Source organism: Salvelinus sp. IW2-2015, linkage group LG11, assembly GCF_002910315.2.
Source record: "Salvelinus sp. IW2-2015 linkage group LG11, ASM291031v2, whole genome shotgun sequence".
NCBI lineage: Eukaryota > Metazoa > Chordata > Actinopteri > Salmoniformes > Salmonidae > Salvelinus > Salvelinus sp. IW2-2015.
The window spans coordinates 447,582-591,760 of record NC_036851.1 but is presented as its reverse complement, the minus strand read 5'-3'; the positions used below and the strand labels follow the sequence as shown (position 1 = coordinate 591,760).

The 144,179-nt window shown below is 43.3% G+C and overlaps 2 protein-coding genes across 7 annotated transcripts in view; one reads left to right on the top strand and one right to left on the bottom strand.

Moving 5' to 3' along the window:
• The window catches only part of LOC111969612 (uncharacterized), a 24,598-nt gene extending 12,670 nt beyond the window's left edge, over positions 1-11,928 (bottom strand). The window contains exons 1-2 of the mRNA XM_070445812.1: positions 11,897-11,928; positions 6,411-6,493 (exon numbers count right to left, since the gene is read on the bottom strand). Coding sequence (XP_070301913.1) covers positions 6,411-6,493; positions 11,897-11,928 — 115 coding nt within the window. The remainder of the gene's footprint in view (positions 1-6,410; positions 6,494-11,896) is intronic.
• Positions 11,929-36,213: 24,285 nt separating this feature from the next.
• On the top strand, positions 36,214-120,084 carry LOC111969627 (chromodomain-helicase-DNA-binding protein 6-like). 6 transcript variants are annotated; one of them, XM_023995767.1, is made up of 39 exons: positions 36,214-36,302; positions 36,544-36,596; positions 37,690-37,739; positions 50,533-51,071; positions 56,873-57,032; positions 58,215-58,364; positions 66,407-66,472; positions 66,571-66,629; positions 67,757-67,874; positions 68,188-68,274; positions 68,436-68,570; positions 68,854-68,975; positions 73,255-73,498; positions 83,978-84,154; positions 84,379-84,522; positions 85,271-85,526; positions 85,748-85,958; positions 86,574-86,769; positions 87,222-87,386; positions 93,875-94,054; positions 94,743-94,853; positions 96,463-96,665; positions 99,672-99,871; positions 100,313-100,472; positions 100,811-100,900; positions 101,143-101,246; positions 101,596-101,725; positions 101,987-102,065; positions 102,164-102,218; positions 102,473-102,782; positions 103,240-103,448; positions 104,787-106,781; positions 110,026-110,177; positions 111,678-111,896; positions 112,039-112,578; positions 113,651-113,827; positions 114,097-114,240; positions 115,070-115,174; positions 115,373-120,084. In XM_023995767.1, exons 3-39 carry the CDS (start codon positions 37,713-37,715, stop codon positions 116,432-116,434), a joined length of 9,081 nt encoding a protein of 3,026 aa, XP_023851535.1. In that variant the 5' UTR covers positions 36,214-36,302; positions 36,544-36,596; positions 37,690-37,712; the 3' UTR covers positions 116,435-120,084. The 6 variants fall into 6 exon arrangements, 5 of the variants coding, with proteins under 5 accessions (XP_023851535.1, XP_023851536.1, XP_023851533.1 ...); XM_023995768.1 differs by lacking the exon at positions 36,544-36,596 and having other exon boundaries at positions 36,216-36,302; XM_023995765.2 differs by lacking the exon at positions 36,214-36,302 and having other exon boundaries at positions 36,321-36,596; positions 93,881-94,054.
• The last annotated feature ends 24,095 nt before the right edge of the window (positions 120,085-144,179 follow it).

The window sequence follows — 144,179 nt, the reverse complement described above, 5'->3', positions numbered from 1 at the left end:
GTCTCCAGAGCCCTGTACACACTGTTCTCTTCTCCCCATACTCGTCCTGATGTGCGTTGCCTCAGCCCGGTGCCACCAGTGCGGTACCACGCATCCAGGCAAATAGTACACTTGAGAGTCCAGTGTGCCCTGTCCCTGCCTCCCCGCACTCTAGCATTGAAGGGCGTTGTCCTTAGCCCGGTGCCTCCAGTTCCGGCACCACGCACCGGTCTACAGTGCGCCTTATCCGGCCAGAACCATCCGGTCGCCTCTGCCATCGCGCGCCATCTGAAGCCATCCGTCTCCCCAGCGCCATCTGAGCCATCCGTCTCTCCCCAGCGCATCTGAGCCATCGTCTCCCCAGCGTCCATCTCTCGCTTAGCCATCCGTCTCCCCAGCGCCATCTGAGCCATCCGTCTCCCAGCGCCATCTGAAGCCATCCGTCTGTCCCGAGCCATTAGAGCCGCCCGTCTGTTCCCGAGCCGTCAGAGCCGATAGTCAGTCAGGAGCCGCTAGAGCCATTCGTCAGACAGGATCTGCCAGAAGCCGCCAACCAGACAGGATCTGCCAGAGCCGCCAACCAGACGAGATCTGCCCAGAGCCGCCAACCAGACAGGATCTGCCAGAGCGCCAACCAGACTGGAATCTGCCAGAGCCGCCAGTGATCCATGAGCGTCCAGAGCCGTCAGCCAGCCATGAGCGTCTAGAGCCGAGCTACGTCGAGCCGAGCCCAGCCCATGAGCGTCCAGAGCCGTCAGCCAGCCGATGAGCGTCCAGAGCCGTCAGCGAGCCATGAGCGTCCAGAGCCGTCAGCGAGCCATGAGGCGTCCAGAGCCGTCAGCCAGCCATGAGCGTCCAGAGCCGTCAGCCAGCCATGAGCGTCCAGAGCCGTACAGCCAGCCATGAGCGTCCAGAGCCGTCAGCCAAGCCATGAGCGTCCAGAGCCGTCAGCCAACCATGAGCTGTCCCTCAGCCCAGAGCTGCCATGTATCCAGACTGCCCCTCAGTCCAGAGCTGTCTCTCTGTCCGGAGCTGCCCTTCAGTCCGGGGTTGCCTCTCTATCCTGATGTAACGGTTCTCCTCTTCCTCTTCATCCGAAGAGGAGGAGCATGGATTGAACCAAGACGCAGCGTGATACTTAGACATTATATTTATTTAGACACGACAAAACAACGAAGACAAAAAACGAACTATACTTGAATTAACTAACAAAATAACAAAACSAATGTAGACAGACCTGGACGTAAGAACTTACATGTAACACGAAGAACRCACGAACARGGAAATGACTACATAAAAACCGAACGAACAAAATGAACAAACAAACCGAAACAGTCCCGTATGGTGCAACATAGACAGACACTAACACAGGAGACAACCACCCACGACAAACAATGTGACAACACCTACCTTAATATGATTCTCAACCAGAGGAGATGAAAACCACCTGCCTCTAATTGAGAAGCATATTAGGTACCCAAACCAACATAGAAACAGAAAACATAGACTGCCCACCCAAACTCACGTCCTGACCAGCTAACACATACAAAAACTAACAGAAAACAGGTCAGGAACGTGACATACAGACATTGTTAATATTGTAAATGACTAATGCAGCTGGAAACGGCTGATTTTTAATGGAATATCTACATAGGCATACAGAGGCCCGTTATCAGCAAGTTTATTGATCATTAGAAAACCCTTTTGCAATTATGTTAGCAAAGCTGAAAACTGTTGTTTTAATTAAAGAAGCAATAAAACGGGCCTTCTTTAGACTAGTTGAGTATCTGAAGCATCAGCATTTGTGGGTTCGACTACAGGCTCAAAATAGCCAGAAACAAAAAATGTTCTTCTGAAACTCGTCAGTCTACTCTTGTTCTGAAAAATTAAACCTATTCCATGCGAGAAATTGCCAAGAAACTTAAGATCTCGTACAACGCTGTGTACTACGCCCTTCACAGAACAGCGCAAACTGGCTCTAACCAGAATAGAAAGAGGATTGGGAGGCCATGGTGCACAACTGAGCAAGAGCACAAGTACATTAGAGTGTCTAGTTTGAGAAACAGACGCCTCACATGTCCTCAACTGGAAGCTTCATTAAATAGTACCCGCAAAACACCAGTCTCGACGTCAACAGTGAAGAGGCTACTCTGGGATGCTGGCCTTCTAGGCAGAGTTCCTCTGTCCAGTGTCTGTGTTCTTTTGTCCATCTTAATCTTTTATTTTTATTGACCAGTCTGAGATATGGCTTTTTCTTTGCAACACATTATGCATTTGATATGCAGTTCATTACACGTCACCCACTCTACTAGAAGACACTACTGCAGTTCATCACATATCACTGGGTCTACTAGAAGACACTACTGTTCATTACATGTCACCACTCTACTAGAAGACACTACTGCAGTTCATCACATATCACTGTCTACTAAGAAAGACACTACTAGCAGTTCATCACATTCACTGGATCTCTACTAGAAGAGACACTACTGCAGTTCATCACATATCACTGGTCTACTAGAAGACACTACTGCAGTTCATCACATATCACTGGGTCTACTAGAAGACACTACTGCAGTTCATACATGTCACTGGGTCTACTAGAAGACACTACTGCAGTTCCTTACATATTACTGGGTCTACTAGAAGACACTACTGCAGTTCATAACATGTCACTGGGTCTACTAAAGACACTACTGCAGTTCATCACATATCACATTAGTCTAACAGAGGAAGACACTACTGCAGTTCCTTACATATCACTCAGTCTACTAGAAGACACTACTGCAGTTCATGACATATCACTGGGTCTACTAGAAGACACTACTGCAGTTCATGACATATCACTCAGTCTACTATAAGACACTACTGCAGTTCATTACATATCACTTAGTCTACTAGAAGACACTACTGCAGTTCATTACATTATGCATTTGGGTCCCAAGGTTTTTTATGGCCTATCATATCGAGTGGTTCCAATGACGAATTTGGCGCGAGCCACCTGTCCCTGGTGACTTTCTACAGCAAAGATGGCTGACAAAAGCAAATATAAGTAATTATAATGTCATAACGAGTCAAGCAAAAATGTACAATTGAGAGGAATATGTTAGTTAAACGATTGTGCATATTTTTTTGTCATAAAGTTCATTTACGAAAATTGCTATTTAGCAAGTTAGCTGACTAGCTAGGATGCAAGTCCTATATACATGTACTGTAACTATTACCACGCATTATTACCCCACATTGTAGCCTGTACATTGAATATATTCACTGATCATGTACTCTTCCTTGGCAAATAAAGGTGCGGTTCAGGTATGGATCTCCGTGAGACATTCTTTTTCAGTCATATCCAAAACCAGGTGTATCAAACTCCATTCCTTGAATGAGGCTGTGTCTGCATGTATGTATTACAATAATACACTTCAACAGTGTTTACCACTCCTGTTCCTGGGACATCAATGATCACACATTGTAACTATGCAATAGACTAGAAAAATAATTGAAGTACACGCTGATTTGTAATTCATATATACAGAAATACACCTATGCATATCTAAATCCCTTAATTTGCATTAATCTGAGGACACAGGATAGGTGTAATATTTCAATGAGGTATTCATTTCAACCAGTGGAGAATGTGATATAGGCATTCTATAGGCATTCAATTGAAAAGTACCCACATCAAAAGAATCCCACTTCCTGGATGGAGTTTCCTCAGGTTTTTGCCTGGCATGTCAGTTCTGTTATACTCACAGACGTTATTTTAACAGTTTTGGAAACTTTCGAGTGTTGTCTATCCAAATCCACCAATTATATGCATATCCTAGCTTCTGGGCCTGAGTAACAGGCAGTTTACTTTGGGCATGCTTCTCATCCAGATGTCAAAATACTGCCCCCAAGCCATAAGAAGTTTTAAGTACTGCAGTGCATCTCCTCCTCATGGGCTGCACTAGATTTGCCCATTCTTGCTGTGAGATGTTACCCCATTCTTCCACCAGGCACCTGCAAGTTCCCGGACATTTCTGGGGGGAATTGCCCTAGCCCTCACCGTCCAATCCAACAGGTCGCAGACGTGCTCAATGGGATTGAGATCTGGGCTTTTCACTGGCCATGGCAGAACACTGACATTCCTGTCTTGCAGGAAATCACCCACAGAACAAGCAGTATGGCTTGTGGCATTGTCATGCTGGAGGGTCATGTCAAAATGAGTCTGCAGGAAGGGTACCACATGAGGGAGGAAGATGTCTTCCCTGTAACGCACAAAGTTGAGATTGCCTGCAATGACAACAAGCTCAGTCCGATGAGGTTGTGACACACCGCCCCAGACCATGACGGACCCTCCCCCTCCAAATCGATCCCGCTCCAGAGTACAGGCCTCGGTGTAATGCTCATTCCTCCGACGATAAACGCGGATCCGACCATCAACCCCAGTGAGACAAAACTGTGACTCGTCAGTGAAGAGCACTGTTTGCCAGTCCTGTCTGGTCCAGCAACGATTGGTTTGTGCCCATAGGCGACGTTGCCGGTGATGTCTGGTGAGGACCTGTCTTACAAAACACGCCAACAAGCCATCAGTCCAGCCTCTCTCAGCCTATTGCGGACAGTCTGAGCACTGATGGAGGGATTTTGCATTTCTGCTGTAACTCGGGCAGTTGTTGTTGCCATCCTGCACCTGTCCAGCAGGTGTGATGTTCAGATGTACCAATCCTATGCAGGTGTTGGTACCCGTGGTCTGCCACTGCGAGCACGATCAACTGTCCGTCCTGTCTCCCTGTAGTGCTGTCTTAGGCGTCTCACAGTGCGGACGTTGCAATTTATTGCCCTGGCCACATCTGCAGTCCTCATGCCTCCTTGCAGCATGCCTAAGGTACGTTCACGCAGATGAGCAGGGACCCTGGGCATCTTTCTTTTGGTGTTTTTTAGAGTCAGTAGAAAGGCCTCTTTAGTGTCCTAAGTTTTCATAACTGTGACCTTAATTGCCTACCGTCTGTAGGCTTGCATGGGAAACAGTGTATAAACCTTTACAATGAAGATTTGTGAAGTTTTTTGGATTTTTTGAATTATCTTTGAAAGACAGGGTCTTGAAAAAGGGACGTTTCTTTTTTTGCTGAATTTATATGTGGGTATATGTATGTACATATGTATAATATATATATTTCCCATAAAAAGATATGGGGGATTGGAAATGATTCCATATGTGTTATTTCATAGTTTTGATGTCTTCACTATTATTCTACAATGTAGAAAATAGTAAAAATAAAGATAAACTCTTGAATAAGTAGGTGTTCTAAAACTTTTGACCGGTAGTGTATATATTTCAAATGCTGTTAATATTAAGAAAAACATTTGTCCCAACTTTCAGGAATCCCTGAGTATCATCACAGAGATAGGCTTACACTATGAGAGAACATTTTTGGCACTGTAAGTACTGTACACAAAAGGAAAATTCACAACAATCTCAAGTTAATAGCTTTTCTGTGTAACGTAATAGATCCTGACAGGGGTATGATGGAGTGGACGAGGGGGGAGGGGACGGGGATGGGGAGTTATGATGACAGTACACTACTAAGTGGGATTGTACCAATGGAAACATGTCCCGGGTCTGAGGCATTGTTGAGCCATTCTTCAAAGGCATAGTTCAGCCATTTTTTGTAATTTAGTCATATTTTAGTCCCTGTCACCCTACGCTTTAAGCCTGCATGGGATCTGTCCGACTCTTCCATGGACGCTGCTTTCGAATTAGCGCATGTCAAAGCTCTTCATTAGGTATCCAAAAGCGTGTTTTACTTAAAAAAATACGTAATCTGCTTTTCAATCTCTGGGAGAAACCCCAAGCTAAGAGCACCCTCGTGTACAATAAACACAGCCACAACTTCTATACAACCTCCCTGCAATGTCACTGCAACAGTATACAGCATTTAACTCTAAGCTAGAGGTTCCACCATCTGTGGGAAGCACAGCTTGAAAGACCTCTGTCGCCTCCCGTTTCCCAATCAGATAGATTTTCCGTAAGCATGAGCAAGAGTTTAAAAAATAAACACGGAGGCTGCAGACTTGTGAGAAGGCCCGAGGCTTACCTGTTTTAAAATATGTCAAATCCTGCTCCAGACCCACTGACTCACTGAGTAGGAGTGAGGACAAGCCTCATTGTTTATGTTTGATCTGGCAAGCAACAGCATAAGGGGTTCATGAGAAACTATGGCCGAGTAGACACTGTAAACAACTTTATCAACTGTATAGGCACTCAGCAAATGCATATATGCATTTGTGCTAAAAGTATCCTTTTCATCCCCTGAAAACACAATTGCATGTATGTCATCTTGATGAGCAATTGCCTTGGAATGTAAACGCGGACACTGAATGAACACAGCCCAAGCAAAGAGGCAGGAAGTACAGTAGTAGTAGTACTGACAGCAAATGTTTGACCTTACCTGATAGAAAACACACTCCTATCCCAGGGTGACTGTGTATCCGACTGCCTCTTGAAGTGCCTTTGTGCTGCTCCTCTCCAGTGCTGTTGGTGTGTGTGTGTGTGTGTGTGTGTGTGTGTGTGTGTGTGTGTGTGTGTGTGGTGTGTGTGTGTGTGTGTGTGTGTGTGTGTGGACAGTAGGCTGGGCAGCTGCCTGCTAACTCCTGAGAGCGGAGAGATGGCTCAACTGAGAGGCGCCAGGAGGTAGAAGTGACACTTAATTCCAGAAAGTTGCTTAGAAGAGAGGCTAGACACATCAAATACTACTCACACTCAGCAAACTCTCTCTCCCTCTCTCTGCTCCCACTCTCTCCTCTGTAACCTCTCTCTCTCCTGCTCCGTTTCATTCCCCCTCGTACTCCATCTCACATCCAAGTTATTGGTCTCCCCTGCACTCTCTCTTTTCCAAACCCATATGCTTTATTTCTCTATCTCTCTTCCCCTCTCCCACTGTGTTTCAGTGTCACTTCTCTTCTTTGTCTTGCTGGCCCAGAGTTAACACAAATACTGCCCCCATCAAAGCAAGCGATCATACATTCAGCTGTACTGATATCTTGTTCTGTATGTAGCCAGTGATCTGGATATGACCTGTCTGTGCATTTGGCTATTGTGACATAATAGCGCCCTCTGTTGTTAATGTGTTAAATGTGTAACTTAATATATTAGACATCTCTCCATTGCAGTACCCCAGAGATCCCGCCAAACCTTACGTTGACTGATAGTATATCAGCTTGGATCTTTCAGAGGGATCTGATTGTGTTATCATTTAATTCCTACTGTGACATGCACGTTAAACTTTCTCATCTGCAGGGTTTGGTAATCTTCAAATGTATTTATAACATTGTCTTTTGTGTGTATGTGTATTTCTGTAACATTTTATGTACACGCTGCTATTTCCTGTGTTACGAATCCCGCCGAAGATGGTGCCTCTTCCCGTTCGGGCGGCGCTCGGCGGTCGTCGTCTCCGGCCTACTAGCTGCCACCGATCCCCTTTTCTGTTTCACTTAGTTTTGTCTGATTTGTTGCACCTGTTTTGTGTTTAGGTTCATTGTGGGCTATTTAAACCCAGTTGGCCCGCCGACTTTTGTGTGGGCTTGTTTTTCTGTTTGTGGTGTCGTATTTTCTTGTGGTGTCTGTTCCATGTGGATTTTGTCCTGTTTGTTTTGGACTGTTACTTGACGCGCCCTTGTATGTGTGGCGTAGCCGTCTCGTTATATTCTTTTGGAATATTAAATCCACTTGCTTCTCACTACCCTGCTCTCTGCGCCTGACTCCTTCATCACCACTTTTGGAATTGTGACACCCTGTTTTGCCTTCTTGCCAGGTCACCCTTGCAAAAGAGGTTTCAAACAATGGGTCTTACCTGGTTAAATAATGGTTAAATGAATAAAAATATATACGTATGTTCCATGGATGAGGCAAGATAGTATGATTGACATGCAACAGCACGTTGGGGTAAAGATGCATGACATTCACACAGGGATGTACTGGGACCAGAAATCGGCACAGCATTTCTAACAGACTGGCCCATTTTCTTCCCTTTAAAAAAGTTTAAGGTCTAAATCTTAGGGGGAAAATTTTGGGACTTTCCAGCGCTCTCTGGGCTGAGGGCCAAGCGAATGAGGGGAGGAGTGAGGAGGGGCAGCACAGGGAAACCAGACGAGTGCCAGGGATTGCAGGGGTGCACGGAACATATGGCTAACTCCTTTAACCCTTAAGGAACCAAATATATTTCTCATCAAATGCCCAAGTCGCATTTTCTACCTGAAACATTGTAGCAACTTGCATTAAAGCTTTCAGTCCCAATTTGAACAAACTATACACTTAAAGAAGCTTTTTCAAAACTAAGGCTTCACTAAATGCAAAAGAAACCATTCAATAACTAGTCATGCTATTTAAATGGTGGCAAAATGATTTGTGAGGTATTGATACGAGTGCTTTTGAGGACTTTATGATTGCCCTATCGAACTATAGTCATTGAGAACACATTATATTTTACAATAACGTCCTGACCAAGAAGAAGCACTGGCTAAGATTGTCCAAAGTTTTGAATGCAACATTTTTTCAACATGAAAAAACATGAAATGTTTTTGTAACATTGTTACCAGTTGTTTAACAAAGCTTATTGTGACATGATGAAAAGTGAAAACAACGTGACAATAACAATGCATCGAACTTGGCCTTCCTTAACCAATACAAAGTGTCGTGATACGCATTACTCATTGGCTTAATCTATCAACCAATGACTTCCTATAACACCTTCCCCACGTGTCGTGTGCATCTCTGTCGTATCGGTCCTAAGTCTTGATAATAAAGGGTTTGTGTTTGTAACTTTCGTTGGCGTTGTTTTCCCCACAAGCATTTTACACGTTGACCACAGATTTTAAGGGTGTAGTCTTTCTTCTTCTCGGTGAATCCATTAGCTAGCTAGCGATGTTCTTTGCTAATTAGCTAGCTGGAAGGTGGGGCGTGTTGTTTCTCCTTTGAGGCCAGAGGGAATTGCTTCCACTAACTAGATAGCACAGCCACAAAGTCAAATTTGGCTATATCATAAAAATGGATGAAAACAGAAATGTGCTATTTGGTCTTAATTTAAGATTTAGACATAAGGATATCAGTGTGGTTAGGGTTAGGTTTAGATTTGCTGTGTGCGCAATACACCAAGAAACATTTATCCTTGATCAATGCAAATTGTATTTGTCACATGCGCCGACTAGACCTTACAGTGAAATGCTTACTTACAAGCCTTTAACCAAACCAGTTTTAAGAAAAATAAGTGTTAAGGAAAAAATTGAGTAAAACATTAAAATAAAAAATAATTTAAGAGCAGCAGTAAAATAACAGTAGCGAGGCTTTATACAGGGGGTACCGGTACAGAGTCAATGTGCGGGGGCACCGGTTAGTCGAGGTAATTGAGGTAATATGTACACTACCATTCGAAAGTTTGGGTTCACTTAGAAATGTCCTTGAAGAAAATCACAATTTTTGTCCATTAAAATAAAAAAAATTGACCAGAAATACAGTGTAGACATTGTTAATGTTGTAAATGACTATTGTAGCTGGAAATGGCTAGAAAGAGAAGTGGGAGGCCCCGGTGCACAACTGAGCAAGAGGACAAGTATATTAGAGTGTCTAGTTTGAGAAACGCCTCACAAGTCCTCAACTGGCAGCTTCATGAAATAGTACCCGCAAAACACCATTCTCAATGTCAATAGTGAAGAGGCTAATCCAGGCGACTCCATCTAGGCCAGCATCACCCTGACCAAGGCCCTTCTCCCCCAATTTCTCAGTTTGATCGGCCGGCCAGCTCGGCAGAGTCTTGGTGTATCCAAAGTTCTTCCATTTAAGAATGATGGAGGTCATTGTGTTCTTGGGGACCTTCAATGCTGCAGACATTTTTTGGTACCCTCCGAGGTAGGAGCTCTACGTACAATTTGTTCGACCTCATGGCTTGGTTTTTAATCTGACATGGACAGTCAACTGTGGGACCTTATATAGATAGGTGTGTGCCTTTCCAAATCATGTCCAATTGAATTTACCACAGGTGGACCAATCAAGTTGGAGAACCTCAAGGACGATCAATCTCAAGGGTGATCAATGGAAACAGGATGCACCTGAGCCCAATTTCAAGTCTCATAGCAAAGGGTCTGAATACTTATGTAAATAAGGGATTTTATTTTTTATTTTTTATACATTTGCAAAAATTTCTAAAAGCCTGTTTTCGCTTTGTCATTATGGGCATTGTGTGTAGATTGATGTGGAAAAAAGTATTGAACCCATTTTAGAATAAGGCTGTAACGTAAGAAAGTGTGGGAAAAGGGAAGCGGTCTGAATACTTTCCGAATGCACTGTATGCTGCAGCTACTCATATTACTTCAATTAACTCAACTATCTCGTACCCCTGCACATTGACTTGGTACTCATACTCCTTGTATATAGCCTCCTTATTGTTATTTTATTGTGTTACTATTGCCCTTTTTTTATTTAGCAAATGTTTTCTTTATATTTCTTTCTTACTTTTTAATTCTATATTGTTGGAAAAGGGCTCGTAAGTAAGCATTTCACGGTAAAGTCTGCACCTGTTGTATTCAGCACATTCATAACACATCCATAAAGACTCTATATCGCATGACGCTGTACTTACTTAAAAGTAAGAGCCCTTTGGTAATTTATAACACATACAAAAATACCTTGCATCTTATGATGCTGTACTTACTGTAAAGTCAGACACCTTTGGCTATTCAAAAGCTTAGACACATCAACTCATTCCTGGGTTTTTCTTTATTTTTACTATATTATACATTGTAGAATAATAGTGAAGACATCAAAACTATGAAATAACACATATGGAATCATGTAGAAACCAAAACAGTCTTAAACAAATCAAAATATATTTTAGATTTGAGATTCTTTAAAATAGCAGCCCTTTGCCTTGATGACAGCTTTGCACACTCTTGGAATTCTTTCAACCAGCTTCAATTAACAGGTATGCTTTGTTAAAAGTTAATTTGTGGAAGTTCTTTCCTTCTTAATGTGTTTGATCCAATCAGTTGTGTTGTGACAAGGTAGGGGTGGTATACAGAAGATAGCCGGATTCTGGAAAATTAAACTGGTTCTCATGAGGACCGCCACAGGAATGGAAGACCCAGAGTTACCTTGGCTGCAGAGGATAAGTTCAATAGAGTTCCCAGCCTCAGAAATTGCTGCCCAAATAAATGCTTCACAGAGTTCAAGTAACAGACACATATCAACATCAACTGTTCAGAGGAAACTGTGTGAATCAGGCCTTCATGGTCGAATTGCAGCAAAGGAACCACTACTAAATGACACCAATAAGAAGAGACTTGCTTGGGCCAAGAAACACAAGCAATGGACATTAGACCGGTGGAAATCTGTCCTTTGGTCTGATGAGTCCAAATGAGAGATTTTTAGTTCCAACCGCCGTGTCTTTGTGAGATGCAGAGTAGGTGAATGGATGATCTCCTTATGTGTGGTTCCCACCGTGAAGCATGGAGGAGGACGTGTGATGGTGTGGGGACGCTTTACTGGTGACACGGTCAGTGATTTATTTAGAATTCAAGGCACACTTAACCAGCATGGCTACTGTAACAGTTTAGCTTCCGTTCCTCTCTTCGCCCCGACCTGGGCTCGAACCAGGGACCCTCTGCACACATCGACAACAGCCACCCTCGAAGCATCGCTACCCATCGCTCCACAAAAGCCACGGCCCATGCAGAGCAAGGGGAACAACTACTTCAAGGTCTCAGAGCGAGTGACGTCACCGATTGAAACGCTACTAGCGCGCACCCTGCTTAGTAGCTAGCCATTACACATCGGTTACACTCACCCCCCCCCCCTTTTGACCTCCTCCTTTTCCGCAGCAACCAGTCATCTGGGTCAACAGCATCAATGTAACAGTTTAGCTTCCGTCCCTCTCCTCGCCCCTACCTGGGCTCGAACCAGAGACCCTCTGCACACATCGACGACAGCCTACCCTCGAAACATCGTTACCCATCGCTCCACAAAAGCCGCAGCGCTTGCAGAGCAAGGGGAACAACTACTTCAAAGTCTCAGAGCGAGTGACGTCACCGATTGAAACGCTACTAGCGCGCACCCCGCTAACTAGCTAGCCATTCTACATCGGTTACACTACTGCAGCATTCTGCAGCACTACAACGTCCCATCTGGTTTGCGCTTAGTGGGACATTTGTTTTTCAACAGGACAGTGACCCAACACACCTCCAGGCTGTGTAAGAGCTATTTGACCAAGAAGGAGAGTGATGTAGTGCTGCATCAGATGACCTGGCCTCCACAATCACCCGACCTCAACCCAATTGAGATGTTTGGGATGAGTTGGACCGCAGAGTGAAGGAAAAGCAGGTGCTCAGCATATGTAGGAACTCCTTCAAGACTGTTGAGTGAAGTGAAGCTGGTTGAAGCTGGTTGAGAGATTGCAAAGAGTGTGCAAAGCTGTCATCAAGGCAAAGGTTGGCTACTTTGAAGAATCTTTTGTATTTTGATTAAGTTAAGACTGTTTTTGTTACTACATGATTCCATAATTATTATTTCATAGTTTAATTGTCTTCACTATTACTCTACATTGGAGAATATAGAAAAAATATTGAAAAACCCTTGAATGAGTAGGTGTGTCCAAACGTTTGACTGGTACTGTATATAAAGGCTTAAATGTAAAAACAAATGTGTTAACACCTAGGAAGTTATCCCTAACAGCTACCGTTAGCAGGCTAGCATTTGCTGTGAAGTAACCCAAATTATTAGAAATTTTAGTTGAGGTAGCTAGCTATGTAATCTAACTCAACATTTAATTACTAAAAACGAATTTAAATAAATACAAATCTCTGTCTGATTTGCGAACACCATCACATGTGCGCTTACTGTGTTACAGGAACACTGCTAACCAAACAACAGTTCCTTTGCACTGACTTAAAGGGTAACTACACAAAAATTTCTTTGATTTTTCACAGACCATAAAAGTGGTCCACGGATGCGGTTTAATCATTGTTGTGAACACAGAAAATCAAATGTCGTAGTATTTTTAAATGAAAAAAGTTTGAAAACTGGGGGAAAACCAGAAAAAACAGGGGAAATCCAAATCCTGAAAAAACAAAACTGAGAAAACAGAATTTAAAAAAATGAATACAGAATTAGGCAAAAATATTTAAAATGATTTTAAAAGGCCCTACTAATGTGTTTTGCTCTGCATGACTGCATTTTCGAGTGCGTGTCATCCTGCAGCACAGAATTTTTGGGAAAGTTGAGGTCAGATCCAATGTTGGCTTTGCACCCAAGAGGATTAGCCATCCTATAAATATTTTTTATTGCTTGGAGATAGAAGCTGTTCAAGAGCCCGTTGGTGTCAGACTTGATGCACTGGTACCTCTTGTCGTGCTGCAGCAGAGAAAATAGTCTATGGCTTTGGTGGTTGGAGTCTTTGACGATTTCCCGGGGCTTCTTTTCACACAGCCTGATATAGATATCCTGGATGGCAGGGAGCTCGGCAGCCGGTGAGGTACTGGGCTGTCCGCACAACCCTCTGTAGCGCTATGCAATCAAGGGCGGTGCTATTGCCATACCAAGCAGTGATGCAGCCAGTCAATATACTCTCACTGGTACAGTTGTAGAACTTTTTGAGGATTTGAGGGCCCATGCCAAACTTTTTCAACCTCCTGAGGGGGAAGAAGTAATGTCACGTCTTCTTCATGACTTCGTGTGTGTGTTTGGACAATTTTAAGTCTTTAGTGAGTTGAACACAGAGGAACTTGAAGCTGTCTATCTGCTCCACTGCCGCCCCGTCGATGTGGATGGGGGCATGCTCGCCCCCGTTTCCTGTAGTCCACCATCAGCTCCTTGGTCCTCTCTGTAGGCTGTCTCATCGTTGTCGGTGATCAGGTGTTGGAGTCGTGCGTGGCCACACAGTTGTGGGTGAACAGGGAGTACAGGAAGTGACTAAGCACACACCCGTGTGGAGTCCCTGTGTTAAGGGTCAGCGTCGCGGAGGTGATATGTCCTACCCTCACCACCTGGGGTCGGCCCGTCAGGAAGTCCAGGATCCAGTTGCAGAGGGAGATGTTCAGACCTAGAGTCCTAAGCTTGGTGACGAGCTTGGAGGGAACAATGGTGTTGAACGCTGAGCTGTAGTCAATGAACAGTATTCTCACATTTCTCTTATCTGGGTGGGTGAGGGCAGTGTGGAGAGCAATTGAGATTGTTGTCTATGGATCTGTTGGGGTCGGTATGCAAATTGGAGTGGATCTAGGGTGGCTGGGGTGGTGGACTTGATTTGTGCCATAACCAGCCTCTCAAAGCACTTCATGATTACAGAATTGCTACAGGGTGGTAGTCATTGTGGCATGAAGCTTTAGAGTGTTTAGTAACAGGAATTATTGTGGTCATCTTAAAACATGTGGGGATTACAGACTGGGACAAGGAGAGGTTGGTGAGGGTAGGAAACAACATCTGACCCCACTAATCCTCAACACTGGGGCCCCACAAGGGTGCATTCTCAGCCCTCTCCTGTACTCCCTGTTCACCCATGACTGCGTGACCATGCACTTCTCCAACTCAATCATCAAGTTTGCAGACGACACTACAGTGGTAGGCTTGATTACCAACAACGACGAGACAGCCTACAGGGAGGAGGTGAGGGCCCTCGGAGTGTGGTGTCAGGAAAATAACCTCACACTCAACGTCAACCAAACAAAGGAGATGATCGTGGACTTCAGGAAACAGGAAACACCCCCCTATCCACATCGACGGGACAGTAGTGGAGAGGGTAGTTTGTTTTAAGTTCCTTGGCGTACACATCATGGACAAACTGAATTGGTCCACCCACACAGACAGTGTGGTGAAGAAGGCGCAGCAGCTCCTCTTCAACCTCAGGAGGCTGAAGAAATTTGGCTTGTCACCGAAAACCCTCACAAACTTTTACAGATGCACAATCAAGAGCATCCTGTCATGCTGTATCACCGCCTGGTATGGCAACTGCTCCGCCCACAACCGTAAGGCTCTCCAGAGGGTAGTGAGGTCTGCACCGGGGGCAAACTTCCTGCCCTTCAGGACACCTACACCACCCAATGACACAGGAAGGCCAAAAAGATCATCAAGGACAAGAACCACCCGAGCCACTGCCTGTTCACCCCGCTATCATCCAGAAGGAGAGGTCAGTACAGGTGCATCAAAGCTGGGACCGAGAGACTGAAAAACAGCTTCTATGTCAAGGCCATCAGGCTGTTAAACAGTCATCACTAACATTGAGTGGCTGCTGCCAACATACTGACTCAAATCTCTAGACACTTTAATAATTAAAAATTGGATGTAATAAATGTATCAGTAGTCACTTTAAACAATGCCACTTTATATAATGTTTACATACCCTACATTACTCATCTAATATGTATATATTGTACTCTATACCATCTACTGCATCTTGCCTATGCCGCACGGCCATCGCTCATCCATATATTTATGTCTACATATTCTTATTAATTCCTTTACACTTGTGTGTATAAGGTATGTGTTGTGAAATTGTTGATTACTTGTTAGATATTACTGCACGGTCGGAACTAGAAGCACAAGCATTTCACTACACTCGCATTAACATCTGCTAACCACGTGTATGTGACCAATAAAATTTGATTTGAGCTCTGTGTGCAGTAGCCTTGTTCTTTAGTTTCGTGCCAATCTCAGGGTTAATCAAATCAAATTGATTTATATAGCCCTTCTTAGATCAGATGACATTTCAAAGTGCTGTACAGAAACCCAGCCTAAAACCCCAAACAGCAAGCAATGCAGATGTAGAAGCACGGTGGCTAGGAAAAACTCCCTAGAAAGGCCCAAACCTAGGAAGAAACCTAGAGAGGAACCAGGCTATGAGGGGAGGCCAGTCCTCTTCTGGCTGTGCCAGGTGGAGATTATAACAGAACATTGCCAAGATGTTCAAATGTTCATAAATGACCAGCATGGTCAAATAATAATAATCACAGTAGTTGTTGAGGGTGCAACAGGTCAGCACCTCAGGAGTAAATGTCAGTTGGCTTTTCATAGCCGATCATTGAGAGTATCTCTACCGCTCCTGCTGTCTCTAGAGAGTTGAAAACAGCAGGTCTGGGACAGGTAGCACGTCCGGTGAACAGGGCTTTTGATTGGAGAAGCAGCAAACCCTCACCATGGATACAACGTTGCCGATGCATTTTCTAATGAAGCCGGTGACAGAGGTGGTTAGCTCGTTAATGTTATCGCCAGAGACTCTAAACATATTCAAATCAGCACTAGCAAAGCAGTCCTGTAGCATAACCTCTGGTTCTGGAGACCATTTCTCAACGGAGTGAATCGTTTCTACTTCCTGTTTCAGCTTCTGCTTGTAAACAGGAAGCAAGACTATAGAGTCATAATCAGATTTGCCGAATGGCAGACAAGGGAGGGCCCTGTACATTTGTTTGTGGGTAGAATAGCAATGGTCTAAAACTTCGTCGCCGCTAATGGCGTTGAAGACGTGTTGATGGAAGTTGGGCATCACGTGTCTTAGTGACGCCGAATTAAAATCACTGGCAACCAGAAAGTGGGTTACGTCACACATAGTGGGTCATGTCACATTTGATATTGGTGGTTATGTCACACAGTTATGCCACATTTATGAACCCTTTATAGAGCATGACATAGAGTTATAAATGATTTGTGACACATTTACTGTAGGTACTGTTTATGAAGGCTTTAGGAAACCTTTATAAGCTGCAAGTAACTTAAAGCGGGACCCAATGGGTCAATAACAACACTTACAGTGACATGATAGAAGCGGTAACAATGTCACAATAACAACGCTTATTGTGATTTTTTGGGACAAGTGGTAACAATGTTACCAAGTAAGATTGCTGTGGAGTTGCACTTGTATTTATGCAATTATCTTTTCTATAACTCCATCCTTTGATGAACATGAAAAAATGACTTATTAAAAGAGAGATCTCATTGGGAAAAGGGCCTGTTGTGTGGGGATGTTGGTAGCACTTTATTTTATAGGAGGCCTACTGTTTCCACTTGTACTTATCTAGTTAGTAGGTGCTTATGTGTTAAAAATTGATAGTTTTTGATAGGCTATTTCCTTCAAAGAATTCAGCCCAATCAACATGGGACCAAATGGTGCATGTGGTGATGCTTGTGTAACAGAGTTAACTTTTTAGGGATGGGGGCAGTATTCGGAAATTCGGATGAATGACGTGCCCAAAGTAAACTGCCTGTCACCCAGGGCCAGAAGCTAGGATATGCATATAATTGGTAGTATTGGACAGAACACACTCAGAAGTTTCTAAAACTGTTCAAATAATGTATGTGAGTATAACAGAACTGATATGGCAGACGGAAACCTGAGGATACATTTTTTTTGAGGTCACCACCCATTGAATTGGCTGTCTAATGGAAAATCAAAGGAATGCCTCCCAGATTGCAGTTCCTAGGGCTTCCACTCGATGTCAACAGTCTTTAGAAAGAGTTTCAGGCTTGTTTTTTGAAGAATGAGCTAGAATTTGTATTTTTTCTGAGTGGCTCTCATTTCGACTGTAGGATTGTGGCGCGCGTGGATGAGGGCGCGCACTTCGTTATTTATCTCCGGTAATGCACATACTATTCTCCGTCTTAAATTTGATCGTTTATCTACATATTAGGGTACCTGAGGATTGATTCGAAATATTGTTTGACTTGTTTGGACAAAGTTTATTGGTCACTTTTGGGATTCCTTTGCATGCATTTTGAATGAGGGAAACAGGTGGATTACTGAATCAAGAGCGCCAACTAAACTGACCTTTTTTGGATATGAAGAAGGACTTTATCGAACAAAACGATCATTTGTTATGTAGCTGGGACCCTTGGGATTGCAAACAGAGGAAGACCTTCAAAGGTAAGTGATTTATTTTATCGCTATTTCTGACTTTCGTGACGCCTCTGCTTATTTGGAAAATGTTTTTAATGCTTTTGTACGCGGGGCGCTGTCCTCAGATAATTGCATGGTATGCTTTCGCCGTAAAGCGTTTTTGAAATCTGACAAAGTGGCTGAAGAAGTTACGCTTTTAAACGATGTAAGACACTTGTATTTTCATGCATGTTTAATATTACAAATTTAGTATTTTGAATTTCGCTCTCTGCAATTTCACCGGATGCTAGCGCCCCACCTATCCCAAATAGGTTTTAAGCTCACTCCACAGCTAGCTTGAAATATTGCCAATCCTATCAAACAGGATCCTTTTCGTATAGCTCAATCAGTTCATACGTTGTCAAGCGGGTGGCCACCTGTGTTGGCAAGGTAGAGGACCCTGGTTAAAGCCAAGTCAGAGGCAATTTAAGAGAGGCAGCGCTATATACTAAGCTAGCACAGTGATGCCGGTAATGCTTGTTTGATTGACACTCAGAGGATAAGTCATGCACTATTAAGTCCTGTAATTGGTTCCACCAGGATTTGTAATAACAGTGGTATGAAGGATGAAAGCTGGAATAGGACTACAGACTTCAATTTACCTGATGTCAAGATGGGCATGGGCTATATTTGTATTCACCTGATTCACCTAGCTTATTCAACTGGCTGATTTATCTTATTCACCTGGTTTATTCACCTGACCTCTATAGCCTAAAAGGCCAAAAGAAAGTAACAGAAAATAATCGAAGTGAACTGTGCAAGCCATTGAATATCTTCCCACCTTAGCATTCAAGCCAGGTAATCAGGACACCTCACCATACAGATGGTCCTACACAAGTGTAATGACTGAAGGATACATGTAGGCAGTGATGGAAAAAGTATCCAATTGTCAATACTTGAGTAAAAGGAAAGATACCTTAATAGAAAATGACTCACGTGAAAGTGAAAGTAAAACTATTTGGTTTTAAATATACTTAAGTATCAAAAGTAAAAGTATAAATCATTTCAAATTCCTTATATTAGGCAAACCAAATGGCATAATTTTCTTGTTTTTTTAAATGAATAGATAGTCAGGGGCATACTTCAACACATAATTTACAAATGAAGCATGTGTGCTTAGTGAGTCTGCCAGATCAGAGACAGTAAGGATGACCAGGGATTTTCTCTTGAATTGGTGAATTGGACCATTTTCCTGTCCTGCTAAGCATTGAAGATGTAACGAGTACTTTTGGGTCTCATGGAAAATGTATGGAGTAAAAAGTACATTATTTTCCTTATGAATGTAGTGAAGTAAAAGTTGTCAAAAATATTAATAGTAAAGTAAAGTACAGATACCCAAAAACACGACTTAAGTACACACACACCTACTGCTTGTAGGTTCAACAACAGCTTACAACAGCAGACAAATTCTGTCACCAACAATCTGAAGACTTCACAGAAGTTGCCTGAGAAGAGACAATTTGCTGACTAACTGCAGCTAATTGTATTGCTTTTTTTCTATTAATAATGTGAAATTAACAGCCATACAGAAAGAATCAGGGGAAGGTGAAATTACAGAAGAGGAACTTCTTGATGCAATTAAAGCCTTTAAGTCCATGAAAACTCCAGGGCCGGATGGCATAGAGTGGTTGCTCAACTAAAAGTTTTTTGTGATTATGCTGCGGGACCTAGAAGTAATTTGTGGTTTAGTATGGTACCCTGCGTCACTACTTCATTGCTCCAGACCAGTCTCATGACGTTGGCCTGGGGGTAGGTTTATGACAGTCATAAATACCTCTTCCCCCCTTTTTCCTCTCTCTACCCTACTGATGTAACATTAGAAAACCCCTCGGTTAACATAGAGATTCTGGGAACATCAGAAGGTGGGGGGAAATTAACTATATTCTGGTAATCCGACCAATTGAACATATGCGGTGGTACTTAATGAATATGATGTCAGTTCGGTTGTCATCTGAGACATTCTGTCACGCCCTGGCCTTAATATTCTTTGTTTTCTTAAGTATTTTGGTTAGGTCAGGGTGTGACATGGGGAATGTATGTGGTTTTTGTAGTGTCTAGGGTGGTTTAAGGTTAGGGGGTTTATTAGAGTAGTTGGGTTATGTTTAGTATAGTAGTCTAGCTGTGTCTATGGTTGAGTGTAGGTATCTAGGAAAGTCTATGGTTGCCTGAATTGGGTCTCAATTAGAGACAGCTGGTTATTGTTGTCTCTGATGGGAGCCATATTTTAGGCAACAATAGCCTTTAGCTGTTTGTGGGAATTGTCTATGTTGAACGTTTGTAGCCTGTGTGTGTGCACTACGTTTATAGCTTCACGGTCGTTTGTTGTTTTTGTATAGTTTGTAATAGTGTTTCGCTTCATGTTCATCTTCGTAGTAAATAAAAGAAGATGGCTATTTTCCACATGCTGCGTTTTGGTCCGTCTCTCCCACACGATCGTGACAGAATTCCCCCCATCATCGGATCAAGCAGCGTGTGCAACAACAACAGGACCCACCTACACAGGACTATTGGAATTGGGAGGAAATTCTGGACCGCGAAGTACCAGGAGAATATAACCGCCCCAAACTGAGCTGGAGGCAGAGAGGCGAGATATGAGGAGGCAGCAAGGAAACAAGGCTGGAAGCCCGTAAGTCAAACCCAAAAATTTCTTGGGGGGGGGCTCTCGGGTAGTTTTAGTTGGGTCAGTCGGGAGACGTGAGCAACTCCTCTGCTTACCTAAGGAGCCGGTGAGGGCGGATTTGAGGAGAGTGATGCAGAGACAGTAAAGGAGTTAATGGAGAAATTGGAGGAGAGAGTTATGAGGGATGTACTGGTTTGTGCATGAGGCACGGCATTCGTCCGAATGAACGTGTTGGTGAGTTAATGTCACCGGAACAGCTCTCCATACTCGTCCTGAGGAGCGTGCTAGCCGTCTGTTAAGACAGTGCCTACAGCACCGCACAAAGCCTCCTGGTGTCTCCAGATCCTGTGCGTCCTGTTACTGCTCCTCGCACTAGCCCTGTGGTGTGTGTTCCCAGCCCAGTACCACCAGTTCCGGTACCACGCACCAGTCCTACAGTGCGCTTTGAGAACCAGTTGTCCTGTTCCCGCTCCCCGCACTAGCCTTGAGGGTGCGTGTCTCCAGTCCGGTACCACCAGTTCGGGTACCACGCACCAAGCCTCATGTGCGTCTCCAGAGCCTGTCCGCACTGTTCCTTCTCCCCGTACTCGCCCTGTTGGCGTGTCCTCAGCCCGGTACCACCAGTGCCGGTACCACACATCAGGCCTATAGTACGCCTTGAGAGTCCAGTGTGCCCTGTTGTTGTTCCCCGCACTACCGAGAGTGCGTGTCCTTAGCCCGGTACCCTCAGTTCCGGCACCACGCACCAGGCCTACAGTGCGTCTCCAGCGTCGAGAGTCTGCCGTCTGCCAAGCGGCGCCCTGAACTGCCCGTCTGCCAAGCGGCGCCTGAACTGCCCGTCTGCCAAGCGGCCGCCTGAACTGCCCGTCTGCCAAGCGGGCGCCTGAACGTGCCCGTCTGCCAACGGCGTCTGAACTGTCCGTCTGCCAAGCGCCGCATAAACTGCCCGTCTGTATTGGCCTTCAAAGCCGCCCGTCTGCCATGAGCCTGCAAAGCCGCCCGTCTGCCATGAGCCTAAGAGCCGTCGCGCAGCCGCTAGACCTTCGCCAGACAGGCACCGCTAGAGCCTTCCGCCAGACAGGAGCCGCTAGAGCCTTCCGCCAGACCAGGGAGCCGCTAGAGCCTTCCGCCAGACAGGACCGCTAGAGGCTCGCAGACGATCAGCCAGACGTTCCGCCGACGACACGGCCTTCCGCAGACCGGATCAGCCAGACCTCCGCCAGACCGGATCAGCCCAGAGCCTTCCGCCAGACCGATCAGCCAGAGCTTCCGCAGAGCCGGATCGCCAGAGCCTTCCGCCAGACCGGATCAGCCAGAGCCTTCCGCCAGACCGACAGCAAGCCTCCAGACCGGTCAGCCAGAGCCTTCCCCAGACGGGACCGCGCCACCGAGCCATCCGTCTCCCAGCGCCATCTGAGCATCCGTCCTCCATCGCATCGAGCCATCCGTCTCTCCAGCGCCATCTGAGCCATCCGTCTCCCCAGCGCCATCTGAGCCATCCGTCTCCCCAGCGCCATCTGAGCCATCCGTCTCCCAGCGCCATCTGAGCCATCCGCTCCCCAGCGCCATCTGAGCCATCCGTCTGCCCAGCGCCGTCTGAGCTCGTCTGTCAGAGCCATTAGAGCCGCCCGTCTGTCCCGAGCCGTCAGAGCCATTCGTCAGACAGGATCTGCCAGAGCCGCCAACCAGACAGGATCTGCCAGAGCCGCCAACCAGACAGGATCTGCCAGAGCCGCAGCCAGCCATGAGCGTCCAGAGCCGCCAGCCAGCCATGAGCGTCCAGAGCCGCCAGCCAGCCATGAGCGTCCAGAGCCGTCAGCCAGCCATGAGCGTCCAGAGCCGTCAGCCAGCCATGAGCGTCCAGATCCGTCAGCCAGCCATGAGCGTCCAGAGCCGTCAGCCAGCCATGAGCGTCCAGAGCCGTCAGCCAGCCATGAGCGTCCAGAGCCGTCAGCCAGCGCATGAGCGTCTCAGAGCCGTCAGCCAGCCATGAGCGTCCAGAGCCGTCAGCCAGCCATGAGCGTCCAGAGCCGTCAGCCACCATGAGCGTCAGAGCCGTCAGCCAGCCATGAGCGTCCAGAGCCGTCAGCCAGCCATGAGCAGCCATATCCGTCAGACAGCCATGAGCAGCCAGATCCGTCAGCCAGCCATGAGCAGCCAGATCCGTCAGCAGCCATGAGCCGTCCAGCCAGGATCCGCCAGAGCCGGCCAGCCAGGATCCGCAGCCAGCCAGGATCCGCCAGAGCCAGCCAGCCAGGATCCGCCATTCAGTCCGGTGCGCCTTCAGTCCGGAGCTGCCGTCCCTCAGTCCGGAGCTGCCCCTATCCTGGTGCTGCCCCTTATCCTGGGTGCTGCCCCTTAGTCCGGTGCTGCCCCTTAGTCCGGTGCTGCCCCTTAGTCCGGTGGGGTTAATTTGGAGGGTGGCCATTTGGAGGAGGCTACGAAAGCGGGTAGTGACTATGGTGGGGTGGGGACCACGACCAGCGCCGGAGCTGCCGCCGTGGACGGAAGCCCACCCAGACCCTCCCCTAGACTTTGTGCTGGTGCGCCCGGAGTTCGCACCTTAAGGGGGGGGTTATGTCACGCCCTGGCCTTAATATTCTTTGTTTTCTTAAGTATTTTGGTTAGGTCAGGGTGTGACATGGGGAATGTATGTGGTTTTTGTAGTGTCTAGGGTGGTTGTAAGGTTTAGGGGGTTTATTAGAGTAGTTGGGTTTATGTTTAGTATAGTAGTCTAGCTGTGTCTATGGTTGAGTGTAGGTATCTAGGAAAGTCTATGGTTGCCTGAATTGGGTCTCAATTAGAGACAGCTGGTTATTGTTGTCTCTGATTGGGAGCCATATTTAAGGCAACCATAGGCTTTAGCTGTTTGTGGGGAATTGTCTATGTTGAACRTTTGTAGCCTGTGTGTGTGCACTACGTTTATAGCTTCACGGTCGTTTGTTGTTTTTGTATAGTTTGTAATAGTGTTTCGCTTCATGTTCATCTTCGTAGTAAATAAAAGAAGATGGCTTATTTTCCACATGCTGCGTTTTGGTCCGTCTCTCCTCCACACAATCGTGACACATTCTCATCAATGATAGAATGACAAACTCTACAGTGGAAAGTCTACACATCAGAGTTATCGGATTCACATGGAATTGTTGTTCAATTTAAATGTTTGAATATGAAATTATTTGTGATGGGATGAAATGTGATTCTCCCTCCACTATATAAGCCCTTGACGAAAATGTAACCTCCTGTTCCGAGGATGTGAGGATGGCGGTCCATACGTTAAAAGGACTAACCTGTCAACTACAGAACTAAGCCAACCTCAGCATGAGCTTTGGTTGCGAATGGTAGGAACTTTGAACTCTTATTCACTACAGAAGTGATACGTCCTAGCCGTTGAGTTAGCAACAGCAGCTGCAAACGTAAATTAGGATAGGACAGACAGAGTATCTCGTCTACCAAACAACGACGTTACTACAACGTATCCAATTACCAGCAGAGACATTCTTCAAAGGACAAAGGACTCGGTTGGGCAACACGGCCTTCCATCTACCACCAACCTACCGAAGCGCAGCTCAGAGTAAATATTTATTGCATTTTCCTTTTCCAAATGGGCGGTAATTTAGAATGCATAAGATACTGTATTTATGAAAGCACAGCTTCGCCCTTTGTTCCTCAGTCTTCCCGCTCTTTCACTCAAACCCAGCCCCCTTTTCTTTTGTGTAACCAGCTGTCATATCTGTTCCGCCCGCTAGGGACGTTTTCCTTTATGACATAATTTCTAATCAAGGTATGATTAATTCTGTGTATATGTAATTCTGTGTGATTAGTTAGGTATTTAGTAAATAAATAATTAGACCCAATTTTGTATTGCTGATTCAACTTGTTAGCCAGGGTTCGTGAAGATAACCAAGAATTTACAACTTTCAGATGAGACTGAATTAAGGTGACGATTAATATTGACTGCTATTGATGTAAAATATTACTAGGTCTTTAAGAGTTTATTCGGAAGATAACAGCTCTATAAATATTATTTTGTGGTGCCCCGCCTCTCTAGTTAATTACATTTACATGATTAGCTCAATCAGGTAATATTAATTACGGAGAAAGGATTTTATAGAATAGCATGTCATATCACTTAATCCGGCATAGCCAAAGACACGACACCAGCGCAAGGGGGAGTTAGAGCACTGATTATGCTTTTGGGTCCCAGGGTGCTACTGTGTCTCTAATTGACAATGAATGGGCAACATAAACCAAATATAAACTGATAATTGTGCACGACAAAATTGAATTTAAACTAACTGAATCATGAGGATGAAGGTGATTGAATTTAGAGCAATAGTGTAAGAATTGCTATTCCTCTGTCCTGCACACCCAGGAAAGAGAGATATATGACAGCGAGATATAGATGAGATATAGATGAGTTTTCACTTCCTACGGCTTCCACTAGATGTCAAGTCAACAGAACTTTGTCTGATGACTCTAATGTGAAGGGGGGCCGAAGGAGACAGGAATGAGTAATCACTTCCACGGGCTGATCACGCATTCACCATGCGCCTTCATATGAGTAGGACGTCCGTTCCATCGCTCTTCTGAAGTCAATTTAATTTTCCGGTTGGAACGTTATTCAAGATGTATGTTAACAACATTCTCAAGATTGATTCAGTACATCGTTTGACATGTTTCTACTGACTGTTACGTAACTTTTGGACATTTCGTCACATTATAGTGGAGGCGCTTTCTGACTTTGGAATTGTTTACCGAAGGCGCGAACCAAAGTAGCTAATTGGACATAAATAACGGACATTATCGAACAAATCAAGCATTTATTGTGGACCTGGGATTCCTAGGACTGCATTCTGATGAAGTTCATCAAAGGTAAGGAAACATTTATCATGTATTTTCTGGTTTCTGTTGAGTCCAACATGGCGGCTAATTTGGCTATTATTCTGAGCTCTGTCTCAGATTATTGCATGATTTGCTTTTTCCGTAAAGTACTTTTGAAATCTGACACAGCGGTTGCATTAAGGAGAGGTATATCTATAATTCCATGTGTATAACTTGTATTATCATCTACATTTATGATGAGTATTTCTGTTGAAACGATGTGGCTATGCACTATCACTGGATGTTTTTGGAACTAGTGAATCTAACGCGCCAATGTAAACTCAGATTTTTTTATATAAATATGAACTTTATCAAACAAAACATGCATGTATTGTGTAACATGAAGTCCTATGAGTGTCATCTGATGAAGATAATCAAAGGTTAGTGATTAATTTTATCTCTATTTCTGCTTTTTCTGACTGCTATCTTTCGCTGGAAAAATGGCTGTGCTTATTGTGGTTTGATGGTGACCTAACATAATCGTTGCTGAAAAGCATATTTGAAATCGGACACTTTGGTGGGATTAACAACAAGAATACCTTTAAAATGATATAAGACACATGTATGTTTGAGGAATTTTAATTATGAGATTTCTGTTCTTTGAATTTGGTGCCCTGCACTTTATCTGGCTGCTGTCATATCGATCCCGGTAGCGGGATGCAGCCATAAGAAGTTATTAATAGGAACCGTATTGTGGGTGACTCTGCCAATAGAGCACCCACCCAGCGCTCTGACGTCCATAGGAAGGAGGAGGGGTTGTGTGGCGATTCCCAGCTCTGACACCAGGGTAGCGTCCATAAAGCTCTTGTTGGTCCCAGAGTAAATGAGCACCCAGAGAAATTTGGACTGGTCACCCCACAACAGGATGGCATGGAGAGGGGTACGAGTAATGGAGGATTGGAAACTCCTCGTAAGGCTACTGATGAGCCTGTTCTTTTAACTTCTCTAGGATAGGGGGCAGCATTTTCGTTTGGATGAAAAGCATATCCAAATTCAACTGCCAGCTACTCATCCCCAGAAGATAAGATATGCATATTGTTAGTAGATTTGGATAGAAAACACTCTGAAGTTTCTAAAACTGTTTGAATCATGTCTGTGAGTATAACATAACTTATTTAGCAGGCGAAACCCCGAGGACAAACCATTCAGATTTTTCTTTTGGAGGTCACTCTCTTTTCAATGGATTTTCATTGGGAATACAGATTTCTAATTGACCTTCTTGTAGTTCCTACCGCTTCCACTGGATGTCAACAGTCTTTAGAAATTAGTTGAGGGTTTTTCCTTTGTGTAATGAAGAAGTACAGCCATTTTGAATCAGGGTCACTTGAAGTGTCCTGTTACATAGAGGCGCGTGACCAGAAAGCATGCTACAGATTGTTTTAATCCTGTATTGAACACAGATCATCCCGTCTTCAATTTGATCGATTATTTACGTTAAAAAATACCTAAAGTTATACCTAAACCCCAGCGCCTGCAGGGTTGAAATATGCTTATCACTCTTTGTTTACAATGGTGCTAACTCAGATAATAGCATAGTTTGCTTTCGCCGAAAAGCCTATTTGAATTCTGACATGTTGGCTGGATTCACAACCAGTGTAGCTTTAATTTGGTATCTTTCATGTGTGATTTAATAAATAAAACATACATTCTTTCTGTTTTTCGAGGGAGAGAAACCAAAAGCATAATCAGCACTCTAACTCACCCTTGTGATAGTCTGGCACAATGATATGATGCAATGTACTGCAATCTGCCACCATCTACCCAGTGGCGACCCGTCATTTTTGTTGTTGTTGCCTGCTTTGCATAATATTTAGGCATTAATACGTTTCACATATCAGTTAATAAAGCCGCATACAAACATGGTCTTTTTTTTGCTTTCTTGAGTAAGGCAGCTCCAAAATGCAGGTGCTTCAGCCTAGCTCAGTGCTTTCTGTGGTGGTGGTGCAGCCAGCGGAAAATACGGAGCGTAGGGGTTGGTAATGTTCTCTAGTTGCACTGTGATTGGCTCAGTGTTCTGTCACGCATGGGTACACCACGTCACCGCAAAATTCAAAATTGGAGTTACATTAGAAGTGTCCATCCAAGAAGGTTCAATGTCATTAGCCACTGATAAAATGACATCAAATCATGTTATATAAACCGTAGCTTTGATTGGACTGATCATGTCAACATCATACTTTCAAAATCTTAGCTAGCAAGCTAGCATTCATCATCATGAATCAAGTCGACAAACTACTTGCAAATCTTTGTCAATCCTTGTCATAAGAGAAATTATGAAAATAAATGATAGATAAAAACGTATCGGTGCTTATCAGCCATAAACATTACACAACATGTTAAACATCGCAAATTCAGCAATGAATGGTTTGGAAGGTATCAGTGGCTAACTGCAAGCACTGCAAAGCAATCACTAGCCTGCTATTCTGTGGAGTGGGGGTGTGGTCCAAGTCTGGGTTTAAGGGTCTCTTTTCTAAGCTTAAAAGGAAAAACATTCAACACCATGTGCCAGAAAAGTTTGAATGCATTGGCCATGCTGTCAATCCGGCATGACTTCTTCCGAGTTCAAAAAAACTGGAAACCTCAGACTTCAGTGAGTTCAAGACAACTGGGAACTCTGGAAAAAAAGGGGGCCGAATGGGAAAATACGTTTTGAACGCTCATCCAATGTAATGGAGACACAGGGGAGTCAGGAAGCAGGTGCAGTTGTTGAGTTAAATAATAACGAACATGGCGCAATACAAAACAAGAGAAGTGTCTGGACATGAAAACAGAACCAATGCTGCCTAATGAGTGAGGCTACAGAGTGCTAGATAAAGGAGAAGTAATCAAGGTAGTGATGAAGTCCATGTGTGCATGATGATGGGTCGCAAGTGTGTGTAATGATGGGTTGCCAGGACCGGTGTTTAGTAAACCGGCAATGCAGAGCGCCGGTAGGCGTGACGTGACCCCCAGCTTCTCAATGAAGGCTTTCCATACCTGTGACGTGAATTGGGGGCCATAGTGCCGGAAGAACTGTTGGAACAGTGCCTCAGCGACCTGGAGTGCGGTAAGGAGACCAGGCAGAGGGATAAAACGGGAGGATTTAGAGAATCTGTCACGATTGTTGAAATGAGTGGACCAAGGCGCAGCGTGATTGGAGTTCCACATCTTTATTTTAGTGAAACTTAAACAAAACAAGAAACAAACAACGACTGTGAAGTACCGTAGTGCTACATGCACTCACTCAAAACAATATCCCACAAAGCTGGTGGGAGAAAGGGCTTCCTAAATATGATCCCCAATTAGAGGTAACGATTACCAGCTGCCTCTAATTGGGAACCATACAACCCAGCCACATAACAAATCATGACTAGAACACCACCCTAGTCACGCTCTGACCTAAACACCATAGAGAACCGAGGCCTCTCTATGGTCAGGGTGTGACAGAATCTGTCCACAACAACTATAATAGTGGTGAAACCACCAGACGGAGGGAGATCAGTAACGAAATCAAATCTATGGACAGATAGGACCAAGGCCGCTGAGGCACGGGAAGGAGCTTCCCAGCTGGAGCGTGTCTGGGAGATTTAGTTTGGGCTCATACGAAGCATGAATTGACATAGCGGGCGATGTCCTGTGCCAAGGTGGACCATCAGTACTTCACAGAGATGGATTGAATAGTGTAGGTAATACCTGGGTGTCCAGCGGCGAGGGATGTATTCGCCCAGGTCAACAGCTGATCCCTCACCTCCGTGGGGACGTAAATGCACTCAGGAGGGCAGGTAGCAGGCACGCGTTCCCTCTCCAGAGCCTGACGGATGTCCACATCTACATCCCAAAACACGGGGCCAATGATATGATGACCTAGTGCCGTAGTGATGAGGAAGGGAAGGCTTTCATGTTTTGAGGCAGTATTCTGTAACGGAGACGCAGGGAGTAAGGGAGCAGGTGCGGTTGTTGCATTTAATAATAACGAACATGGAGCGCTACAAAACAAGAGAAGCGTCTGGACATGAAAACAGAACCAATACTGCCTAATGATTGAGGCTACCAGAGTGCAAGAAAAAGGGGAAGTAATCAAGGTAGTGATGAAGATTACTAACGTCATGATTTGACCTCGTTTTTTCCCGAGTTCCCAGTTGTGTTGAAAGCAGCATAAATCCAGAGAATGCCAGACTTTGATGACAAAATTTGTTCTTGAAGGGCCGGTGCTCCACCTTCCTGTTCAAGTGAGCACCACGCAACAAGGTGAGTTCAACAATGACTTGTATTCTCCTACATAAATGATTTACTATGCCAGGGAGATATATACAGTGCATTCGAAAAGTATTCAGACCCCTTGACCTTTTACAGAATTTTTACGTGACAGCCTTATTTTAAAATGGATTAGATTGTTTTTTCCCCTCATCAATCTACACACAATAACCCATAATGACATAGCAAAACCAGGTTTTTAGAAATATCACATTTACCTAAGTATTCAGACCCTTTACTCAGTAAAAGCACCTTTGGCAGCGATTACAGCCTTGTTTTCTTGGGTATTACACTACAAGCTTGGAACAGCTGTATTTGGGGAGATTCTCCCATTTTTCTTCGCAGATCCTCTAAAGCTCTGTCAGGTTGGATGGGGAGCGTCACTGCACAGATATTTTCTCACCAGAGATGTTCAATCGGGTTCAAGTCCGGGTTCTGGCTAGGCCACGCAAGGACATTCAGAGACTTGTCCCGAAGCCACTCCTGCGTTGTCTTGGCTGTGTGCTTAGGGTCGTTGTCCTGTTGGAAGGAGGACCTTTGACCTGTCTGAGGTCCTTAGCACTCTGGAGCAGATTTTTACCAATGGTCTCTCTATACTTCTGGACATCAGAACTGCGATTACTCACCTCAGATTAGGCAAAGAGTTTTTCTTCAATGAGTCGGACGGGAGGGATATACTACTACAGACACCCGACCAGGCCAAGATCCCCATCATTCGCTAGAGAAGGAAATTGAGATTTTGCGGAAAAAGATCAGGGTGCCTTATGAGGATCAGGCTAATCTGCCTTTGCTTTCCGTCCTGCTAGCTAACGTTCAATCGCTAGAAAATAAATGGGCAGAACTGAAAGCACGTATATCCTACCAACGGGACTTTAAAAACTGTAATATCTTATGTTTCACCGAGTTGTGGCTGAACGACGACATTAAGAACATACAGCTGGCCGGTTATACACTCTATCTTCAGGATAAAACTGCAGCCTCTGGTAAGACACAGGGCGGGGGCCTATGCATATATGTAAACAACAGCTGCTGAATGATATCTAAGGAAGTCTCAAGGTTTTGCTTGCCTGAGGTAGAGTATCTCATGATAAGCTGTAGACCACACTATCTACCAAGAGAGTTTTCATCTGTATTTTTCGTTGCTATCTACAAACCACCACAGACCGATGCTGGCACTAAAACCGCACTCAATGAGCTGTATACTGCCATAAGCAAACAGGAAAACGCTCATCCAGAGGCGGCACTCCTAGTGGTCAGGGAACTTAATGCAGAGGAACAAATCAGTTTTACCTCATTTCGATCAGCATGTTAAATGTGCAAAAATTCTAGACCACCTATACTCCACAAACAGAGACGAGTACAAAGCTTTCCCTCGCCCTCCATTTGGCAAATCTGACCATAATTCTATCCTCCTGATTCCTGCTTACAAGCAAAATTTAAAGCAGGAAGCACCAGTGACTCTGTCTTTAAAAAAGTGGTTAGATGAAGCCGATGCTAAGCTACAGGACTGTTTTGCTAGCAGAGACTGGAATATGTTCTGGGATTTTTCCGATGGCATTGAGGACTACACCACCTCAGTCACTGGCTTTAAAAAGTGCATCGAGGACGTCGTCCCCACAGTGATCGTACGTACATACTCCAACCAGAAGCAATGGATTACAGGGAACATACGCACTGAGCTAAAGGGTAGAGCTGCCGCTTTCAAGGAGCGGGACTCTAACCCGGAAGCTAATAAGAAATCCTGCTATGCCCTCCGACGAACCATCAAACAGACAAAGTGTCAATACAAGACTAAGATCGAATCGTACTACACCATCTCCAACGCTCGTCAGACGTGGCAGGGCTTGAAAACTATTACAGACTACAAAGGGAAGCACAGCCGAGAGCTGACCAGTGACACAAGCCTACCAGACGAGCTAAATTACTTCTATGCTCGCTTCGAGGCAAATAACACTGAAACATGCATGAGAGCATCAGCTGTTCCGGATGACTATGTGATCACGCTCTTCGCAGCCTGATGTGAGTAAGACCTTTAAACAGGTCAACATTCACAAGGCCGCAGGGCCAAATGGATTACCAGGACGTGTACTCCGAGCATGCGCTGACCAACTGGCAAGTGTCTTCACTGACATTTTCAACCTTTCCCTGTCTGAGTCTGTAAAACCAACATGTTTCAAGCAGACCACCATAGTCCCTGTGCCCAAGAATACTAAGGTAACCTGCCTAAATGGCTACCGACTCGTAGCCCTCACGTCCGTAGCCATGAAACGCTTTGAAAGGCTGGTCATGGCTCACATCAACACCATTATCCCAGAAACCCTAGACCCACTCCAATTTGCATACCGCACCAACAGATCCACAGATGATGCAATCTCTATTGCACTCCACACAGCCCTTTCACACCTGGAAAGAAGAAACATCTATGTGAGAATGGTATTCATTGACTACAGCTCAGCGTTCAACACCATAGTGCCCTCAAAGCTCATCATTAAGTTTTGGGAAAGGCGTGCCGCTAGCGGGACACCTCGACAACATCCAATGAAATTGCAGAGCGCGAAATTCAAATTACAGTACTATAAATATTACATTTCATAAAATCACAAGAGCAATACATCAAAATAAAGCTTAACTTCTTGTTAATCCAGCTGCTGTGTCAGATTTCAAAAAGGCTTTACGGCGAAAGCAAACCATGGCTCATTTTTCCAAAAACCAGCCTGAAACTCTTTCTAAAGACTGTTGACATCTAGTGGAAGCCCTAGGAATTGCAATCTGGGAGGACTTCGCCTTATAATAAAAGTGATATCCATTGAAAATAGTGGTAAGCTGAATGGTTTTTCCTTGGGGCTTCGGCCCGTTTCGCCCCTCTGTTATACTCACAGACAGTTTTAGAAACGTTAGAGTGTTTTCTATCCAAATCTACCAATTATATGCATATCCTAGCTTCTGGGCCTGAGTAACAGGCCATTTACTTTGGGCACGCTTTTCATCCGGACGTGAAAATACTGCCCCCTATCCCAAACAAGTTAAGGACCCTGGGACTAAACACCTCCCTCTGCAACTGGATACTGGACTTCCTGACGGACCTCCCCCAGGTGGTAAGGGTAGGGTAACGACACATCTGCCACGCTGATCCTCAACACGGGGGACCCTCAGGGGTGCGTGCTCAGTACCCTCCTGTACTCCCTGTTCACTCATGACTGCACAGCCAGACACGACTCCAACACCATCATTAGGCCTGATCACAGAAAACGACGAGAACGCCTATAGGGAGGAGGTCAGAGACCTGACCATGTGGTGCAAGGACAAGAACCTTTCCCTCAATGTGATCAAGACAACAGAGATGATCGGGGACCACAGGAAATAGAGGAACGAGCACGTTTCTCATCAACAGGGCTGTAGTGGAGCAGGCTGAGAGCTTAAAGTTCCTTCACGTCCACCTCACAGACAAACTAACATAGTCCAAGCACACCAAGACAGTCGTGAAGAGGGCACGACAAACCTTTTCCCCCTCAGGAGACTGGAAAGATTTTGCATGGGTCCTCAGATCCTCAAAAGGTTTTACAGCTGCACCATCGAGAGCATCTTGACAGGTTGCATCACTGCCTGGTATGGCAACTGCTCAGCCTCCGACCGCAAGGCACTACAGAGGGTAGTACGCACAGCTCAGTACATCCCTGGGGTCAAGCTTCCTGCCATCCAGGACCTCTATACCAGGCAGTGTCAGAGGAAGGCCCTAAAAATTGTCAGACTCCAGTCGCATCTGTCATAGACAGTTCTCTCTGCTACCGCATGGCAAGCGGTACCAGAGTGCCAAGTCTAGGTCCTAGAGGCTTCTAAACAGCTTCTACCCCCAAGCCATAAGACTCCTGAACATCTAATAAAATGGCAACCCGGACTACTTGCATCCCCCCCACCCTCTTCTACGCTGCTGCTACACTCTGTTATTATCTATGCATAGTCACTTTAATAACTCTACCTACATGTACATTTTACCTCAATTACCTCGACACCAGTGACCCCGCACATTGACTCTGTACTGGTACCCCCTGTATATAGCCCCGCTATTGTTATTTACTGCTGCTCTTTATTTATTTGTCATTCTTTTCTCTTAGTTTTTAAAATTTTATTTAGGTATTTTCTTAAAACTGCATTGTTAAGGGCTTGTACGTAAGCATTTCACTGTAAGGTCTACACCTGTTGTATTCAGCGCATGTGACAAATCAAAATTTGATTTGGTTTCATCAGACCAGAGAATCTTGTTTCTCATGGTCTGAGAGTCTTTTGGCAAACTCCAAACGGGCTGTCATGTGCCTTTAACTGAGGAGTGGCTTCTGTCTGGTCACTCCACCATAAAGGCCTGATTGGTGGTGTGCTGCAGAGATGGTTCCCATCTCAACAGAGGAACTGGAGCTCTGTCAGAGTGACCATTGGGATATTGGTAACCTCCCTGAACAAGGCCCTTTCCCCCGAATACTAAGTTTGGCCTGGTGGCCAGCTCTAGGAAGAGTCTTGGTGGTTCCAAACTTCTTCCTTTAAAAATGATGGAGGCTACTGTGTTCTTGGTTAATGCTGCAGAAATGTTTTGGTACCCTTCCCCAGATCTGTGCCTCGACACAATCCTGTCTCGGAACTGTATGGACAATTCCTTCAACCTCATGGCTTGGTTTTTGCTCTGACATGCACTGCCAACTGTGGGACCTTATATAGACAGGTGTGTGCATTTCCGAAATATGTCCAATCAATTGAATTTACCACAGGTGGACTCCAATCAAGTTGTAGAAACATCTCAAGGATGATCAATGGAAACAGGATACACCTGATCTCAATTTCGAGTATCATAGCAAAGGGTTTGAATACTTATTTAATAAGGTATTTCTGTTTAATACATTTGCAGAAATGTCTAAAACCTGTTTTCACTTTGTCATTATGGGATATTGTGTGTAGATTGATGAGGGAAAAAATTAATTCATTCCATTGTAGAATAAGGCTGTAACGTAACAAAATGTGGGAAAAGTCAAGGGGTCTGACTACTTTCAAATGCACTGTATACTGTACCTAAGAAAGTAATACTAAGTGTACATTGTGTAGTAAGCTATTAGAAGTTGGTGGTGCACATGTAGCCTATAGCCTGTTTTAGATAAATGTAATCATTGAATATTGTAAGAGCTTTCATTGTCTGCTTATATGCCCCCTTTATTTATCCTACAGTTATGACTTGGTGTACAGGGAGAATACTGTAAGAATAGCCCATGGTCTGAATTCTGTTGCTGTCCATTTCAAAGGTGCTGAACAAATAGTTATATTGACTACTTCCGTCCTAGTTCCCTCATTAATGTTTCAATCGAAATTTTGGATGGCCTCTTATCCGCTCATCGTCCAATTATGCCATAGTTTGTATATCTCAATTGTCAGTAGAAACTACATTTGTTTAAGCAAGTCAGCCGTATCTGCTATGTTTTTTTTTAAAGGCAGAAATTGAGGCTGAATGAACTGTTTTGCTGCAAGACAAGGCTCCGCTGATAGAAGACAAGGCTCTGATGTTGGAACAGCTTTATGTCAGCCCTAACAGTTTGTGGGCACCGTTATAGTGCAATTAATGTATTGTTGAGTGTTGTTTTGTGTTGGAGTTTTACATTTTAAAATCGCCACTGCTCTACCAGTGCCTTGGCATAACCTTAACATTTTGAATTGAGGAACCACTGTATCTCTAAATGTAGTAATAGTATGTAAATAATTTGATATACTATCTAAACATTTCGAAATACTTTAGTCAAAATGTCAAGATATGTTGAAATTCTGACTAATGTATCACACAATTTTTTTTAGATAGTATGTCAAAAATGTGAGATACTATCTAAATAATGTTGAGATATGTTAGTCAGAATTTCAAGATAGTGTCTCAAATTGTATACATACTATCTAAAAAATGTCAAGATACTATCTTGAAATATCTCAACATTTTTAGATAGTACTGTTTTTATTTATTTATTGTGTGGCAGGAATGGGCTTCCATATAAAAGCCATCATGATTGGAAGATGCAAGTGTAACCAGTGTGAAATGGCTAGCTAGTTAGCAGGGTGCGAGGTAATCGTGTTTCAATCGGTGACGTCACTCGCGCTGAGACCTTGAAATAGTTGATCCCCTTGCTCTGCAAGAGCCGCGGCTTTTGTGGAGCGATGTGTAACGGTGTCCATGTGTGCAGAGGGTCCCTGGTTCGAGCCCAGGTAGGGGAAAAGAGGAGAGAGATGGAAGCTATACTGTTACACAAGGAAGAAGAAATATATAACCGTTAGATCTGTACAGAATTGACACCAAGAATAAAACAAATGCGTGTTAAATTACACGGCCAAAGAGCAAAACCGAGGGACTCTCATGACCGGAAAATTAGATTTTCGTGCGGTTTTATGGTAAGCAAAGTAGTAGAATACAACCAATCACAATAAGGTTCACATCAACGATAACTAAATGTGCCCAATGGTGTTTGCAATATGTAGCTCTCAGACAAACTTAGATGGGCACTCCTTGTTTGACAGCTGGAGGACCAATGGAAATATCCATCGACCCAGCTGCACTATGGTGCAGCCAATGAAAAATAGAATGTTACGGGTCCAATTTTTTGGGATGTTGTAGCAGGAGACCAGCGCTAAACTTCACCAAATAATAGCTGTTTGTATTTTGTCTGCTGCAGTAGCCATTTTAGGTAAGTAGGTATTTTAACTGTTTTTATTCTGTGTTGAATTGCAGGGTCCTGTGTTGTGGTGCGGTGGTTGGTGAGTCTCAAACTTGTGCATCCCTCATGAATGAACTCATCTGCTCTTGTGCTTTATGAGGATTAAGAAATTGCACGGAGGCCCCCTCCCCATCTCACACCCCGTTTAATTTTTTTTAATGCATTTTTCTAAACTGTCATGGCGTTTTTGTGTCCTTGGAAATAAATGCAGGGAGAAAGCGCAGTGTTCGGCAACTGATGCTCTGACCGGCGAGTGTTGCCCAGGTAGGTGAAGTCATATTGAGGGGTAGCGGCGATGTCTCTGCGAGGATTTTAAGGGGGTGTTCACACGTGTAAGGACTGGAATATATAACATCATTGCAGTGACATTAGTTAGCAGGCTGGCTAGCTCGATACCTTGCTAATATAAATAGGACACGGTGCCGCCGACGTAACGATTAGTGTTGTTTTTGGTAGCTGAATTGATAACGCGTTCTTAATCATATAAGTTAGCTAAGAACTTCAATTTGCCAGGCAACTTGTAGCAGTTAAGTTCTACAGTCTACTAGCTACTTCATGATAGCCAGCTCAAGTCTTTGCCATGAAACTAAGACACGTTTCCGCAGGTAGGTCGATTATTCCTATGGAATTTTGGTGGAGCCAATATGCCGCACAACTACACCAGGTCTAACAGTAAACAAAGACCCTGGTCGCACAGGTAAAATAGGCAGCTCCCCTAGCCACCTGCAGTTTATTTGGATCCACATTAGCTGTTGCATAAGTCACAGCTATTCTTCCTGGGGTCTGCAAAAATAAAAGCATATAAACATAATAATAAAAGTGAATAGAGCCTAAACAATTACATGTCACACATTATACAAATCCAAAACCACTTGAGGTTCGTTTGTAAACAAACAATGTGTCCCAAATTAAGTTTGCTATGAAAGAACACCTTCGTGTCTGATTTTGTTGGCTAAAAAATTGTGCATTTGAGGCTGAGTTTAGTCTGTATACAGTAGACACAGGAAGGAGTAGGCTAGTTTGGCTCATCACTTTCAAGGTAACTTGCAAATGTCTAACTTTTTAAGTTGCACATGATGTTTTATTTCACATATAGCTGAGACTAGTTGTCACCTGACAATCATAAGTGCCATAGCTAATCATGTAGGCCTAGATGGAATGTGTCATAAAAGAGCCTTGGTTTATTGTACCAATTCTATCAATGGAGAAAGGTGACTAACAAATTATCTCCTGTTTTTTATTTATTTTTTAACTAGTAACTCTTTTCCCCCTGCAAATAATTTGACCAGGTCCTACTGAGGTTAGTGTATTAAAATCAATTTTCTTACTTCAATAAAGATATATATTTTTTTTATAGATGCAGTGAAGGTGAAGAGAAATATGAAAATACAAAAGAAGGACAAACAGGTTTGTATCTTTTTGACTTGCATGCTTGTTTACGTACATGCACTACCGCTCAAAAGTTTGGGGCCACTTAGAAATGTCCTTGTTTTTGAAAGAAAGCACTTTTTTTTGTTCATTTAAAATTGCATCAAATTGATCAGAAATACAGTGTAGACATTGTTAATGTTGTAAATGACTTGTAGCTGGAAACAGCTTTTTTTTTAACGGAATATCTACATAGGCATACAGAGGCCCATTTATCAGCAACACAAGCAAATTATCACTTGTGTTCCAATGGCACGTTGTGTTAGCTAATCAAAGTTGATCATTTTAAAAGGCTAATTGATCATTAGAAAACCCGTTTGCAATTATGTTAGCACAGCTGAAAACTGTCGATTAATGCTGATTAAAGAAGCAATAAAACTGGCCTTCTTTAGACTAGTATCTGGAGCATCAGCATTTGTGGGTTCGATTACAGTTCTCGTACAACGCTGTGTACTACTCCCTTCACAGAACAGCGCAAACTGGCTCTAACCAGAATAGAAAGAGGAGTGGGAGGCCCCGGTGCGCAAGAGAACGAGTACATTAGTGTTTAGTTTGAGAAACAAGACGCCTCACAAGTCATCAACTGGCAGTTTCATTAAATAGTACCTGCAAAACACCAGTCTCAATGTGAAAAGTGCTTCTTCAAACAGTTTCCAGCTGTGCTAACCTAATTGCAAAAGGGTTTTCTAATGATCAATTAGCCTTTTAAAATGATCAACTTGGATTAGCTAACACAGGCGTGATGTTTGCTGATAGTGGGCCTCTGTACGCCTATGTAGATATTCCATAAATCAGCCGTTTCCAGCTACAATAGTCATTTACAACATTAACAATGTCTACACTATATTTCTGACCAATTTGTTATTTTAATGGACAAAAAACAAGGGAATTTCTAAGTGACCCCAAACTTGCATACATACATGCATATTAGAACAGAATACATTGTTAACAAATGTCTTCAGCAACCTTGAAATGTAAAAGTAGATAAGTAAAGCAAGAGTAACACTGTCACTCAGCCTTGAGTTGCCTAAGTGTGTGGCTTGATATTTATGATCCTAAGTTCCATCGCAAATGGAATTGAATGATGAGTCAGACCTACGATTCTGACTCATCACACATTACCCATACAATAAGAGCACAGTCTCTCTGCTCATCTTTTGTTGAGTGGATGTTGAACGCAGGCATTCACATGACTCTGTTCGTTAGTCTTGGAGTCCTCTTGGAGTGCTGGTTCGTGAGATTCTTGTTAATGGCAGTATTTCATTCGAAACCACCGATAGGCTTAATTTTGAAGGCTCATTCTGTCATGACTAAAGTCATTTGTTTAAAAGCCACTGTTTGCAGGATTTCCTGTTCAATGGTCATTATAATTAATGATATACACAGTTTCTTGAATGATAACTCAAAACTCTTACTCCTACCCGAAAATGTTGCATTCTGTTACAAACCTGATTGCACTCCATTTTTTGTTGTTGTCATTTGAGTCTTTCTAAACCAACTTTGAATAGCTTTAGTTTATGCTTAAATTAAAGTTATTCAATGTTTGTTTAGACTGAAATGACAAAAAAACAAACAAGCATTTTTCCTTTGCCAAAATATGGCTGGATTATCAAGAAGCTGATTTAAACTGGATGATCATTACATGGGTGGACCTTGTGTTGGGGACAATAAAGGCCTCTCTAAAATGTGCAGTTTTGTCACAAATGTCAAGTTTTGAAGAAGTGTGCAATTGGCGTGCCGACATCAGGAATGTCCACCAGAGCTGTTGGTAGAGAAATTGCCTGAAAATTGAACGTTAATGTCATTTTACGTCAACTGGCCTCGCAACCACAGACCACGTGTAACCACGCCAGCCCAGGACCTCCATATCTGGCTTCTTCCCCTGCGGGATCATCTGATACCAGCTACCCGGACAGCTGAAACTGTGTTTGCACAACCGAAGAACTTCTGCACAAACTGTCAGAAACCATCTCAGGGAAGCTCATCTGCGTGCTCGTCGTCATAACCTACTTCAATGGGCAAATGCTCACCTTCGATGGCCACCGGGCACACTGGAGAAGTGTGCTCTTCATGGATGAATCCCGGTTTCAACTGTACTGGGAAGATTGCAGACAGTGTGTGTGGGCGAGTGGTTTGCAGCTGTTAACGTTGTGAAGACTGAACTGTGGGGTTATGGTATGGGCAAGCATAAGCTATGGACAACTAACATAAATGCATTTAATCAATGGCAATTTGAATGCACAGATATACCGTGATGAGATCCTGAGGCCCATTGTCGAGGCATTCATCCACCGCCATCACTTCATGTTTCAGCATGATAATGCACGGCACAAGGATCTGTACTCAATTCCACGGCCTGCATACTCACCAGACGTGTCACCCATTGAGCATGTTTGGGATGATCTAGATCGACGTGCACGACAGCGTGTTCCAGTTCCCGCCAATATCCAGCAACTTCGCACAGCCATTGAAGAGTGGGACAACATTCCACAGGCCCCAATCAACAGCCTGATCAAGGAAATATTGAAGGCGATGTCACACTGTATGAGGCAGATGGTGGTTTCCAGATACTGACTGGTTTTCTGAATGTAATTTTAATTTATTTTAAGGTATCTGACTGTGTGTGTAAAGTCTTTGAATTTGTTGCATGTTTCCTTTTTTAAATATTTTTGTTCAGTGTAGCATAAAATATAATTTCCCAAAATTTCAACATGCAGTATAGCTCAGTATTTTACTTATACATTTTTGTTCATATTTTTCAAGGGTGTCAATTTTAGTACCCACTGTATGTGTAGTATACTTTGTGTAATATTAGGCTACATCCCGATTTCCCCACCCTTTTCCAAAAGTGTGCACTTGCACGTTCCCTGTTATGGGTTAGGGTTCTTTTTAATCATGGCTGGAGTGTATTTCCACTATTGTAAAATCCTTGCAAGAAAGACCCAATCCCAAATGGACTTGTAAACCATACGCCATATGCGCTTGTGGAGATCTGAGAGGATTTGACAGGTGTAAGCAATAGTGGTAATGGTAATAGTGCCACGCTGCCCACTGAGGCTAGGTGGAAGTTTCTCCATATTGCTTATACCTGTCAAATCCTCTCAGATCTCCACAAGTGCATAGGGCAGGGTTTCCCAAACTCTGTCCTCGGGACCGAAAGGGGTGCATGTTTTGGTTTTTGCCCTAGCACTGCACAGCTGATTCAAATAATCAACTAATTGTCTAGCTTTGAAAACTTGAATCAGCCGTGTAGTGTTAGGGCAAAAACAAAAATGTGCACCCCTTGTGGTCCCGAGGATCAGTATGGGTAACCCTTGCGTAGGGCTTAGTGCTCAATTTGGGATTGGGCAGAAGTCTGCAAGTACACACTTCTAGTGAAGTGTGGAGAATTGGGACTCATCCTTAGAGATACCCCAAACCCTCCAAGGTGTGTTTTAGGGCATCATTCATACTGAAAATATGTCTATGACAACATTATAAATACCAAAAAGCTAGGGATGCACGATATATCGGAATCAGCCGATATTAGCTAAAAATGCCAACATCGGTATCTAGTTTAACACAGATGTGAAAAACCGATGTCATAGCTGAAGTGCATACCTAATATAACGTAATGACACCACGTAATTCCACGTAATCCACACAGCATTCCTAACCTAGCCCACAATGTCTGCTGTGTGGATTGAGCAGTCATTTGAAAGCGTAAGAACATTTCAGCGAGACAACTCAAAGGCAAAATCCATTAACGCCAAGATAATGGAATTCATTGCCCTTGACAATCAACCGTTCTCTGTCGTGGGTGATGTTGGCTTTTGCGACTGGTCCAGCACCGGTACACACTAACGTAACCAAGTGCGCCATTCAGATGTTGCACAGTAATAGCTTCACGACATACTATGGAATGCCGTTTGGGTCTTTGCGTGTCAAAGATACATGTCAAATAACACTATTTGACACATTAAATAAGCTATTAATTTGAAACTGCAAATAACACAGTTCTATTATATAATGTTGTGTGTTCTGAATTTGCATGTGCAAGCCAAGCGCCACCTACTATCAGTAACACTGTCAAAGCTGTACAAAAAAATCAGCAAACACCAGTCACAAACGATGCTTTTACAATTCCGCGTTGGTAATAAAGCATTTTGTTCAACCGCATCTTCTGGGGGTAGCTAGCTAGCTTTAGCTTGGTACCAAGATGGCACCAATACAACCAGCCTGAAAACAATGACCAGTAGAAACTGCAGTCATTTTCACTATTAGTAATGATTTAGGAATCCTTGTGAGTAAGTATTAGTTAGGTAGCCACTTGTTGTTCGCCTATTGAAATTGAACTTCAGTTCATGAAAATAAATAGCTAGCCAGCTACTTAATCCTGTTGCCCAAAGCTAACGTTATAAGCAGCCAGCTAGCTTCATCTGGCTAGTGAGGCTCGACCTGACCGGGTTATGTGTTGTGTAGCTAGCCACAATAAGTATTAGGCACAATAGTGGAATTTGCGGTTTTCCTTCAAAATAAAAGTACCACTTTGAAAGTGATGTAGAAGGTTACAATTGGTGGAATCATGCCATATTTAGACTAGATAATGTTAAACAAGGTTGGAATGTGAAGCAATGAAATGGGGTATCAGTCTACTCGGTGACACCCACAGAACACAACTGTGAAGAGTTTACGCTAATATTAGCGTTGTAGCTCTTATCGCGGGACTGTGACTGTGAAATCATCTCCCCAGTCAGTGTATTGACATTCATATTGCACTGCACAGCTTTACCTAAGGATTGGGGATCAATGAAATGGGTTGACAGTCTACTCAATACCAATATTTTTTTCCCCCAACGTCCTCCTCAGAGTTATCAGACTCCAAAACATCCACAGAGTTTTGTTTTTCCTATGGAATAGTGTTCAAAACACAGGTTGACAATAAAAGTGGCTCCGTTGTTTGAGTCCTCCAATAAGAGCTACGATGCTAATGTTCTCTGGGTGTCACTGAGTAGACTGATGCCCCACTTCATTGATCCACAAGCCATAGGTAAGGCTGTACATGTGAAATAATTATGCCTTCAATTCTAAAGTATAATACATCCAGTGTGATTTCAACAGATTTTTGTGGAATTAACTATTTGTCTTTTGTTGATTTTAAAAAAATAAAAAAATAAATCAAATTGTATTTGTCACATACACATGATTAGCAGTTGTTAATGCGAGTGTAGCGAAATGCTTGTGCTTCTAGTTCCGACCATGCAGTAATATCTAACAAGTTATCTAACTTAACAATTTCACAACAACTACCTTATACACACAAGTGTAAAGGAATGAATAAGAATATGTACATAAAAATATATGAATGAGTGATGGCCGAACGGCATAGGCAAGATGCAGTAGATGGTATAGAGTACACTATATACATATGAGATGAGTAATGTAGGGTATGTAAACATTATATGAAGTGGCATTGTTTAAAGTGGCTAGTGATACATTTATTTCATCAATTCTTCCATTATTAAAGTGGCTAGAGTTGAGTCAGTATGTTGGCAGCAGCCACTCAATGTTAGTGGTGGCTGTTTAACAGTCTGATGGCCTTGAGATAGAAGCTGTTTTTCAGTCTCTCGGTCCCCGCTTTGATGCACCTGTACTGACCTCGCCTTCTGGATGATAGCGGGGTGAACAGGCAGTGGCTCGGGTGGTTGTTGTCCTTGATGATCTTTTTGGCSTTCCTGTGAAATCTGGTGGTGTAGGTGTCCTGGAGGGCAGGTAGTTTGCCCCCGGTGATGCGTTGTGCAGACCTCACTACCCTCTGGAGAGCCTTACGGTTGTGTGCGGAGTAGTTGCCGTACCAGGTGGTGATACAGCTCGACAGGATGCTCTCGATTGTGCATCTGTAAAAAGTTTGAGTGTTTTTGGTGACAAGCCGAATTTCTTCAGCCTCCTGAGGTTGAAGAGGCGCTGCTGCGCCTTCTTCACCACGCTGTCTGTGTGGGTGTACCATTTCAGTTTGTCCATGATGTGTACGCCGAGGAACTTAAAACTTTCCACCCTCTCCACTACTGTCCCGTTGATGTGGATAGGGGGCTGCTCCCTCTGCTGTTTCCTGAAGTCCACGATCATCTCATTTGTTTTGTTGACGTTGAGTGTGAGGTTATTTTCCTGACACCACACTCCGAGGGCCCTCACCTCCTCCCTGTAAGCCGTCTCGTCGTTGTTGGTAATCAAGCCTACCACTGTAGTGTCGTCTGCAAACTTGATGATTGAGTTGGAGGCGTCCATGGCCACGCAGTCATGGGTGAACAGGGAGTACAGGAGAGGGCTGAGAACGCACCCTTGTGGGGCCCCAGTGTCACCACCTGGGGGCATCAGGAAGTCCAGGATCCAGTTGCACAGGGCGGGGTCGAGACCCAGGGTCTCGAGCTTAATGACGAGTTTGGAGGGTACTATGGTGTTAAATGCTGAGGTGTAGTCGATGAACAGCATTCTTACATAGCTATTCCTCTTGTCCAGATGGGTTAGGGGAGTGTTATTGCGATTGCGTCGTCTGTGGACCTATTGGAGTGGGTCTAGGGTGTCAGGTAGGGTGGAGGTGATATGGTCTTTGACTAGTCTCTCAAACCTCATGATGACAGAAGTGAGTGCTACGGGGCGGTAGTCATTTAGCTCAGTTACCTTAGCTTTCTTGGGAACAGGAACAATGGTGGACCTCTTGAAGCATGTGGGAACAGCAGACTGGGATAGGGATTGATTGAATATGTCCGTAAACATATATATATATATATATATATATATATATATAACGTTCCAACCTCGTTTAGCATGATCTATTAGATTATGGCATAATTCTAGTATTTGTATTCATTTGCGTCACTGTCAATGACATACTTTTTATTTTGAAGGGTAACTGCAAAGTCTACTATTTTTGCTAATCCTTGTGGCTAGCTTCACATAGATGGGTCCTACCACCATTAATCAAATAAGAACGGTCTTATAATTTAGGGTTATTTTAGATGACACCTAGCTGTATATTTAGTTAGCTAATGGTTGTTTTGCTATGTTTTTGAGGAAGAACATTGTTTGCACCTATGAGTTAGCTAGCTTTTAATTTTTTTTTACCAGCACTGTAGGTGCACGAGACAACTTTACCAGCATCATAGCATATGTATTGATGAATCATTGTGACATATGAAATACGAGTGACAGTCTAATCAATGTGTAATAACTACGTAAATTAATGAACGTGTAAAATTGTGACCTGCGTTCATATTCAGGTCCTGATTGGTCAACAGGCTTATTTGACACGTCAAATAGTGTTATTTGACGTTTATCTCTTTTGACATGCAAAGACCCAAATGGCGTTCCATAGAAATCCTAGTTGAGAATGACACGACTGAACAAATGAACAACGAAACATTACAGTAAGTAAGTGAAAGAAATAGGTTTTGACTGTTAATGGGGACATGCGTAGATACACACCAAAACGTTATTTTGTTGGTGTGTGTGTAACCTTTATTTAGCAAGTTAGTTAAGAACAAATTCTTATTCACATTAACCGCCTATCCGCATGACGCTGGGCCAATTGTGGGCCGCCCTATGGGACTGACGTGATACAGCCTGGATTTGAACCATGGGCTGTAGTTACGCCTCTTGCACTGAGATGCAGTTCCTTAGACCCCTGTGTAACTATTTAACTGTACTAAAATGCTTAAAAGGCAGCTAAAATTTTAAATATCGGTATCGTTTTTATTTTTTGCAAGGAAAATATTATCGGCCAAAAATGTAATTGGTGCATCACTACCTGAAGCGAAACATATCCAAAAACTGTCGGTAAGGGACTACAGCCAAGTTTAAGTTCAGAAATCATGTCAAGTTGTATCCCTTTTTAAAGATACGTAACCTTTGCCGCAGTGGGCCAAATGCGATCCCCTAAATGGACAAATATTGCCCAGAAATTACCTCCCTCTGAAATGTATCAGATACATTGGTATTGTTAGCCTGTGTATGAACCATACAGGCAACACTCAAGCTTTGTGTACATGGAACAACTGCAGTTTCAACTGTGTTTCACTTGTCCATCTCACTTAGTCTCTTTTGTTTCTCATTTATTTCTTGCTCAAACGGCCTCAACCCATGACCACCACTTTATGCCATCCCTTTTCACATGGGAAAAAAAATGTTACTCTCCCATGAGCTTGCATTCCTTCTGGCACTCCTCTCTGGATTTCCCTACCCAAACCACCCTGCAGCCCCGTGCTTCTCCTGAGAGGTTACATTTGAATGATGCCCAGTCCTGAAGCGTCCTGTGGCAGCAGCCTTACCATTTCTGCTGGATAGGTGTCAGTGTTTTTAGGGAGAAGGCACAGGGAAGCATTGACTTGACTGCATCTGTGGTGTTCAGCAGCTCGGAAGGCTGTATTGATTCATAGGGAATTTGATTGCAGGCAGCTTGTTTGTGGTTGACCGAGTTGGCTGGCAAGCGTGTACATTGCAGCACGTCACTGGGCGCTGTGCGTGCAGTCGCAAATGAAGGTGCATGGGAAATGTAGAGCCATGGAGCCTCAGGACAATGTGCCAGCAGCTCTGCGGTTCTGGAGATGGGAACCTGGATGAGGGTTACACTGTGGACTACTACACTAGGATTTGACAGGGATCGTGAGGTGAGAAGGAATGTTCCTGTGATTTTGGAGTAAGACATGTCCGTGGCTTTTCTGTCTTATTCAATCTTTGCGCTACCAGTTTGTCTGTTTGCAGCCTTGTCCTTGCAAACAGTCAGATCCTGTTTGCAAGCTGGTGAACGTTGTATGAGTGTTAGGTCGGTTCATTTGGAGAGGTGTCGTTTACATCATACATACCATGGTCTGTTTTTATGTTCTATTCATGTAAAAAAAAGAAGCATTCTTTCTATAGGCAAGATGAATGCTGAACTTGTTTTCAATGTCACAAACCTCATTATGAGCTCTATTTGTGAGAGACTGACTGTCATATTTTGTGGTTGACCTTCTCCCTTTTGATTGTTCATCCCAGCCTGAAGACTAGGGAAAGCAGCTGTTGACCAAAGCAGGGGGGCAGGCTATAGGTAGCATCTGTCTGATCAAGTGCAAAATGGATGAAATGTCAAATAGTCCCGTCAGCTGGCAACGAAAGGGTTACCATAGAGACGGCGTGTTTACGTTGCTGCTTGATACAGAGCCTGTTTCCATGGCGACGGCCCTGATTCCCGGAGCTGGGAGTCTGATTCATTGACATTATTATCTTCCTGTGCATGAGTTGTCCCATATACCCCTCCACATGTCCTCAGCCTTGGTTTATAAATAACATGTTGCTCAAAATGGGACTGCACCAATATAGCCCTTATCACATGAAGTGTGCCATATCTACTTTTACACAAATTTCTCTACTGGGATGTGATACGCTGCTAATTCTCGTGGATACAATTACTGTTGCTATATTAAATCAAGGACTTTTCTCGAACAGTAGGTGTTTTTTTTGTTATTTTTTTAATGCTTTCTGGGACTACTTTTGTCTTTGTTACTATGTAGCTGTAAGTGTACATCTTAGCATGAGTCTTGATTATGGTTACATGATGTGCTTATCATTTTGTAGCACAATATGAACACAAAAGCATAGAGGAACAGATTGGGTCAGACTCAGACATCCTGGTGATGGATGCTGAGCTTTTCTGTGTATGACCTTCACTAATGGCTTGATTTAGCTGTTGTTTATACTTGTGTAAAAATGTCATGGCTCAAATAATGGCCCACCCATCAGAATTAAAATATAAATCTGGGCCCCTCTCAAAAACTGGGGACATCGGGTACCCCAAACCTTTACCACAATACATACCTTGACAGTTTTCAACAAACCTGGTCCTTGTCACGCACTATAAGTATCTACGAGCACAAGTCCTACTACTACACATTAATTCATGCCGGTCAATTTGATAATCCAGACAACCGAATGATTAGCCTACACAACTCATTACAGTATAGTTGCCAATTGAGTTTAGCCAGCATTCCCTCAATATCAAGCCTATAGTACAGTGGTTCCCAAACCTTTTTAAGTCCCATACCCCTTTAAACATTTAACCTCCAGCTGCATACCACCTCTAGCACCAGGGTCAGCGCACTCTCAAATGTTTTTTTTTTGTGCCATTGTAAGCCTGCCACACACACTATATGATACATTTCTTAAACATAAGAATTGAGTGTGAGTTTGTCACAACAGGGCACAAATAGGACCAGGGCGCAAATAATAATAATAATCACAAATGTTACTCTATATTTAGCCATCTTACATATAGAACTTTATTTGTTCATTGAAAATTGTGAATAACTCACCACAGAGAAGGGTGTACTTGAAAGGATGCACATAACTCTGCAATGTTGTATTGGAGAGAGTCTCGGACTTAAATAATTTCCCACACACAGTCTGTGCCTGTATTGAGTTTTCATGCTAGTGAGGGCCGAGAATCCACTCTCACATAGGTACGTGGTTGCAAAGGGCATCCGTGTCTTAACAGCGCGATTTGCCAAGGCAAGAAACTCTGAGCGCAGCCCAATCTAGAAATCATGCAGTGGCTTCTGATTTAAATACAATTTTCACAGAACCGCTTGTTGCAATTTCGATGAGGCTCTCTTGTTCAGATATCGGTAAGTGGATTGGAGGCAGGGCATGAAAGGGATAACGAATCCAGTTGTTTGTGTCATCCGTTTTGGAATGTAACTGCGTATTTCACCACCCAACTCACTCAGGTGCTTCGCTATATCACATTTGACATTGTCCGTAAGCTTGAGTTCATTTGCAAACAAAAAAATCATACAATTATGGAAAGACCTGTCTTTTGTCCTTGTTAATGCAGACAGAGAAGAGCTCCAACTTCTTAATGAATTATGTCCCGCACGTTGAATATAGTTGCGTAGAGTCCCTGTAATTATAGATTCAGATCATTCAGGCGATTTAAAAAAAAACAAAAAACATCACCCACACAGGCCAGTTGTGTGAGAAACTCGTCATTATGCATGCGGTCAGACAAGTGATAATTATGGTGAGTAAAGAACTTTAATAACCCCTTAGAGTCGGCGTCTTCTGACGCCTCTAGGATGCCCACAAGACTGGTCTGAAGGTAGCCCAGGACAAGTTAAAAAAAAATAAAAAAAAAATGAATGGATGGAGGTGTATATATGGAGTTACAAAAAAATATATTTAATATGGGTAAAAAAGATGAGTGTCCTGAACTTTCATATTGCTCAGATATAGGACTGAGATTTCCTTATGGTACATCATTTTTTAAAACTCTTTCCATGTATGAATCAGTTTATTCAATGCATTTCTATGGGCTAATAGCAGTAAGGACAAATTCAATGTTTCATCAAATATATATATTTTTTTTACCTAAAAGGGGTCCTAAAATTCTAAATGAAAAATCTAAATGATCCTTGGTGTGACTCCGTATGTTAGCTTAGTAGAACCCCCAGCCCTTTTTCTACTTAACTCATGGATACCATTTTTATGTCTGCATGCGGTTTGAAGTGCAATTGCTTACTGCCGTTAGCGCAATGACTGGAAGTCTATGGGAACAGCTAGCAAGTCTATTGGAACAGCTACATTACCTTTTTTCAGCAGGTTTTGCATTGTTGGAGTCTTGTTCCTCAAGTGATCACATGAAAGAATAATGTAATAGACCAATAAGACACTTTCAAATGTCTCTGCCAACTTGTTTTCAGCTTAAGAGATCTCTTATTTTGCACTGATTTGATGCAACATGCTCCACAGTGTGGATTGGGTATTATTATTCCATTGTAACTATTTGGCTGGTCCCCACCCCCGCTCTGCGTCTTAGGCCACTCCCAGACAGTCCTGGCAAAATGCTTGCTTCAGAAATTGGGGGGGCGGGCGATTTTTATTTTTTACTATTTGGATCTTTTTTTAAATTATCGTTACCCAGAAATTATTTATGGATTTCAAAACAGCTGTACGGGGCCTTTTCATTCATATTTCTTCATTCATGCCCAGTTTGCAATGCCATGCTAATAAAATTGGTTTCATACAGACTTTCATCCTCCATCTAACTGGGTCTTTTTTTTTACCAAACTGCACTCACTTGATTACAAAATATGTCAGATGAAAACTTTCTGTTCAAATGATGCATCCTCACCTAAATCTATAATTTTGTGGTCACTGTTGGGAGAGGTTTAGACGTATTGCACTGCTCTCGTCAGGTGTAGAGAGGGTACAATTGTCCAAAGGTTCTGGGGTCCTATGAATCTGTGTTGGCTTATTAGTGTTGTGCACAACTTTGCTGTATCGGTAAACCAGCACATGCCCTCTTTGACTGACTGCTTGCATTTCTAAGAGTAGTCATAATGCGTCATGGGGGATGTTTTATTGTGGCGTTTGTTTCTCCATAGAATTAGCTGCATTATGACAGCCCAGATGTGCGTTTTGAGGAAGAGATCGAGGAACATGGAGACCCTTAATGGAATTCTGAGCATGCCGTTAAATATCGGAGGATTTGCAGGCTTTGGGTTTACCCTCTGATTTGACACAGAAAGATTTGTCACTATATCTCTGACTAGGTCTCTGAATATGTGGAGAATTTTACTGAGACTTCACTGTTGTGTAATGTGATTCTGAACACTGGCAAACATTGTTCACATTTGCAGAAGTACGCCCTGTGACGACCATTCACTCTCATTATGACTGCAAGATGGAGGCATGACCTGCATTTTTTTTCTCCTATCCCTTTATCTTTCTGTATCTTCATTGCACCATTCTTGTTCTTTTCCAGATGTCCACCACCCACTCACAAAAGTACACTCCAGCTACAGCAGCCTCTAACGCAACTGCCCAAAATGCACAAACTCCATTTCCCAGGGGAACCCTGGGCTCTAAGGACCAGATCAGGGACCTTGGTGGTGGTCAGACCAATCACTGCATGGCCAACTCCAAGCACCCCAGGATGGGCGAGGCGGGCACCAGCTCGGCCAGCCTCAGCCCCTGCGCCCCCTCGTCACCCCTCAACAGCGAGGAGGATGATGGAGGGGGCGGGCGGTGGGCGAAGAAGAAACGAAAGAAAAAAGACAAGCGGGGCGAGCCTGGCAGTGCCTTGCAGCACAAGGGCTTGGAGAGAGACATGAAACCAAATAAAAAGAAGGAGCAGAAAGAAGGGAAGGAGCTGCTGCTGCGCAATTTCAAGGAGCCCAGGAAGGTGAAGGCACCAAAAGAGGTGAAGAGAGGGAGAAAACCCAAGGTGCAGGCCCTGCCCCATCCTCCTTCAGAATGCAAGAGCGCCCCCTCTCCTTCCAGACAGAGGGGCCGCAAACCCAGGTGAGGGGCTTTTGATCACTAGTGCATTCACTGTGTTTTTCCAATGGTGTGTCGCAACCAGGTTCTCTTGGGTGGTTAGCGGGTAAAATCTTGGTTGTATTTAGAGACATGGTTGTGTTTGTCTAGTGCGGAATAATACCATTCAATTAATTTAGGTGGGTTACAAGAAGTCAGAACCCCTACTGTTATTCTGCTTTAACTCTTCTCCTTATGCCTAACAAAGTTGATTTGACTGTTTAATGGATCCCCGCTTCACATTTCTCCACAACATTTCGAATAAAAAATACATAATCGATGATTCATATGAAACTATTTTTGACAAAATTGACGATCCATTCTAGCAGTTGGAATTTGGTTCAATCATGATGAATAGAATCATGTGACTCAAAAAAAATCATTTGTAAATCTCAAATTTTAAGTTTTATTTTTTTTCTGTACCTTTTTGGATTATGAAGCTGCAAAACTTGTTTTGTAGATATTTCAAGTCGATTTGGGTATTGAATTTGTGGGACATTGCAACTCCATATGACTAAACTAGGAAAAGTACATTTCCTGAAGAAAATGTGTGTGCTTGCTGAATCTGTCTAAAAATATTTTTATTTAACTAGGCAAGTCAGTTAAGAACAAATTCTTATTTACAATGGCGGCCTACCCCGGCCAAACCCGGACGACGCTGGGCCAATTGTGCGCCGCCCTATGGGACTCCCAATCACGGCCGGATGTGATGCAGCCTGGATTCGAACCAGGTACTGCAGTGACGCCTCTTGCACTGAGATGCAGTGTCTTAGACCACTGTGCCACTTTACCAACAAAAGACGCGTGCGCATTTATGGGGCAAAACAGACTATTTATAGTTTACATGTCAACAATGTTAATTAAAAACATATACATTTTATGCAATGAGCACTTGTCTCACAAATACATTAGTTGTTGGTTAACTAGCTAGCGAATTTTTGCCATATTAGCATTGACATGAAATCTGCCAAAACACAAAACAAGACATGGTATCAAGAACAAGATGAAACTAGCTGAAACGAGTCATTTACGATTCCTCACATAGCAGTTTCTTGTCATTGTTGGTAACTATCGGGCTATCCAGAATCACAACTCATGTACTTCTGCCCCAGTGACAAGTGCACATCGTTTCCGTGACGTTGTCAGCTAACCCATCTATTGTAGTGGGAGATGTTAACCCTTTGACATGTACGAGTACACAGGTGTGATGATTTTACAGTGGTCCCTACAGCGTATGCTCAAACCGGTCTGATTAGAATGTTTAGTTATGATCGACGCAACAGTCAGTTGTATGCAGTTTATTTTTGGATGCAGATGTTAAGACTTTCAACGAAGTAGCAGCAGTATAATGCCATTCTCATCCAAATCGGAAACTGTAGGCTACGTTAGTCCTAGTGCTAACTGTCGGCTGACAGAAACCATAATATGAATTGGATAATAGCAATTACTATATGAAGCAAAAATATGAACGCAACATGCAACTATTTCAACAATTTTCATAGAAGGAAATCAGTCAATTAAAATTCATTAGGCCCTAATCCATGGATTTCACATGACTGGGCAGGGGAGCAGCCATGGGGAGCCAGGCCCAGCCAGTCAGAATTATTTTCTTTCCCCACAGAAGGGCTTTATTACAGACAAATACTCCTCCGTTTCATCAGCTGCAGCGGTGGCTGGTCTCAGATGATCCCGCAGGTGAAGAAGCCAGGTGTGGAGGTCCTGGGCTGGCGTGGTTACACGGGGTCTCCGGTTCTGAGGCCGGTTGGACATACTGCCAAATTCTCTAAAATGACTGGTGGCTGCTTATGAACATACAATCTTCTGGCAACAGCTCTGGTGGACATTCATACAGTCAGCATGCTAATTGCACGCTCCTTCAACTTGAGACATCTGTGTCATTGCGTTGTGACAACTGCACATTTAAGAGTGGCCTTTTTAGGGCCCCCAGCACAAGGTGCACCTCTGTAATGATCATGTTGTTTAATCAGCTTCTTGATATGCCGCACCTGTCAGGTGATTGGATTATCTTGGCAAAGGAGAAATGTTCACTAACCGGGATGTGAAGAATGTGTAGATGGCGCCGACACAGGGCTGCCTCGCTTCTAGTTCTTAGGAAACTTTGCAGTATTTCGTTTTTTATGTATGTCTTACAATGTTAGCCCAGAAAAATTTACAGTGGTTCCTCCTTTAAAAGTTGCAAGCTTACACAGCGGGACTTAGAGGTGGGGCGGCAGGTAGCCAAGTGGTTAGAGCGTTGGGCATGTAACCGAAAGGTTGCAAGATCGAATCCCTGAGCTGACGGGGAGCAGGTACAGAGTATTTTTGCCGAGCAATGCAACGAAGCTGGATCATTCTGACAATGATACCTGCACCATCTACACGCTGCGAAGACTCCCTAACTCTTCGCCATTGTACACGATGGCCCATTGTTTGGAGACTTCCTTTGACCATTCTAAAGCCCGCATGGGGCTTCCTTAATGGCACTGACTTTCTGGTCTAACTCTTCATCTGACACATCAGAATAGCATTCCCTGACAGACATATTGTATTCTTTCATCCTTCTGTAAGAAAAGCTAACCGTTACACTGTCATGGAAGGTGATTTATGAAAAGCTAACCGTTACACTGTCATGGAAGGTGATTTATATATCGACTATGAAACAAATGGGACAGAAGGTTAGATGAATTCAACTGAAAATGGCGAGCACAGGCGTTCGTAGCTAAATTATTTTGGTTTACTTGAATAATAATTGCATTATTTATCATTCTACGGTATATATGTGTAATATAGTAGAATGTTATGAACCGACACTGAATCGTAGGAGCTAACTACTAGCTCCTAAAGCGCCTTACGGCCAGATGAGGAGCAGTTGCCATACCAGGCGGTGATGCTACCAGTCAGGATGCTCTCGATGGTGCAGCTGTAGAACTTTTTGATCTGGGGACCCATGCCAAATCTAGGAGCTAACTACTAGCTATGTAGAAGTTGGATGGAAGAACGCCCAGTGCTGCTTACCTGAGATGCTATCATCACGCAGTCCTTCGTAGGTGTCTGCTATGACTTCCTTTTTGTCGGAAAGAAAGGCTGAACAGTATTGTTTGTAGCCAAACTGACACTCAAAAAATTGCCAAAATGGAGGGTGGTTGATAGCGAAATTTATTTTTTTCAAATGCATTTTTTTCTCAATATTTTTGAGGAATAAAATGCATAAAGTTTTGAGCTCTATTACAAAATATTCGATTGCAATTTTTTAAATTTACTTTTGAAGCCTCGTTTTTGCTTTCAGAACAATTATATTTGTTTGAAAATAAAGTTCTAGTCTACAAAAATACATCAATTTGTTGCAAGTTGGGGAGGGAGGCTAATAGCTGAACAATAGATTATTCAACCTTTACTACCAGGTGGTGATATAGCCCGACACTTTCGGAACTAGAAGCACAAGCATTTTGTTACACCCGCAATAACATCTGCTAAACACGTACGTGTATGTGACTAAAATTTGATTTGTGCACAACATTTGAGAACCTTTTTGTGCCGATGGAACATTTTTTGGGTCTTTTATTTAAACTCATGAAACATGGGATCAACATTTTACATGTTGCGTTTTTGTTCAGTGTAGATAATTAGCAAGTAGCGTTCCTGGTTAACTGTCCTATTGTGTAATGATACAGTTTTGGAACAGTGAGCATATTGCACACATTAAAAAATAACTCTTGCTGGGTGCACTGTTACATATTTGAAACTCACACGTGAGAAGGTTAAACGTAGAATTCAAGCTAAATAGAATATATGTAGACTACAATCAATTATATAAAATGGCAGATCTATGCCTCTGATTTAATGAACTGTGCCTAAAAGTCAGCTGGGACAGGCTTTCAAAGGTGCCATCCAACTCCTGACACTAATGACCCTGACCAGGACTCAAACTGTGGTCCCTGTGACTGTCATTCTAAAATGTCTTGGTAAAGTCAGTACAAAACCTTGTAAGGTTGGGGTTCAAAAAATAAATGAATAAATAAATTGCTCACTCGCCTCACTTTTCAAAAAATGAAATCTGTTAAACAAGTAAATCAACTTTGTATGGCTTTAGTTAGAGATGTTTAGATTTTTTCCCCCAAAGGTGAGATTTCCCAAGTTGCACCATGTCATTGAGCCTTTGTTATGGGATCTAGGGAGATATTCGTTCGGTGCTAATATCTAGACCACAGAATTTTGCTATTTGGCATGTCCGTAGCGGAGTGGGAGGCATTTTTCTAATCGCAGAATGGGTGGATTTGAGATGGAAACTGTGGGGAACCTTTTTAAACCTCTTTTTTAAACCCCTGCATTCCCCAAAAAAGGACGTTAGGAAAAAAAACATTGCCCACTTACAGTGCATTCGGAAAGTATTCAGACCTCGACTTTATCCACATTTTGTTACAGCCTTATTCTAAAATGGGTTAAATACATTTTTCCCTCAATCTACACAAAACACCCAATTTTTGCAAATGTATTAAATAAACCTTATTTACACAAGTATTCAGACCCTTTGCTATGAGACTCAAAATTGTGCTCAGGTGCATCCTGTTTCCATTGGTCATCCTTGGTTTCTACAACTTGATTGGAGTTCACCTCTGGTAAATTCAATTGATTGGACATGATTTAGAAAGGCACACACCTGTCTATATAAGGTCCCACAGTTGACCGTGCATGTCAGAGCAAAAACCAAAACCAAGCCAATTCCGTAGTCTTGGAGGACTACGGAATTGTCCGTAGTCCTCCAAGACCGGAATGTGTTGCGGCACAGATCTGGGGTATTTTACAAAAACATTTCTGTAGTATTGACGGTCCCCAAAATCAGTGGCCTCCATCATTCTTAAGTGGAAGTTTGGAACCACCAAGACTCTTCCTAGAGCTGACTGCCCAATCATCACTCTGACAGAGCTCCAGAGTTCCTCTGTGGGAGCTCCATCTCTGCGGCACTCCACCAAGCAGGCCTTTTATGGTAGTGGCCAGAAGGAAGCCACTCTTCAGTAAAAGGCACATGACCGCCCATTTGGAGTTTTCCAAAAGGCACCTAAAGGACTCCCAGACCATGAGAAATAAGATTCTCTGGTCTGATGAAACCAAGCTTGAACGCTTTGGCCTGAATGTCAAGTGTCACGTCTGGAGGAAACCTGGCACCATCCCTATGGTGAAGCATGATGGTGGCAGGATCATGCTGTGGGGATGTTCTTCAGGGACTGGGAGACCAGTCAGGATCGGGGGAAAGATGAACAAAGCAAAGTACAGAGAGATCATTGATAACCTGCCCCAGAGCGCTCCGAACCTTAGACGAAGGTTCACCTTCCAACAGGGCAACCCTAAGCACACAGCAAAGACCACGCAGGAGTGGCTTCGGGTCAAGTCTCTGAATGTCCTTGAGTGGCCCAGCCCGGATACTTAGAGTAAGAATACTTATGTAAATGTGCTTAGTTTATTTTTAATACATTTGCAAAAATGTCAACCAGTTTTTGCTTTGTCATTATAGGGTATTGTGTGTGGGTGGGGGGGGGGGGGGACAAACCAATAATACATTATATATATATGCTGTAACGTAACAATGTGGAAAAAGTCAGGGGTTCTGAATACTTTCCAAATGCACTGTATCTAGCTTTTGTATTCTCTGCTAGTATACCTGCCGAGATGTGAGGTGGCAAGGCGATAAACTCATAATGCCGCCATGTGACCCCTCTGGTCAGTTGAGTGCAGATTACGAACACTCCCTGGTGGGTTTCTGTGGTGCCAACCCTGCTGTGTCTCTACAGAGCGCAAGTCTTCCAAGGGCCGGTCCCAGCGGAGAAGAAGAAAAAGGGCAAGCGGAAAAGCGAGGCAGTTCTCCAGGAGCCTGGGGAGAGAGATAATGTGACCTTCCTGTCCGCGCTGGCCATCGGGGGAGAGGAGAGCATCGATCCCCTCGACAACACGGTGAGGAACTGACTGACAGGGCAAGAGCAGACTGAGTGACACTTGCTTCTCTAAAGCCTCCTTGCAGTCTTGATTACATTTTTTATCACTGTGTCTAATAAATCACTGTTTATTTCATGAAACGAACTCAGTATTTTTTGCACTTATTTCCCCGAGCATCTTTTTGTCATTGAAACGCTCAGTCTGATCTTACATTTACATTTACATTTAAGTCATTTAGCAGACGCTCTTATCCAGAGCGACTTACAAATTGGTGCATTCACCTTATGATATCCAGTGGAACAACCACTTTACAATAGTGCATCTAACTCTTTTAAGGGGGGGGGGGGGGTTAGAAGGATTACTTTATCCTATCCTAGGTATTCCTTAAAGAGGTGGGGTTTCAGGTGTCTCCGGGCGTATCTTGTGGGCGTGTTGATACAAATTTGAAATTTATTTCCATACACAGCCCTGATTGGCAGATAGGATTGTCTAGACTCTAGCATATCAAAGTATTAGCCGTCACAGCCCATGGTTTGTTGACAAATACATATTTTTTTGCCTATTTTTGTTTATTGTATTTTAGTTAGTATTGCCATTTTCTGTATTTATATGTAAATTGTACTCACAATTCCGCATGTTGCTTCCATTTGTACAATGTTCTGTAAAAAAAAACATTCTCTCAAAGTGGGGGCGACAGGTAGTCTAGTGGTTAGAGCGTTGGACTAGTAACCGAAAGGTTGCAAGATCGAATCCACGAGCTGACAAGGTAAAAATCTGTTGTTCTGCCCCTGAACAAGGCAGTTAACCCACTGTTGTCTGTCATTGAAAATAAGAATTTGTTCTTAACTGACTTGCCTAGTAAAAGGTAAAAAAAAAAAGAGAATACATATGCAAGTAAAATGACTGGTTAATAATCAGATTATTGTGAAAATTATAAACATTGCATAAACGTCGCAAAAACCATTGAGCGCTATGATGAAACTGGCTCTCATGAGGACCACCACAGGAAAGGGAAAACTACGTTTCTTTTGGTTACTACATGGTTCCATATGTGTTATTTCATAGTTTTTATTTCTTCACTGTTATTCTACAATGTAGAAAATAAAGAAAAACCCTTGAATGAGTAGGTGTTGACTGGTACTCTATGTGCAGTAGCTAATGCTTGACATGAAGGCACTTAGTGTAAACTCTCTCTCGTAGAAGCGTCGCTCGGGGCGACAGGTGAAGCGCAGGAAGTACAATGAGGACCTGGACTTCAAGGTGGTGGATGACGACGGGGAGACTATTGCCGTGCTGGGGACGGGCCGTATCCCTGCCCTCAACGCTGCCACTATCACCTGGCAGGCTGAGGTAAGCATCTCGTTCTTTATCTTTGGCCATGTCCGAATATTCATACTAATAGCTATGCGATAGTAGAATGTTTTATGTGGAGGCTTTCGGGTTAACACGTGGGAGTAACGTGAGGTAGCTCTTCTACTTTTCACTACTAGTAGGATTTACTTTTTCTAACGTCGAACGCAACTTCTTACTCAAATGGCTCACAAACTGCATCCCAAAGAGAGTCTGAACGAAAACTCTTTGCTGGAGATGACTAAGATGGCGCCACCTATGGCGGAGATGACTAAGATGGCTGACAGCCCCGCACCAGGCCTACCTGCCGACTTGGACAAACTACACATCATGAAGGTCTCAGAACTCAAAGGGACAATAGACACTGCTTTGATCCTGATATCAGCTACTCTAGATGGCGTTCGCAAGACTATCGACGGCCATGGCCAACGGATCATGAATGGTTAACAACATCGGTCGGGCTACAATGACAGAATTGTTGCCCTGGAGGAAAGGTACACGTTGCTGGACACCATAGACACGTCCTCACCGACACCATAGACAAGTCTCCAAATTTCTCGCTGTTCAAATATTTACAGTTCATAAATATTGAAGACAGATCGAATGTCGTTAAATTCATGTCTGAAATATTCAGAGGTCCTGGGGCAAGAAGTTGTCCTCTCACAAGTTTTGGACCGGGTACGTTGAATTGGCAAAGTATGTAATAGTCTGACGGCTAAGCCAAGGTCGACGATTGTTAATTTCCACTACTATCAAGAATGTTTATGACTACTGACTAAATCAGTCAGCTGTTATTATTTTTTAAACATTTTTACCCCCATGTCCTCCAAACCGTGCTTCTTAACACCTGCTCGCTTAACCCGGAAGCCAGCTGCACTGTGTCAGAGGCACTTGTACAAAGAGCTCCGAGACGACAAGATTGTCGAGGCACAGATCTGGGGAAAGGTACCAAAACATTTCTGCAGCGTTGACTGTCCCCAAAAACACATTGACCTCCATCATTCTTAAATGGAAGAAGCGTGGAACCACTAATACTCTTCCTAGAGCTGGCCACCTGGCCAAACAGAGCAATCGGGGGAGAAGGGCCTTGATCAGGGAGGAGACCAAGACCCCGATGGTCACTCTGCGCTCCAGAGTTCCTCTGTGGAGATGGGAGAACCTTGCACATTTGCACATTTGAGGCCTGCTGGAGGTAATTTTGCAGGCCTCTGGCAGTGCTCCTCCTTGCACAAAGGCGGAGGTAGCGGTCCTGCTGCTGGGTTGTTGCCCTCCTACGGCCTCCTCCACGTCTCCTGATGTACTGGCCTGTCTCCTGGTAGCGCCTCCATGCTCTGGACACTACGCTGACAGACACAGCAAACCTTCTTGCCACAGCTCGCATTGATGTGCCATCCTGGATGAGCTGCACTACCTGAGCCACTTGTGTGGGTTGTAGACTCCCCGTCTCATGCTACCACTAGAGTGAAAGCACCGCCAGCATTCAAAAGTGACAAAACATCAGCCAGGAAGCATAGGAACTGAGAAGTGGTCTGTGTCACCACCTGCAGAACCATCCTTTAGGGGTGTCTTGCTAATTGCCTATAATTTCCACCTTTTGTCTATTCCATTTGCACAACAGCATGTGAAATGTATTGTCAATCAGTATTGCTTCCTAAGTGGACAGTTTGATTTCACAGAAGTGTGATTGACTTGGAGTTACATTGTGTTGTTTAAGTGTTCCCTTCATTTTTTTGAGCAGTGTAGATACTTTTGTACCTGTTTCCTCCAGCATCTTCACAAGGTCCTTTGCTGCTATTCTGGGATTGATTTGTACTTTTTGCACCAAAGTATGTTCATCTCTAGAAGACAACGCGTCCCCTTCCTGAGCAGTATGATGACTGCTTGGTCCCATAATGTTTGTACTTGCGTACTATTCTTTGTACAGATGAATGTGGTACCTTCAGTTGTTTGGAAATTGCTCCCAAGGATGAACCAGTCTACAATTTATTTTTTCTGAGGTCTTGGCTGATTTCTTTTGATTTCCCATGATGTCAAGCAAAGAGGCACTGGGTTTGAAGGTAGGCCTTGAAATACATCCACATGTACACCTCCAATTGACTCAAATGATGTCAATTAGCCTGTCAGAAGCTTCTAAAGCCATGACATCATGTTCTGGAATTTTCCAAGCTGTTTAAAGGCACAGTCAACTTAGTGTATGTAAACCTCTGGCCCACTGGAATTGTGATACAGTGAATTTTAAGTGAAACAATTGTTGGAAAAATTACATGTGTCATGCACAAAGTAGATATCCTAACCGACTTGCCAAAACCTATAGTTTGTTAACAAGAAATGCGTGGAGTGGTTGAAAAACGAGTTTTAATGACTCCAACCTAAGTGTATGTAAACTTCCCGACTTCAACTGTATCAATATTTTGTTAAGTCTTGCTAAGTGATTGGGTCTCTACAGAAGGTGTAAACAGTACAGCCAAATGGTTACTTGCATAGTAGCAATATCAGATGTGGTGTCAATATAAATAAAATATACAGTATGTACACTATCAATAACGATAGTGAAAGACGTCGTAGTTGTATACATACAGACAATAATACAGTATATATTGTATGTTTGTTTATTCCATGTGTAACTCTGTTGTATGTGTCGAACTGCTTTGCTTTCTTGGCCAGGTCGCAGTTGTAAATGAGAACTTGTTCTCAACTAGCCTACCTGGTTAACCTCTCTTGGGTAGGGGGCAGTATTTTGACGTCCGAAAAGCGTGCCCAAAGGAAACTGCCTGTTACTCAGGCCCAGAAGCTAGGATATGCATATAATTGGTAGATTTGGATAGAAAAGCTGTTCTAAAACTGTTAAAATTGTCTGTGAGTATAACAGAACTGATATGGCAGGTGAAACCCCGAGGACAAACCATCCCCCCAAAAAATATTTCAGCCTTCCACTATTTTCAATGGCTATCACTTTTATCATAAGGCCAAGTCCTCCCGGATTGCAGTTCCTAGGGCTTCCACTCGATGTCAACAGTCTTTAGAAAGAGTTTCAGGCTGGTTTTTGGAAAAATGAGCCAGAAATTGTAGTTTTTCTAGGTGGCTCCCATTTTGGCTGTAGTGTTTCCAAGCGCGTGAATTCTTTGGTATTTTTCTCCGGTAAAGACAATAACGATTCTCCGTCTTAAATTGTATCGTTTATTTACGTATTAGGGTACCTAAGGTTTGATTATAAACGTTGTTTGACTTGTTTGGATTTCATTTTGTATGCATTTTGATGGAGGGAAACTGGGTGGATTATTGACTGAAGCGCGCCAGCTAAACTGAGTTTTTATGGATATAAAGGACATGATGAAACAAAAGGACTATTTGTGATGTAATTGGAACCTTTTGGAGTGCCAACAGAAGAAGATCATCAAAGGTAAGGCATTTTTTATATTGCTATTTCTGACTTTCGTGTCGCACCTGCCTGGTTGAAATATGTTTTTTCATGTGTTTGTATGCGGGGCGCTGTCCCACCTGCCCATAAGAAGTTAAATAAAGGTAGAATAAATAAAAAACAATCAGGGGTGAAGTGGCTGAGCAGCAGGATAAAAAAATACTAGCAGCAACATATGGTGTGTGTGTTTGTTAAGAGAGAGTCATTTGAATAGAGGCAGTGCATGTAGTGCTGATGACTGGTCAGTCCGAACCACGTATGAACAAGGGAATCTGTGTTCGGAGAGCCTGTTTCTGTCCTGCCCTTGATTTTGATGCAGGGCATGTGAAGTCCATAGCCTCTTTGGCGTGAAACTCTCTGATCTTCTCAAAAATATGAGTTTGTCTAGCTGTGTCCAGTCCAGGTGATGCTTGTACAGGCAGACCATCTATGGGAGGAAGGATGTCATCGCTGCGCAGCAGCTGAAACCTGGTCCCGACTGAGTCTGAACGCTCCTTGGCGACAACACCAGGCTCCAGAGCATTGAAGCTGTAAAACAGGAAATAACAAAAAAAAATTGAAGACATTACGACCTTGCACAACATCAATTCACCTCCCAGGTTTAGATAAGAAAAATAACCTCATACAATGCAATGAAAAATGATATTCACCTGAAGTGCTGGTACTGCTTGATGAGGCCGACGCACCAGTGGCCACTGCCGTTATCACAATTCAGGTCCACACGTGTTTCCCCAACTCCCTAGTTGCTTAAGAAATGGCGCATGTAGTTGATGACTGCGCTGCTGCCTTTGCTGGATGACAGACCTTCATCAATCAAGTAGTTGACTTGTTGTATTCCTTCACAGCAGACACCAAATAAGCCAAACTTGCGAGAAGTTAAAAAGTAGATGGGACCTGGCTGCATAGGGTCAGATGGATAGTGCACCTGCAAACAACAAGATAAATTACAATTCAATGTCTCACTCTTGTCAATCAAGTATTTGCCTGCCTCCCGTATATTTATTTTTATATATATATATAAAAACACACACACAGTGGGCAAAAAAGTATTTAGTCAGCCACCAATTGTGCAAGTTCTCCCACTTAAAAAGATGAGAGAGGCCTGTAATTTTCATCATAGGTACACTTCAACTTTCTCCAGAAAATCACATTGTAGGATTTTTAATGAATTTATTTGCAAATTATGGTGGAAAATAAGTATTTGGTCAATAACAAAAGTTTCTCAATACTTTGTTATATACCCTTTGTTGGCAATGACAGAGGTCAAACGTTTTCTGTAAGTCATCACAAGGTTTTCACACACTGTTGCTGGTATTTTGGCCCATTCCTCCATGCAGATCTCCTCTAGAGCAGTGATGTTTGACCTCTGTCATTGCCAACAAAGGGTATATAACAAAGTATTGAGAAACTTTTGTTATTGACCAAATACTTATTTTCCACCATAATTTGCAAATAAATTCATTAAAATTCCTACAATGTAATTTCTGGATTTTTTTTCCTTCTCATTTTGTCTGTCATAGTTGAAGTGTACCTATGATGAAAATTACAGGCCTCATCTTTTTAAGTGGGAGAACTTGCACAATTGGTGGCTGACTAAATACTCTTTTTGGAAAAAAAACTAAAACAAAAAAAATATATATATGTTTTTTTTGTGTGTGTGTGTATATCAACTTTTTTCAGGACCCTGTCTTTCAAAGATCATTCGTAAAGATCCAATTAACTTCACAGATCTTCGTTGTGAAGGGTTTAAACACTGTTACCCATGCTTGTTCAATTAACCATAAACAGTTTATGAACATGCACCTGTGGAACGGTCATTAAGACACTAACAGTTTACAGACGGTAGGCAATTAAGGTCACAGTTATGAACACTTAGGACACTAAAGAGGCCTTTCTACTGACTCTGAAAAACACCAAAAGAAGATGCCCAGATCCCTGCTCATCTGCGTGAATGTGCCTTAGGCATGCTGCAAGGAGACATGAGGACTGCAGATGTGGCCAGGGCAATAAATTGCAATGTCCGTACTGTGAGACGCCTAAGACCGCTACAGGGAGACAGGACGGACAGTTGTGGTCTGCCACTGCGAGGACGATCGTGTAACACCTGCACAGGATCGGTACATCCGAACATCACACCTGCGGGACATGTACAGGATGGCAACAACAACTGCCTGAGTTACACCAGGAACGCACAATCCCTCCATCAGTGCAGGTCCACACCAGACATCACCGGCAACAACGTCACCTGTGGACACAAACCCACAATCGCTGGACCAGACAGGACTGGCAAAAAGTGCTCTTCACTGACGTGTCGTGGTTTTGTCTCACCAGAGGTGATGGTCGGATTCACGTTTATCGTTTAACCTCTCTAGGGTACGTGGGACGGTAGCGTCCCACCTCTTCAACAGCCAGTGAAAGTGCAGGGCGCCAAATTCAAAACAACAGAAATCCCATAATTAGAATTCCTCAAACATACATGTATTTTACACCATTTTAAAGATACACTTGTTGTAAATCCAGCCACAGTGTCCGATTTCAAAAAGGCTTTACGACGAAAGCAAACCAAACGATTATGTTAGGTGAGTGCCTATTCACAGAATAACACAGCCATTTTTCCAGCCAAAGAGAGGATTCACAAAAAGAAGAAATATAGATAAAATGAATCACTAACCTTTGATCTTCATCAGACGACACTCATAGGACTTCATGTTACACAATACGTGTATGTTTTGTTCGGTAAAGTTCATATTTATATCCAAAAATCTGAGTTTACATTGGCGCATTACGTTCAGAAGTTCCAAAACATCTGGTGATTTTGCATAGAGCCACATCAATTTACAGGAATACTCATAATAAACATTGCTAAAAGATACAACTGTTATGCATGGAATTTTAGATGCACTTCTCCTTAATGCAACCGCTGTGTCAGATTTCAAAAAAGCTTTACGGAAAAAGCAAACCATGCAATAATCTGAGGTCGGCGCTCAGAGCCCAATCAAGACACAAATATAGCTGCCATATTGTGCAGTCAACAGAAGTCAGAAATAACATTATAAACATTCACTTACCTTTACTGATCTTCATCAGAATGCACTCCAAGGAATTCCAGTTCCACAATAAATGTTTGTTTTGTTCGATAATGTCCATAATTTATGTCCAAATTCTTCCTTGTTGTTCTAGCGTTCAGTACACTTTCCAAACTCACGACGCGCGTTCAAGTCCAGCGGAAAGTACGGGCAAAAAGTTAAAAAACTTATATTACAGTCCGTAAAAACATGACAAACGAAGTATTGAATCAATCTTTAGGATGTTTTTAACATAATTCTTCAATAATGGTCCAACCGAAGAATTCTTTTGTCTTCAGAAGTGCGATGGAATAGAGCTCGCTCTCACATGAATACGCATGGTCAGCGCATGTTCAGGTCATGGTAGACCTTACTCAATCCCCTTTCATTTGGCCCCTCTTCACAGTAGAAGCATCGGACAAGGTTCTAAAGACTGTTGACATCTAGTGGAAGCCTTAGGAAGTGCAACATTACCAATATCCCACTATCTTCAATAGGAGCTGAGTTGAAAATCGACAAACCTCAGATTTCCCACTTCCTGGTTGGATTTTATTTCAGGTTTTTGCCTGCCATATGAGTTCTGTTATACTCAGACACCATTCAAACAGTTTTAGAAACGTCAGTGTTTTCTATCCAAATCTACTAATAATATGCATATTCTAGCTTTTATGGCTTTGTAGCAGGCCGTTTACTCTGGGCATGCTTTTCATCCGGATGTGAAAATACTGCCCCCTACCCCAAAGAAGTTACGGAATGAGCGTTACACCGAGGCCTGTACTCTGGATCAATTTGGAGGTGGAGGGTCCGTATTGGTCTGGGGCGGTTTGTCATAGCATCATCAGACTCAGCTTGTTGTCATTGCAGGCAATCTCAATGCTGTGCGTTACAGGGAAGACAGCCTCCTCCCTCATGTGGTATCTTTCCTGCAGGCTCATCCTGACATGACCCTCCATCATGACAATGCCACCAGCCATACCGCTCGTTCTGTGTTATTTCCTGCAAGACAGGAATGTCAGTGTTCTGCCATGGCCAGCGAAGAGCCCAGATCTCAATCACATTGAGCACATCTGGGACCTGTTGGATCGGAGGGTGAGGGCTAGCCCCCCCCCCCCCCCCAGAAATGTCTGGGAATTTGCAGGTGCCTTGGTGGAAGAGTGGAGTAACATCTCACAGCAAGAACTGGCAAAGGAGGAGATGCACTGCAGTACTTGTTCAAGGACACATTTTTCCGTTGGTCACATGTCTGTGGAACTTGTTCAGTTTGTCTCAGTTGTTGAATCTTCTTATGTTCATACAAATATTTACACATGTGAAGTTTGCTGAAAATCAACCCAGGTGAGAGGACTTTTCTTTTTTTTGCAGAGTTTATATCTGTCCATCTTTCTATGTCTGTCATCAGTATAAAGGAGGAGATGTTGCTGACTTGTTGAGCAAAATCAAAGCTGTAATGCATCCTGATGTCTTTGCTTGCTGGTTCAGTGTCCCCCTCAGTAAGCCTAAGCACACTATTTTTCTTTTTAACCTTGTGTGAGTAATGCCCCCTCTCCCCCCTGTTGCAGGAGCCCCCTGAAGATGAGGCAAACGTTATTGAGAAGATCCTGTCGGTTCGAACTGTGAAGAAAGAGGTATGCCGCCTGACATAAACAACCACACACACACTAGCAACAAGGTGTGTGTGGATTTCGATTATTTGATGTGTTGTTTTTTTTTCTCTTCTTTTGAGGCGTCCCCTGAGGATGCAACTGAGGAGTCCGAGGAGTTCTATGTCAAGTACAGAAATTTGTAAGTGTGCTTACAGTAGCTAGGCGGAAGACCCCAATAACATTGGTCTCTTTGATAACAGATGGTCTGTCGACAGACGGTCTGTTTTTTTGGTGTATGACACATGTTAGAGCGCTCAAGGTTTTCCTAGCTGCACCTTTCAAAATGAGCATTTTCTCATGTTTAGCTGTATTCAATGTATTTCTATGTTCTTAAATCCGCCACTTGATGTTTTTATACTGTGGGATTGCTTTTTAACCCCTAAGAGTCTACACTGTGGACAGGGGGGTCTACTAAGCTAACATATGGATTGTTTTAAGATAGTCATTCCGTGGATCATTTTTCTATTTGATTTTGAAATGTAGGACCCATGTAGGTATAAAAAAAAAAGACCTACAAATTATTTGATGAAACGTTGAATTTGGCCTTACTGAAATTAGCGTATATAAACGCATTGAAGATTACATTCATACATGGGAAAACGGATAGTAAAAAAAATCTAAAGGAAGTATGTTTTGAAGTGTCTGTCATACGGTGTATATATGAGAGATATAAGAAAGTTCAGGAAATGTATACAGTACAGTCAAAAGTTTGGACACCTACTCATTCCAGGTTTTTTCTTGATTTGTACTATTTTCTACATTGTAGAATAATAGTGAAGATATGGACTTGGTATTTTACCAAATAGGGCTATCTTATGTATACCATCCCTACCTTGTCACAACACAAATGACGCTCAAACGCATTAATAAGGAAAGAAATTCCACAAATTAACTTTTAACAAGGCACACCTGTTAATTGAAATGCACTCCAGGTGACTACCTCGTGAAGCTGGTTGAGAGAATGCCAAGAGTGTGCAAAGCTGTCATCAAGGCAAAGTGTGGCTACTTTTGAAAAATCTTGTTTAACACTTTTTTTGGGTTACTACATGATTCCATGTGTATTATTTCATAGTTGTGATGTCTTCACTATTAATCTACAATGTAGAAAATATAAAAAATAAAGAAAAACCCTCGAATGAGTAGGTGTCCAAAACTGCTTTTGCACCCTTTTGCCTAATTACTCTCATTTCAACATAGTCGAAGGACAATGTACCCCTTTTCCCCTTGAATATTTTAATTGAACCATCCTACCACTTTTGCTCATAGCTCCTACCTGCATTGTAAATGGGCGACATTGGAGGAGTTGGAGAAGGACCCTCGCATCCAGCAAAAAATCAAGCGCTTCAGGACTAAGCATGCCCAAATGAAGCACATATTCGTTGAGGTGAGGCTACTCTTATGTTCTTCTGACATAATTTCCTGATTTTATGTATATACAAATTATTTGTTTTTATGTCATATGAAAATGTACTGTATGGCTAAGCTGCAACAGTGGATTTTATTTGTAGTAGTATCTGTATTTATCAGCAAACATGTATTTCGTTTTCTGCGAAGTACAAATGTACACCAATACAAATTAAAAAAACTGTCCCAGCGTAGCCATTCAATACAGTTTCATATGACATAAAAAATGACATGCATAGCTGCGTAGGTATCACATGAAAAGGATGATATTGATTGTCTACTCCTCCATGTAGCCGAATGAAGACCTCTTTAACCCTGACTACATAGAAGTGGATAGAGTTCTGGAGGTGGCCATCACGACAGACACAGAGACAGGAGAGGTGAGCCGGGGAAAGCCAGTTGCTCACCACCAGTGAGGGGTGTTTGTGTGTTCGGACACACGTGCTTCAGTCAGTGTATCTGACTGACTCACTGGCTAATTCTGTGTCTGACTCATTGACTGTCACTATGTCTCGCTGTGCGTGCATGTGTGTGTTTACAGGAGGTGACACACTACCTGGTGAAGTGGTGCTCCCTGTCCTATGAGGAGGCTACATGGGAGCTTCAGGAAGATGTGGACCCGGTGAAGATTCGGGAGTTTGAGGAGATCAAGAGAATCCCTGAATTGAAATTTGTGGTGAGTGGGAAAGAGTAACTCCTTCCCCTGTAATTTACAACATTTGTTCCTTTGTTTAAAAATGAAATGAACAATCGGCAATGTGTCTGAATTGGGTGTTCTGTTTTTGAAGAATAGCTTTTGATGTGTCTGTGTGATTATGAGAGTTGGTCAGGTATTCTGTGCATTTGTGGGCGTGGGCAGTACGTTTACCCGTCCAGTCGACCTCAATGTGTGTGTGATGCTGTTATTTGACATTGCCAATCCGTGTGTGTGTGTGTGTGTGTGTGCGCACTCTGAGTAGGAAAGACCTCAGCCAGACAAGTGGGGGAAGCTGGACAAATCCAAAGACTATCGAAACGGGAACCAGCTGAGAGAGTACCAGCTGGAGGGCATGAACTGGCTGCTCTTCAACTGGTACAACAGGTAGGAAACCTGCCACTCCTCCTCCCCCAAATCTATACATAGTTCCCCCCATGAATAGTAGACTTACTGCTCAGGTAGTAATCCACCACTAAACACTTCTCGTAGATAAACAATCTGAAACATGCATGAGCACACCAGCTGTTCTGGAAGACTGTGATCACACTCTCCGCAGCCGATGTGATTAAGACCTTTAAACAGGTCAACATTCACAAGGCCGCAGGGCCAGATGGATTCCCAGGACGTGTACTGCGAGCATGCGCTGACCAACTGGCAAGTGTCTTCACTGACATTTTCAACCTCTCCCTGTCCGAGTCTGTAATACCAACATGTTTTAGCCAAGAACACTAAGGTAACCTGCTTCATGACTACCGACCCGTAGCACTCACATCTAGCCATGAAGTGCTTTGAAAGGTTGCTCATGGCTCACAACACCATCATCCCAGAAACCCTAGACCCACTCCAATTTGCATACCGTCCCCAACAGATCCACAGATGCAATCTATAAGGACCCTGGGACTAAACACCTCCCTCTGCAACTGACTGACTTCCTGATGGGCCTCCCCCAGGTGGTAAGAGTAGGTAACAACACATCCGCCACGCTGATCCTCAACACAGGGGCCCCTCAGGGATGTGTGCTCAGTCCCCTCCTGTACTCCCTGTTCATTCATGACTGCACGGCCAGGCACGACTCCAACACCATCGTTACGTTTGCAGATGACACAACAGTGGTAGGCCTGATCAACGACGAGACCGCCTATAGGGAGGTCAGAGACCTGGCCGTGTGGTGCCAAGACAACAACCTCTCGCTCAACGTGATCAAGACAAAGGAGATTGTGGACTACCGGAAAAAGAGGACCGAGCCCGCCCCCATTGTCATCGACGGGGCTCCAGTGGAGCAGGTTGAGAGCTTCAAGTTCATTGGTGTCTACATCAACCAACAAACTAACATGGTCCAAGCACACCAAGACAGTTGTGAATAGGGCACAACCAAACCTATTCCCCCTCAGGATTTGGCATGGGTCCTCAGATCCTCAAAAGGTTCTACAGCTGTACCTTCGAGAGCTTCCTGTCTGGTTGCATCACTTTCTGGTATGGCAACTGCTCGGCCTCCGACCGCAAGGCACTACAGAGGGTAGTGCGAACGGCCCTGTACATCACTGGGGCCAAGCTTCCTGCCATCCAGGACCTCTATACCAGGCGGGGTCAGAGGAAGGCCCTAAAAATTGTCAGACTCCAGCCACCCTAGTCACAGACTGTTCTCTCTACTACCGCACGGCAAGCTGTACCGGTGCGCCAAGTCTAGGTCCAAGAGGCTTCTAAACAGCTTCTAGCCAAAAGACGCCTGAACATCTAGTCAAATGGCTGCCCAGACTATTTGCATTGGCCCCTCCCCCTCTTTACACCACTGCTACTCTCTGTTGCAATCTATGCATAGTCACTTTAATAATTCTTCCTACATATACATACTACCTCAACTAACCGGTGCCGTCGCACATTGACTTTGTATCAGTACCCCCCAGTATATAGTCTCGCTATTGTTATTTTACTGCTGCTCTTTAATTACATGTTACTTTTATCTCTTATTCTTATCCATATATATTTTTTAACTGCATCGTTGGTTAGGGGCTCGTAAGTAAGCTGTAAGGTCTACTACACCTGTTGTATTCATCGCGTGTGACTAATAAAATTTGTTTTGATGTGTCACCAAAATTGTGAGGTTTTGATCAGTCGCCATGGTCAAATAGTTTGCCATGGTGTACTGTCAAATTGGGGCCAGATAGCACTGCAATTTGCTTTGTGCTTTTGTTTCCCAATAGGTAATGTAATGTAGTTTTGTTTTGACTTTGTTGTAATTTGGTTTATTCTGATTGATTGGCTGTCCTGGTCCTGAGGCTTCAGTGTGTTCGTTGAACAGGTTTGTGAACTCCAGGACCAGCTGGATGAGTGGACTCTTGTCTTTGCTCAGATCTTGCATTGCAGGGCTTGGTAATGATATGAGTGGATCACTGTATTTTTTTTTATTACTAGTGGATATTGGCCTAAATTTCCTCTGGACATGTAGGAGAATCTTATAGAACTCTGCATGCAGGGTTAAAATGGGGTGTTTGTCCCATTGTGTGAAATCTTGTTTTGCAAGTGTACCCCACAACTCGCTGCCATAACGTGCAATTGGTTTATTGACGCATTCAATTTGTTTTAGCCAAATTTTAATAGGTATTTCAATTTTAATTCATTTTTAAAGGTGTATAATACCCTGCGTTCTGAGTCCAGTTGAGTTTATTTTTATACCAAAGTAATTGTAGTGTGTGCAATACTTTATATATTTGTACCAAATGAGATCTTTGGTCTAATTCCCTGAGATCTGGATCTTCTCTGGAAAATCTATATTTTACTGCCAAGGCCCAGGTCTGGCAGTACTGCTCTAGCAGGTCCAGGCTCTGCTATAGGCCATGTGCTGTGGCTGAAAGCAGGCACAGGTTATCTGCAAAGAGTAGGCATTTATCCTCTGAATTGTGGAGACAAACACAGGGGCTGAGGATTTTTCTAGAATAGTGGCCAATTCTTTGATGTAAATATCGAAGAGCGTGGTGCTCAACCCTGTCGAAGGCCCCGCCCCTGGTTAAAGAATTCTTTAGTTTTCTTGCCAATTTTGATGCTGCACGTATTGCCAGTATACTTTGATTTAATTATGTCATATGTTTTACCCCCTAAACCACTTTCAATAAATTTGTAGAACAGTCCTCTATGCCAAATAGAATCAAATGCTTTTTGGAAGTCGATAAATAAAGCGTATATTTTTGTGGACTTGTTTATCTATCAGGGTATGTAGGGTGTAAATATGATCGATCGTGCAATGTTTTTGGTACAAATCCAATTTGGCCTTTACTCACTACATTGTGCTTATTAACCTTTTCACGTGTGAGTTCCAAATAGCTCTAACAGTTGCCCCAGTCTGAGTTATTGTTTTATGCGCGTGATATCAGAATGCACTCACTGTTCCAAAATGTGATTGTTACGCAACAGGACAGTTAACACGCGCTGTCCTCAAATCAAGACACACGCTACCTGCTAATTATCTCTAGACTATATTTCAACGTGTGTGTTCCGCCTCATTAATTCACATAGAATGTAGCCCATTTCACTGTTTGCGGACAATTTGTTTGAGGCTTTACTGAACCAGACAAACATCCCTCTTCAATGAGAGCCCAAGCACCTCCCTATTGTTTCCCCAGATGAAGTATGCAGATATTTGCACAGTCTAGCACAAACTTTCCCCCCCCCCTTTTTCTGGTTGGTGCTCACATTGCCTTGATTGCTGTTTTCCCTACAAATAATAACATTGGACATGTGAGTTCCAATCAAAGTAAGTGCCATATTTTCTGTATATCGTGTTGTCGTTTCTGTTGTAGCATACCGTATGTATGGAGCATAATGTATTTACTGTTTTTTTTACACATTTTCAAGTACCGGCGACAAATTACGCATTCCGATTCTTGCGTAGTTTGTAATGGACACGTGTGTAAAATACTTTTTTGAATGTTGAAGTTTAGAACTCTTATAATACTACCAAACTCTTACATTATAATACTACTGAACAGGTTACTGTTCACACAAATGCTTCTGTAATTGTTACACACTCACTCACTCAAATCAAAGACCCAAAACATATGTTAACACATGGTGAATAGCACATGCTGCAAAAGCACATGGTGAAATTCCTCTGTCATAAAACGCCATGCCCCCTTCATACATTTTTGGACAGTTAGCATCCTCGATAGACTACTATCACATTGAAACCAGGCATGATCAAAAGGGGGAGATCAGGTGTTCAAATGAACTTTTGTGACAGACTATTAACATTTAATCTGTCACGTTTGAGATGGGGGGGATGATATCTTCTGGTGCGGTGGTGGATTAACTTTGCACTGCTAACCTGTGAAATAGTTGCATCCAAAACATCGGATACCTCCATGACATGTTGTCATTCTGTGCAGCCTGGATTGTAAACAGGTGGGCTTCTTGAGAAGGTGCTTGGGACTGGCTTTGGCAGAGGCTTCATGACTGTTACTTCCGTTCAGTACAGATTTGAAAACCTCAGCCCCCCAAAATCAAACCGAGTTGGCTGGCATGCACACATGAGATTTGGTTCTAGGTTCGGAGATTAGCTCTACTCTCCCTCAGCAGGCCACTGATTGTCACCCCTCACCCCTTTTTGTATTCTTTGAAAATATTTTTGTGTGTTTGACATCACCATGTTTTCCCGACTCTTCCTATATAGGAAGAACTGCATCCTGGCTGACGAGATGGGCCTGGGGAAGACCATCCAGTCCATCACGTTCCTCTTTGAGATGTTCTCCATGGGCCTGCGGGGACCCTTCCTCATCATCGCCCCCCTTTCCACCATCACCAACTGGGAGAGGGAGTTCCGCACCTGGACTGAGATCAACGTCATTGTCTACCACGGCAGCCAGATCAGTCGCCAGATGATCCACCAGTATGAGATGTACCACAAGGACCAGCAGGTGAGCCAACATGGTCTGTGTGTGTGAGACAGTAGGCAGCTGCGAGATGTATCACAAGGCCCAGCAGGTGAGACAATGGTGCGTGCATGGGTGAGGGTATGTGTGGATGTGAGACTATGCTGGGCAGATGCAGTGTGCATGCATACTAAAATGCAAAGGTTCCTGAGGTGAGCCATTGAATGTGTATGTATGAAATTGCACCACTGTGTACGTGTGTTTGAATCTACACAAGATATGCAGATGTAATGTGTTTTTTTCCCTATGGGTCAAACAAAAGCTGTGTGTGTGTATGAATTTTCAGAAGACTAAAGGGTGAGCCATTGCTTGTCTGCTGGATGTACAGTGCCTTTGGAAAGTATTCATACCCCTTGACTTTTTGTACATTTTGTTACGTTACAGCCTTATTCTAGAATGGACCATTTTTTAAATATTTTTTCCCCCCTCTCATCAGTTCTACCCACAATTACCCCACAATGACAAAGCAAAAACATTTAATAAAAATAAAACATGCAAATGTATTAGAAATAAACATAAATTTCACATTTACATAAGTACTCAGACCCTTTACTCTGTACTTTGTTGAAGCACCTTTGGCTGCAATTACTGCCTCGAGTCTTGGGTATGACGCTACAAGCTTGGCACACCAGTTGTAGAAACATCTCAAGGATGATCAATGGAAACAGGAGGCACCTGAGCTCAGTTTTGAGTCTCATAGCAAAGGGTCTGAATCGTCATTAAGGGGTATTTTGTGTAGATTGAGGGGGGAAAAATGTATTTAATCCATTTTAGAATGTAATTTTTATTTTTCCTTTATTTAACTAGGCAAGTCAGTTAAGAACAAATTCTTATTTTCAATGACAGCCTAGGAACAGTGGGTTGACTTCCTTGTTCAGGGGCAGAATGACAGATTTTTACTTTGTCAGCTCCGGGATTCGATCTGGCAACCTTTCGGTTACTAGTCCACCGCTCTAACGCTCTAAACAAAATGTGGGAAAAGTCGAGGGGTCTGAATACTTTCCGAATGGGCTGTACTTCCGTTCATTTTTTAAACTGATACGGGGACCTTCGGGCTTGTGGGCGTCCTAGAGCAAAACAACCAACTTGTTCGTGCAAGACTTACCTTTCCGCAGAGGTGTCATATTACTGTATAGCCCAAACTGTTCTGACGCTACAGATTGGCTGTACTGACTTCAGACGAGTCCCAAGACGCTTGTGGGGGTCGTAGCACAAAACGGAGAACACCATCTTGTTTATGAGAGTCTCATCTTTGGTTTGTGGGCCAATGTTCAGACACTAAAGAAGTTTGTGAGAAGACCGGATTTCGGGATGTCTCATGGTCTGACAAACACCGCTCCTAGCTCTGCCACCTTTCACCGCAGATGCGCAAGTGCGGCATTGGCTGATGCGGTAGATTGAGAAGCATCCAATGCAAGAAAAAATACATATCTCTAGCTTAAACTGACTGATTTTTATGTGGATTTTTTTATTATGCTAAGTAGATTCCCGTGGGGCTGCGGAAATCGACTAGGGGTTGAAACCCAGACTTGGGCCACACACCCTCTACCGAATAGCAGTCAGGGGAAGTCAAATATTGATTGCTTTGTAACTCTCGCAGTTAGTAACTGATTCCTTCCATACCACTCATTCGTCTTGTTGTGTAATGTTCATTTCCAATGGCCGACGAACACGTTTGATCTATAATTTCTCTTCATATGACAAGGATTGAAAAGAATTTTCTAGTAGATTGTCGACATGAATTGTAGGGTTGCACATTTTGGGGATTATTCAGAAGTGGAAACTTTCCGTGGGAATATATGGGAATTAACGGGAATATATGCAATTAATATTAATACCTTTTAAATGTAGATTTTTGTTGCATTGGATATGTTTACCATATCATATGGAGACATAAACGTTTTACCTTATCATAAGTAGACATAATTGCAAATTATAAATCCTTCCAATAGAAATAAAATCAACTATTTAGTTACGAATTGAACTTTAAATGAGTTGACTCTTCACATGGGATGATTTCACTGAACAACAAAAGGGTATATTGAATGATCCCCAATGATCCATCACATCTCCCAAAAACATTTTCAACATACATCTATCTATCTGTAAAATGATAGTCTAGAAACTAAGGTTTAGGTTGTCTTTCTCTCAGGCTTCCATGTCTTCTCCCTGGACCACCTCAATGTCCACCTCTTGAACATCAGCCTTTGAGGCCTCATCTTCACTGTCACTTTCCGACCTCGTTGAGGATTGTCAGGCTCAAATGTGCCCGGATGGCCACCAATTTTTCAACCCTTGTATTGGTCAGCCTGTTGCATGCTTTGGTGTGTGTGTGTTCCCAAACAAGGACCAGTTGAGCTCTGAGGCGGGTGATGTTGGTGGGATTTGGTGGATGATGGAGGCAACCGGGGAAAGAGCCTCAGATCCACAAAGTCCCTTCCACCAGGTGGCTGATGAGATATGTTGGCACGACTGCCATATTGCATCTCCATCCCAAAGCCCTTGCTTGGAAGTGTACTTCGCCAGACTGCCGAGAACCTTGCCCTCATCCAGGCAAAGGTGGCGAGACACGGTATTGATGACACCATAGGCCTTGTTGATCTCTGAACCAGACGGGTTGCTCTTGCCAGTATGGGCTTCACGCAGAAGTCTTCACACTTTTTGATGTATTTCAGAACTGCTGTTTCCCCTGCTTGGAGCAACAGTGAAGGAGGCAGGGCAGTACAGATTTCAAATCTAATTTTATTGGTCACATACACATGGTTAGCAGATGTTGATGCGAGTGTAGCGAAATGCTTGTATTTTTAGTTCCGACTGCAATAATATCTAACAAGTAATCTAACAATTTCTTCTCTTACATCTGCAAGCAGAGTCTGAAAATCAGACAGGATGGTATTGTCTCCCTCAATCTGTGCAATGGCTACTGCTATAGGTTTCAGGCTGCTTACCACTCACCCAAAATACATCATCCAGGAGGATCCTCTTGATGGGGCTGTCCATATCGGCAGACACTGATATGGCCGTTTCTTGGAGAGACTCCTTTCCCTCCAGGAGACTGTCAAACATGATGACAACACCACCCCAATGGGTGTTGCTGGGCAGATTCAATGTGATGCTCTTATTCTTCTCACTTTGCTGCTATACCTTCATGACCTTTCACATACCTAACCATTTCCTTGGCTCTCTTGTAGATTGTATCCATTGTTTTCAGTGCCATGATGTCCTTGAGGAGCAGATTCAATGCATGAGCAGCACAGCCAATGAGTGTGATGTGAGGGTAGGGCTCCTCCACTTTTAGACCAAGCAGTCGTCATGTTCGCAGCATTGTCTGTCAGCAGTGCAAATACCTTCTGTGGTCCAAGGTCATTGCAGATGAGCTGAAGGCAGTCATCAATGTAGAGACTGGTGTGTCTGTCCCGTGTCTGTGCTCTTGTAGAATACTGGTTGAGGGTTGGAGATGATGTAGTTAATTTTTCCTTGCCCATGAACATTCGACCACCCATCAGAGATGATTGCAATAGTCTGCTTTCTCTATGATTTACTTGACCTTCACTTGAACTTTGTTGAACTCTGCATCCAGCAAATTAGTAGATAAAGCATGTCTAGTTGGAGGGGTGTATGCCTGGTGAAGAACATTCAGAAATCTCTTCCAATACACATTGCCTGTGAGCATCAGAGGTGAACCAGTTGCATACACAGCTCGAGCAAGACATTCATCAGCATTTCTCTGACTACGTTCCTCCATTGAGTCAAAATACCTTCTGATTCCAGGAGGACCATGAGCTGTTGCTATCGATAAGGTGTCTGATTCATAATTTTCACCTCAGATAGAAGTAGAGGAACTTTTGTCAGGTTGCTCGTTGTGAGCGCTGAGGGAACTTTATGCACTTGGCCAGATTCAGCATCTTTGTTGTATTCTTCACATATGATTTCGCACAGTATTTGCAAATGTACACAGCTTTTCCTTCTACATTAGCTGGAGTGAAATGTCTCCACACATCAGATGGCATTTTCCTATAAAGATTAGAATACATCTTTTTTTTTTACCCAAATACAGTTCCATGTACAGATAAATAGTTAAGCAGTTAGATTAAGCAACTCCTTTGTAATATAAATGTTTTAAAATGAAACATGTATGGAAACAGGTGAATTACCACTCCTCAGTTAGCAGGCTCAATCAAGCTAAAACCCACATGGTAGCAAAAACGAACTAGCAGAAATTAACAAATTAGAATGATTTTAAACACACTTTGCTGTAGGCTACTATTTACTAGTTAACAAAAATCATGCATGTCATATAAAATATATTCACCCCACCCAGTATTATAATCAAAACTTACCAGAAAGCATGTAGTCCTTGGCTCGGACCGTGTAGTAGTGTAGGCTCAATAGCATCTCATTAGTGTGCAATATCTTGAGAATCAGCTGTACATGTGATGGAAGAGTGCACTGCACATGTGATGGAAGAATGCACTGTGCATGCAGAGGGTTGCAATTCCACTGAATTAGGGATAGTTTAACCAAAATATACCACAAGACCTATAATTGCCTTATGTGTATCCCACAAAAAGGTTCAAATCAAGTTTTATTTGTCACATACACATGGTTAGCAGATGTTAATGCGAGTGTAGCAAAATGCTTGTGCTTCTAGTTCCAACAGTGCAGTAATATCTAACAAGTAATCTAACAATTCCCAACAACGACATAATACACATAAATCTAAAGGGGTGAATGAGAATATGTACATATAAGTATATGGATGAGCGATGGCTGAGCGGCATAAGCAAGGTGCAGTAGATGGTATAAAATACAGGATATACATGTGATTGATATGAGTAATGTAAGATATGTAAACATTATTAAAGTGGCATTGTTTAAAGTCACTAGTGATCCATTTATTAAAGTGTCCAGTGATTGGGTCTCATATGTGATATGAGTAATGTAAGATATGTAGACCTTTATTTAGAGTGGCATTGTTTAAAGTGACTAGTGATCCATGTATTAGTGTCCAGTGATTTCGGTCTCAATGTAGGCCGCAGCCTCTGAGTTAGTGATTGCTGTTTAGCAGTCTGATGGCCTTGAGATAGAAGCTGTTTCTCAATCTCTAGGTGTAATGGAGGGCAGGTAGTTTGCCCCCGGTGATGCGTTGTGCAGACCGCACCACCCTCTAGAGAGCCTTGCGTTGCAGTTGCCGTATCAGGCTGTGATACAGCCTGACAGGATTCTCTTGATTGTGCATCTGTAAAGGTTTGTCAGTGTTTTGGGTGACAAGCCAAATTTCTTCAGCCTCCTGTTGCGCCTTCTTCACCACACTGTCTGTGTGGGTGGACGATTTCAACTTGTCTGTGATGTGTACGCCCAGGAACTTAAAACATTCCACCTTCTCCACTACTGTCCCTTCGGTGTGGATAAGGGGGTGCTCCACTGTTATTTGCTAACTTTTTTGGATGAATTTAAGCAAAATTCCCGGGCTTAACTTTCCATGGAAAATTTCCAACCCTTTCCAACCCTAATGATTTGTGATGATGGCTGCTTGTCTAGCTAGCTAAGATTTTGAAAGTATGATGTTGACATGCTCAGTACAATCAAAGCTACGGTAGATATAACATGATTTGACGTCATTTTATCTGTGGCCAATGACCTTGAGCCTTCTTGGACGGGCATTTCTACTGTAAATCTATGGCAGCACCCAAAGGGCCTTGAACTGCTTAGCTCTCCCTATAGATTCTACAGTGATGTAGTGTCCCAATGAGTGACAGAAGCACTGAGCTCGGCTGAAACACCTGCTTTTTGGAGCTGCCTTACTCAAAGAGACGATGTTTGTATGTGGCTTCATTATTACTTCCGGCGCCGACCGAGATGGCCGCCTCGCTTCGCGTTCCTAGGGAACTATGCAGTATTTAGTTTTTTTATGTGTTATTCCTTACATTGGTACCCCAGGTAATCTTAGGTTTCATTACATACAGTCGGGAGGAACTACTGAATATAAGACACGCAAACTTCACCATCGTTACAACCAGGAATATGACTCTCCCGAAGAGGATCCTGTGTTTTGCTTCCACCCAATACAATGGATCTGATCCCAGCCGGTGACCCTAAACAACGACGCCGAAAAAGGGGCAAACGAACGGTCTCCTGGTCAGGCTTCGGAGACGGGCACATCGCGCTCCACTCCTAGCATACTACTCGCCAATGTCCAGTCTCTTGACATAAAGGTTGATGAAATCCGAGCAAGGGTAACATTCCAGAGAGACATCAGGGATTGTAACGTTCTTTGCTTCACGGAAACATGGCTCACTCAAGAGACGCTAACGGAGTCGGTGCAGCCAGCTGTTTCTTCACGCAGCGCGCCGACAGAAACAAACATCTTTCTGGTAAGAAGAGGGGCGGGTGTATGCCTTATGATCAACAAGACGTGTGTGATCATAACAACATACAGGAACTCAAGTCATTCTGTTCACCAGATTTAGAATTCCTCACAATCAAATGCCGACCGCATTATCTACCAAGGGAATTCTCTTCGATTATAATCACAGCCGTATATATCCCCCCCAAGCAGACACATCGATGGCCCTGAACGAACTTTATCTGACTCTTTGTAAACTGGAAACCACACACCCTGAGGCTGCATTCATCGTAGCTGGGGATTTCAACAGGCTAATCTGAAAACAAAACTCCCTAAATTCTATCAGCATATCGATTGTGCTACCAGGGCTGGTGGTAAAACCTTGGATCATTGTTATACTAACTTCCGCGACGCATATTAAGGCCTCCCCCGCCCTCCTTTCGGAAAAGCTGGCCACGACTCCATTTTGTTGCTTCCAGCCTACAAACAGAAACTAAAACAGCAAGCTCCCGCGCTCAGATCTGTTCAACGCTGGTCCGACCAATCTGATTCCACGCTCAAGACTGCTTCGATCACGTGGATTGGGATATGTTCCGCATTGCGTCCAACAACAACATTGACGAATACGCTGATTCGGTGAGCGAGTTCATTAGAAAGTGCATTGACGATGTCGTACCCACAGCAACGATTAAAACATTCCCAAACCAGAAACCGTGGATTGATGGCAGCGTTCGCGTGAAACTGAAAGCGCGATCCACTGCTTTTAACCAGGGCAAGGTGACCGGAAACATGACCGAATACAAACAGTGTAGCTATTCCCTCCGCAAGGCAATCAAACAAGCTAAGTCCCAGTATAGAGACAAAGTAGAGTCGCAATTCAACCGCTCAGACACAAGAGGTATGTGGCAGGGTCTACAGTCAATCACGGATTACAAAAAGAAAACCAGCCCCGTCGCGGGACCAGTATGTCTTGCTCCCAGACAGACTAAATAACTTTTTTGCTCGCTTTGAGGACAATACAGCGCCACTGACACGGCCCGCTACCAAAACCTGCGGGCTCTCCTTCACGTCAGCCGAGGTGAGTAAAACATTTAAACGTGTTAACCCTCGCAAGGCTGCAGGCCCAGACGGCATTCCCAGCCGCGTCCTCAAGCATGCGCAGACCAGCTGGCTGGTGTGTTTAAGGACATATTCAATCAATCCTTATCCCAGTCTGCTGTTCCCACATGCTTCAAGAGGGCCACCATTGTTCCTGTTCCCAAGAAAGCTAAGGTAAAATGAGCTAAACGACTACCGCCCCGTAGCACTCACTTCCGTCATCATGAAGTGCTTTGAGACCCAATAGGTCCACAGACGACGCAATCGCAACCACACTGCACACTGCCCTAACCCATCTGGACAAAGAGGAATACCTATGTGAGAATGCTGTTCATCGACTACAGCTCAGCATTTAACACCATAGTACCCTCCAAACTCGTCATCAAGCTCGAGACCCTGGGTCTCGACCCCGCCCTGTGCAACTGGGTCCTGGACTTCCTGACGGGCCGCCCCCAGGTGGTGAGGGTAGGTAACAACATCTCCCCCGCTGATCCTCAACACTGGGCCCCACAAGTGTGCGTTCTGAGCCCCCCCCTGTTCACCCACGACTGCGTGGCCATGCACGCCTCCAACTCAATCATTAAGTTTGCGGACGACACTACAGTGGTAGGCTTGATTACCAACAACGACGAGACGGCCTACAGGGAGGAGGTGAGGGCCCTCGGAGTGTGGTGTCAGGAAAATAATCTCACACTCAACGTCAACAAAACAAGGGATGATTGTGGACTTCAGGAAACAGTAGAGGGAGCACCCCCCTATCCACATCGACGGGACAGTAGTGGAGAAGGTGGAAAGTTTTAAGTTCCTCGGTGTACACATCACGGACAAACTGAATTGGTCCACCCACACAGACAGCGTTGTGAAGGAGGCGCAGCAGAGCTCTTCAAGCTCAGGAGCTGAAGAAATTCGGCTTGTCACCAAAAGCACTCACAAACTTCTACAGATGCACAATCGAGAGCATCCTGTCGGGCTGTATCACCGCCTGGTACGGCAACTGCTCCGCCCACAACCGTAAGGCTCTCCAGAGGGTAGTGAGGTCTGCACAACGCATCACCGGGGGCAAACTACCTGCCCTCCAGGACACCTACACCATCCGATGTCACAGGAAGGCCATAAAGATCATCAAGGACAACAACCACCCGAGCCACTGCCTGTTCACCCCGCTATCATCCAGAAGGCAAGGTCAGTACAGGGGCATCAAAGCAGGGACCGAGAGACTGAAAAACAGCTTCTATCTCAAGGGCATCAGACTGTTAAACAGCCACCACTAACATTTAGTGGCCGCTGCCAACATACTGACTCAACTCCAGCCACTTTAAAAATGGGAATTGATGGAAATTATGTAAAAATGTATCACTAGCACTTTAAACAATGCCACTTAATATAATGTTTACATACCCTACATTACTCATCTCATATGTATATGTATATACTGTACTGTATATCATCCACTGCATCTTGCCACTTATGTAACACGTATCACTAGTCACTTTAACTATGCCACTTTATGTTTACATACCCTACATTACTCATCTCATATGTATAGACTGTACACTATACCATCTACTGCATCTTGCCTATGCCGTTCCGTACCATCACTCATTCATATATCTTTATGTACATATTCTTTATCCCTTTACACTTGTGTGTATAAGGTAGTAGTTGTGGAATTGTTAGGTTAGATTACTTGTTGGTTATTACTGCATGGTCCGAGAACTAGAAGCACAAGCATTTCGCTACACTCGCATTAACATCTGCTAACCATGTGTATGTGACAAATAAAATTTTATTTGATTATTAAGGATTATATTTTTCCTACATTATTTGCAAACATATGTGACACGAATTAATGCCAGAATAACATGGAAAACAAGCTATTTGTATATTTAAAAAAAAAAATCTATATATTTTTTTACATGTTTTAGCTAAACAGGTGTGCCCTGAATGATGGGTCGCCGCTGGTCAAATAATAAAAGCAATTATAGTGGGACTTTGTCCTTGTGTTTCTTAGCCAGTTATATAATTTTATTCACATGCTAGGTTGTTTTTCAATGTTCGTTTGAGTTTGCTGCAACTGTCTGCTGCTAGGAAGACATCACAGTTGGAGATTTTCTTCATCATAGACCAGCGAGTGCCCAAGTTACCACGGTAATGGCCCGTCCCTTAAAGGGGCAACCGCAAAATTCTCACCTAATGATTGTGCTTGATTTGAGCATTGATCACTCCTAAAAACATATATTCATTAACTTCGAGTCATTTATTATCATTTAAACACTCATACTTCAATTCTTCTCCTTATTTGTGTGCTTCATTTCTACTTGTAATCCTTGTAAAAACAATTTTTTTGTTGATTCTTTTGTTGCATTTAGTTGATTCTTGATGTTCAGTTGTAGAACTATTTCTGTTTTTCTGTTTTTACTACTGTATCTAAATTATTTATTTTAACATACATTGGTTAAAAGACGCAGGTCACAAAAATGAAATGAAGCAATGACTTCTTGTTTTAGAAAAACAAAGCATGTTCATCGTTATTTGTTTTTTGGTAGGTGTTTAGTTCCGACCGTTCCGACTTTAATAGATGAGCAATGAACCGTGACCCACTTCCAGCTCAGGCCCGAAGAAATCTTACCTGAATGTTTTGCTGTGGTGAAGGGGACACAGAGTGTCGTGTGGCAGCAAACACAATTGCAGGTTTGATTTATTGTCTTCTAGCGTTACAAGATGGAACAACTTCACAGAAGAACGCCTGGCATTATGGAATGCACATCGGAATGACGAATATTATGCATTTGATCAGGGAGGACCGCAATGTGTTGCCACTGCAATTGTCTTGATTTTACCATGGTACGATTTCACTTATTTAGGGCCAGAACTGTTCTTGCGTCTGCCTTCCTGGAGGGCAAATTCATGGCATTCATCGGTTTTAAAGCAGTGTTTTAAATAATTGCTCTGAAAAAAAAAAAAAAATCCCCCCCTCAATCTTTCCTTTTCTTCCTCCTTTTGTCTTTCTCTGTGTATAGGGAAATGTAGTGTTGGGCGGGTACAAGTTCCACGGAGTGATCACCACCTTTGAGATGATTATGGCCGACTGCCCGGAGCTGAAGAAGATCCACTGGCGCTGCGTGGTCATCGATGAGGCCCACCGCCTCAAGAACCGCAACTGTAAACTTCTGGAGGGCCTCAAGCTCATGAACCTGGTGAGGGGGTAGCTAGCTAACTCTCTTGACCATCTGCATTGTTCTTTGTAGTCAATTCAGTTCAGCACCAGCCAAGGCTGATAGTAGCATGGATGCTCCCCCTTGGTCAAGAGGGAAGTACAGCAGAAAAATAAAAATTGTAATCAGCCAGAGTAGGATCTCTGAGTTGGATGATGTTGTCTTTGAGTATCATGAAAAAAAACTATAAACCCTAACTCCTGTAGGAACACAAGGTCCTCCTGACAGGCACCCCCCTGCAGAACTCAGTGGAGGAGCTCTTTAGTCTGCTCAACTTCCTGGAGCCCCTACAGTTCCCCTCAGAGAGCCTCTTCTTGGAGGAGTTTGGAGATCTGAAGACTGAGGAACAGGTKATTTTCTCAGGGGTACTCTTTTAGGGTGGGAAAACTGTGGGGGAAAGTTGGTAACTTTCCTTGGGAATTTACAGGAATGTATAGGAAACTTGCCATGGGAATATACAGGAATCTATGGGAATGTTGATTCTTTCTCGTAGATACCCCTCAGCAATTTCCTTTTAAGCGTTGTATCATACACTTAATGACAGCTAAAATGCTACTGAACAAAACAAAGTCTGCACTTTACATCATCAAGCAGTTTTTGAATCCGTGTTATCAAATTGTTGCTTCTGCAGATAATTTAAACATATTGTTATGAGTAGCGCCACTGTAAGTTATTGTTGTGTCTACGGCAATTTTATACATTCATTCTAATAATTTAGCAGACTGCCTTAACCTTAATTGCTCCTGTAAGTCCTTTTGGATAAGTGCCTTGCTCAAGGGCATATCGACAGATTTTTCACCTAGTTGGCTCTGGAATTTGAACCGACAACCTTTCGGTTACTGGCCCAACGCTCTTAACTGCTAGGCTACTTGCCGCTTGGTTGTCCAGCCCAGACTAAACAAACAATTGTTTTGTCTGAGTCTAAACTTAACATATTGCTAAGTCTCATTACTGCAGACCATCAGATCCTGACCACCTCTGTCCTCTTCCCCCAGGGTCGGGGTCAATTTTAATTTAATTCAGTCAATTTTATGTACATCCAGAATTGACTGAATTGGAAATGGAATTCACACCAACCCTGCTCTCCTCTTCCTCCAGGTGAAGAAGCTTCAGGCCATCCTGAAGCCCATGATGCTGCGGCGGCTGAAGGACGACGTGGAGAAGAACCTGGCGCCCAAGGAGGAGACCATCATCGAGGTGGAGCTCACCAACATGCAGAAGAAGTACTACCGGGCCATCCTGGAGAAGAACTTCACCTTCCTGGCCAAGGGGGCCAACCAGCACAACATGCCCAACCTCATCAACACCATGATGGAGCTGCGCAAGTGTTGCAACCACCCGTACCTGATCAAAGGTATAAAATGAGTCGACGGCTGAACGAATCTGTTAACACCTGACCTGTATTCCTTCTAGCATCCATAGCCCTGTAGAGTCCTTTATATATGGACTATATTTAATTCCATCCTGACTTTATGGAAATGGCTTCATACCGATTTTCTCTGACCTTCACAAGGCTCTCTACAATGCATTTTAAGTAGACCTTTTTTCTCCCTTATCTTCTCTGGACATGTCCAGGTGCGGAGGAGAAGATCCTGGATAGCTTCAGGAAAACGCACAGCCCTGATGCTTGGGATTTCCAGCTCCAGGCCATGATTCAGGCAGCGGGGAAGCTGGTGCTTATTGACAAGCTGCTGCCGAAGCTGATTGCTGGCGGCCACAAGGTGCTGGTCTTCTCCCAGATGGTGCGCTGCCTGGACATCCTGGAGGACTACCTCATCCAGAGGAGGTTAGGTTGGGGCTGAGGATAGAGTTGAGAGCGTGGCTGGGGCTGGGGCTGCTGGACTGGGCTCAAGCTCTGCTCTGTGTGCGCACATCACAATCCCCTTCACCCTCTGCTCTAGTCTAAAAAGAGTCGGACCAAGACTGCAATTGTGTTGAGTTTATCAAGTAGGGAAAAATATATGATTTTGCTGGATAGTTCCAAGAACAACAGGAAAGGCGCATGTGTATAACAATATTAATGGCTGTCACTCTATGACATAATGATACATCTGTGTTAGACACACATTTTTACAGGATATCTGTGATCCATAGGGGATTTTATATTTATTAAGTGGAATATACAGTGTAAGAGGTGACCAAGCATTTTAATTGGAGATACAATATGAATATCGCATCAACAACAAAAATCTAAATGAAAACACAGTATGAATGAATATGTTTGAATACATAATATGTACTGTATGTATTGTAGCGAATTCGGGGGTAGCCCGACCAGTACTCAAACCTGCGACTGTCAGCCCAACACCTTCACTGTTACGCCAAGAGATCCGAACCTCTTGACGAGGTCGTTCGGTTGAGGTTGCTACAGTATGTTCATAAGTTATATGTGTGGTTCTAGGTACACCTATGAGCGCATCGACGGCAGAGTGCGGGGTAACCTGCGCCAGGCAGCGATCGACAGGTTCTGTAAGGTGGACTCGGACCGCTTTGTGTTCCTGCTGTGTACCCGTGCTGGGGGCCTGGGCATCAACCTGACCGCTGCAGACACCTGCATCATCTTCGACTCGGACTGGAACCCCCAGAACGACCTACAGGTTAGTCAACACAAAGTTCAGCACCACTTTCCGGACCTTGACTTAAACCTAGTCCTGGACTAAGAAGTGTTATACTCATTTTCTGATTTCATGCTTTCATGTTGTCCTGTGTGGCTCAGTTGATAGTGCATGGCGCTTGCAATGTCAGGATTGTTGGTTTGATTCCCTCTGGGGACACCACTGTATGTGTATGCACATACGTAAGTCGCTTTGGATACAATTTCATACTGTATGAAATGGTATAATAGCTATTTCATGTGGGCATGCAGTATGACATTGTTTTTTTGTACTACATTGATATTGATTACTGCGTTGTTGGATTTAGTGCTTGCAAGAAAGGCATTTCACTGTACTTGTGCACGTGACATTAAAACCTGAAACTTTGAATGCCCGTGTGAAATAACTGTTTCAAGCCGTGTGTGTGAAACTGCCACCGTTTGTGTCCCTGCCAGGCCCAAGCTCGCTGCCACCGCATCGGCCAGAGTAAAGCGGTGAAAGTGTACAGGCTGATCACCAGGAACTCCTATGAGAGGGAGATGTTTGATAAAGCCAGTCTGAAGCTGGGTCTAGACAAGGCTGTGCTGCAGGACATTAATCGAAAGGGCAGCCTCAATGGGGTGAGTGACTGCTATGATCGCCTGGTCCCATATCTGTTTGTGCTGTTTTGCCAACTCCTGTCATCGTCCCATCGTCATGCCAGCACAAACAGATCTAGGACTAGGTTATACTATGAAGGATGATTTCTGGATTTTCTTTGCATACAGTGAGCTCCAAAAGTATTGGGACAGCGAGACATTTTTTGTTGTTGCTTTGGCTCTGTACTCCAGCACGTCGGATTTAAAATGATACATTTTTTAATTTGAGGGTGAACCGTTGAGAAATTACAGAACTTTTTGTACATAGTCCCCCCAAATTAGGGGACCAAAAGTATTGCGACAAATTCACGTACATTGCATTTACTTTTTCCACATTTTGTTACGTTACAGCCTTATTCTAAAATTGATACATTTTTTCCCCCTCATCAATCTACATGACAAAGCAAAAACAGGTTTTTAGAAATTCCTGCAAATGTATAAAAAATGTCACCGAAATATCACATTTAAATAAGTACTCGGTACTTTGTTAAACTACCTTTGACAGTGATTACAGCCTTGAGTCTTCTTGGGTATGACGCTACAAGTTTGGCACACCTGTATTTGGGGAGTTTCTCCCATTCTTCACTACAGATCCTCCCAAGCTCTGTAAATTTGGATGGGGGCGTCGCTGCACAGCTATTTTCAAGTCTCTCCAGAGATGTTCGATCTGGTTCAAGTCCGGGCTCTGGCTGGGCCACTCAAGACCATTCCGAGACTTGTCCCGAAGCCACTCCTGCGTTGTCTTGGCTGTGTGCTTAGGGTCGTTGTCCTGTTGGAAGATGACCCTTCGCCCCAGTCTGAGGTCCCGAGTTGGTTTTCATCAATGATCTCTCTGTACTTTGCTCCGTTCATCTTTCCTTGATCCTGACTGGTTTCCCAGTCCCTGACACTGACAAACATCCTCAAAGCATGATGTTGCAATCACCATCCTGGCACCTGAGATGGTGCCAGGTTTCCTCCAGATGTGACGCTTGGCATTCAGGCCAAAGAGTTGAAGCTTGGTTTCATCAGACCAGAGAATCTTGTTTCTCATGGTCTGTGTCTCTTTAGGTGCCTTTTGGAAAACTCCAAGCGGGCTGTCATGTGCCTTTTACTGAGGAGCTGCTTCCGTCTGGCCACTCCACCATAAAGGCCTGATTGGTGGAGTGCTGCAGACATTGTTGTCCTTCTGGAAGGTTCTCCCATCTCCACAGAGAAACTCTGGAGCTCTGCCAGAGTGACCATCGGTTTCTCGGTCACCTCCCTGACCAAGGCCCTTCTCCCCCGATTGCTCAGTTTGGCCGGGCGGCCAGCTCTAGGAAGAGTCTTGGTGGTTCCAAACTCATTCCATTTTAAGAAGGATGGAGGCCACTGTGTTCTTGGGGACCGTCAATGCTGCAGAAATGTTTTGGTACCCTTCCCCAGATCTGTGCCTCGACACAATCCTGTCTCGGAGCTCCTTCAACCTCATGGCTTGATTTTTGCTCTGACATGCGTAGTCAACTGTAGGACCTTGTATAGACAGGTGTGTGCCTTTCCAAATCATGTCCAATCAATTGAATTTACCACAAGTGGACTCCAATGAAGTTGTAGAAACATCTCAAGGATGGTTAATGAAAACAGGATGCACCTGAGCTCAATTTCGAGGCGTATAGCAAAGGGTCTGAATACTTATGTAAATAAGGTATTTGTTTTTATACATTTGCAAAAAAATCTAAACCTGTTCGCTTTGACATTATGGGGTATTGTGTGTAGATTGAGGAAAATATTATTTAGAATAAGGCTGTAACGTAACAAACAGGGATGCAAACTAATCTTTTCTCTCTTCAGTCACATGCTGCATTCTGTTATTTGAACGTTTGGCAGAGCCTTGGATATAGCCAGTATTGCGCGGGCATCACTCGTTTGCATACAACCCCCCCCCCCCCCCCCCCCCCCCCCCCCCCCCCCCCCCCCCCCAAACTTATCTCTTCGGATCAACACGAATCATGTAGGTCACGTATTTTGAATCCGAAATTAATGACCTACGTGCTTCGTGTAGATCCGATGAGAAGTTTGGGGGGGAGGGTTGTATGCAAAAGAGTGATGCCCATTTGGTGCAATACTGGTTGTATCCAAGGCTCAGCTCATCGTTCACATACAGAATGCAGAAAAGACAACACATTTGCTAGTTACAGCATCAGTGCGCGCTCTGGAAAGGGTTTTTGTAATGATCAATTAGCCTTTTAAAATGATAAACTTAGATTAGGTAACACAACGTGCCATTGGAACACAGGAGAGATGGTTGCTGAGAATGGGCCTCTGTTCGCCTAATGTAGATAACGCCTACGTTGAAAATAGTACATAAAGTTCGGACGCCATGTTAATCCCTTTCATGTAAACCGTTATCAACCTAGCCAAACTCCATTACTTACAATGGGGAAAATGCCAAGCAGTTTTTCAGTCAGTTAAAACTCCCTTCAATTGCCTTTAAACATCATCAAACTCATGGACTATGTAATTAACCATGTTTCCTCAATATTTTGAGTCATATTGCACTTTTGCACATTACATACCTGAATTATAGGTAAAATTGAGACATAAACGTTCGTTTTCAGAACTAGTCGTTCTCCAAGAATGAAGAAATGTCAAAGATCTCACTAATGTCACAGTCCCCCTAGCGACAGTAATTATATACATTTAATGTAAATACCTGGGAGGCAAAATAAAACCTCAAGTGTGTGTGTGTCCCATATACACATGGCATATGCTTGGGTACCACCTTGACATCTCTGATCTGCTTGCCTCAGTAAATTAATGCTAGAACTTTGATAGCCAGGATTAGCTATGTGCATCTAGTCTCCTAATAATTGCATAACGGTGCATGTCAGATCTTTCGTTTGCATGTTTAATTTCTTTTTTTAAATTGAACTTTTAACTATGCAAGTCAGTTAAGATTTGCAATGACGACCTACCCCGGCCAAACCCTAACCCGGACGACGCTGGGCCAATTGTGCGCTGCCCTTTGGGACTCCCAATCACGGCCGGTTGTGATGCAGCCTGGAAACGAACCAGGGTCTGTAGTGACGCCTCTAGCATTGAGATGCAGTGCCTTAGACCGCTGCGCCACTCGGGAGCCTGAAGCATGTCTTTTTTTTTGGTCCTGTCAATGTTGAGTGATCACACATGCCTCAGCACACACAGGTTACTTTGCCTGCTTGCAAATGTGTGCTAAAAGTGCGGATGTGTCAGAAATACTATCTTAACTCACCACCACTGAATTAGATTTTTTACAGAAAACCATGGAACCACCACTGCAATATAGGCCTACACTTAGATATAAAGGTACTATCTACAAATTAACACGATTCTTCCGCTGTCCCCATAGGAGAACCCTTTTTGGTTCCAGGTAGAACCCCTTCTGTGTCTAGGAGGAACCAAAAAGTGTTCTCCTTTGGTGACAGCCAAAGAACCCTGTTGGAACCCCTTTCTCAAAGAGTGTACTCAACAAGTTCAGCCTGTTAAGTTTACACCATTTCATTCTGTACTCAAACATCTGCCTGGTATTCAAGATGACACGCAACATAGAACCACCACCTTTGAAGGTTTTTGTAACCTCTGCCCAGACTTAAATTGCAGTGTTCCAATTGCCTCCGCCAGGGGTGACTGTAGTATCCTCAAATGGAGAAAAAGGAGACACGAGGCACCCCACATTTTAGATCCCAAGGGGTCTTTATTTTCATACTGTATGCTCTCACTCTCATCTCCTTTGCCATCTTCTCATGTCTTTACTTGGAACGCCATCCATACACACACTACTATAGCATCTTGCTTGCATTTCTCACGTCTTAGACATCCAGTTGAGGCCTTAGATGGATCATGTTGTACTGAGATGATCACAGGGGTATGTGTACAGTCATTGTTAGTGTGGTGGCAAAGTAGTTGAACAGGAGAAGTGGTGGTTACTTGTGCAGCGAGTAAGGGGGTGGTGGATTGAACAGCTGCAGTGAAGCTGATTGGTTGCTCTGGCTCATCACATCTTGACTAAAAGAAAGAGATTTAGTTCGACATTGCCATAGTTCAACAGCTGAAAATCTGTCATTAGCATACTCCCAGAGATAGCAATACATTGAGTATTCACTGAATGAAGTAGCCTACCCATCCCTATTTACAATTGTATTCATCAATTAAATAAATGATACTATAGCACATTCAATTTCATTATTATTGAGGACTATAGACTACTCCTGGATCTACCTTGTACAATACCGTGATCATTGAATGAAGTAGCGTACCCTTCCACATTTACAATTTAATTGATCAATTATATAATTAATACTAGCACATAGTTACATTGTTGTAGAATAGGCTACAACGGTATCCATTAGGATACCGTTGTGATTTTGTCAGGCATGATTTTAGGTCTTCGATCGAAGTTGCATGTTGTACCGCGTTTCCCTTCAGTGAAAAGTATTTATGCATCCCCGATTCAGTTTGAGTGTGAATGTGTCGCCCTAGTGACAGTTGAAAAATAAACCCATAGCTCCATCACCCAATGGCATGTAGGGGTAATGTATTACAATGTAAAATATTTATATCCTATAGCACCACGTGTGTATTCTCATTTACAATTTAATTCATCCGTTAAATAAATAATACGAGCACATTAAATTACGTTATTGTACACTAGCCTACTCTGCTATCGACACAGTAAATAATATTGCCTACGTACTTTAGACAATACTTTATCAACTCGTCATGAACAAAAAATTATTTTCAAATAGACCAAATGTGCCTCAACTTCTTATGGCTGCAATCCCGTTGACGGGATGATATGACAACAGCCAGTGAAAGTGTAGGGCGCCAAATTCCAAGCACCACAAACGATTATGTTAGGTCACCACCAACTCACAGAAAAATTCAGCCATTTTTCCAGCCAAAGAGATACAATTAATCACTAACCTTTGATGATCTTCAGCAGATGACACTCATAGGACTTCATGTTACACAATACATATATGTCTTGTTCGATTAAGTTCATATTTATATCCAAAAACCTCATGTTCAGAAAGGCCTCCAAAATATCCGGAGAAATTGCAGAGAGCCACGTCAAATAACAGAAATACTCATCATAAACTTTGATGAAAGATACATGTTTTACATAGAATTAAAGATACACTTGTTCTTAATGCAACCGCTGTGTCAGATTTCAAAAAGCTTTACGGCAAAACACAATATTCAATCATCTGAAAACAGCGTTCAGCCACAAAAGCAAGCCATACAGTTACCCGCCAAATTGTGCAGTCAACAAAACTCATAAAAAGCATTATAAATCTTCACTTACCTTTGCTGATCTTCGTCGGAATGCACTCCCAGGACTCCCACTTCCACAAGAAATGTTCGTTTTGTTCGGTAATGTCCATAATTTATGTCCAAATAGCTATTTTTGTTAGCGTGTTTGGTAAACAAATCCAACATCAGGAAGCGCGTTCACTAAAAGCTGACGAAATGTCCAAAAGTTCCGTAACAGTCAGTTGAAACATGTCAAACGAAGTATTGAATCAATCTTTAGAACGTTTTTAACATAAATCTTGAATAACGTTCCAACCGGAGAATTACATTGACTTCAGATGATCGATGGAACAGAGCTCCCTCTCATGTCATCCATATCTCGCTGTGATTACAATAGGATCTTGGTTGAAAATCGACCAGCCTCAGAATTCCCACTTCCTGTTTGGATTTTTTTCTCAGGTTTTTGCCTGCCATATGAGATCTGTTATACTAACAGACATCATTCAAACAGTTTTAGAAACTTCAGAGTGTTTCCTATCCAATAGTAATAATAATATGCATATATTAGCATCTGGGACAGAGTAGGAGGCAGTTCACTCTGGGCATGCTATTCATCCAAAGTGAAAATGCTGCCCCCTATCCCTAAAGTTAAAATACTAAAGTAGTTTTTTGGGGTATCTTTACTTTACTATTTATATTTTTGACAACTTTTATTTCACTACATTCCTAAATGTTTTCCCTGACACCCAAAAGTACTCGTTACATTTCGAATGCTTTGCAGGACAGGGAAATGGTCCAATTCACACACATTGAGAACATCCCGTGGTCATCCCTACTGCCTCTTATCTGGCAGACTCACTAAGCACAAATGCTTCGTTTGTAAATAATGTCTGAGTGTTGGAGTGTGCCCCTGGCTATCCGTAAATTTGAAAAACAAGAAAATTGTGCCGTCTGGTTTGTTTAATGTAAGGAATGTGAAATTATTAATATTTTTACTTTTGATACTTAAGTAAATTTTAGCAATTAAATGTACTTAAGTTTATTTAAAACCTATTCCACTTTTTGTAATTGAAAAACATTAAGGAGTATTTGAGTTTTGTTCAGTTAAATGACTGAATTGAAATGGAATTGACCCCATCCCTGATCTGTAATTGGGTCCAGCTGATCTGAGAGCTGTTGCTATGGCTGCCTAACTAACGGGGGGGCATGGTGTCCTAAAGGCGCAGCAGATGACCAAGATTGAGGTGGAGGACCTGCTGAGGAAGGGGGCGTATGGCGCACTGATGGATGAGGAGGACGAGGGCTCCAAGTTTTGTGAGGAGGACATCGACCAGATCTTGCAGCGCCGCACCCAAACTATCACCATCGAGACTGAGGCCAAGGGCTCCACCTTCGCCAAGGTTAACACTGATCCTTATATCCCTGACCTCTAACCCCTGACCCTAATATCCAGACTGTCAATATCAAGACGGTAGGCAAGGGCTTCGCCAAGGTAAACCCCAACCTTTATACCTCTGACCTCTAACCCCTGACTAATACCCAGAACATCACCATCCAGACAGAGGGTAAGGGCTCCACGTTCGCCAAGGTAAACCCTTATACCTCAGACCATTAACCTCTGACCCATATCTTGACCATCATCATCCTGACAGAGCTCCACATTTGCCAAGGGTAACTCAATTATAAACCTTACCCTTCAACCTTAGTCTTTCACTTTACTGGATAGTGATGGTTTGAGATTTGATTACATTGTGCTCAACTACAATGGGGAAATTCAAGTTTGAGTGTCAAGGGCTTTTCCTTTGCCAAGGTAAACTCTACCCCTCCCTTATATATTAAACCTTCATCCTAAAACTATCACAATCCAGGTAGTCTGTAACTATCGGAAGAAGGACATGTTAGCCAGTCACCACAAGTTTCAGTTTCCCCTGCTTTACACTCCGAGTGGGTGGTGAAAGGGAGATGCAACTCTAACCAATGTCTGATTTCACGCCTTATCAGCTTTCTCAGCATATCTGTGTATGTTACTCGCATAGATCCAGTCAGGTTGATGTGTGTGCACGCTTTTGTTTTCCTTGTCATTTCCAGGCCAGCTTTGTGTCTTCTGGAAACAGAACTGACATTTCCCTGGACGATCCCAACTTCTGGCAGAAATGGGCCAAAATAACCGAGCTGGAGATTGACTCCAAAGCAGAGAAGGTAAGGGGAAGGGAGGGGAACTAGGGAAGGGCACTATGGGGCTACCGGTTATCCCTGACCAGGGTGTAGCCGCTCCATGGTGTTGGAGGGACTCCAGAAAAAGCCGGTCCCGCATGTCCCTGCGGGACAGGTTTTGTAGGCCGCCTTGCTCGCACCCGCTTTTTCAGTTCTGCCCACAAATGTTCTATATGATTGAGGTCAGGGCTTTGTGATGGCCACTCCATACCTTGACTTTGTTGTCCTTAAGCCATTTTGCCACAACTTTGGAAGTATGCTTGGGGTCATTGTCCATTTGTCCAAGACTGAGGTCTTGAGATGTTGCTTCAATATATCCACATCATTTTCTATTTTGTGAAGTGCACCAGTCCCTTCTGCAGCAAAGCACCCTCACAACATGATGCTGCCACCCCCGTTCTTCGGCTTGCAAGCATCTCCCTTTTTCCTATTTTTTCCCCTTTTCCTCCAGATGGTCATTATGGCCAAACAGTTCTATTTTTGTTTCATCAGACCAGAGGACATTTCTCCAAAAAGTACAATCTTTGTCCCCATGTGCAGTTGCAAACCATAGTCTGGCTTTTTTATGACGGTTTTGGAGCAGTGGCTTCTTCCTTGCTGAGCGGCCTTTCCGGTTATGTTGATGTAGGACTCGTTTACTGTGGATATAGATACTTTTGTACCTGTTTCCTCCAGCATCTTCACAAGGTCCTTTGCTATTGTTCTGATATTGATTTGCACTTTTTGCACCAAAGTACGTTCATCTCTAGGAGACAGAATACGTCTCCTTCCAGAGCGGTATAACGGCTGCGTGGTCCCATGGTGTTTATACGTGCGCACTATTGTTTGTACAGATGAACAGGCGTTTGGAAATTGCTCCCAAGGATGAACCACACTTGTGGAGGTCTACAATTTTTTTTCTGATATCTTGGCTGATTTCTTTTGATTTTCCCATGATGTCACGCAAAGAGGCACTGAGTTTGAAGGTAGGCCTTGAAACACATCAACAGGTACACCTCCAATTGACTCAAATGATGTCAATTAGCCTGTCAGAAGCTTCTAAAGCCATGACATCATTTTCTGGAATTTTCCAAGCTGTTTAAAGGCACAGTCAACTTAGTGTATGTAAACTTCTGACCCACTGGAATTGTGATACAGTGAATGATAAGTGAAATAATCTGTCTGTAAACAATTGTTGGAAAAATTTCTTGTCATCCACAAAGTCTATGTCCTAACCGACTTGCCAGAACTATAGTTTGTTAACAAGAAATTTGTGGAGTGGTTGAAAAACGAGTTTTAATGACTCCAACCTAAGTGTATGTAATCTTCCGACTTCAACTGTATGGGGTACACTGTACTGTATGTTAGTAATGTACGTTTTTTGGGGCCTGAGTATGTGGTTTTAGCAGTGTTTGTACACTTATGTATAGGCCTACATCTTGACTTTTCTGCGCATGGATTTGTTTGGCATCCGTACACAGTTTGGCATGTGTTTGGGGTGTGTGTATTGTGCTGTGCATGGGTTCATATAATGTCTGTATGGCTAGATGAACTGTGTGTCCATAAATCCTCCAGTAAAGCCTGAATATGTACTACCACCCCCTCTCCCTCACAGGAGAGCCTGGTGATTGATACGCCTCGTGTGAGGAAGCAGACTCGTCACTACAACTCGTTCGAAGACGACGAGCTGATGGAGTTCTCTGAGCTGGACAGCGACTCAGAAGAGAGGCCCTGTCGCACCCGCCGCTTCAGCGAGAGGAGCAGACGCTACCTCCGCGCCGAATGCTTCCGCGTCGAGAAGAACCTGCTCATATTCGGGTTATTTTATCACATCTAACATTCCCCAGTCACACTTTCATTGTGCCATACTGTAATAATTATTGTGAAATGTAAGTGCTCTCTCACTGGCTTAAGTACCCTCAAATTGTACCTTAGTAAGCACTCTTACTGGCTACTACGGAGTTAGTGGGCCAGTGTTTCCCAATCATCTCCTTGAGTAACCCCCAGCCAGTACCATTTATTTGACATATTCCCGGGACTAGCACAACTGATTCAATTGGTCAACTAATCACCAAGCCCCTCATTAGTTGAATCAGGTGTGCTAGTTGTGGAATACATCAAATACAGTCCCTGGCAAATATATTGGCACCCCTGCCCTTTTTTTTAAAGGCCCAGTGCAGTCAAAAACATGATTTTCGTTTGTTTAAATCTGTTTTTCCAGCTCTTTTATTGTAAGAGCTGTTAGAAAAGACCACCTGAAATTTCAGCCTGTTTTGGTGGGATGGAGTTTTGACCCATAGAAAAGAGGGTTCCAAACCACTCTGCCAATAACGGGTCGTTTTCAGTTTTCCCCTCCCCACTCAGACCACATCCAGACAGTCTTAGCAAAGTTCTTGCTCGAGAATTGTTTTTGTTTCTTTTAGACCATTTTAATTGAAAAGAATCACAGTAAGGTGCTTAATTGTTACCCAGAAATGATTTGATATGGAGATCAAAATGGCTACATTGGACCTTTTTAAAGAATCCCCTATTTCTTCTAAAATAAGTTGAAAAAAGGTTTGGTCTCCACACCTTGTTAGGGGATTTTAAACATTGCAGAAACAATTGTATTTTATTTTACCTTAAGTTTAAAAAAATAAAATATTTTGAAAAATAAAGAAATGGGAAAAAAATTTGGCACCCTGAAGCTAGTACACAGCTTTTTCCCAAGATATTTGCAGACAAACACTTCTTGTACCAATCAATGAGTGTGCTGCAATTTGGCCCACTCTTCAGCAGCAAACTGCTGTAATTCTTAAATGTTTGTGGGGTTCCTTCCACCAACTGCTGTTTTCAGATCTGTCCATAGGTCGATGAGGGAGGACGATTATAATTTTTAATGAGAATGGCCTTATTTCTATTACAGCATATTGGATGACTGTCATTCATATTCCATTCACCAAGCTCAATGTAACATCAACAGGTTTAGGCTACAACATGATACTCAAATTTTCCTTATACCCATTATGAGGGTTGCTACAACCTAGCCTATGAATGAAAGTTTAGAACATAGATGCAAATGTCGAAATGTGTGAAATTAAGTTGACGGAAAGTGACACATTCAATAACGCCTTGCACACTCTTGCCTGCATATAGCTGATCTAGGGCGTAATCATTAGTCCAATAGTTGCAAATGAGTTGCTATTGGACAAATTCAGGTATGTTTATCCCCGCTTCGTTCCGTTTGCTTCTGTTTTAAGATTTTTTTTAAACAGAATCGGTGGAATGAATACACCCCGGGTCACACGCAAACTTTTATAGCAGTCATACAAACAGCATGATCACTTTGATCGTTGTAACTAATTCCTTCTCGCGTCTACGAGCTCGCCTCTCACCTTTTCCCTTCACTTGCGGACTTCAGTGCACATCAACGGTCTGTGACCAGGCAAAAATACCTTTCCAAGCGAAACCTTCATATCATAACCGCTAACCACTACACACAGCCTACATAGTTGTCACCATTATTAGTTAACATCATAGTCTACATAGCTACTAGAACTAACGCTTTAGTAAACCCACTACAATCTTGCAGTACAGTCAGCAAGCAGTTTAGCAGTTACACCTGCAGGCCCCCAAGCTTACCTTGGAATAGTTCCTGTGTTGAATAGCCAGCTAGCTAACATAGCATCCCTTTCTGTTTGAGCCGGGTGCTTGAGTAGACTAAACTAGCTGCTTTCGCTAGCTAAGTGAAAGTAAAATAAGAAATACAACGAAATATAGCTGCCGCTCTCTTGCTTAATTTTTAAAGAAATTAATTTGTTCAAAACTGTTCAACTATTGTCTTTCTCTCTTTTGAGTCAACTCCTCACCAGCATTATCAAACCTCCCCATGTTTGATTGTAGGGAGGGTGTTATTTTCATTGAATGCCTCATTTGATCATCGGCAGCTGATCTGTATTGCCAAAGAGCTCTAATTATGTTTCATTGGTCCACATACATTTTTCCCAGGATTTAGGCTTGTTTAGGTGGGTTTTGAGAAGTTCAATCAGGATATATTTTCTCCTTCATTTGTGGGTTCTTCCTATAACCAACAACCAAATTTAAGCTTTCAAAGAAATTAACACCCTCCCTACAATCAAACATGGGGAAGTTCGATAATGCTGTGGGGGTTGCTTTGCTGCCTCTCGTACTGGGGGCCTTGAACGTCTGCAAGACCTCATGATATCTGCAGATTATAAATGTTTTTTGGAGTGCAATGTTCAGCCCAGTGTCCAAAAACTAGGTCTCTGTTGAAGGTTGGTCTTCCAGCAGGACTAAACACACATCAGAAGCACACTTGAATGGTTCAAGAAGAAGCACTGGACTGTTCTTGAGTGTCCAGTGAAGAGTCCAGATCTGAATCACATCCATAACCTTTGGCAAGAGCTGAAAACAGTGGTTAGTGGAGGGCACCCCTCAAACATTGATGAATTAGAGCAGTTTTGCTGCTTAAAAGTGGGACAGAAACGCAGGCTCTGCAGCCAAGTACTAGCTCCGGGGTGCCAGTAATTTTGTCCATTTGTCTTTATTTTCAAAAGTAAAATTGTAAGCAATTTTTGAAACTTTGTTTTTGAAGAAATATGGAATTCTTTAATAAAAGTGCAAGGGTGCCAATATGTTTGGCTGCAACTGTATGTGGCACTGGCTGGGGGTATTCAAGGAGAGGTGGGGACTCGATGAGAGCCTAATGCAGTAAGCTACATTAGAGTACAATTTTATGTATTGTATCCCGGTGACTCGGACACTTTTTTGTGGTGTATCTGTGCTCATGCCACCCGCTCCATCTCTCTGCGTGTGTCCACACAGCTGGGGTCGCTGGAAGGACATCCTGACCCACGGGCGCTTCAAGTGGCAACTGGGTGAGCGTGACATGGAGGTGCTGTGCCGGGCACTGCTGGTCTACTGCGTGCGTCACTACATGGGCGATGACAAGATCAAGAGCTTTATCTGGGACCTCATCACACCTGCCAAGGATGGCCATAAACAAGACCTGCAGAACCATTCTGGTGAGAGATTCACTTACATCCACTCCAAACTAGCTGCCGTTCACTCATATGGCCGTGTGGAGGAAAGAGGACTGGTAAAATGGCTAGTTATGTTGACGACACTCCAATTAATAATCAAGGTCTAAAAAGCAACTCGTAGTGCCAGAGTTTCTCATTGTGGTCTATAAAGCAGATTCCTGACTGAATGGCCCCTGAGGGCTTGAATCCTTGCTCAGCATCTTGTATCGACTCTATCTATCCCTTAACAATGATGTGGAGAAAAAAAAGCAATCCTTACCTTTTGTTAATTTGAGTGCTTTGATGACTCCAAATAACTGTAGCCGTAGCTTCAACTCTAATCCCCAAATATGTGCTTTAATGTGGACTGGTGTGCTACTGATGATTGCTAGATGTAAGATGATTGCTTGATATTGCTCTCAAACCCTACCTTTCCACAAGCAGGCCTGTCGGCCCCAGTGCCCAGGGGACGCAAGGGTAAGAAGCTAAAGAACCAGCTGAGCGTGCCCGAGATGAAGCATGCAGACTGGCTTGTCAACTGCAACCCAGAGGTAGTGCTACAGGACGACAGCTACAAGAAACACCTCAAGCAGCACTGCAACAAGTGAGTCCCCCATTACTCACGAATCACCTTCAGCTGTTGGTGATCCTCGTCATGTTCTCCTCTGACTAATAGGATTCCTAAGGTTTCTAAATCTACAAAGCCTAGCTTGAAAAGAAACATACAAAATCTAGATGGTTTGAAATTATGATTTCAAGTGCTGAGGCCAAGGGAGTTTTATGCTAGATTTACTTTTTGTGCCAGTTTTATGTTTTAGCTTTGTGTGTTTTCTCTTCCTGAAAAAACTGGTGCAAAATTTGCACCTGGTAAAACAGTTGCTGTGTCCAATAACAGAACGACGAGTGGTCCATGTGTTGTGTTATGTGTCGTGTTGTGCCAAGGGTACTTCTGAGGGTGAGGATGCTGTACTACCTCAAGGCGGAGGTCCTGGGAGAAACTGCTGCTCAGTTCCTGGAGGGCATCCATGCCAGGTACAGAGTGGGCACCATGAGGGCATCCATTAATCATGCCACTTACTATATACACTGATGAACTTGTTGATACATGAAGGGATAGTTCCTTGAACACAGATGATGCCTATTCCTGTACTCAAAAGCACTTTCATTGCAGATTCTCCATTGAGCATGCTTTTTAATCCAGAAGTGGGACAATCTTGTCTGGGAAACCAGCCCAAAGTAAATGGCTGATTTGTTTGTGTGTGTAATCTGTGCAGTAAACTGGAGGTGGCACTGCCTGATATTGACTACATCGAGATCCCAGCAGGCTGGTGGGATGCAGAGGCGGATAAGTCTCTCCTCTTAGGAGTGCACAAACACGGTAATCCTTTAGTCTAGGGTCTCCTGCTTATCAAGGCCCTAATTTAATCAATTTCAAAGGATCTCACATCAACCTTGGTCCGAGAGAATTTCAGGGTGTGCAAGTTTGGTTCCAGCACTAAAACACCTGAATCAACTAATCCAAGTCCTGATGATCAGTCGATTAGCTGAGTCAGGTTTTAAGCCTGTAGCTCGCACTGTAAATCTTGGATTAGGATTGGTAATTACTGGCCTACCATATATCAGTTATCGGTCATTGATTAATTGATCATACATTTATAATGGATAGTACATTTAAGTCTAAAGCCACTTCCATCATCACCATCTGCTCTCTTGCTGTGTGTCCTCAGGGTATGAGCGATACAATGCCATGCGGGCCGACTCAGAGCTATGCTTCTTGGAGCGGGTGGGCATGCCTGACGTCACGGCGCTCTCAGCCGAGCAGAGTGGAGGAGAGGTGGTGGCTGACCTCACTGACAGGCAAGAAACCACCCCCGCCTTACCGTAGGGCACAAGTCTAATTTTAAAGGATTGACCCCAAAATAACAGCATACAGTAATATCCACAGTACCAAATCTCAGGTGCTGTGTACAAATGTGAATGTCAATCAATGCCTTTAAGCCCCAAAATTGAATGTATCAGCAATACCTCGATCTAGTTCCCCTAAATATATTAATAAATCCTGGGTGATGGAGAAAGTGATTTAACTTTGTGGTCTTTATCTTGATTGTTAATGTTTAGTGCTTGCAAAAGTGATGATGTGAAAGACGATCCTGAATGCAATCCTGAGGAGGGAGGAGTGGAAAAGGTTGATAATAAGGTATGGACTCTCGAGTGACTCGGCTAAATGAAAATGAAGGATTCAATATCTAAAAAGGTTGAGTTGTGATGTTGTATCGTCTATTTTTGCTCCAAAAGGATGAAACCAGCTCCAGTAATGATGCAATGGACAAGCATGACAGTGTTGGTCAAGGTGAGTGTTCATCTACCTTTCAACTTTCATTTTTGCATAAAACACCGTACAAACTGGAGAATCTGTGAGTGCATATAGATTAGAGTGGTTTTGCCAACTCCACGTTCCACCTAGTTCATTTTCTGCAAGTGTTCTTGTGGGTTATTCTACGAGGTAGATAATTTTGTCAAAAATATATTTTTCACCTAATTGTAAGAATTTGTCATAAAAAGCATATGATTAACAAGCATAGATCTGATGCTGTTACTTTGCAGACGCACTCTCAGTGGAGATGATCCAAGAGAGCTTTGGCCAGGAGGGCATGGAGCTAAAGGGTCGCCCTCTGTGGCCGGCCGGCCCTGCCCTTACGGCCAGGCTACGTCGCCTCATCACGGCCTACCAGCGCTTCATGCGGCGCGAGCCGCTGCGCCACGACTTCCTGCTACCTGAAGGGCTGGGGGCAGGCCTGGGGACGATGTCCTGGCAGCTGGGGGAGGAGATTAGGCGTTGCACGGTGGCCGCCGCCGAACCTGACCCTCTCTTCCTGGAGTGGCAGAGAAGGTGGGTGATGATGTCAGAGCAAAGGTGGGTGATGTCATTGATCCCCTACGTTATGTGCTGCTCTGTCCTGTTCCCTTTCGGTTCCTAGCTCCTTACAACCCTCTATGTTCACCGATATGTAAGGCATGGTTATATCAATACGAGGATGTCTCCTGCTAGCTCTACAATAAGCTAGGTGGAACTATCACTATTTACCTTTCACAAAACATATCCTTCAAGATCTGTGAACACCTGCTAGGCTAGAGGAAGAATTGGACTGGTTCATTATCTATGCCCCTAAAATATGGTGCATGTCAAAGACCTAATGTAAAATTATTTGGATTAAGACATTTGACTTCAATGGGGAAATGTCTTACTGGAACCAGACTGCTTTTCTGTATGATACCCACAACTGACTTGTGGCTTCCGTGTACTGCAGTCACATGTCAGTGCATGTCCCCCTGATCAAAGGTTAATGGTAGGCCTGTGTTTTTGTGAGCAGGTGGACACGGCGTGAGCAAGCAGATTTCTACCGCACCGTGTCGTCGTTCGGTGTGGTATACGACCCGGAGAAGAAAACATTCGACTGGAGTCCTTTCCGCTCCTTTGCCCGGTTGGAGAGGAAGACCGACGAGAGCCTGGAGAGATACTTCAGTAGCTTTGTGTCCATGTGCCGCACCGCCTGCAGATTGCCCCCCAGGAAGGACGAAGGTAACGACTCAATAGGAGGTAAAGCAAGAGAGCTTGCCCTTAAAGGTGCAATAAGAAGGGAATAACCGGAAATCAGGAATCCTCCAACCAGGATTTCTGGATAACCTCAGAATTTTTGGGAAGTTACCAGAATTTGTCACCCTAGGGAATGCCATAATGTACACCGAACAAAAATATAAACGCAACATGTAAAGTGCTGGTCCAACATTTAAAGTGCTGAGGGGTATTTCTGTTTGTAATAAAGGTCTTTGTGGGGAAAAACTCAATTCTGATTGGCTGGGACTGGTTCCCCAGTGGGTGGGCCTGCCTCCCAAGTGGATGATCACATATTATAAACAAATAATCTGAACTAAAAACTCCACACTTTGGAATTTCTGTGCGTCCTTGACATTCGCTAATCAATATCCAGAAACTACACACATTCTCTCTTTTGTGGCATCAATGTGAGGGTTTATGTTGTTGCAGTAGTCTAGTGTGTGGGGTGGGGATAATGACAAGTGTACCTGGTCTCAGTTGGGTTCGCATTGCACAAAAAATGAAGCAAACTGAAAATTGGCTTTTTTAAACCTTTTATTGAACTAGGCAAGCCAGTTAAGAACAAATACTTATTTTACAATGACTGCCTATCCTGCCAAACCCAAACCGGACGACACAGGGCTAATTGTGCACCGTCCTATGGGACTCCCAATCACGGCTGGTAGTGATACAGCCTGGAATCGAACCAGGGTCTGTAGTGACCCCTCTAGCACTGAGATGCAATGCCTTAGACCACTGCACCACTCGGGCTGAAAGGGACCAATTTTCACGCTAATTGATCGTCCCAAATCTAGCATGGAATCATTGGATTTGTAGTGCTATGCTGACGTTGCCTCCCTTCCGTGGCACGTGTTTCTTGGCAACCACCCTGCACTTGCCACTTGCTCCCTCTTTGACTAAAGCCAGCGAGAAACTTGCTTGCGTACTTTTGTGCTATGAAACTAAATAAATACTGCACTCTGAACCACAAAACGTATTTGCTATATTCAAGATAGTGTAGTTAGACAAAGCAAGGAAAGTATTTACGTGATGTAGTTTTATTGGGATTTGCAGCTGTTGTTGGTTAGTAATGCGTCCTGCAACCTGCTAAAAACGACTTACTCAACCTTTAACAATAGTCTCAGCCAAAGGAATGTGTCTTAAAGGGATAGTTCACTATTTAGCTTATTTTAGCTGTGCTTTGAAAAGCATGGTGATAGATTTGACATGATTAGTATTAATTATACTGTAGTAGTGACATTGCAATGGTGTGATTTTAATTATACAGTTTATACGAAAGTAAGCCCTCCTTCTGTCTGTCAGGGCCTCTGGACCACAACCTGTTTGTGGAGCCCATCACAGAGGAGCGAGCAGCACGCACCCTCTACCGCATCGAGCTGCTGCGCAAGGTCAGGGAGCAGGTGCTGCGCCACCCACTGCTGGGCTCGCGACTGCAGCTGTGTCGGCCTAGCCTCTACCTGCCTGTGTGGTGGGAGTGTGGCAAGCATGACCGCGACCTCCTGATTGGAGCGGCCCGCCACGGCCTCAGCCGCACTGACTACTACATCCTCAATGACCCGCAGCTATCTTTCCTGGATGCCCACCGCAACTACGTCCAGAAGGAGAATCACCAGGGCTACCAACCCAGTGTGCACCACGCAGGCATGGCCCCCTCACCGCACCACCACCCCTGCTGCATCTATGAGACGGGCCTCGGCCAATGCCACTCTCCCCAGCCGCCGGAGTACGGTCACCCAGCCATCCCCTCCTCGTTGATTCACTTCCATTCTCACCCGAACGTCCACGGTCACCCGCCAGAGATAGTGGGCACGGGCCCCGGTGGCAGCCTAGGTATGGTGTCTGGGCCAAGGGAGGGCTTCCTGGTTTGCCCCCCTCTGGATGAGTCATTGGAACTGGCATCACTGCAGCATGAGGGCCTGGCCTCAGATTCCCTCCATGGCAAGTCTGCCAAGGAGGCCTTCAACGGGTTCCCCTTCAACTCAGCGCAGGGCGGCCAGAGCATGCTCAACTCGTATGGTGTGCAGGCGGAGCTGACCAGCGAGCAGTCGGCTGACATGGACCCAATCATCTCAGGCAAGCTGCGCAGCGACGTGCTGGTGGGCTCCTCGGAAGAGAATGGCCTTATGGCCCCCTTGCTGGAGCTGGAACAGGAGCTGCAGGCGCCCTGGGAGAGCACGGACCACACAGGCACAGCAGACGTCGTGGGCATGTTCAACGAGGCCGACCCCATCCTGGGGGCACCAGCCCTTGATACAGAGTTCCTGGACACAGAGGAGCAGCCGGGAGACGGGGGAAGGGAGGACGGAGTGCTTGACGACTGCCTAGGTATACCCTCATCCCAGAGCGGCCCAGGGGAGCCGCTGCCCTCCAGTTTCATGCTGTTCAAGAACATTGACGTGAGCGAGGAGGAGCCTGCTGCAGAGCACACAAACCTCTCCGCCAGCCCGCTTCCTTCCTACATCCCCCCTCCGCACCTGTCGCTGTCCCATATGACCTTGCACCCCCACCACCACAACCAGGGTGATGTCGAGCAGCCAGAGAAGTTGAGTGACTCGGACACTGTCGCCCACGTGCCCAGCCCCGACGAGAGGGAGGCAGAGAGGGATGTGTCCTTTGAGTTTGACAAAGAGGAGATGTCTGTGGACAGTCCAAGTCTGGTGGGGCTGGAGCAGGGCCTGGACCCCTCATGTATACCATGCGAGGACTCTCTCCAAGAGGAGCCCTGCTATGGGATGGGAATGGGCTCTCCAGTGGAGTCATGTCAGGTGGCTCTAGAGAGGCCAGGAGAAGAGACTTTAGAAAGGGACACGCCCTTAGGGCCAGTTGAGGAGGGGCTTCTAGAGGGACAGGTTGAAGAACCCTTGGGGATATCGCCCATGGATTCCCAGGAGGAGGAACCAGTGGATGGGCCTCTGGAAGACTTCGGTAAAAACAAAGCACCAGAAGGACCATTCACAGGGCCGTTGGAGCAGTACGACGTAGAACCAGAAGCTGACTTCGAGGGGCCTGCCGAAGCAGAGAGCACTTTAAGCGAACACACACTCCCCACTGTTGACGCTACAGACACTCTGCCCCCATCCTCCTCAGTCCCCAGGCCCCAGCCTGAGCCACCACTGTCCCCACGTGTGGTGGGAGTGACACAGATCAAACTTGAGTTCCCTCTGGACCCAGAGAGCTCTGAGAGCAAGTCAGACATACTGGAGCCTGACAGCACTGTCCTCACGCCCAAACTGGAGCAGACAGAGGTGCTGCTGGAAGTGAAGGACAAGATCAAGGAGGAGAGGCCCCAAACTCCAGGTAATGAAGGTAGTTTTACATGCATCCAAAATAGTAATATAACCTGGACAAAGGTAAGGTTCTGTGTGTGTGTACGCGCACAGTACCAGTCAAAGGTTTGGACACACCTACTCATTCAAGGGTTTTTCTTATTTTTTTAAACTATTTTCTACATTGTAGAATAGTGTTGAAGACATCAAAACTATGAAATAACACGTATGGAATCATGTAGTAACCAAAAAAGTGTTAAACAAATCAAATATTTTTTCATTCTTCAAAGTAGCTACCCTTTGCCTTGATGACAGCTTTGTGTTAACTCAAAATGACACGACAAGGTTCCAGTTTAAAAAAGTTTACTCTACTATATGAACACACTACAAGGTAGCCATTACACTCAAGGCTAGGTCCAACCACGACAAGACTTCCTGCGCATGCGCACTCTTGACTGAGTGATAGCCCCGTAATAACAGAAATATAGGGATACTTAAAACATGAACTTAACACTTTGCACACACTTGGCATTCTCTCAACCAGCTTCACCTGGAATGCTTTTCCAACAGTCTTGAAGGAGTTCCCACATATGCTGTGTACTTGTTGGCTGTGATCAATTGGTTTGAGGTCGGGTGATTGTGGAGGCCAGTTCATCTGATGCAGCACTTCTTTACTCTCCTTCTTGGTCAGAAATGCCTTACACAGCCTGGAGGTGTGTAAGGCAAACCAGATGGAATGGCGTATTGCTGTGGTAGCCGTTAGCGTTAGCGTCCCACCTCTTCAACGTTAGCGTCCCACCTCTTCAACAGCCAGTGAAAGTGCAGGGCGCCAAATTCAAAACAACAGAAATCCCATAATTAAAATTCCTCCAACATACTATTTTACACCATTTTAAAGATACACTTGTTGTAAATCCAGCCACAGTGTTCGATTTCAAAAAGGCTTTATGACAAAAGCAAACCAAACGATTATGTTAGGTGTGCCTATTCACAGAATAACACAGCCATTTTACCAGCCAAAGAGAGGATTCACAAAAAGCAGAAATATAGATAAAATGAATCACTAACCTTTGATGATCTTCATCAGATGACACTCATAGGACTTCATGTTACACAATACGTGTATGTTTTGTTCGGTAAAGTTCATATTTATATCCAAAAATCTGAGTTTACATTGGCGCCTTATGTTCAGAAGTCACAAAACATCCTTTGATTTTGCAGAGAGCCACATCAATTTACAGGAATACTCATAATAAACATTGCTAAAAGATACAACTGTTATGCATTGAGTTTTAGATGCACTTCTCCTTAATGCAACCGCTGTGTCAGAATTCCAAAAAGCTTTACGGAAAAAGCAAACCATGCAATAATCTGAGTCGGCGCCCAATCAAGACACAAATATAGCCGCCATATTATGCAGTCAACAGAAGTCAGAAGTAACAATATAAACATTCACTTACCTTTGATGATCTTCATCAGAATGCACTCCCAGGAATCCCAGTTCCACAATAAATGTTTGTTTTGTTCGATAATGTCCATCATTTATGTCCAAATTCCTCCTTGTTGTTCTAGCGTTCAGTACACTTTCCAAACTCACGACGCGCGGGCAGGTCCAGCAAAAAGTACGGACGAAAAGTTAATTTTTTTTATATTACAGTCCGTACAAACATGACAAACGAAGTATTGAATCAATCTTTAGGATGTTTTTAACATAGTTCTTCAATAATGTTCCAACCGGAGTATTCCTGTGTCTTCAGAATTGCGATGGAACAGAACTCGCTCTCACGTGAACGCACATGGTCACTTCATGGCAGACCTGACTCATTCCTTTCTCCTTCGGCCCCACTAAACAGTAGAGGCATCAGACAAGGTTCTAACGACTGTTGACATCTAGTGGAAGCCTTAGGAAGTGCAACATTACCAATATCCCACTGTATCTTCAATAGGAGCTGAGTTGAAAATCAACCAAGCTCAGATTTCCCACTTCCTGGTTGGATTTTTTCTCAAGTTTTTGCCTGCCTGATGAGTTCTGTTATACTCACAGACATGACTCAAACAGTTTTAGAAACTTCAGAGTGTTTACTATCCAAATATACTAATAATATGCATATTCTAGCTTTTATGGCTTTGTAGCAGGCCGTTTACTCTGGGCATGCTTTTCATCCGGATGTGAAAATACTGCCCCCTACCCCAAAGAAGTTGGTGTGCCTTGAATTAAAAAAAATCACTGACAGTTTCACCAGCAAAGCACCATCACACCACCACCTCCATGCTTCACGGTGGGAACCACATGTGCGTCTCACAAAGACACGGCGGTTGGAACCAAAAATATCAAATTTGGACTCATCATACCAAAGGACAGATTTCCACTTGTCTAATGTCCTTTGCTCGTGTATCTTGGCCGAAACAAGTCTCTTCTTATTGGTGTCGTTTAGTAAGTGATTTCTTTGCAGCAAATCGACCATGAAGGCCTAATTGGGCTGCAATCTGAGGTGCTGTTATTCTAATGAACATGTCCTGTCCTGTGGCGGTCCTCATGAGAGCCAGTTTCATCATAGCGCTTTTTGGTTTTTGGGAATGTACTTGAAGAAACTTAAAGTTTTTGAAATTTTCCGCATTGACTGACCTTCATGTCTTAAAGTAATGATGGACTGTTTCTCTTTGCTTATTTGAGCTGTTCTTGCCAAAATATGGACTTAGTCTTTAACCAAATCGGGTTATCTTCTGTATACCATCCCTACCTTGTCACAACACAAATGATGCTCAAACACATTAAGAAGGAAAGAAATTCCACAAATGAACTTTTAACAAGGTGTTAATTGAAATGCATTCCAGGTGACTACCTCGTGAAGCTGGTTGAGAGAATGCCAAGAGTATGCAAAGCTGTCATCAAGGCAAAGGGTGGCTGCTTTGAAGAATCTCAAATCTATTTTTATTTTTTTTTACTTTTTTTGGTTAGTACATGATTCCATATGTGTTATTTCATAGTTGATGTCTGCAATGTAGAAAATAGTAAAAAATAAAGAAAACCCCTGGAATGAGTAGGTGTGTCCAGACTTTTGACTGGTACTGTATGTATATGGGAAAAACTCTAGGTAACCTACAGCTGTTAAGATGGACTCATATAACAGAAAAACAGAAAAAAAATTGCTGTGGCTTTTGGTTTTAGCGGGCTTCAAACATGTAGCATTGAAAATGACCTTTCTACCACCTTCTCCAGATGCCCTGTAGTTGAGATCTTGTGTTGTGCACTGAATCACTGTCTCTCTCCACAGCCTCTCTAGTGGACAGCTATGTGGAGGTGGCACAGTTTGCAGTCCCCATGTCCATGTGTGAGATGCCTGACAGTCTGCAGGACGTGCGGGAGCCCACCATCGCCCAGCTGCTGCAGGAAAAAGCCCTCTACTCCTTCTCCGAGTGGCCAAAGGTATGGTACATGGGGAGTTGACCTGCCAACTGCCTTAAAGTCTCCATTTCATGTTAGCCCAGGGGAATTGGTTGACACTATCCGATTAGGGTATAACAATTTCTCCCCCAAAATCTGATTTTCAAGGTTATTTCCATAACCTTATGTTTAATTAAGACCAAAAACTGACACCCCTTCAATTTCGTAGATTTGGCTATTTAGGCCACACCGTTGCTGACAAGTGTGTAAAATCGAGCACACACCCACACAATCTCCATTGACAAACATTGGCAGTAGAATGGCCTTACAGAAGAATGGCACAGTCATCGGAAGCCACCTTTCCAACAAGTCAGTTCGTCAAATTTCTTCCCTGCTAAAGCCACACAAGCTCACAGAACCGGACCGCCGAGTGCTGAAGTGCGTAGTGTGTAAAATCGAGCACACACCCACACAATCTCCATTGACAAACATTGGCAGTAGAATGGCCTTACAGAAGAATGGCACAGTCATCGGAAGCCACCTTTCCAACAAGTCAGTTCGTCAAATTTCTTCCCTGCTAAAGCCACACAAGCTCACAGAACCGGACCGCCGAGTGCTGAAGTGCGTAGCGTGTAAAAATTGTCTGTCCTGGGTTGCAACACTCACTACTGAGTTCCTAACTGCCTCTGGAAGCAACATCAGCACAAGAACTGTTCGTCGGGTGCTTCATGAAATGGGTTTCCATGGCCGAGCGCAATTCCATGCGTCAGCTGGAGTGGTGTAAAGCTCGCCGCCGTTAGACTCTGGAGCAGTGGAAAAGCATTCTCTGGAGTGATGACTCGCACTTCACCATCTGACAGTTTGATCTGGGTTTGGTGGATGCCTGGAGAACGCAACCTGCCCAAATGTATAGTGCCAACTGTAAAGTTTGATGGATGAAGAATTATGGTCTGGGGCTTTTATTCATGGTTTGTGCTAGGCCCCTTCGTTGCAGTGAAGGGAAATCTTAACGCTACAGCATACAATGACATTCTAGACAATTCTGTGCATCCAGCTTTGTGGCAACAGTTTAGGGAAGGCCCTTTCCTGTTTCAGCATGACAATGCCCCCGTGCCCAAACCAAGGTCCATACATAAATGGTTTGTCGAGATCGGTGTGGAAGAACTTGACATCGAACACCTTTGGGATGAATTGGAACGCCGACTGTGAGCCAGGCCTAATCGCCCAACATCAGTACCCGACATAACTAATGCCTCCATTCAGCCACAAGAGCAAGTTCCTGCAGCAATGCTCCAACATCTAGTGGAAAGCCTTCCCAGAAGAATGGAGGCTGTTATAGCAGCAAAGTGGGGACCACCTCCATGTTAATGCCCATGGTTTTGGAATGAGACGTTCGACGAGCACGTTCGACGAGCACGTTATACCTATGATAATGTAGTGTACATTTTCACGATATAGCCAATTTTGACTTTGCAGCTAGGCCAAATACTGAGTACCAGGGGAATAATGCGTGGGACTTTTTTGTGCTCCTTTGCGTTGCAGGATCGGGTGATCATCAACCGCCTGGACAGCATCTGTCACGCCATCTTGAAGGGGAAGTGGCCCTCTTCCAGCCAGCAGTATGACTCCCCTAGCTCTCTGGCAAACACCTGTGTGCCTAACATTGTGCACCAGAGGGCTGGCTTCATTTCAGCCAGGGTACAGCCATCCCAGAGCCTCAACTTCAACATCCCAGCCCCTCCTGTAACCCACCTTCCCAAGGTGACTAGCCCATGTTCATCTTCTGTCCCCTCATAACCATCGTTGTTGAAATCCTTCTTTTGTGACGTTTTTGTGGATATTCGCCAGTCTATTGTCGGTATTCGTTAATATTTTTCCATTCTTCCATTTCCATCCTGTTCAGTACAAGTCAAGAGATGCAGGGGAATGCAGCCAGGGAGGCTGGAGGTTGACATCCTTGCCTCTCTTGCAGGAGAGGCTGGTGGCGCCGCCCTATTTGCCTGAACTAAAGCGGGGTAGGCGTGCGTTTGAATACAAGGCAGAGGTGCTCAGTAAGCAGTGCCACACAGGGGAGAAGATGCCTGTAACCTTGTCGAACAGAGGAGGGGCACTGCTGCTCAAAGGCTGGCAGGAGGCGGCCATGGACCTCTCCAAGGCCGGGGATCTGGGCATTGGGGGTGACGCGGCAGCCACTGTAGGCCACATGAGTCACCAGGTCCACCCCGGTGCCCGAAAACTGCCCGCCATGCAGGGTTCAGTGGGGAAGGACATGGCCGGGATCCTGCAGGCAGGTCTCATCCACCCCGTCACCGGCCAAATTGTCAACGGCAACCTGAGGTGTGACGACGCAATCATGCGCCGGAGGAGAGGCAGACGGAGAAACGTGGAGGCGGTTGACATCGGGTTTGTCAAGAGCAGAGGAATGCATGTGCAGGAAAAACAGGTATGTCAAGTCAAAACTCCTTTTGGTTTTGTGAACAGAAAAAGAGCCCGCTTAATGGTACTAGTTTTCTGCACCACCTGGTTTTGATGATAATTACTGTGGACCTGTCCCCCTACCAAGTTCAGGGGGAAGGACAATACAGTTGTCTCTTGTGGTTTGGTGCTTGGAGGCAATTAATTTGCAACAAAGGTTGAACGATAGCGTATCACTAGTAGTGTTGTCACGATACCAGTTTTAGTATCACGAAACTCAATACCATCACAATACTTGATACCAAAACGATACCATGGCAAAAAAGGCGTATTAGCCATAGTCACAGAATGGCATTTAATCCAGACAGATAAACTCAGCTATTGCTCTGTTCAAATGTTGGGCATCTTTTTGAGTTTCCAAGTTTCACTTCTGACACCAATGTAATGAAACAGGCCGGGAATCCGGCACGAACCCTCAACATTCTTGCCGGTAGCCCTGCGGGAATCAACTGTGCCACAAAAGCACAGCTTATAAGGCAGGGTTGCTACAGTATCTTTGGATGTGAGGGAGAGATCGTTGTGAATTTATTACGTTTTTGTTGACAACAAGTTTTGAAATCAGCATATTTTGTGTTTTTTATATTTTTTATTTCACAAAGTATTAGGATTGTGAATTGATGTCAGTTCAGCTGTGACTTGCATAGAAAGTTATTCTACAAAGCTGGAAGCTACCGGTATCTTTAGTTTCAAAATGATTCAAGTGTGTTGAGTGGAGAGCTAACATGTTGCTGCCTAGACACTCTGCTCTAGCAATGAGTAAGTGGAGCAGGCATGAGGCACAGTACGCTTGCGTTATTTGGGACATCAGCTGCATTGATAGACAGACTTGATCCTCTCAATCAGTATACGGCGTGAGACACATTTGACAGAAGTACTGAAAGTAACCAAAATTATAGTACCAAACCGTTTTTCATGTTCTAGTATCGAAAAAGTACAGAGTTTCGTTATACCGTGCAACACTAATCACAAGCGCTTCATACTAGCGTTGAGTTGGGAATCAAATACATCTATTTGTTTCCCTGTGTTTTTGTCCTCTACAGGTCACCAGCCATTCTGCAGTGTCGTCCACCTCCTCCCCACCGGAGCGTCCCCCGGGAACCTCCACCCCCACCCTGCCAGAGGTGGTGGCCATCGACAGAGAGGCTGCCAACAATGGCTTGATGGAATGGCTGCGACAGAATCCCAACTGTAGCATGGAGGTGCCCACTTTCGCACCGGTGAGTTGATCCTCCATGCACATTCATCTTATCCATTCTTCAAATTCCCTTTACTTTTGTGAAATCCCAGTTGGAGGGATTCCTGGAATCAAGAGGGAATGAGCAGGAGGAAACTGTGATTTCTGAAAAAAGTGTGAACTTTGAGAACGTTTCTGGTACGAGGGTTCAACTCACCCGCTGTTTTTATAAGTGCGGTTTTATAGTACGTTTTAAAGTAAGTGAATATCATTTGGAGTAGTGTGCTTTTCTTGCCAAATCTGGGGTTTCAGTCTCCTGGCTCAGCGATTCTGCACAGCTTTGTGGAGCGGCCCAAGCAGCGGCGGCATCGCTGTAAAGACCCCACCAAGCTGGACGTCAACTCCCTAACAGGGGAAGAGAGGGTGCCAGTGGTCCACAGGAGCACTGGCCGCAGGGTAACTATTTTGACTCAAACGCACACACCGAACACTGATGCACAAGCACACATAACATCACTGACATGAACCATGTTTCCAACCCACCATTTTTATGAGAGTACTGTACCTGATGGAAACAGCAAATTGTGGGGAAACTTAAAAAAAGAAATTGTTAACAAAATACGTTCGATTGGTGGATAATTTTTGGGGTCGGTGAAATAGATACAGTACCAGTCAAAAGTTTGGACATGCCTACTCATTCAAGGGTTTTTCCTTTATTTTTACTATTTTATACATTGTAGAATAATAGTGAACACATCCAAACTATGAAATAACACATATGGAATCATGTAGTAACCAAAAAACCTTTGCATTGATGACACCTTTACACACTTTTGGTATTTCTCTCAACCATCTTCACTTGGAATGCTTTTCCAACAGTCTTGAAGGACTTCCCACATATGCTGAGCACTTGGCTGCTTTTCCTTCACTCTGCGGTCCACCTCAACCCAAACCATCTCAATTGGGTTGAGGTCGGGTGATTGTGCATGCAAGGTCATCTGATGCAGCACTCCATCACTCTCCTCCTTGGTCAAATAGCCCTTACACAGCCTGGAGGTGTGTTGGGTCATTGTCCTGTTGAAAAACGAATTATAATCCCACTACGCGCAAACCAGATGAGATGGTGTATCGCTGCAGAATGCTGTGGTAGCCATGCTGGTTAACTGCCTTGAATTCTAAACTAATGTTTGCCTGAATTATACACAAATGCATAATTTATATTTATGCTGTGTGTGTGTGTGTGTGTACAAGAACTCATTGAGGGCTGTATTCTTCTGTGCTGTAGCTTGGGGGTGCTATGGCTCCAGCAATCAAGGAGCTTTCACGATGGCTGGATGAAAATACTGAGTACTGCGTGGCACCTGACTGGGCAGATGTAGTGAAACACTCTGTGAGTAGCATGGCATTTTCACTCTCTCATATCCACATAAATGCCCCATCAAATAGTTTCATTAGAATGCTTCCATTTTTAATTAGGCATTTACTCATCTTGAATAGTGCAGTTGTCAGAACCTACTGCTTCACAGATTACAGATGTCCTTCAAAACCATCCCTGCATTTTCCTTAAGCTAATACCTTGTGTTTCCAGGGCTTTCTTCCTGAGGGCAAGTTCACCCGCATCCTCACTGAGCCCGTGTGCCGCGACCAGGGACCCCGCCGCCGGGGCCGTCGTCCCCGCAGCGAGATGCCCAAGCCCCTCCTCTCCGAGTCTCCCATGGGCCCGCTCTGTATGAACGGGGGCCTGATCGGCAGCATGGACCTGGTCAGCCTCCAGAACCTCCACAATGTCCAGGGCATCCCACTCACAAGCTTGATGGGATTCCCCCATGGCTTTGCTGTGTCCGCCGGTGAAGACGCAAAGAATGGTCTGAGTATGCTGCCTATGATGCTCCACGGCGTACACGGCGCCCCCCACATGTTCAGTGTTCAGGGGCTGATGGGGTTGCCGCCCACCTGCTCTGCTTCCACCTCCTCCTCCACGGCTGTAGTTACCACCACTGCGGCCTCCTCCTCAGCGGCCAGTAGCCCCTCTCGAGGCCCCGGCCAGGCATCTTCAAGCACAGGGGCCGAGGGCTCTGGCATTCAGTCTGGCAGAGAGAGAAAGAGGGAGGAAAAGCAGCAAGGCGCGATGGGCAGCCACAGCATTGCGGCCATCACCACCACCACAGCGACCAGCAGCAGCAGTGGCAGCCACCAGGCCTTCAACCCTTTCCTCATTCCGGGGATGTCCCATGGACTGCTGTACCCTCACATGTTCCTCCCGCACGGGGGCATCATGGCGCTGCCAGGCATGCCGCCTGCAGACTCCTCCAGCAGCCCAAAGACGAAGAAGAAAAGAACAAGGGAGGAAGGGGTGGTGGTGGTGGTGGTGGAGGCAGGCAGCCACAGCCACTTACAGACGAACAGTGGGCCTCCGAAAAAACACAGTGATGGCCAGACTGGGGAGAGCACGGCTGACCAGGCTGGGCCGGAGGACAGGGAGCAGATGGAGGACAACATTCAGGAGGAGGGCACGGGACACGACTCCCATGATCCTCCAGAGGTAAACCCCAAGAAGAGCGTTGAAGAGGAGAGAGGAACGATGGAGATTAGCTTGATGGAGGAGAAAAAACTGCCTGAGGAGGAGAGCGTGTCAAGGGGGGTAGAGTAGACTTCACAATATACTTCTTCTCCCACCTCTTTCTTACTGTGCAACAGTTTTAAGTTTGTGGTGTGTAAGTACCTTCATTTTTATGTAAATACTTTTATTATCAACTTATTTTTTATAGATCTGCCCTGTAGCAAATTTGTGATTATCTTATACTATATATCCCCACACATGCTCCATTCAAGAACTTCATGAAAGAGATGCAAACACACACTTGCGAAGGGAGGAATTAATCAACGTTGTTACATGGTTATAACAATTCAAGCATCCTTGACGGTCTGCTACATCATTTAGATGCCTGGTATGTCCTGGTTGCAAAAAGGTAAAGCCGGGAGCCTGTTTGACTGAAGAGGATAAAGATTGTGGGTTGTGTTCATTAGGGCATTCAATGGAGAACATTGTCAAACGGTTTCAATGGGAAATGAAAATGTGTTTCTTATCAAGTCGTCCCATCTTTTTTGTCCGTTTTTTTTTATCCATTTGGTGCCTAATGATCACAACCAAGAACGATGTAGCCGTCTAGTGATTACTGTCCCCTCAGTTTCCTTGATGGTGTTAAGGAATGTGAATATCCCATTAAAGTTGTTTTAATGTCCCGAAAGCCTAAAACTAATAGCAATTTTATTTGAAGGTCCTTTAAAATGTGTTGAATATAATACTTTTTATATCAATGCATGCAAGGTAACTTGCAGTCCCAAGTTTGATTAGTAGCATAACTGCTGCTAAGAAGTTCTGAATAGGACAGCTTTTGTCCATCCCTATTTTGTTTGTCTTGTTACTGCTGTGTAAAACATTTTTAAAAGGAAAATAGACAAACGAAAGTGCGTATAACAGATTTAGAGAAAACAATGATGCTAGTTTAACCAATCGAGAGAACACATATTCAGTACGACAGCCAGTCAAAAGAAGGCAAAGACTAATCCTGAGTTTTGATAATGCTTTAAAATATATAATCTCACAAAGTCACTTTGGGACGTGATCAGCTGTGTCAGTGTGGGAGCAGTGAAGAGGTACCATAGACAGTCTGTCACAGAGAGCTCTGTTGAGAGCGCCAGTGCCTCACCGGTGAGGGACAAGCACACAGAGGGTACTTCACTAAGGGAAAGGGGTGGTGGGGGATGTGCAAAATATCAAAATAATATGTCCATTCCCATCCGCCTTTCCAGTGTTAGGGAAAAGTTAGTCGTTTGATCACAGATACTGTATGTAAAGCAGTGGCAGAGTGCCTCGTTGTTTTAAAGGCTTCGTGGTCTCCTTTTCTTCCCTTAGAAGCATTTTAAACTCCTGTAGACTAGGTCATACTCAGAATGTAAAAAAAAAAAAAAAATCAATCTATTTGGCTGTATATTGCTGTTCCTTTTGTTTACATGCACACCACATTTTTTGTTTTCTCCGTTATGTCCCTTGACATTGGGGGGAAATGGCAAAATCAGTACCAGTGTTTATTGTATTTAACATAATGTACTACACTAAATGGATGCAAAAGCAGATTTTTTTTTTTCTCAATTTTACAACAGGGTCTGTTTTTTTGGGTATATGTTTTAGACTTGGCTTCTAAGTGTAACAATTTGACTTCTCTTTTTGTTTTTTTTGTTTTTCATATTAGAAAAGTGTCCTTTTGGTGAATGTTTACCTGTATTCTGTCTATTAAGCTTTTATTTGTGTATGTGTACATGCATGCGCACACTTGCACAACCTGTCCCATGGGTGACATTTTGTCCTAGAGCTGTATTTCTCTCTCGCTCTAGCGTCATCTTTCTTTGTTGGAAGACATGTTATAGTTGCCTTGTCACAACTTGTGACTATATAATTCATTTGATCTGCCAAACTTTCACCAAATATGACATTTTTCTTTAAACTTAGTTGATTATATTAAAAGTAAAATGCCTTATTTAGCTAGTGTTATATATATATATATATATCTATATAGATATATATATAGATAGATAGATGTTTTGTTACATCTCCATATTGGAAGTTATATATCAAAAGTATTTTGTTCAGTTTGTTTTAAATGCCCCTTCAGTTGTATGCGTACATACCTTGGTAATGTGCAAAACCAGGATTTGGACATTTGCTGGTATCAGTCACTGCAGTGATAGAAGATAATCTTTCAAAGTTATCTTTATGGTCCAATTCACTTACTCCATGAAGTGACTCAAACAATCTTCCAAAGCACAATGGAGAACAATTAATTATTAATGTTTTCTCATCAGTGCCTCTGAGATTTGGTTTGATATTTTTTCCATTTTGTCAAACTTCTGCTGATTTACATAATTTATTATATCTAGGCTGAAGTACTAGTGCAGAAACATCCCTGAACCTATTCCAATTTTATCTAATGTTATCAATGTGAAGGGTGCCATGCAATTCCTGATTGGTCATGTCTGAGGGTCCCCTTTGTTTCACTCAAACAACAAGCTTTTCACATGCTTATATTCACTTAACAGGCCTCCAGTTTTCGTAAAGACATCAATGGTGCACGGTATGTATACAACTGAAGTGGATGTGATGTTAAAACCAATGCTCTTCCAATTGTAGACCTATTCTGCATGTTGGATCCAATATTCCACTACCATTGGCTGAGTAATGTGTCTTCAGATAGACAACCTGTTTTTGGGAATATAAAGTAGATTTATTAGATCTCAAGACACCAGCCCACACCAATTTTCTATTACTTTGCTTGTATGTGACAACTTGAAAAACAACTAATTGGTGCAGTATGTGACTACAGTTGAAGGTCAATTAATATTTATTCAGTCTTTCATGTCATGAAATCGTTTTACTGTTTTCTTTTCATTTAGTCTTTTGGTAATTTATGGAACGGTCAGATTCATTTCAAGTCATGTATCTCATATGTATTTATTGTACAAGTCTTGTCTAAGCATTTTCATGTTTATGCCTGGTGTGTAACGTTAAAGGGTTCAGAGGGACAACAGTCTCGCTTCTAAGGCTTGCTGGCTCTTTTCACATTTTAGAATGTTTGTTGTATTTTTTTTGCCATCACCTGTGGCAAGAGTAGTTTAAAATACATAAATGTTATAACTTTTCCTGAAAAAGTGTAACTTACTTATTAACATGTGCCATAGATTGTGGGTCATTGGGACGGGGTCAATTGTATCCGTGTGAACTTTGGACTGAATTGTACTATAACCTATTTCTGCAGTCAGGTTAGACACTAGGCGCCAGGCCCTATTCATCAATTCTGTTATGTATTTGCATGTCAGAGGAAAGATGCGGGCTCTGGCTTTCCAATGCCATGCTATGTGTGTTGTGATTGCATGCCTGGACATGCTGGTTATATAGGCCCTGAAAATTGCCACAATCCAAGTTGCAGAGATGGCAGACCACTCTGTGTGTGTGCGTCTGCATGCATGCATTGACAGATTAGGACCTTCGTTTTCAGCTCATACAGTCAAAGCCAGTGTTCACTAAATGGGTTTACTGTAAAGCTACATTGAACGAAGTGCACCGTGCGTGGGAACATCATGCTTCAAAAGAAAAGTACTGGCTGACGTAAGCTACATTAACAGAGTTGTGGATAAAAAATAATTGTTGAACTAGCTCCAATATTCCCTCGTGGACCAATCCCATAACTCAGAACATGGTATGTGATCTTTTATTGTACAATAAAAGATGACTTTCAACTTTCATCAAGTGAAGGGGTATTCATTTCTCAACATACTGCGAGCAGCAGCTAGTTTAAGTTTAAGCTCGGGAGTAGGCATTGCCCATATGATCAACCATCTGCTAGCTACTAGCTAAACCAGAGTTAAAACAGAGAGGAAAAGACGATGCAGGAGGTTTTACTCAGTCCAAAATCTGTTCACGAAAATAAACTGACGTGAGGAATTTTTCTATGGAGGTCGGTGTTGAATTTGGTCATAAAAAAATGTAATGTTATTTTATAAAATGGAAGTTTCATAATGGTTAGGTTACGAATGCACTGATATGTGGACACAAGTGGCATTTTGGCAGCAACATTTTAGTTGTGCCTGTAATCATAGAGAGATCAGGGATGGGCACCTTTTGGGGGTGGGAGCCACAAAATCTGGACTCATCATGGGGGGGGGGGGGCCACAGTGACTTGCGGGTCTGTGTACCCACATCCATACATGTAGTCAGAGCCGGCCCTAGCCTTTTGGGGGCCCTAAGTGAAATTTGGTTTCCCTCACCTTGCAAGCAAAACATTTTTAGCAGTCCCCATCTTGGCAGCGGAGAGAAATTCTTTAGAGTTAATTTCCTGCAATTCTACACATTTTTCCATAGGATGGAGAGAAATGTTTTGACGTTTAATATATCTGAGTGAGCATTACTAACTAAATCAATGGGGCCCCCGGTCGGTAATTCGACAATGATAACTATAAGTTTAGATAGCTTGCCGCTATACTAATTTACCAATCAAAACAATTTGGAAATTGATAGAGGACTCGTCATGGATATAACCCAGTGTAGCAGGGATGCAAACTGGTGAGGTCCAAAAATATGGGGGGGGGGGGGAATCTGACAACTGCAAGAAAATGTGCCTAATTTCAGACTGATACCGAGCGGTCTTGTGATACCACGGGGTTTGCACCGCCGAAGGATGCCTGTTTCCATTTTCAATGTTCTGCCTGTGCGCTGCACATAAACCTGTTCCTGATTTTCACACCTGTACTCAATACAACACATCTAACACGCCTCACGGCTAAACATTTCAGTGGCCAACCTCTTTATGGAGGAGAGAAAATGTTTTAAAGTTAATTTCCTGTAATACATTTATTTTTATTATCTGTGTTTTATATATATTTCCACACTTAGGTTGGAATAATACTGTGAAATTGTGAAAATTATGATAATGCCGTTTTAATGTACAGTAGGAGCTGTTATGGTCAATTCGTTAATAGATCAATAAGAAAGACTTCCAAACCTCTCTGCCAATAACAGCGCATTTCCAGTTTTCCCCTCCCCTCTCAGACCACTTCCAGACAGCCCTAGCAAAATTGCTTGAGAAATTGCTCTTAAAGCTATTTTGTTTATTTTTGACCATTTAATTGAAAACAATCACAGTAAACTACCCTTTGCTAATCTCCGCTCCTGAACAGTGACTGTCCAATCAAAGCTTAGTAACCGTAACCCACCACTCGGACACTTCACAAAAAATCCTCATGGACGACAAGCAGAGATACTTTTCCTTTGTCTGCTACAAGTGAACAGGAAATGGTTAAACAGTGTTCCTAGGACACGTAACTGACAGTCTGTACCTGGAGAAATTAGCGAAGCTGTTCCCGAGCTAGGGGTCGCAGCAACATGTGAGTTGCAGGAGAATTTCCAAAATCCTGAAAAAAATGTATACAAAAAATATAATATTGGCTTTCTCAATTGTTATGTGGTTAAACTAATTTATGCTATTGCTAGCAATCAAAAGGAAACCGACTGAAGGACTTAAACTTCCCAGCTTATGCTCTCCAAATGGACCTTAGCTGTGAGGGCCGAGATGCCCGTGCATTGACTTTTGTTTGCTATACAGTGCATTCAGAAAGTATTCAGACCCCTTCCCTTTATACACATTTTGTTACATTAACAGCCTTATTCTCAAATTGATTAAATAAAAAACACCACTCCATAATGACAAGGCAAAAACTGAAATGAAAAGCATACCTTATTTACATATAGTACCAGTCAAAAGTTTGTACACATACAGTTGAAGTCGGAAGTTTACATACACTTAGGTTGAAGTCATTAAAACTAGTTTTTCAACCACTCCACACATTTTTAGTTAACAAACTATAGTTTTGGTAAGTCCGTTAGGACATCTACTTTGTGCATGACACAAGTAACATTTCCAACAATTGTTTGGAAATGTTAGACAGATTATTTCACTTATCATTCACTGTATCACAATTCCACTGGGTCAGAAGTTTACATACACATAAATTAACTGTGCCTTTAAACAGCTTTGAAAATTCCAGAAAATTATGTCATGGCTTTAGAAGCTTCTGATAGGCTAATTGACATCATTTTAGTCAATTGGAGGTCTACCTGTGGATGTATTTCAAGGCCTACCTTCAAACTCAGTGCCTCTCTACTTGACATCATGGGAAATCAAAAGAAATCAGCCAAGATTGTAGACCACAAGTCTGGTTCATCCTTGGGAGCAATTTCCAAACGCCTGAAGGTTCATCTGTACAAACAATAGTACGCAAGTATAAACACCATGGGACCACGCAGCCATCATACCGCTCAGGAAGGAGACGCGTTCTGTCTCCTAGAGATGAACGTACTTTGGTGCGAAAAGTGCAAATCAATCCCAGAACAGCAGCAAAGGACCTTGTGAAGATGCTGGAGGAAACAGGTAAAAAAAAAAGTATCTATGTCCACAGTAAAACGAGTCCTATATCGACATAACCTGAAAGGACGCTCAACAAGGAAGAAGCCACTGCTCCAAAACCGCCATAAAAAGCCAGACTAACGTTTGACTGCACATGGGGACAAAGATTGTACTTTTTGGAGAAATGTCCTCTGGTCTGATGAAACAAATAGACTGTTTGGCCATAATGACCATCATTATGTTTGGAGGAAAAGGGGGGAGGCTTGCAAGCCGAAGAAACACCATCCCAACCGTGAAGCACGGGGGTGGCAGCATCATGTTGTGGGTGCTTTGCTGTAGGAGGGACTGGTGCACTAAACAAAATAGATGGCATCATCTGAGGATGGAAAATTATGTGGATATATTGAAGCAACATCTCAAGACATCAGTCAGGAAGTGAAAGCTTGGTCACAAATGGGTCTTCCAAATGGACAATGACCCCAAGCATATGTCATTTTTTTTTTTTTATTTTATTTCACCTTTATTTAACCAGGTAGGCTAGTTGAGAACAAGTTCTCATTTGCACTGCGCCTGGCCAAGATAAAGCATAGCAATGTGAACAGACAACACAGAGTTACACATGGAGTAAACAATAACAAGTCAATAACATGGTAGAAAAAAAAGAGAATTATATACAAATGTGTGCAAAAGGCATGAGGTAGGCAATAAATCGAAATAATTACAATTTAGGCAGTTAACACTGGAGTGATAAATCATCAGATGATCATGTGCAAGAAGAGATACTGTGTGCAAAAGAGCAGAAAAAGTAAATAAATAAAAGCAGTATGGGGGTGAGGTAGGTAAATTGGGTGGGTAGTTTACAGATGGACTATGTACAGCTGCAGCGATCGTTTAGCTGCTCGGATAGCAGATTTTAAAGTTGTTGAGGGAGATAAAAGTCTCCAATTCAAGAGATTTTTGCAATTCGTTCAGCAGTCGCAGGCAGCAGAGAACTGGAAGGAAAGGCGTCCAAAGAGGTTTTGGCTTTAGGGATGATCAGTGAGATCACCTGCTGGAGCGCGTGCTGCGGGTGGGTGTAGCCATCGTGACCAGTGAACTGAGATAAGGCGGCACTTTACCTAGCATAGCCTTGTAGATGACCTGGAGCCAGTGGGTTCTGACGACGAACATGTAGCGAGGGGCAGCCGACTAGGGCATACAGGTCGCAGTGGTGGGTCGTATAAGGTGCTTTAGTAACAAAACGAATGGCATGTGATAAACTGCATCCAGTTTGCTGAGTAGAGTATTGGAAGCTATTTTGTAGATGACATCGCCGAAGTCGAGGATCGGTAGGATAGTCAGTTTTACTAGGGTAAGTTTGGCGGCGTGAGTGAAGGAGGCTTTGTTGCGGAATAGAAAGCCGGTTCTTGATTTGATTTTGGATTGGAGATGTTTGATATGAGTCTGGAAGGAGAGTTTGCAGTCTAGCCAGACACCTAGGTACTTATAGATGTCCACATATTCTAGGTCGGAACCGTCAGGGTGGTGATGCTAGTCGGGCCGTGCGGGTGCAGGCAGCGAACGGTTGAAAAGCATTGCATTTGGTTTTACTAGCGTTTAAGAGCAGTTGGAGGCCACGGAAGGAGTGTTGTATGGCTTGAAGCTCGTTTGGAGGTTAGATAGCACAGTGTCAAGGAAGGGCGGAAGTATATAGAATGGTGTCGTCTGCGTAGAGGTGGATCAGGGAATCGCCCGCAGCAAGAGCAACATCATTGATGTATACAGAGAAAAGAGTCGGCCCGAGAATTGAACTGTGGTACCCATAGAGACTGCCAGAGGACCGGACAACATGCCCTCCGATTTGACACACTGAACTCTGTCTGCAAAGTAGTTGGTGAACCAGGCAAGGCAGTCATTAGAAAAACCGAGGCTACTGAGTCTGCCGTAAGAATATGGTGATTGACAGAGTCGAAAGCCTTGGCCAGGTCGATGAAGACGGCTGCACAGTAATGTCTTTTATCGATGGCGGTTATGATATCGTTTAGTACCTTGAGCGTGGCTGAGGTGCACCGTGACCGGCTCGGAAACCGGATTGCACAGCGGAGAAGGTACGGTGGGATTCGAGATGGTCAGTGATCTGTTTGTTGACTTGGCTTTCGAAGACCTTAGATAGGCAGGGCAGGATGGATATAGGTCTGTAACAGTTTGGGTCCAGGGTGTCTCCCCCTTTGAAGAGGGGGATGACCGCGGCAGCTTTCCAATCCTTGGGGATCTCAGATGATACGAAGGAGAGGTTGAACAGGCTGGTAATAGGGGGTGCGACAATGGCGGCGGACAGTTTCAGAAATAGGGGGTCCAGATTGTCAAGCCCAGCTGATTTGTATGGGTCCAGGTTTTCCAGCTCTTTCAGAACATCTGCTATCTGGATATGGGTAAAGGAGAAGCTGGGGAGGCTTGGGCGAGTAGCAGCGGGGGGGGCGGGGCTGTTGGCCAAGGTTGGAGTCGCCAGGAGGAAGGCATGGCCAGCCATTGAGAAATGTTTGTTGACGTTGACCTGTGGGTAAGGTTTATGAATCCCCCCATAAATACCTTTCTCCCTTTCCTCAATTGACTCTACTGGAGAACTCTTGAAAAGCCTTTGTTAAACATAGAGAGCCGGGGAACATCAAGAGGTGGGGGGAAAGGAACCATATTTCGGTAATCCAACCAGTTGAAAATATGCGTTGGTATTTAATGAATATGATGTCAGTTCGGTTGTCATCTGAGACATTCTTATTAATGATAGGATGACAAACTGCATCCTGGAAAGTCTACACATTATAGTTATCAGATTCACATGGAATTGTTGTGCAACTTAAATGTTAAAATATGAAACTATTTGTGAAAAGATTAAATGTAATTTTAGCTTCCAAATGAGAGAATTGGGTTTTCATAAGGTTAAAGCTCTGCTCCATCAGTGGCCCGCCCATGTGAAGAGACTGGTTATAAACTATGAAACATACCCTTCTCTCCCTCCACTATATAAGCCCTTTACGAAAATATAACTTTCTGTTCCGGGTACATTAGGGCGACGGTCCGATGTCAGAAGGATTCAGATAATAACCTGTTGTGAGGACGACGGTCCCACGTTAAAAGGACTAACATGGCAACTACAGAACTAAGCCAACCTCAGCGTGAGCTTTGGTTGCGAATGGTATGAACTTTGAAGTCTTATTCACTATAGAAGTGATACCTCCTAGCCGTTGAGTTAGCAGCGGCCGCTGTAAACGTGGGCTAGGAAAGGACGGACGACGTATCCAGTTTACCACCAGAGACATTCTTCCGAGGATAGGAAGATCTCTGTTGGGCAACACGGCCAGCATCTACGACCAACCTACCGAAGCGCAGTTCAGAGTAAATATGTATTGCATTTTCCTTTTCCAAATGGGCGGTGTTATGGATACAAGTGTCCTGTGTGTATTTCTTTTCTCTCCTTCTCCCCTACTCACAGGTGACAATCATCATTCCCCAATCAGTCATCAATCAGTCACTAATCGGAAGACACCTGCTCCTTTTCCCTTACCCAATCACAGTCCCTTTCCCTTGGTTTAAAACCCCTGTCAGTTGTTTTCTCACCAGCTCAATCTCTCTGTAGATCTCTTGTTTGTTTTGCATCTACATGTCACTTTGTCCCTACCTGTGAGTATTGTTTTGGTTATGGTGTTTGAGTGTTTGTTTAATGGTGGGAAAAGGGGGTAACCAGGTAAGTCGCCCATGGGCATACATTACCCGTAGGTAAACGTTGTTAAAAACACTAGTTAGAACTGGGCGGACCACCCCCTGTATTTATTAGTTAGTTAGTGGTTGTTGAAATAGGCTAGTCTAGGTTAGGGGTGTTTTTGGATTATTATTGTTTAATTCCTTGGGTCCAGCTCAGCCCCTTTTCCTGCTAGTTAGAAACTGCATTTACGATAGCATAGCTTCTCCCTTTGTTCCTCAGTCTTCCCGCTCTTTCACTCAAACCCAACCCCCTTTCCTTTGTGTAAACAGCCGTCATATCGGCTCCGTTCACCAGGGACGTTTTCTGTATGACAATTTGCATTCTGTGTGATTATTTAGTAAATAAATAATTAAACCAAAGTTTGTATTGCTGATTGAACTTGTTGGCCAGGGTTCGTGAAGATAACCAAGAATTTACAACTTTCAGATGAGACTGAAATAAGGTGATTAATATTGACTGCTATTGATGTAAAATATTATTAGGTCTTTAAGAGATTATTCGGAAGATAACAGCTCTATAAACAAATTAGTTAATTAGTTAATTACTGTTACATATTAATTACTGTTACATTAATAAATTAGTTAATTACTGTTACATGATTAGCTTAATCAGGTAATATTAATTACAGAGAAAGGATTTTATAGAATGTCATATTACTTAATCCAGCATAGTCAAAGACACGACACATACTTCCAAAGTTGTGGCAAAATGGCTTAATGACAACAAAGTCAAGGTATTGGAGTGACTCAACTCCAGCTCACTTTAATAATGGAAATGTATATAAAAAATGTATCACTAGCCACTTTAAACAATGCCACTTAATATAATGTTTACATACCCTACATTACTCATCTTATATGTATATACTGTACTCGATACCATCTACTGCATCTTGCCTATGCCGTTCTGTACCATCACTCATTCATATATCTTTATGTACATATTCTTTATCACTTTACACTTCCCTCCCTATAGGCTGTCATTGGCAAATGTAATGATGGTGTTGGAGTCGTGCCTGGCTGTGCAGTCATGAGTGAACAGGGAGTACAGGAAGAGACTGAGCACGCACCTCTGAGGGGCCTCGGTGTTGAGGATAAGCGTGGGGGGGATGTGTTACCTACCCTTACCAGCTGGGGGTGGCCCGTTAGGAAGTCCAGGATCCAGTTGCAGAGGGAGGTGTTTAGTCCCAGGGTCCTTAGCTTATTGAAGAGCTTTGAGGGCACTATGGTGTTGAACGCTGAGCTATAGTCTTTGAATAGCATTCTCACAATGGTGTTCCTTTTGTCCAGGTGGGAAAAGGCAGTGTGGAGTGGATCTGTTTGGGCGGTATGCAAATTGGAGTGGTTCTAAGTTTTCTGGGATGATTGGTGTTGATGTGGTCCATGACAAGACTTTCAAGCACTTAATGGCACTCAGATGTGAGTGCTACGGGTCGGTAGTCATTTAGGCAGGATACCTTAGTGTTCTTGGGCACAGGCACTAAGGTGGTCTGCTTAAAACATGTTGGTATTACAGACTTGGACAGGGAGAGGTTGAAAATGTCAGTGAAGACACTTGCCAGTTGGTCAGCGCATGTTGACCTGTTTAAAGGTCTTACATCGGTTGCGGAGAGCGTGTTCACACAGTCTTCCAGAAGAGCTGGTGCTCTAATGCATGTTTCAGTGTTATTTGCCTCGAAGCGAGCATAGTAGTAGTTTAGCTCGTCTGGTAGGCTTGTGTCACTGGGCAGCTCTCGACTGTGCTTCCCTTTGTAGTCTGTAATGGTTTGCAAGCCCTGCCACATCCGACGAGCACGATTCGATCTTACTCCTGTATTGACGCTTTGTGTTTGATGGTTTGTCAGAGGGCATAGCAGGATTTCTTATAAGCTTCCGGGTTAGATTCCCGCTCCTTGAAAGCAGCAGCTCTAGCCTTTAGATCAGTGAGGATGCTGCCTGTAATCCATGGCTGCTGGTTTGGGTATGTACATACGGTCACTGTGGGTACGACGTTATTGATGCACTTATTGATGAAGCCAGTGACTGATGTGGTGTACTCTTCAATGCAATCGGAGAAATCCCGGAACATTTTCCAGTCTGTGCTAGCGAAACAGTCCTGTAGCTTAGCAGCTGCTTCATCTGACCACTTTTTATTGAACTAGTCACTGGTGCTTCCTGCTTAAATTTTTGCTTGTAAGCAGGAATCAGGAGGATAGAATTATGGTCAGATTTACCAAATGGAGAGCGAGGGAGAGCTTTGTATGCGTCTCTGTGTGGAGTTTATGTGGTCCAGAGATCTTTTTCTTCTTATTGAATATTTAACATACTGATAGAAATTTGATAAAACAGATTTAAGTTTCCCTACATTAAAGTCCCGGGCTACTAAGACCGCCACCTCTGGGTGAGCGTTTTCTCGTTTACTTTTGGCGGAATACTGCTCATTCAATGCTGTCTTAGTACAGCCTACCACTGTTGTGGTATGTAAACAGCTACGAAGAATACAGATAAATACTCTCTCGGTAGGTAGTGTGGTCTACAGCTTACCATGAGATACTCTACCTCAGGCGAGCAACAGCTCGAGACTTGTCGTGCACCAGCTGTTATTTACATAAATACATGGTCCGCTGCTGTTCTATCCTGCCGGTACATCGTATAACCATCCAGCTGTATGTTTATATTGTCGACGTTCAGCTACGACTCTGTGAAGCATAAGTTGTTACAGTTTTTAATGTCCCGTTGGTAGTTTAATCTTCCGTGTAACTCGTCAATTTTATTATCAAAGGATTGCACGTTTGGTAGCAGAATGGAGAGAATTGGGAGTTTATTCAATCGCCTACAAATTCTCAAAGGCAGCCCCCCCTTCGGCCCCTCTTTCTCCCCCTCTTCACGCAGATCATGGGGATTTGGCCTGTTCCCGAGGAAGCAGTACATCCTTTGCGTCGGGCTCATCAGAGTCGTGAAAGGTAAAAAAGGATTCTGCTAGTCCGTGGTGAGTAATCGTAGTCCTAATGTCTAGAAATTATTTTCAGGCATAAGAGACGGTAGCGGCAACATTATGTACAAAATAAGTAAAAAAAATAAGTTACAAACAACGCAAATAAACGAGCGAAAAAAACACAATCGGCTGGGGGCACGTGAAACGTCTACCTTCTCCGGCTTACATAAGAACGAGAGCCCACAGTCCTTAGGAGCGGTCTGCTTCTGTGACATGCTTTCAGTTTTGCACGAATGCTGCCATCTATCCACGGTTTCTGGTTTGGGTAGGTTTTACTAGTCACAGTGGGAACAACATCCACTATAAACTTCCTGACGATCTCAGTCACTGTGTCTGCATATACAATGTTATTCTCAGAGGCAACCCGGAACATTTCCCATTCCGCGTGATTGAAACAATCTTGAAGGATGGATTCCGATTGGTCAGAACATCTTTGAATAGACCTTAGCACGGCTACTTCCTGTTTGAGTTTCTGCCTATAGGAAGGGAGGAGCAGAATGAAATAGCGATCTGATTTGCTGAAGGGTGGGCGGGGGAGGGCCTTGTAGTCATCCCGGAAGAGGGAGTAACAGTTTATTGCGTATTAAAACTTAACAAAACACTCCAGTATGCAAGTATCCATTTCAATAGAACATCACTGCAACAACTGTTTCAGATCACTTTCTTCTGAGTGTACAGAGGGCAGAATTTCTGATGAATTTACAAACGCTCAACTCCGGTTGAATATGGCCGGTGTCATTAAATGTCGGCAAAAAAAGCTTAATTGTTGCCAGGAGTGCAGTTAGTCATCAACGCTCTGGATAACATGAAAACAGCCTAACCAGCTCTGCTGGGGCAAGTACAATGGTCAGAGTTTGGGTGGGGGCTAAAGCTTAAGATTTTTCTTACGGCATTGCACACGGTCAGTGTGAACCAGAGTGACTTGACACAATAACAATGGGCCAAGCAAGCTGTACAAACAAAACAGAAAGGACACAGGACATCTTATTTAATGAAAGGGTTGCAGTCTGCCGTGAAGCTTTTATCCATGTATTCCAGTTTGATATTGGAAGTTGTTTTCATTGCAAGTTAAAGCTTGTTGTTAGCTAGGTAGCTGAAGTTTGATGGCTGGCTTGCTAGCTAAAATTGAGCCTATTTGGTTAACTTTAGCTAGCTATGACAATCGGTTTGTATTGCTAGTACTCTGTGGTTAGGGATTATGGTTAATTGTTTAGCTGGCTAGCTAGCTAGCTACATGTCTAAACAAAAGATCCCAAGTTAAAGCTTGCTGTTAGCTAGCTAGCTGAAGTTAGATGGCTGGCTTGCTAGCTAACGTAAACTCACCCCATTCCGTACAAATATGCGCAACCACGACATTCAAACGAGGCTGCAAAGAAAACTAATGGGACTGTAGCGACTGTGTTGACTTCAACATCTGGGGTGTGAACTACGTTTCTATTTAAGTGTTGATCGACATGGTAATGGTTCTATAGTATTGGAGAAAAGTTGAAAAATGACCCTCCGTTACATCGTGACGTGTCATGCCGTAACGTACAGCAAGCATAAAGCAACTATTTATGTCTTACAATCTCTCTCCACCAGGTGTAGCACTTCTCTCATCGTTTAAAAACAAGAAATAGACAGTGACGGGGTAAGGGGGGGATACCTAGTCATATTGTGTCATCACTGCAAGCATCATGACTCTCAAAGCCGCTGTTTACTTCTGAAGATCACTTTAGCACCGCCCTAAAAACCCGATTCAAATTCGACACAAACCATCAAATAGGTATGTAATGACACATTATATAAACTCTTTATAGTGTTTTATTTACACTTTAGAGGCGATAAGGTGATAAGTTGGACAGATCGAGTGAAAAAAAAAGCAGTTTTGCCACACACATCTCTCCTTCTCACTACCGCGCATTAGTTTCGCTTCCCCACCCGCCATTTTTAGAAAGACCCGACGGAGCTTGTTGCCTTCTTGAATCATGCAGAAACGGGCAGCGTGGAGTTCATGTAATTGAGTCTGTTGGAAAGTGGAGAAATTGTGCTTTACAATGATATTGACATTACAGTTGATCTGGAAGTATTACGTTTTTGGGGCGCTAAAATAAGGTTAATTGTACGGACCAAGGCGATGTACCAAAGTGAGTGAGTTAACGTTATGTGAATGAACTGTGTGTAGTGATATCTTAGAATGCCATTTTGCATCTATTGTATAATAATGCTAAAATATTTGTATCTGGAATATGTCTTTCAGCATCAGTAGAACACGCCTGACTCTCCTCCACCAGTCATACAAGGAGAATGGTCTAATGCAATAGTATTACCAGGACGCCAACCAAGACACAAACACTTTGGTGGAAAGCTGCTGCCATCCGATGTGACAAGCAGCAGTGTGGCGTCTCTACAAGGAATCGATGACAACACTTGGTATGTAAAGCATAAACACATTTGGATTATTTAATTGACCTCCAACATGATTGGCACTACTTTTATTGATCTCACATTATTTTTGTATTTTCCAGAAGTTGTTAAGTCAGCCAAGCTGAAGAAGCAAGAGCAACATCTCCTGCTTGTTCAGAGTGAGCGGTCTGTCTACCAGAAGATGGTTGCTGACTGCAAGACCACCTGTCAAGACCTGCAGGTGTCTCTGGGGGCCCTTACTGAACCAGCAAGCAAAGACATCAGGATGCAATACAGCTTTGATTTTTTGTCAGCAACATTTCCTCCTTTATACTGATTAAGGACATAGATGGATAGATATATACACTGCCCCAAAAAATAAAGGGAACACTTAAACAACACAATGTAACTCCAAGTCAATCACACTTCTGTGAAATCAAACTGTCCACTTAGGAAGCAACACTGATTGACAATAAATTTCACATGCTGTTGTACAAATGGAATAGACAAGAAGGTTTGCTGTGTCTGTCAGCGTAGTGTCCAGAGCATGGAGGCGCTACCAGGAGACAGGCCAGTACATCAGGAGACGTGGAGGAGGCCGTAGGAGGGCAACAACCCAGCAGCAGGAGGTATTTTCTTCTATCTGATCCATTGTGTTATATTCTCCTACATTCAATTCACATTTCCACAAACTTCAGAGTGTTTCCTTTCAAATGATACCAAGTATATGCATATCCTTGCTTCTGGGCCTGAGCTACAGGCAGTTAGTTTAGGGTATGTCTTTAGGCGGAAATTGAGAAGAAGGGTACCCCAAAGAAGTTAACTTCTTAGCGCTAGGGGTCAGATTATTTTTTTATTTTTTTAAATACCGTGCCCAACATAAACGGACATTTTCTCTGGCCCAGATCGTAGAATATACATATAATTTACAGATTAGGATAGAAAACACTCCAAAGTTTCCAAAACTGTCAAAATATTGTCTGTGTCACGATCGTTATCAGACGAATGAGTGGACCAAGGCGCAGCGTGAAAGAAAGCCATCTTCTTTTAAAGAAGGAAAAACAAACACTTACTAAATGAACAAAAAAACAAACGTGAAGCTAAAATGAACTAAGTGCACACATGCAACATAGAACATAGACAATTACCCACAATCACCTAAAGCCCATGGCTGCCTTAAATATGGCTCCCAATCAGAGACAACAATAAACAGCTGTCTCTGATTGAGAACCAAACCAGGCAACCATAGACTTTCCTAAACCTCTCTACTGAACCCAAACCCATACACTCAACAAAAAAACCCTATACAATACAACCACCCAAATACGAGACACAACACAAAACATCTCCCCTGTCACACCCTGACCTAACTAAAAAATACAGAAAACAAAGAATACTAAGGCCAGGGCGTGACAGTCTGTGAGTATAACAATATTTATTCTGCAAGCGAAATCCTGAGAAAATGTAACCCGGAAGTGATATTATAAAATAAAATGAAAATCTGTGTTCCCTGGCCCGTCTAACCTCCATTTAAAGGGGTATCAACCAGATTCCTTTTCCAATGGCTTCCTCAGGCTGTGACCAGGCTTTAGACATAGTTTCAGGCTTTTATTTTGAAAAATGAGCGACATTTTTCAAAAGTAGTCAAGTGTCCTCTGAATATTTCCTGCGCGCGACAGAGGGGCTCCCCATTTTCCGTTTCTCTCTTTAAATCTTTTGTCAATAGGGGGGCGCTATTTTCACTTTGTAGAAAATTGTTCCCAAATTAAACTGCCTCGTACTCAATTCTTGCTCGTACAATGTGCATATTATTATTACTATTGGATAGAAAACACTCTCTAGTTTCTAAAACCGTTTGAATTATATCTGTGAGTAAAACAGAACTCATTTTGCAGCAAACTTCCTATCAGGAAGTGAAAAATCTGAAATCGGGGCTCTGTTCCAGGGCCATCCTATTAATTTGCATGAAATCTATGGATCTACATGCACTGCATACGCCTTCCACTAGATGTCAATAGGCAGTGAGAGGTGGAATGGGGTGTATAGCTTGATCTGAGGTCAAATGAGAGCTCTTGGAATGACATGACCCCAAGTTTCCTTTGTTCAGCAAGGCGCGGGAAGGACCCCTGGATTGCGTTCTGAAAAGCTTTCGGTAAAGACGTTAGATATCTCTGGCTCTGATTTTATTTGATATATGTGTTAAAAACATCAAAGTAGTTATTTTAAACCGAGTTATATCAGTTTATTGCGATTTTCTGCATTTTCTTTTCTTTGCGTTATGGTGAAGTTGGACACTCCTGCGCCACATGGCTAGCTTTGGTTGCTAATTCGACAGGTGAAGAGGACATTCTATAACCAAACAACGATTATTCTGGACAAAGGACAACTTGTACAACATTCTGATGGAAGCTCATCAAAAGTAGGAACCATTTATGATCTTATTTCGTATTTCTGTCGAAAATGTGTAGTCGTATTTTCCGCCCTGATTTTGGGCGCTGTCTCGCTATAACGTAAGCTGTATGTCGTACTAAAGTTATTTTAAAAAATCTAATACAGCGGTTGCATTAAGAACTAGTGTATCTTTCATTTGCTGTACAACATGTATTTTTTAGTAAAGTTTATGATTAGTTATTTGATTAGATTAGGTGCCTCTCCAAGATTTCTCCGGACAATTTTTTTGCATTTTGACTACGTATTSACATTGTAAAACCACGATTTGTACCGCTAAATATGCACATTTTCGAACAAACCATATATGTATTGTGTAATATGATGTTATAGGACTGTCATCTGATGAAGATTGTGAAGGTTAGTGAATAAATGTATATCTTTTGCTGTTTTTTTCGCTATCGCTACCGTTGCGTTGAATGAATGCGGTTGTTTGGTTGGCTATTGTAGTAAGCTAATATAATGCTATATTGTGTTTTCGCTGTAAAACACTTAAAAAATCTGAAATATTGGCTGGATTCACAAGATGTTTGTCTTTCATTTGCTGTACACTGTGTATTTTTCATAAATGTTTTATGATGAGTATTTAGGTATTTCACGTTGGTCTCTGTAGTTATTCTAGCTGCTTTGGTGAGATTTGTGATGGTGGCTGCAATGTAAAACTATGATTTATACCTGAAATATGCACATTTTTTGAACAAAACATATGCTATATAATAAATCTGTTATAAAACTGTCATCTGATGAAGTTGTTTCTTGGTTAGTGACTATTTATATCTTTATTTGGTCGAATTTGTGATAGCTACCTATGCGGTAGAAAAATGGTGGTCTTTTGCTATCGTGGTTTGCTATCGTGGTTAGCTAATAGAAATACATATTGTGTTTTCGCTGTAAAACATTTAAAAAATCGGAAATCATGGCTGGATTCACAAGATGTGTATCTTTCATCTGGTGTCTTGGACTTGTGATTTCATGATATTTAGATGCTAGTATTTACTTGTGGCGCTATGCTAGGCTATGCTAGTCAGCTTTTTTACTGATGAGGGTGCTCCCGGATCCGGGATGGTGACTCGTGAGAAGTTAAAGAATAGGTTATGGTCCGTTTGAAATATTATCGATTATATTTGTTAAAAACAACCTGAGGATTGATTATAAAAAACATTTGACATGTTTCTACGACATTCGATACTTTTTGGAATTTGTCGAACGGAACACGGCTTTTGTTTTTAACATATGCGCAACCAAATGGCGTTTTTTTGTGATTAAAGTAATATTTATCGAACAAAAAGAACATTTGTTGTGTAACTGGGAGTCTCGTGAGTTGGAACATCCGAAGATTATCTAAGGTAAGCGATTAATTTTATTGTTTTCTGACTTTCGTGCATGCTAATTTGGGGCTAGCTGTTGGTAGCATTGAAAGCTACACTCACAAAAGCTTGGATTTCTTTCGCTGTAAAATATATTTTCAAAATCTGGACTCGGATAGGTGGATTAACACAAGCTAAGCTGTGTTTTGGTATATTTCACTTGTGATTGCATGATTATAAATATTTTTTGTAATATTTTTTAATCTGATACGTTTGGAAATATCATCTTCTTTCAGGACCGGAAAAGGCTGTCGGTTTCTTCAACATAACGCGCACCCAATGGCGTTTTTTTGTGATAAAGTAATATTTATCGAACAAAAAAATACATTTGTTGTGTAACTGGGAGTTCTGTGAGTGGAAACATCCGAAGATTATCTAAGGTAAGCGATTAATTTATTGCTTTTCTGACTTTCGTGACCATGCTAATTTGGGGTAGCTGTTGTAGCATTGAAAGCTACACTCACAAAGCTTGGATTTCTTTCGCTGTAAAATAATATTTTCAAAATCTGACACGATAGGTGGATTAACAACAAGCTAAGCTGTGTTTTGGTATATTCACTTGTGATTGCATGATTATAAATATTTTTTGTAATATTATGCATTTGGCCGCCTGCAATTCTAGCAGTTGTTTAGGAAAGTGATCCCGTAAAAGGGTCCATAGCGCAGAGAAGTTAAGGAGAAGTGCATCTAAAATTCCATGCATAACAGTTGTATCTTTTAGCAATGGTTATTATGAGTATTTCTGTAAATTGATGTGGTCTCTGCAAAATCACCGGATGTTTTGGAACTACTGAACATAACGCGCCAATGTAAACTGAAGATTTTGGATATAAATATGAACTTTAACCGAACAACTAACCATGATTGTGTAACATGAAGTCCTATGAGTGTCATCTGATGAAGATCATCAAAGGTTAGTGATTCATTTTATCTCTATTTCTGCTTTTTGTGAATCCTCTCTTTGGCTGGAAAAATGGCTGTGTTTTTCTGTGACTTGGCTCTGACCTAACATAATTGTTTGGTGTGCTTTCGTCGTAAAGCCTTTTTGAAATCGGACACTGTGGCTGGATTTACAACAAGTGTATCTTTACAATGGTGTAAAATACTTGTATGTTTGAGGAATTTTAATTATGGGATTTCTGTTGTTTTGAATTTGGCGCCCTGCAGTTTCGCTAGCGTCGCACATACCCTAGTGAGGTTAAAGAGCTGGGTGGGGCTGGCATAAGAGGGTGTGAACAATGCTGAATGGTTGTAGACAAAGGAGAGTAGGTACCAAAAATTCTGAGGCCCTTTTCTCAAAAGTCAGTTTACAAGATAAACAACTTTCAAAGCAGAATTACTTTCCCATTGTTCCTCAAAAATGCAGTGTAAGATATACAATTTTGTCGCTCTGAGTCTCTACTCTTTACCAATGTAAAAAAAAAGTTTTTTTAAATGTTGCTACTTAAGACTTAATCCAGGTGGTGAGTCACAAATTTGCTTTGTTAAAATCCCCAGCTACAATAAATGTTCCCTCAGTTCCTTGAGGGCCGTCATGGTATCGGCTTGAGGGGGAATATACACAGCTGTGACTATAACCGAATAAAATTATCTTGGGAGGTAATACAGTCGGCATTTGATTGTGAGGTATTCTAGGAAAAAGGTAACCGCACGCTGCTCTTGATAGTAACACTGATCTTTAATCATTTTACTTATTGGCCTTATGGCCTTCGTCAGAGTTTTTGTGAGTTTTTTTTAAATGAACACCCTTATGTAGACCTATACATAAGCTTATTAAAGATCAGTGATACTACCAAGAGCAGTGTGCGGTTTCCTTTTTCCTCCATCTTGTTCAACTGTTACCATGCACCTGCAAAAAAGATTGCTCAGATGTGCGAGTGCCTTTTTGAATTTTGAATTGTGAGGTATTCTAGGTTGGGTGAACAAAAGGACTTGAGTTTCTGTACATTATCTCAATCACACCATGAGTTGTTAATCATGAAACATACACCACCGCCTTTCTTCTTCCCGGAGAGGTTTTTATTCCTGTCTGCGCGATGTACTGAGAACCCAGCTGGCTGTATGGACGGAGACGGTATATCCGGAGAGAGCCATGATTCCGTGAAACAGAGTATGTTACAGTCCCTGATGTCTCTCTGTAAGGAGATCCTCGTCCTGAGCTCATCTACTTTATTGTCCAGAGACTCAACATTCGCGAGAATATACTCGGTGGATGGTGTGCACTTCTCCTGAGTTGGACTACTAAGTTCACTCTGAATGTCTCTTTGCCACCGGCGGCGTCTTGAAGCAGCCTCTGGAATAAGTTCAATTGCCCAAGGGAACAAAGGATCCTAAACGGGAAAGTTGTATTCCTGGTCATAATGCTGGTGAGTTAATAACTTATTAACCAATGTTTCGACAGACAAGCTGTCTTCATCAGGGTATAATTACAAACACTGCAGTTCACTAGTTTATATAGTGTCAAAGAACACACACACAGGTGTCTGTAATCATGGCTGGGTGTAGCCTGGTATCATTGGTTAATTCTCAGATATAAACAGAACATACAAAAGACATGGATAGCATACGATCATAGATACAATTTGGCTACATAGACCTGCAAAATCACAATGATCAGAAGAATGGCTTCAGATCAAAGTCTACGTTGAGACCGAAGGGAGCAAGAGTCATTAAATTAAAGATCCAGGCAACCTCTCATTTAAACAATACATTGTCGAGGTCACCCCCTCTCCTAGGGAGGTTGACATGTTAGATGCCGATATAACGTAGAGACAAAATGAAGTGGATCGCTTCCAAAAGTGGGCATTCAGCCGGAAATAACTTTAATAACTAATTACTAGTCTGCAGCTAGAAATTATGTCAACCTGGGATGCGAAGACCGACAACCGCCGAACCAACTTTTCTATGAGAACATTTCTGAATGGTACTCTGAAGTATCCATTCTAACCACAAAAGACTTCAGGGAGCAGAGAGAGACGGTCGGACGAACTCTCCAACAGAAGGACTGACGATTCCAACAGAGATCACGACGACACACTGGGCGTAAATATATATTGATTGCAATTATTCCCGAATGAGTGAGCGTTCATGTGCAAAGGATTAGCATTTCAATTAATATAATTATTAACTGTGTAGTGACTCCTTTTTGTCTTTCCCACCCTTCTCAGTCCACATCCACTTCACATTGTCCACCAAGCAGTCATATCGGCTTAGCCCACTAGGGAAGCTCCCCTATCATTTCCTTGTAACTATATCTACTGTTTGTTTGTTTATGTATTTCTGTGAGTATTTAGTTAGTTAGTAAATAAATGATTAAGACAATTGGTGTATGGATGATTCATAGTAAAGGCTGGGTTCGTGCAGACAAGCAACAATTTACGACGTTTGGAATGAGACTAACGTGAGGTAAAGAATAATTCAATAATTAGAAGACTAATTGATCAGATATTCAAATATCTGAAGAGTTATATTAGGAAAATTATAACTTAGTAATCTGAAGATTTTCCTTGGTGCCCCGACTTCCTAATTAATTACATTTACATGATTAGTTTAATCACGTAATAATAATTACAGAGAACTGATTTGATAAAATAAGTCTTCACTTTAATGATGCCAAAGTCACGACAACCCTCTGGAGAGCCCTGTAGTTGCGGGCAATGCAGTTGCCATACCAGGCGGTGATACAGCCCGGCAGGATGCTCTCAATTGTGCATCTGTAGAAGTTTGTGAGGGTTTTAGGTGCCAAGCCAAATTTCTTCAGCCTCCTGAAGTTGAAGAGGCGCTGTTGTGCCTTCTTCACAACACTGTCTGTGTGGGTGGACTATTTCAGTTTGTCAGTGATGTGTTCGCCGAGGAACTTCTCCACTGCGGTCCCGTTGCCCTCTGCTATTTCCTGAAGTCCACGATCAGCTTCTTTGTTTTGTTGACGTTGGGTGAGAGGTTATTTTCCTGGCACCACACTCCCAGGGCCCTTACCTCCCTGTAGGCGTTCTCGTCATTGTTGGTAATCAGGCCTACTACTGTTGTGTCATCTGCAAACTTGATGATTGAGTTGGAGGCGTGCATGGCCACGCATCCTTGTGGTGCCACAGTGTTGAGGATCAGCGAAGTGGAGGTGTTGTTTCCTACCTTAACCACTTGGGGGCGGCATGTCAGGAAGTCCAGGATCTACACTGCCATGCCCATCAGGTGTTAGCAAACACCTCAGATGGGACAAAAGGTGATTACTATAATGAACAAAAAAATAAATGCAACATGCAACAATTTCAAAGATTTTTTCTGAGTTACAGTTCATATAAGGAAATAAGTAATTTGAAATAAATTCATTAGGCCCAATCTGTGGATTTCACATGACTGGGCAAGGGTGCAGCCATGGGTGGGCCTGGGAGGGCATAGGCCCAACCACTTGGTAGCCAGGCCTACCCACTGGGGAGCCAGGCCCAGCCAATCAGAATTTCCTCACAAAAGGGCTTTATTACAGACAGAAATACGCCTTAGCACCCCCTCAGAAGCCGGTAAGACGTACTGACAAATTATCTAAAACGACATTGGAGGCGGCTTATGGTAGAGAAACAAACATTAAATTCTCTGGCAACAGCTCTGGTGGATATTCCTGCAGTCAGCATGCGAATTGCACACTCCCTCAAAATGTGAGACCTCTATGGTATTGTGTTGTGACGACAACTGCACATTTTAGAGTGGCCTTTTATTGTCCCCAGCACAAGGTGGACCTGTGTAATGATCATGCTGTTTGATCAGTTTCTTGATATGCCACACCTGTCAGGTGGATGGATTATCTTGACAAAGGATAAATGCTCACTAACAGGGATGTAAACATTTGAGAGAAATACGCTTTTTGTGCTTATGGACAATTACTGGGATCTTTTATTTCAGCTCATTAACACTTTACATGGTGCGTTTATATTTTTGTTCAGTATGATAAGACAGAACATCACAAGTGTTTAGTAATATTACCCTTTTAAAGTGTCACTCATCAACTCTTTCTTGTTTTTCTACAGATGGGCAGAAGAGATCCTTTTGAAATGGAGTCCTCTGACTGAAAGACAGGTTGATACTGATTGGGAAAGATTGTGCACTCAGCATTAAAATTAAATAAGACACATCTATTATTTTTTATCGTCTTTTGTTATTATTGAACCGAATGGTACTATCAATGTGGGGTATAATGTGTATGGGGGGTATAGGGTTTATTATCAATGGGGGGTATAAGGTTTACTCTACATTGAACTGTTAAACTTGCTCAGCAATTGCACTCTTCTCATATTACTCTGTCGACTACTAACTGATGCAATTTGAATTGGTCAGTAGCCTACAGATTGGTATGAAAAGAGGGCGATCCTCCTGCATCTCACATCTGCCTGTAGTTATTGAACTCTGCCTGCTGGACCCATGAGTTGTGGCAAACTCTGTCGTATCCAGGATGGAGTGTCATGAACTCCACCTCTCCTGCCACCTGACTGCAACTGTCCATAATCTGTAATATATTACATAGATGGAATGGACTTCATCACCCACTGGAGACTTGAAGACAGAACCTCACTTAGAGAGCTGTGCATGTGCGTGTGTGGTTAGATAAATCCTTAGATTTGGCCAAATAGACAACTAGAAAACCGTTTTGGTTAGACAGCTGAAGTTGTATTCTACACACAATTTATTTAATTAGCTTATTAAGAGTAGGCATACTGTCTTTATTTACAGCATAAAATGTTTTGTCTTTGTAAAACGAACACCATTTTTTTGTTGATAAATGTATTTACACTCAAGCTGGATGACCTTTGTGCATTGTCCACATCTAGCCTAAAACTGTTGTAGGGATATTAGTATTTCTGAGATTTTCCCTTAAAAAAAGATTGCAGTTTTTAAACTGTTTTGAAACTGCAGTAAAAGTAACTGCAGTCGACTGTGTTTTTTTTTGCTGTTTAACTGCAATTATACTGCACTCTAATGGCAGTTAACACTGCAAAATTACTATGGTAAAAAAATTGTGTTATTTTGGATGCAGTATTTGCCGCATACTGCAGTTATACTGCACTCTGACTGCAATCTTTTTTGTAAGGTTGTCCCCCAGGAAAGATCTAACAGTGGACAAAAGGAGAGACAAGATGAGACAAAACCAGAATATTGTGTTGCAGGACAGCTAACCTGACTCAAGATAGAATAGCCAACTGCAGCTATCAACAAGCTATGCTAGCTAGCTGCTGTCAGCTTGCCTAAACACAAGGTCAGTGCAGACTTAAGCCTACACATAAAACGGAATTAGCTGACCATCTTGAGATGGCGAGTCAGTCAGGAGGGGAGAAGTCCTCAATTTCAAAACCTCATTCTCTCCCTAGCAAACTAGCTTAGCTGACCTCGCTGTACTCACTACTGGCCTTGTTTGTTGCGATTGAATGGCAAACACCCACATCAAACCATACCCCCAACGCAACTCTTGTTTGCCTTCTGTCATGGCCGCTAGCATTTCTTAATGAGAATTGATGAAAAACAAGGCCAAATCAGGATGTGCAGTTACCCTTCAATAGGGCGGCAGGTAGCCTAGAAGGTCAGAGCGTTGGGCCAGTAACAGAAAGGTTGCTAGATCGAATCCCCAAGCTGACAAGGTAAACAACTGTAGTTCTGCCCCTGAACAAGGCACTGTTCTTAGGCAGTCATTGTAAATAAGAATTTGTTCTTAACAGACTTGCCTAGTTCAATAAAGGTTCAATTAAAAATACATTTAAAAAAAGAAAATAGCCTGATGGTATAGATAATTACCTTGACATGCTTCTCAGATAGGGGCCTGGTTGTTCTTGAGAATAGCACAGATTATCCATTATCCACTACAAAAGACAGTACTGTGCAGCCGTCTTCATCGACCTGGCCAAGGCTTTCGACTCTGTCAATCACCATATTCTTATCGGCAGACTCAGTTGCCTCGGTTTTTCTGATGACTGCCTTGCCTGGTTCACCAACTACTTTGCAGACAGAGTTCAGTGTGTCAAATCGGAGGGCATGTTGTCCGGTCCTCTGGCAATCTCTATGGGGGTACCACAGGGTTCAATTCTCGGGCCGACTCTTTTCTCTGTATATATCAATGATGTTGCTCTTGCTGCGGGCGATTCCCTGATCCACCTCTACGCAGACAACACCATTCTGTATACTTCTGGCCCTTCCTTGGACACTGTGCTATCTAACCTCCAAACGAGTTTCAATGCCATACAACACTCCTTCCGTGGCCTCCAACTGCTCTTAAACGCTAGTAAAACCAAATGCATGCTTTTCAACCGTTCGCTGCCTGCACCCGCCCGCCCGACTAGCATCACCACCCTGGACGGTTCCGACCTAGAATATGTGGACATCTATAAATACCTAGGTGTCTGGCTAGACTGTAAACTCTCCTTCCAGACTCATATYAAACATCTCCAATCCAAAATCAAATCAAGAATCGGCTTTCTATTTCGCAACAAAGCCTCCTTCACTCACGCCGCCAAACTCACCCTAGTAAAACTGACTATCCTACAGATCCTCGACTTCGGCGATGTCATCTACAAAATAGCGTCCAATACTATACTCAGCAAACTAGATGCAGTTTATCATAGTGCCATCCGTTTTGTTACTAAAACACCTTATACCACCCACCACTGCGACCTGTATGCTCTAGTCGGCTGGCCCTCGCTACATATTCGTCGCCAGACCCACTGGCTCCAGGTCATCTATAAGTCCATGCTAGGTCAAGCTAGCTATCTCAGCACAACACCCACCCGTAGCACGCGCTCCAGCAGGTATATCTCACTGATCATCCCAAAAGCCAACACCACATTTGGCCGCCTTCCAGTTCTCTGCTGCCTGTGACTGGAACAAATTGCAAAAATCGCTGAAGTTGGAGACTTTTATTTCCCTCACCAACTTTAAACATCTGCTATCTGAGCAGCTAACCGATCGCTGCAGCTGTACATAGTCCATCTGCAAACAGCCCACCCAATTTACCTACCTCATCGCCTTACTGTTTTTATTTATTTACTTTTCTGCTCTTTTGCACACCAGTATCTCTACTTGCTCATGATCATCTGATGATTTATCACTCCAGTGTTAATATGCTAAATTGTAATTATTCGCTCCTATGGCCTATTTATTGCCTACCTCATGCCTTTTGCACACAATGTATATAGACTCATTTAGTTTTTTTCCTACTGTGTTATTGACTTGTTTATTGTTTACTCCATGTGTAACTCTGTGTTGTTGTCTGTTCACACTGCTATGCTTTATCTTGGCCAGGTCGTAGTTGTAAATGAGAACTTGTTCTCAACTAGCCTACCTGGTTAAATAAAGATGAAATATATATATTTTTTTTTAATTATATTGACCAGATACTCTAGTGGCGCTCGAACAATGAAAATAAATGTCTTCAAAAATCGAAGGCAGTTGGGAGGAGGCAGGTGGGACCATTCTAGCCAATGAGAGGGCATATATTCATGTCAACAACAGGCACATCGGTTTCCACTAGTTACCACAGCTACAAGTCAAAAT

Excerpts from the sequence above, each read along its gene's own strand:
- LOC111969627 (XM_023995764.2), top strand. The coding sequence starts at position 36,491 with ATGCATTTTTCTAAACTGTCATGGCGTTTTTGTGTCCTTGGAAATAAA. Across the intron at positions 84,155-84,378 it reads GCCTCAAGCTCATGAACCTG|GAACACAAGGTCCTCCTGAC; the intron begins GTGAGGGGGTAG and ends TAACTCCTGTAG. Across the intron at positions 94,854-96,462 it reads TTGACTCCAAAGCAGAGAAG|GAGAGCCTGGTGATTGATAC; the intron begins GTAAGGGGAAGG and ends TCTCCCTCACAG.